Below are 144,179 nucleotides of genomic sequence, written 5' to 3' on the forward strand. Positions count from 1 at the left end.
TGTTTTAAAAATAAGTTCCTAATTTTAAACTGTAAATCTTAAAAAGCTAGAAAATAGCTCGTATTATCCAAGGGAGAGGAAAGATAGAGTGGTTTTCAGATGTCAATTCGTGTTTTCTTGACATCAAATTCAGACAATTTCTGGAAAATGTGTTTTAAAAGTAGCTTTCAATGTATTTCCATTAAGCAGTAGTGAAAACATGATGTATTCTGAGTGAAGTCAAAGAAAGAAGTGACATTTAATGATGGTTTTTAAAGGAGGGTAGACAAGTTTTCAGCCAGGGCTTCCAAACACATAAGTAGTTCTAGCAGTTGAAAGCAGAGCATTTAAATCCTTTTGACATCCTTAATTGGATGTTCCCTCACTCTCTCGCCTGTCTTGCTATTTGCCTTTACTTCTCTCTGAGTTTTTCAGAATATTAAGAATGTTCAGAACCTTCTAAAATAAATGCACTTAAATATTTGCAATGCCGTATTGTGTGCACAGCATCAAACCATTAGAGTCTGTGGAATTATACCTGGTGATATTTTACCACCCACCATTTACCAGTGAAGGCAGATAAACAGACGTGTACACTTTAAAATCTTATTTTTGCCAGAGGTTTAATATGTGAAGAATCAAACTGACAGTAATGGTGGGTTGGTACAGAATGGGAGCAGTGTGAGCTCTGCAATAGTGTCTCTGTGTGTGTATGTGTGAGTGCCTGTGTGTGGATATGGGTGCTCATATGTACAAAAATATTTTCTGGCCAAGATTTTTATCCTAGAATTTGGATTTTAAAAAAGCCATATTGCATTATATCTATATTCAGTATTTTCCAGTTGACATTTTCTTATCATGTTTAATGGTATGTCATGTGGGACATGCTCACAGTTCAGTAATAAAAGACCACCAAGCAGGTGGTAAAACACAAAAAAGGAAGAAGGAAAGGTAAGAAGTAGGAATAGTATGAGAGGAAAAGAAGCCAACACACACACACAGCCACACCACTCTGATTGTGTTAATGTGTAGGTCTGTGATTTATTCCTGTTTTTAAATTACTAAATTCTGTATGTAGATTTAGTCTTCTTAATTTTAAAACTATGTGGTAGAATAAGAAACAGTTTAGAGAAGAAAAAAATGACTGTTCAAAGCTATGGAATAGCTTTGGAATAGTTTCCATGCAAAGCTATGGTGACAGGGAGGTTTTCTGAAGAACTAGCAGAAGAGATGGAAGTGGTCTGTGAAAGAGAGATTGTAGGTATCAATAGTCATTGTCTCTTCCAGGACAAAGACCAGAGTACCAAATTAAGGCACAAGGTGACACATCCAACACCAGTACAAGGACTTTGGGCCTTCATACAGGATGTTGCAGATACCAGACCTTTATGTGAATTTACTTTGTTACTGAACAAGAAAATAAGGACAGAAACTCATGGTGTGAGCAATTGTAGCCAGGGATCAGTTTTCTGAAGAACTGAGAGGCAGATCTTCACAAGTTCTAATGCAAAATTTCACTGTATCGTGTGCTTTTATGCTTTGTTTTCCAAGGAAGCAAACTATGAATTTAAGCAGAACAAAAATGAACACTGTGGGAGCATTCTAAAGCCCTGAAGCTGAGAGGTAAGTAATGCAATGTCACTGGTTTAGTACAAAGTTCAATCTATCACAACACAGATAATTGTAGACACAAAGAAAAAGACAAACAGGTGAGATTTGTTGAATTTGGATAATTTTTAATCACCTCTAATTTCCATTTTCTTCTGAAGGAGTATTATTAAATAGATATTTTTCAGCTTTTCTTGGGCTAATACTTTTTCAGATTTTGAAGCCAATATCACTGACATTTAAAATAATGTATACATTTTTCCCTCCTTTTTTCTTTATTGCATGATGCTTGAAACATTTTTGTTATGTTGATATTTTAGCATGGAAGTGCCCAGTCTAAGTAAACGGTACATTTTCAAGTTTTTCTTTTTGTTTACTTAATTTTACCACCCCCATAGTTACATAACTGTGTTATGTGGGTTTTTTTTAGTTTTTTTCTAACCGCTCATTTCAAAACATTTTATATGTTTAGCACAGTACATCCCGAGCTATTGAACATATCAGCCAAGACAAAATGTGGCAGTTGTAGCCTCAGGTAACTCATAAATGGGCTGCATTCACATCTGAGAGAGAGGAGGAAAAAGTACAACTTGCTGTGCTTAGCAGTAACTGAGTTAATTATTTGCTGACATTGATATTCCATGATAATTGCCACATTCACAGGATTCCACAGAGACCCATATGTTACCAAGTTTCAAATGTGTTTAACCAAACTAAAAGAAATAAAATCAGGAAGTTAATGAACTCCAGATTGCTGGATACAGTATGGCAGGAGCTACAGCACAACAAGCTTGTCCTCCTCTCCATCAGGTGCCTGATGCTGACCTCAGACAGAGCTGATCCTTTGGCTTGGTGTAACTTTGTGCTGTACAGAGTGAAGCCCAGCCATAGCTGTGAACACACTTTCACTCCACAGTGTGCTGTGAAAGCAGTGCACAGCTGACAGTGGAAAACCCTGGAACCCCACACCTACCTAACACAGCTGACTCATAGAATATGACTTTGCCATGGTTTTTGCTCTGCCTAAGTTGCTGGCCACCTGGACCAATAAGTGGTGAAAGCCCCTTTTTATACCCTTTTTATTCCCTGGAAAGAAGAAGTGATGCTGAGAGGGAGCCAAACTCTGCCACCACAGACAGGGAATTTTAGGAATTGAACATCTTAGGCCATTCACAGGCAGAGAACAGCTACCAAGAGGTGTTGAGAAATAAGATTTTTAGGTTAAAATTCACAGGTGGTTTGTATAGGTAGAGTAGCGGCTAGAGAACAGGCAATATAATAAATTATTGATCCTGTTGGGGGTGAGACAGCTACAGCTAGAACACACAAAGCTGAGATACCTCTGACAAGCACAGAATAGAAACTAAATTACCTCAGAGAGTGCTGAAATAGATCTGGAGAGCAAGGAGGGACACTTTAGTGAAAGAGAAAGAAAGATGGTGAACTTCTGCCCAGCACAGAAAGAAAGGGTAAAAATACCACTGCAGAGAGAATTCAAGCTGAGACAGTGTTACTGAGACAGAATCCAACCAGTTGAAAGGATAGGGGGCTGGTAAGTTTAAAAAATACCTCACATTTCTATTAACACATATCCTTAATTGTCTCTGTTTCTCTGCGAGCCTCTCAGGAGCCCTGGGCCAGTCCCGAGTCGGCAGACACCGGGGGGCAGCCCCGACGCGGCCGACAGCGGGGAGACACTGTCTGTGTGTGCCCTGAGGGTACTGAGGGCACCTGGGCTGGCAGCAGGGAGACACTGTCTGTGTGTGCCCCGAGGGTACTGAGGGCACCTGGGCTGGCAGGGAGACACTGTCTGTGTGTGCCCCGAGGGTACTGAGGGCACCTGGGCTGACAGCAGGGAGACACTGTGTGTGTGTGCCCCGAGGGTGCTGAGGGCACCTGGGCTGGCAGGAGACACTGTCTGTGTGTGCCCCGAGGGTGCTGAGGGCACCTGGGCTGAGGGGAGACACTGTCTGTGTGTGCCCCGAGGGTACTGAGGGCACCTGGGCTGGCAGGGAGACACTGTCTGTGTGTGCCCCGAGGGTGCTGAGGGCACCTGGGCTGGCAGCAGGGAGACACTGTGTGTGTGTGCCCCGAGGGTGCTGAGGGCACCTGGGCTGGCAGCAGGGAGACACTGTCTGTGTGTGCCCCGAGGGTGCTGAGGGCACCTGGGCTGGCAGGGAGACACTCTCTGTGCCCCGAGGGTACTGAGGGCACCTGGGCTGGCAGGGAGACACTGTCTGTGTGTGCCCCGAGGGTGCTGAGGGCACCTGGGCTGACAGCAGGGAGACACTGTCTGTGTGTGCCCCGAGGGTGCTGAGGGCACCTGGGCTGACAGCAGGGAGACACTCTCTGTGCCCCGAGGGTGCTGAGGGCACCTGGGCTGGCGGGCAGACACTCTCTGTGTGTGCCCCGAGGGTACTGAGGGCACCTGGGCTGGCGCCTGTGCAGCACAAGAGACACCAGAGACATCGGTAGAAGAGAAAGGGCCGACTCTCAGCAGGGGTTAATCCAAGGTTTTATTAGGATCCCAAAGGAGCTCCTGCACCTCAGGGTCTCCTGCCGAGAGCCCCGGGAGATGTGCCAAGGTTACATTTAAAGGGAGGTGGAAACCAAAAGCAGATAACATTTTACCAACCAATAAGTGACCCTAAGGGACGGGTTCTGGGGGACAGACATATAGGACAGCGTATGGGGCAAGGATGGGGGGCTGACTCCCAGCCTCTGGCTAATCACTCGATGACTTGGACCGAAACTTCTGGATGGAGGGATGGGATGCAGAGTGATTGACAGAGAGCCAGGGTGGGGGTTTGGGGATGATCTCATCCCGGGAGAGGGATAACACAGGTAAAGGGAGGGGGGTACAGTCTGGGATAAACCATTTGGGAAAAATATGGGAATACAAAACAAAACTACTTTAAAGTATTACAAAATATAAAAACACACTACAACACTTAATTAATTTTGAGGCATCACATACAAAGTTCTCATATAGAAACATAGGATTTCTGAGTTTACTATCCACTGTTAAGTGTTTAAAACTTCCATGAGGCAGTGACATCCATAGCACTGAAGTTCATTGCTCCCCTGACTATTTTTGTCTCACTTTATCTTTGGTAGTAGATTAGTCACATATTGGGGTACTAGAGCAGGAACTTGAATTGTTTCTGTTGGTATGATAAATACACACTTCTCTCTTTCAACATCAGAGTTGTGAGACAAAGAAGCGTCACAATTATACACATAAATGCTTCTAAGATGTGAAACTTTTGTGACAGTGATTTTAGCCCTAAGAACATCAAGGTTATTTTGGGGATTCTCAAAATTTCTATAGCATAGATGCAGGAAGAGAAATGGGAGGGCTAGTGGCTGTTGAAGACCTTTATCTGTGCCACAGCAGTCTGATGTTCTCACGCAACTGCTGGCAATAAGTAGAAATAATTTTCTAAGGCATGGCTAATTATGAGTGAAGCTGATTAAAAAAGCAAAGTTATGTGCAAAGTGTCTTGGGTATCTTTTTTCTTTTACCTTTGGATAAAAATACTTTTTTTGCTGGTTTTTGTTTTGTTCTCTTTTGGAGCACAAGCAAATAAGTGGGTTAAACATGATTTTGGCACTTAACTAAACAAATAAATCCACACAATCCCTGATCCCTCTGTAAAGACTTCAGAAAAGGTCCAACATAATGACCTTTAATTCAGCATCTATTCAGGACAAAATTAATTTGTTTTTCCAGAACTCCAGAATGTAGATAATGAACAAATTAATAAGGAGCAAGTAATTATTTAGAGTGCAGGATTTGGGGAAAAATAATGGGTAAGGAGATGAGGGCAGACAGATGGGACTTCTACACTGTCAGTCATAGTCTTCCTTTTGGAAGTGAATAAATAGGTAGGTATTATAAGAGGTAAAAGTCCTTTTCTGAGTTGCAGAGTAAAGTTGCTCAGTCTTCATTCATGCCCATTGCAGGGAAAAAGTAGGTTTATAATTCTGACTGTGCTGTTTCAAGAACACCTTGACAGCTCAATCCTTATGAGTGCTTGTGAGTTATTTGATTGTTACTGCTTGCTGTGCAATACCTCAGAGCCTAGGGGAAGGAAGGGGCTCACCAGCTTGATCAGTTTCTCACAGCTTTCTCTGGGTTACATCCTGTGCCCCTCGATTACCTCTCACTTTTTGTACTCTCACAGTGCATTTTAAAACTGAGTTGTTAAGAATGAAGTTGGGAATCTTGTTTGGCTTTCCCCAAACAGCATTTCCATGCTTTTCTGGATTGCTTTAAAAGGAGTGTGGTTACGATGATGACAAGTGCAACCACACTATGGTCTGCATGTTTTTAACAGTGCTCTCAGGTAATTCCTACTGGTTTATTACTTATGCTTTATTTTTCTCCCTACTATTAGTGCCCTTTCTTGCTACATTGTTTGACAATGTTTTTCATTAACATGCAGATGTTTATATATATTTTTTTTTACCGTAACACATGTTGTGTTTCCTCAGATTAGACAGTGCCCATACAGTAGTTCAGGCAGCCAGTATCTCCCAAAGGTACTGTCTAACTGCCTGCTAACCCATCTAGTGTAAAAAGGTACTTGAAATCCAACACCTTTTCCCAAGAAAATTCCTCTCTTAGCTAAAGGCAAATGCTCCCATTTTGCCTGTTTTCAGCTATTTTGGCCTTATCCAGAAAGAAGCAAATCTAGCAGGCTGAAGAAAAAAGAAGTTGAGGTATGGGCATCAGTTTGAGCGTTACCCTAACGCTGAGCTCATCCTGGAGACTGTGTCCTAGGTTTGGGGATGATCTCATCCAGGGAGAGGGATTACACAGGTAAAGGGAGGGGGGTACAGTCTGGGATAAACCATTTGGGAAAAATAGGGGGATACAAAACAAAACTACTACAAAGTATTACAAAGTATAAAAACACACAACATCTAAGCTCTCTTTTGCTAACTCCTCATTAACAAACCAGATCTTTGCTGCACATTCCTTTCTTAAAAACTGAGAGTAGTGAACAGAAATACAATTATACAATTAAATGCCCAGGTATGAGATTAAACACAAATCTGTAGGGTTAGATTTTTGTCTACTTGTCCCCCATGCAGTCTGTACAGACACTGAGTGTCCCATCATGCTGGTCTGATTGTGCTGTACTCACAATTCTTTCCTCATTGCTCAGTTTCCTTGAGTGTCAGAAAGATTGTGTGGATTACATTTGTTTTTGCAAAAAAAATTGGCCAAGGCGAGTTGAAACTTCCCCATTTCAGTGCTTAAATCTTCTAGGATCCAGGATTTGTTCAAGCCTTTTAGAATTCAGAACATTTTGGAATTAACTCAATGCCAAGAATAACTTATTGTTTTTCTTTAAAAGTGTATTCTTTTAAGCTGATTTTTGGATCTTGGTTTGGATCATATCACGGGATTTCAGTAGATTTAAGCAGAAATTCTATGTTGAAACACTCATGCTGCAAGGTACTTGGTGTGCCTGCAGACACCCCGAACAGACCCTCATGCTCCCTGAATCAGGTCCCTGATTATATTCTGGTAGCATTCATAAGTCTTGTATAACTGGAAATTTTGTAAATCTCAACCTTTTTTTGTCCTTATTATTTCTGAGTAGGAAACATCATCTGACTCGTGCAAGGCATACATCCTTGCAAAGGGCACAAAGTAGCTGCAGGTTCTCTGTGTGCACAGCTGCTCAGGATTCGTTTCCTACAACACTCAAATGTGGTGGTTAACCGGTATCCAAACTCACAGGTGTTTAATTGTTGCAAGCTGTAGCAAGACATCTGTATGAAGTGTGGAACCACCTCCAAAAATCCATCGAGTGAAAGACTCTGAATGTGGTGCTGGAGCAGGTCCAAATTTATTACTGGAGAGTTCTTGCTGCTGGGCTCTTCTGTAAATGCATGCATTCATTTGTTCACTTTTTACCCATTATCATGTTAAGAATTTCACAGTCACATTTAAATCTTTTTTTTTCCCTGAATGTTGTTGTGACAGTCCTCCTCATTGTATTTAAAACCTTATCTTGCTAAAAACCAAGCCCAAACACAAATACAAACTGACCAAACAAAAACCCACAGTCTGAAACTGAACATTTAGTGTTGAAAAGCAACTACCTTGATGCAGCTTTATCTTTCATTACGTATTAGAAAATAAATAATCTTATAATCAAAATAATATTACACCATTTATATAAAAGATTGCAGAAAGGCTTTATCTTTCCCTCAGGGCCCATAATCAAGTCTTTTTCCATGTAGCTCAGAGTGGTTAAACAGCTGAAAGCCATAAAAGAAGAGAGAAGGTTTTAAGATGTGGAGAAATTTAATTTGTGCTGCTTTTTAAAAGTAAGACCATATAATTTTCTTAAAATTTTATGTTAAGCCCAGAAGTAGAGAAAGGCAGCCACAGAATGACAGGGAAAATATTAGTAAAATGTGATTCTGGGTGTAAGAAAATCCAGAAACTCTGTGTAGTGTGTGAGAAGGCTGTTACACACTTTTCAGCTTTGAAAATAGCAACTTAAATTTCAGAAGAGACAATTATGTTCTTCCTTTACATTTACTGGTCAGAGCAAAGCTTGCCCAATATGACTGTCTGAAGAAATTACCTCATAAAGGAAGCTGGCATGGAGGTAAATGTAGACTGTGATGGGGTTTGCATTATTTTCAGTGTCTGTAATACCCACAAGCAGTAATCACCAGCAAACACTGCCTTTAATATTTTGCAGATTTTTATATTTGGGTTTTTTCCCTAATTTGGAGTCAACATTGAATACCTTTTTGAACTGAATCATGACTTTTAAAACAGGGGCAAGTTGAATGTAGTGAACATTTTCTTTCACTTGTGTTTCTCCTATTTGCTATTTATTCCTGGAACATTATTTATAAACAGGTTTTTCTCCCATTAGAATTATGATTTTGAAAATTCTGAAATTTGAGTCACAGTGGTTACCTAAAATTCAGTCTGGGGGTAGGTGTCATGATGCTTTAGTTCTACTTACACCAGGAGAACCATACTGTTTTAAACACCACTGGGTATAATTTTGATGGCAAGCAGTTACCAAGAAGGCAACTGGGAGACCTATATCATGTGATGTGTAAACTTTGTGCGTTGGAAACACCCTGGTCATCCAATAGCTGGTTCCACAGTTAGTTTACAGTTTGATTCTTTGACTGTGTAATGCTGCAGTGTGCTGTTAAAACAAGCAGATGTTCACTCTAGAGCTGGTTGTGCTTCATTTGTGAACAAAGTGATTCCCATGTGGATCACGACAAGCGATGTTCTCTGTCATAACTTGAAACTCAAGCAAGTCCAACAGATAAAAAATTGAATTGAATAACTGAAACAGAATTTGACCTACATGTTCCCAATATTAAGTTTTAGAAAGCATTTATGATCCATGCAAATGAAGACAACTCATGAACTCATGTATATTAATGCAATGCTTTTATTATAATCATCTTTGCATATGGCATAGTAAATATTGATACTATTAATAAAGTTAAAGCAAGATGGAATTGAATATTCATAATTTAGCTCACAGTACATTGCAGATGTTTTACACTGAAAATTAATTGTGTGAAGTTATATATAACTTTGATAAGCTTTAATTTGGCTGCTTTTTTATCTACAGTATGCTTATACTGTCCTTGATTATCACCTTCTGGCAAAAAAAAAAAATGTCATCTACAAGGTTTTCCATAAAAAAACCCAGAAGGCAGCAAGAATGATAAAAGAAAAGAGCTTAAATTGTTCTGATAAAGAAGATTATCAGATTAATTTAAACAACTTTTTAGTTGCTTCAGCACTGGAATGAAAAAACAATATTTGAATGCTTCTCTCTCTATCATAGTTGATTTTTCCGGCCTACTGGTTTAGTATGATTTCTGTATTGCAACTTGCTTTTCATTCTTGGTATCTTTCTCCTCTTTTTTTGAACCTTCCAGATTTCTAGAATTGCAGCTGAAACATCCTGTGCAGAGTCCCAATCCTTTGCCTGAACTTCCATCCTTATGCGTCTGAGGTATCACCTCTTGAATATTGCTGGCATCAGATATTTAGTCTTTCTATGGATGTACAGCAACCTCCTTTCGAATTTCTCTCTATTGCCTCATTTCTCTTAAATTATTGTCATTCCCAGGGCTGCATTTAGACTTCTGGTCTATTTTTGTCTCATCTTCACTCTGATGAATAGCTCTTGTCTTCTGCAGTTCAACTTCAACAAATTGTCATTGCTCTCTCTGCTCTTTTCAATGCTTCTCTTTTCAGTGTTTCACTTCTTCTTTCAATTCTCATCTCAATCTTTCTTGTTTTCTGGACTAATGAAACAGAATTATAAGTTTAAAAACACTTTTAGAAGGAGGATTCACTTATCTTGAAACTAATTTATTCCACTCCCTTTCCACCACTGCTTATTTTTCTTTCCTGGAACACAGGCAGGAAAGTCTGAGAAGGCTTCATGGGCTCCCATTCTTCTTGCTTTGGTGGGTGGCCCCATGCAGTTTCTGCAAGACTTGTGTTTATTTTGTTTTCCCTTGAAGAAGCAGTTTTATATAGAAAAGCATGATCTGTTCTCTAGAGATAAGTGTCCTGAGGTTTTTTCTTTTTGGCATTTGTTTGTTTTCTCCCTGCTCTAGACCAGATATGCTTGGAAACATTTATTAATATAGCTGCAATGGAAGTTCAGGTGTTTTAAGCTCCTTTAGAACTCATTTTGCTTTTGAGATCAGCTACTAACTGATTCATATATGTAACTATATAAATTCATTACATGCACTCAAAATTGAATATATATAAATTAATATAAACTAAAGGAAGGAAGGATCTGCTGTTTGATTGCTAGTCCTTTTCATTCCTCAGGCAGAGGTACTTTGCCAACAAACAATAAATGGAAAGGAATTAAAATAGAAATCAAAAGTTAAAAACAGTCTTCAGGGAAACCCTCAAGTATACCTTAAATTACATTGATAAAGGCATATTTCAGTTTAAGATAAATAAATAAAGAGTAACTCTAATTCAGCAGGGTATAAAGCTCACAGATATATGCTCAGAGTGCATTCAACAAAAGTTTATCACTAAGTGTTCCTGTTTTGCACATCAAGCCCCCAGGTTCAATTTCTGGATGCCTGATTGCATTATCTCTGCCTAGCAAAAAAGTACTGACCTGAAATTCTTGTTTAAGTGACCATCTAAGAATCCTTTGTTAAAATGAGTCACAAGCATTGACCAGATCCTTTTCTCTAGGGTAACATAAATTATGCTGTCAGAATTACAAATTCCTAAATTTTAAATAGTTTTCTGCTAAATTTAAAACACATATTTAAAAAATAATGTAAGAGTCCTATGAACTAATTCACACATAACCTAGAATTGTCAGCTGCTGCAGAAATATTTTCAACTGCATGAGGCAATGATGAGGAGGATACAGGTGAAAGAGAAGGGAAATATAGCTTTTTTTCCCCTTAAGCACATTTTAAATTTTATCTTTCTTGTTCATCTAGTAGAACCGTAAATACCTCTATTTAGTGAATTATGGCCTTCCACATGTTTAAGAAAAATTTCTCTGATATTCTCACAACCCACATACCACTAACTAGAGCACTAGAAAAATCCCCACAACATCAAAACACAAACATCAAACAACAAACTTTCAGAATTATCAGCATTAACACCTGGGTAGCACTCAGTTTAGAAAAAATGTAAAATCAAATTATCAAACACATAACATATAAAGTAACATTGATATCTTTGCAGTCTCAGAAATGCTATTAAAATTATAAGCAGTGATGGTGTTGTGAAGTAGTAAATTATTTTTCTAGTGTTTATTCTTGACCTTCACAAAGCTGCAGCTGAACTGACATAATGATGTTGTTTAAATGCCTAGGATGCTGATTATAGGTTATCCAAGTTTACATGATAACATGATATACAGTTTCCCTTAACATCTTCAAATCACTTTTTGCTCAGCTATACTCAATTTTTCTAGAAAGCAGAATGCTTGCAGGTCTCAAGCTGCATTCGAATTGTTCTAGTTATTTTTTTTTTCTCTAATTTGAATCTGATTTTTTATTCCAGTCACAGTCTTATCTGTGAGGGACTGTGATAGCTCCCTGAATTTGTAATATAATTCAATTTCAAATTAATTTTTTTGGATACTTCTTCATTTTGTATTCTGAGTTCAGTCCATGTTTCTTATGTTTTTAATTTCTAAGGAAAAAGATCCTCCTCCAGCTAAAACACAGAATTTTTCAGCAAGAAAAATGCTTTATTTTGCAACAAGTGCTCATAATTATGACAGGGTTCTAGGTTGTGAATCCCCAGTGGAGAAATAAAACACTTAAACTCTGTCTTCCTTTGGCTGGATTAACCAGGCCTTGATCTCTCCTCTGAGAGCTTCTGGCTGTGGTCAAATAATGTAGTCTATACTCGCTTTTCTTTTCTTTCCTTTCCAACACTGCGGAGGAGCACATTAGGTTACTCACACTGCTCACTCCTTGCCAGCTGCTAATAAAAATGGTATTGCTCTCTAAGGAGACTCGTTCTGCATGTGTTTTCCCAAAGATCAGTATAAATTCTTCCCCTCTCCTTTTTCAGCCTTACAGCAGTTCTGTACAGCCACAGTTTAGTTTTACCTTGGTTGTTCTGCCCTTCATGCACACACATCTTTCAAAGTGGGCAGCGCAGACAGCACCAGCTCTCAACCCTTGGAGTTCATTCCCTGCAATTTCTCACAGGACTGTGGAGCAGCTCTCCCTTGATGCCCTGGATTTCCACACAAAAGCCGATGACCAGCCCTGCAGCACGGCGTGCTGAGCTGCCCTGCCATACTCCCTGCTCCACTGGCAGCGCTGATCCGGCGTCCCCTGCTGAAACGTGACATGCACTCGTGAGATTGTGAAACGTCACAAAATTACATTCAGCAATTCAAACAGCTGCAGGATCCTTTCCATTCTAGCACATTTCACTTCCCACCCTTTAGGTTAAGATGTGTATTTTTATCTGGCCTTCTTTCATATGTGCATATAATATGTGCTTCCTGTGCACACATGGTAAAGCAAGGGAACTTAGCAAAAAGGCAGATCCAAGTCTAAGTAGGGACTAAAGTAAAAATAAATTAAATCAAATATTTGATTCTATAGACGATATCTGATCACTATACACAGTTTAAAGGGAACCATTTGCCCAATTTCATCGCATTTAACTTGAAGAAACTGGTATTTTTTCCCAAAGTAATTTTGCAGATCAGCTAAGTGTGCACACTGAAGCCCTTTAGGTCTGAAGCAGTCAGAAGAGAATTGTAGTAAAAACTTGTATTTCTATTTAGCCACCAACATACTAATTGCTAAATGCAACAATAATGGAGAGGTCAACAAATAATAGGTACACAAAGTTCTTTATCATGGTTTGTCTACAGAAAAAATAATCTCATCTGGTCCTTCACATTCTCCCAAGGAAATAGTATTGAGTTTACTAAAGTTGCAACATCAATGAAAACAAAAGCATTATCCACAGAGACTAAGAAACTGTATTCACAGGCAACTAAAACTGCATTAAAAACAAATCCAAAAGTAGTTTTAAATTTCTTATTGCATCAATATGTAGTTGTACTCAAGAAGAACTGAACAACCCTAGCTCTTGAGCAGTCCTGTGGTTGCTTTTACTGTGTTTTACACGCCTCCAGTTGCATTCCATGGCTAAGGGAGTAAAGGTACCTGTAGATCCAGCACTGCTGGAGGGGAGAAATATTATGAGACTTGCAACTACTGTTTAATCTACTTTGAAAATTAAATTTGATGGAATTTCATGCATCCATTTTAAACTGAAAACTTCATCTGGAGCAAAAAAATCTCATATTTTTCACAGATCACATTTCTTGTTAAGTGTCATGCTGCAAATTTGGATTTATTATGTTTTGGATCAACAACTGTATAATTATTTTTTGCAAAGAAACTTGATTAAAATGGAGAAACACAGGATACTGAGCAAAGAAAGTCCTTTTTCAAACTAGGAAGTCAGACCCAAGATTTTGTTTTCTGCTTTTCGCCCAGACTTTGGGCTACAAATTATTCTGCAGTTGTTTATTTAAAGGCCTTTCTGCTCTCCCATTCATGCATAAAAGACTGTGTAAAACCAAGCAAACAAACTAAAAACAAAACTAGCAAAAAAACCTTACAAAAGCAACATAAACATTACAGAAAAAGCTGATCTAAGGAAAATTCACCATCTAAAAAATATATATACATATACAGCTGTGAACTCTGTTGGGATTTAATCATTAATGCCTTTATAGCCAAGAAATGTCAGAAGAGAAATAACGTAGCCAGCACTTCTAAAACTTCATGTGCTTCCAAACAGGGACACCTGAGAAAAAAGATGAAAATTGAAACTGTTGCATTTGTTTAAAATTAATTTGATTACCTCATAGAAAAATTATAATCATATTACCAAACATTTAAATCTCAGTGGATCAGATTTCCCTCTTTGGGCTGATGGGGCAGAAAGTTCACCTCAAGAACCAGAAAATTTTACAGCTCTTTTTTGATGATAAGGCAGCAAAGAGAACTGATGTGACAGCTCAGTCTAACAGAAGCAAAGTATTTTATTCCCCTCTGTAACACCTAGCGGGAAGCCATGCAGTGTCCACTGATGAGGTGAATCACTTTACCAAGGCTTTTACACATATCACATTTAAAAGACATGCATTAGATATAAAATCTTCTCTGTATTGCAGTACACACACACACAAACAAAAAAAATAATTTCAACTTATTGTTCCACATTTGTCTTATATCAGCCACCAAAATAATCCAGAAATTCTTCCCCAGATTTCTTAATCCATCAAATATCATGACAATACATTCAGCCCTTTATCACGATATGCAAAACAAACATATTTCTTTCTTAACAGAAGATGAAATATCCTGATCTCATTCCCATTTTAACTGAATGGGAATAAAATTATTTTAAAATAAATTATTAGAATAATGTTCTTGAAAATATTTACCAGCCACAAGAATACAATTTCTGCCAACAATGATTCTTTAGCTTGATGCAGTATCAGTGAATCTGGCTAAGTTGTGAAAAGAGAAGAGGCTTTGACTTTTCTTTTTCATTTACTCCTGCCCACTCCCCCCCTCCCCCCTCCCCTTTTCTTTTTTTTTAATTTTTCTTTTCAGATAAAATACTGCATGACAAAGCACTTCAAGGGTCTGGGGGGAGCAATTATCACCATATTTCTTACACTTGCTCTTTTTTCCTCCCCTGTTTGTTTCACACTGTTCTGCCTCTTTATTTTTTTACTTAAGAAGCTTTCTGGACAAGAAGTACATTGTTTTCCAGGAGCGGAAAATGCTTTACACTGTAGATACATACAATTGCAACACACAATTACCATTATAAATAATGGAATCTAATTTAATAACAGTAATCTGCAGAGGCTGTTGAACTTGTGGAGCTACTTAAAGCCCTTTACATAATACACAAAATCAAATAAAAGTGAAATTTCTTTCAGCAAAAGTGACTCATTTTATATAAATTGTAAAGTGAATTTTCTCTGGTTTTAATCTCACAAGATCTTAATGCCTGCCTGTTCTGGCCCCTAGAATTCTGATGTTGATTCTACAGAACTTTTCCAAATATAAAACAAAGAATTCAGAGTTTGTTTGATGGCATTCTTCTGGTAGGAAAACCTTTTCCTTTCTTACAGATGTTGCATAAAACATGAATGCATTCTTTCCACTCTATCCCATTGAGACCAGACAGAGAGATTTGCCCTGGAGCAGCCCTAGTTCTTCACATTATTTTGCTTGTTATGCAGGGGGTACATTTCTGTGTTGTTTTTTCATGATGCTACTTCACTTTGGCAGGTAGGTGGTATTTCTTTGGATCCAAAAATGCATCACACAATGCAGCAATGTTTCACACAAAGCAGTATTCAGGAGCCCCATTTAATGCTCGCCACTTTCAAGTGAGTGATTTTTTTTAATAGCTCTGCTCCATGTTTCTTGTGGTTTATACTGTACTTTCATGAGTCTCAAATGGGTATTTTGGATATATATTTTACAGTCAGAAAATTCTGATATCTGGTAGCCTATTCAGTTCACAAATCATGAGAATTAGGCAGTTCTTTCAACCTACATGTTTGCAACTAAATCACTCAGTTTTCTTTATGAACAGGGTTTTTCTCTGTGGCTATGACAATCTTTAATCTCTTTCTGTTCAGAAATCACATCTCCTTCAGTTTATTTTTAATGTCAGCAATAACAGCTATTGATTTTCTCATCATCCAATTTACCACAGTTGACACACCAACAATTCACAGCATAGGTCTCAATTTTCTCCTCAAAGCATCACACTTTACTCAATATATATTCATTCACCTGGCCCTCTCGGTGGGAAGAGTAAGGAGAATCATCCAATATCTCAGAGTGCTCACCTGGAAGACACATTTTTTTAATGAAAGGTATGCATAAGATCTAAAAAATCAGGGAAAGACTGATCTATAGGATAACCAAGAATAAATAACCAAGAATTCCTTAGTCAAATGATTTTATGATCTTGCCAATGAATTTGTTCCATGTTACACTAAATAAAACAAACTGTTACTCCCACATGGATTCCAATGGCTGCTTGTATGTTTGGTGTAAGTTTGAGAAGACATCAGAAAGAGTCTGGGCCTTCCTGTCGCTGGCCCATTTTACCTAAACAGCACTGTGAGATTGTTTCTGAAATTTAGGAGTGATTGCAACCAAAGATCTAGAGAATAAATTCAAGCATGTCCATGTTAACCAATTGAAATGAACTTTCAAGTCACTCTATGTGCAAACATATTTTCTTTTCTTTTTCTTTCTTTTTTTTTAAATATAGTTTGGCTTTTATTCTGAAGTGTCTAATCCTTTTTAGAGTTACACATTAAAAAATCCTAGGCTTTTCACTGAATCCTGGGTTTTACCCTGGAGTCAAATACCTTCTGAAGATAAATTTGGCAATCCTTCACTTGTGTCCCCAAAGTCCCAAATGGGATCTAATCCAAAGTACTTGATAAGATAAAAGCATGAAATCTGTCTTCTAAAAACCACATATTACCATTCTCTCTTCTTATATATAACTATAGCTCTCACAGCTAGGGTATTCTAGCCAAAAAGTAAAGAATTGGTTAGGTTGCCTTCCTTGTGAAGATCTTTTCAACCCCACTTGAAATTATAGTAATCTGAACAGTAAAGATAGTTGATATGAAATACATCAGTGTTACCTTGTCAATGACAAACCTTAAAAAAAAATTTTGATGGCTGTATTTATGAAGAAAATGTGTATTTTTCTAAAAATTTTTACCAGTCTTCATAAATTGATTATACATTCTGTCCATGAAAAAAAAATCCAATTTTTTAATCTATAGAGTTAGATCCAGATAATGAATTAAAAAAAAGAATCAAAGAAAAAACCCCACAATAAAAGAAATTATGTAATAATAAAAAAAAAAGAAAAAAGAAGAGAACTAATATTATGCTCAAACATTAGAAATTAATGAAATATTTTACCTGGGTTCACAGCATTAGAATTTTTGAGCATAATTTTAATCCTTTTATACTTTTGTTGTGCCCTGAAAGGCTGGTTATTTCCTTCAGTGGCCAAACACAGAAGAGAGGGTGTTCTAAACATAGTTATCTGAATTTGATGATTTTTCGCATCACAAAATTAAAGCCAGATGTATTTGTGTTATCGTTAACCAGACAAAGACATCACTGCTATAAAACTGAAAATACAGTAAGAGTCCCAGAAGTTTCTAGGTAGATGTGTATAGCTGAGAGATAAAAAAAATACCAGTTTTAAATGAAAGTTTCTGCTTCTGTAGTGTATCTATGGTGATTTATTAAAGAATCAAAGTTTTCACTTAAAACATTTTGAAAGTCTCTTTGGAACATAGTTGAGGACAGAAAAAGGGCAGATGTGAAAAAAAGCAGGAGGAACATTACTGGGAAAGATTTTAAAAGCCATAGCTTGAAATGATCGCTTATTTTGTGTGCTGATAAAATGTAGTCAAACAGAACTTTACTAATCTAAAAAGCAGTTCATAAATGACACAGGAAAAAACCAACACCTTTAATTTTGTATGTAAACCTTCCTCTCAACAGGTTATTGCATTTGAAAAGGATTACAAAATCAGAGAAGTTTAGGAAAACAACTAAGGAAAGAATACAAGGGGCAAGTGTAACCAAGCTCAACAAAATTCACAGTAGAGTGCAGGAGAAATTAGATAGGGCAAGCTCTACCTCACCAGGAACTATTTTTCAAAATTTTACCAGTTTCAGAAACTGTGAAAAAAGAGTTATAAGCAACCAATATATTCAAACTGAGAGGAGTGGGGAAGAAATTGCTCACAGAGCAGTTGTCAAGATGTCAAGCTGTCAAGTTGTCACAGAGTAGACAAAAAATATTTGAAAGTTATATTCTGTTCTAATTAGGATAGTTATCATTTGTCAGTGAGCTACTAATAACTTTCAAATATTTTTACTAAACTGAGAAAGAAGGGGTGTCCGCCCTTTGAAAACCAGATTAAAATTTTATAGTTTCTTTTTTTTAATATTAGTGATGACTCTTCTGATCCTCTGTCACACCAAAATTGAAAGTCAAAGAAAAAAAAAAGCACTAAAAAAATAGCCCCAGATAAAAGTCAACCAAACATAAATATCAACAAACAAAAATACAACCTGAGGAAAAGAAAGCAAAACACTAAGTAATTTGGTTAAAATACAGTAACACAGGGGTGGAGGAAGGGGAAACAAATTCGAGAGTAACATCTCTACCACATTTCACCAAAATTACTTGCCCAAAATGGAAAGAAACAAGAAGTACCAGCAGAACCACCAGCCTACTTGGCACTAGTTATGTGGCAGCCAGTTCAGATATATTACTATTTCTGCCACCATGTTTCTTAAAAATGTAGAAAAACTGAGAAGAGTCCAGAGAAGAGCTGTATGGGATAAAAGACATCTATAAAATATAGGACATCAAAAGATTTGGATATTCCCTGCTGAGGAAAATGGGAACATAAAGTTAGCTAAATTCCTAATTAAAAACATTCCTATGGTTTAATAAAGCAAAAAACACCTAACAACAGATAGAAATAAATACTGAGATCAACTCAGAGGTTGTAGCGACACTTTTGCTGTAAGTGCTTAAAGAGAAAGAATAAACTTTTATTCTTGAATCTATTTCAAAAGGTCTACAAAAACATCATTCTGCCCCCCAGCTGCGGAAATCTTGATTGTCCCTGACAATCCTAAACATAAAACTCTATTTTTCATTTAGCGAATTGGGAGATAGATTAGTTTAACACTCCATGTTTTTGGAAGCCTATTAAATGAGAAGAGATAATGAGGCAGTTTTTATGCAAAAAACCTAGAAAGAAATGAGTTTACATCTATCTAGTATCAAGAAAGCTTACAGACCCTAAGCAACTATTGTGGAAAGCTGAATTTTCTTTTCACAACCAAGCATATTTTTCTGAAGGTTTCAGCATGAGCATATGTGGTGTGTTACATGACAAGTTGAAAATGTTTAACTCATCCAGCAATTATCAAGTAAAGCTATTTCACACTGTTAGCATAAAAACCCATCTATGATCTAAGCAAACAATATTGTTAACAGGTTTTAGCTTTTAATTATAATCCAAGTTTTACAAAGGGGGAAGACTCTTTCCCGAAGATCAAACATTTCTTGATATAACAAGAGGTATTTGTGTTCATTGTCCCAGTAAATGGAGAAATAAATCTGAAAGAAGTGAATCAGCTGCTTTAGATTCATGAGACCTGATCATGACTTTTTTGAAGGTCAGTCACTTTTGAACCTATGGGTGACAGCAGTAACATATACAAAAACTAAGTCAAATTCAGAAACTGGTTTCTACCAAATGTGGAATGGCTTTACACATCTTCAGTTGCTTAACAGGGTGAACATTTACTTTTTTTCCAGAAGAAAGTGCCTTTGAATGATGAAAGCTGCTGATAGAAGGGATGAGAGATAACATACTTGCAATCCTCCAGCTTTCTTATCCTGTTGAGAGCTAGTCCACGAGACAGGTCTATAGGAATTTGCATTGGACACTTTCAAAATACTTACATAAAAGCTTTGGGCATGAGCTGGGAAAAAACTAGCAAGTCAGTAAATGAAAAAGCAGCTTTTATGTGGTATCTGCCTGCATTAAATCAGAAAACTGTAACATCTGTGACCTAAAGACCAAGTACAGACAAATATCAAGCTTTGCATTGCTCACCACACCCTCTGCAACTGTTGTAAAAGAGAGCTTATCAACATGAGATACAAATTAATGAAGAGTTTTGTTTTGGTTACCTACCATGTAATACCTGGCAGACAGAAAGCCCTGATGTTAAATGGACTTGATCGATCTGTCAAGATCATGTGAGATGAAATTTAATATATTTTCATTTCACACAACACTTCAATGCTTCACTAAATGACAGTGATAAAGTATTTGAATATTTTCTGGTTAAATTTTATTTTTACATTGGAATTATTTCTCTTGGAATTTTTATGTGGACACATTTGACTTCATGCTTTATGAACATCCCATCTGTAATCTCTCAAGTGTTTTACTAGACAGCATTTATGAGTCTACAGCCCTGCTATCTAACACTTTAAATCCTATTGGCATCGATTAGTGTGCAGCTTTTCAAAGGGGTAGTTAAAACAGTGCAGCAGTGCGGCTGCGGGACACACGTCCGGCTAGCTGGCCACACCGCTAGCAGCACAGGGGGCACTTGTCCCGATAGCTCGGCTCCAGGACAGCGCCCAAGGCCATCGCCCAGCGTTACAGCTGTAGGCGTTGCCTTGTGCAGGACAAGGCCGTATCGAAGCTGCAACCAGCGGAATGAGAGGGCGGACTCCAACTGTGGTTAACCCAGGCTTTAACGAACCCCAGGGGAATCAGCAAAAGAAAGGGAGGACGGGCCTACAGCAGTTTTTAAAAGGTGAAGGATGTAAGGGAGGTGCCAGACCTTGGTCCAATAAAGACACGGTGGGCAGTGGGATCCAAAGCAGTGACATGGGGAAAACACCAGTGGGGACAATTCTGAGGAGGGGCCCCAGCCCCTGGACCAATCATCCAACTCTCCAGCTGGAAACTTCTAGCAACAAAGGTGGGAATGGGGAGTGACTGGCAGGGCACCGGGGAGGGGTTGAGGAAAGGATACATTGGTTTCTAGGGAAACCGGGGAGGAGTTTTAAGGGATACAATGACAACTGAGGTGGGGTTAGGGTGACAGACACTAACAGGGAGGGGAGGGAGGATCGGGGCAGAACCATTACCAAACAAGGGGGGAACAGAACAGTCCAACTTTAGCAGAACACAGTACAACAGAATGGAATACAATTAAAAATAATATTTCATTTGGAAGGGACCTCCAAAAATCATGCAGTCTGACTGCCTAAGCACTTCAGGGCTAACCAAAAATTGATAAAAATTATTAAGGTCTTTGTCCAAACACCTCCAAAATACTGACAAACTCATGAACCACCTCTTAAGGAAACATATTCTAGAATTTGACCACCCTCTCAGTAAAGAAATGCTTTTTAATGGCCAGTCTAAACCTCCCCCAACCCAGATTTGGACCATTCCCACACATCCTACCAGTGGATACCTGGAAGTGCTCAGCACTTCCCTTGCCACTTTTCCTCCTCATGAAGCTGCAGAGAGCGGTGAGGTGACCCCTCAGACTCCTTCTCTCCAAGCTAGATGGACACAGAGTCCTTAATTCCTCCCCCCAGGACATGCCAGCCATCCCTGTCACCAATTTTGTCACCTTCTCTGGACATGTCCAAGGATGTTCAAATCCTTCTTGACGTGTGGGGCCCAGACCTGCACAGAGCACCCAGGGTGAGCCCCCCAAGGCTGAATGCAGGGGGACAGTCACCTCTGTTGGTTGTCTGCTCATGCTGAGCTCAGGGCACCTCAGAGTGGGGTTGTGCCCTCAGGGTTCCCTCCACACTGAGAGCAGCACCCTGTAATCTCTCTCTGCAGGGCTGCCTGTCAGCCACTCCTCTGCCCATTTTACTCATTCCCAGGGTTTCTCTGTCCCAGGCGCACAATCCATCATTTGGACTTCTTATATTTCATGCTACTGATGGTGCCCACTGCTGCAATCTAAAGCTGTTAACTGAGTACTAAATTCAGTATTTCTCAAAATAAAATGTGACACATTAAGGTGGCTGTTAGTTTGTACAGTTTTACAGAACGCATTATAGCTAAATTGGTACTTAATTCTAAATATTAACTAGGTATTCCAACCTAAATTTAAAGCAGATTGAAGTTGGTAGGGTGAAGAAAGAGAAAAAGGAAGGGGGGGTAGTAAAGACAAGAAGATCAAAAAAAAAGAGTAAGGGCTAAAACTGCTTTCAGTTTTTTCATTTTTTTTTTTTTTCACTTCTAGCTTTTTTCATGTTACAACTCAGCAACAAAGGTTTTAAGTATGTGGAGAAAGAGTTGTTACCTTTGCATGTTCTTTGGATGTCATTCTGCTTTTTTAAGACTAGCATATGTACATATAAACATTCCTCCACTTCTTTCTTTCATCTCAAAGATATGCCTTTCTTTTCAAAGGTTCATAAAATGCTTTGATATGCTTCATAGGCTAAACTACTCAGCTTTATACATGCATATTTCCTTGGAGAACCTTCAGCATATTTGCTGATATTAAACATTTCCTTTTTAAAACAGAAATATCTAGGCAAATGGCAATCTTCTGTAATGTTTTCATGTAGTGGAAACTTTAATGAAATTTGAAGAGTTTTAAGGAAAACAGCAAGTCTGTCACTTTGCTCATGTGACTAATAGCTTTTAAAATAGAGATTGATTAATTTTGTGGCTATGGAATAATTTGAAAGGATAGCTAAATTTTTTAATAGAAAGCACTTTCTCATTTTTCAAGCAGAATAAGTAAATAGGTTAGCTGATATTATTATTAGGATAAAAATGTGTTAGTCACTTTGGGGATATTTGAACTCTGCAGCAAACACCAAAGGAAAACTTAATTTTCATTAAACTGGAAGAAATTCAAAGTGTATTTCAAAAGTAATTAAACACAACAACCAAACTTACTAGGTCAGGTGTGGAATCACAAACTTCTAAAACCTATGCATTCCAAATTTCTTCTGAATCAAAGCAGAATAATGAGGATTTTTTCCCCATGCAGTACAATGAGAGTGGTTGCATGAACTGAATGTGCAGTGGCACTAATTAAAGGGTTGCCCTACTCTACTTCCTTGGAGCAGTAGACCAGATGTCTTGGAGGAAGAAACATTTATATATTTATGCACCATACCCTATTTCATTTGACCTTTCCATGCCTGAAAACCCCCTGATGAATTCTGCCTATTAAAAATATGATTTTAGGATTCATATAAGAAATTACCTAATTTAATAATCCCTATTTTCTGTTCACTGAATAGTGAAACTGAAACTAGTGTCTGATTCAGTGGGTATCTCAGTGTGGCTTGCTATTGCTCTTGCTTATACATAATCCATAATATTTCATGAGACTACAAGAAAACTATTTTTAGTGCACTATAAGTCTAGTTATAACAATAGAAACATTGCATATTTCTTGCAAGAGGTTAGTTCAATGTTTGGGAGTGACATCTTTGTTCTGGGATTGAGGCAGAGAATACAGAGCTATAAAGCCTGGTAAGCTATTGGGTAAAAATGGATTTGGGATGAACTTCACCTTGTACCAACCATTCAGCTGAATCTGACAGCGTGCTTGTTATTTCTCCAGAAAACCCACAGGCTTTGCATGTGAAAATAAAGAATATCTCCAATTATTAGGTATTAGGCTAAATAAAATTCAACAACCTATCCTTAGGTAAGAAAATGAAAGACAGAGAAAAAAAACACAGGCAAAGCCTTACAGAACAACTGTACTGCTGTGGACCTGTTATACACTAAAAACTATCTCAGCTCTCAAAGCACTTTACCAAAAAATTCTTCAAGACATTGCATCTCACCTAATTAGGAGAAAAAGATTATTCCTATAAATGCTTCTTGTGTATTGATGTTCATAGTATTGCAAACACACATTTCAGGAAATGTTACTTTGCAACTTCAACATTAACTATTCAGTGAGCTTTCAACAGTAAAGGTACAATTGCCACAGTAACTAGAAACATTTCAAGAGAAACTCAGTTCTCAAACTAAAAGGTGTTGGTTCTTTTTAAGGGCAGTGTCTTAAAAGCTAATCTTTAAACAAGTATAATCTGAAATTTGAATGAAATTTGAGTCCCAGAAATAAAATTATTGCAACTTTGATTTCAGGGCAATATGCAAATTATAATGATTTATCTACTGTATGTATATTCCTTCTGCCTTCAACTCATCAGAATAGAGCCATAAAGGACTCCTATGCCATATGGGTGTCCTATCTGAGTAAAGGAATATTGTAGGAATCTGTGTGGAGTAATATGGCCTCTATCCATTTAAATTTGTAATTCAATTAACAGATGATTATTTAGCAGGGCAAATTTTTGTGTAGAGTGCAAACAAAGCATCAAGATACTTTCTGTGCCTCAGGTATTGTATGCCTAACATAGTCTAGTTAGGACAAAATAACATTTTTGAGCAATAATAGGCACCAAATCACAATGTTTAGTATTACAGTGGTTTTCAATAATTTTGTAATAATGTGTCAAAGTCAAAAAATGTTTTGTATGCATTGTTTAACAACATTTCTAGGAAGTGAGACAATTTCTTTTTGGGATAGATTTGCAATGCATAACATGGGTCAATTTCTGCAACCTGTTGCTTATTATACAGATTCTGTTCAATAGGATTATCTAGTTCTATACTAACTCTCATGGTTTATGATCTACCCTACTCATACTGACATTATACTAAGTTGGTGTACTGGAAACACCAGGAGGGAAGTTTTTCTCTGCAAACCAACAGATGTTGATGTTATGTTATGTTACAAACCACCATGATACCCTTGTGTTACCAAAATGTAACTGTTCTGTCACAAAGAACTGTTTCATAAATCAGCACTATTTTTTTTTCTTCCCCTTTATACTATTGTATTTCCTCAGCAGTTTGAGTCAAAAAATCTGTTATGGTACAGTCACCAGAAAGAAATAAATACAGCTTGCAATTAGAGTCTAGGTCTGTTTTGTGTGTCTTCAAGGCAAAACTATTCCCTCTTTACAATGCTGAAGGTACAATAAACAGTAATGAAACGTTTCAGAATTCAAAGCACAAATCAGATGCACACTTCCTTGTCTATATTTAAAAGATGAGAGTCCTTGATGTAAATAATTCTATGATTATGTCTGAGCATGTTTAAAGCCTGTAATAGAGCTAGTGGAAATGCAGAATATGGAGTGTGATCTCTGAGAAAGTGAAATCCTAAGCAAGATAAAAAATTATCTGTACAAGAATAATACATTAGAATATTTTATTATGGTTTGATTTTAAAGCTCAGATACACCATCTGAGAGAATTTAATTTCCAGTCTTTAGTTGGCCAGTATCTCTTCCCTTTTTAATAAAATTTTCTTTTCTAAAGTTATTAATTGTAATTAGTTAGTAGAAAAAGATCAATACATCTGAAAACACAAAATCATTAATATACTAGATCCCAAGAGTAATACAGTATTTTAGTAAAATATGAGCTCTGTTTAATGATCTTTTGAAACACAGTAGATAATTTTGTTGAAGGAACTGAAATTTGAAAACTGAGCCTTTGAAACTCGTTAAGTGACAAACTGTTGGGAGCCAAAGCTGCAAATAATATCTTTGAGAAACAAATAAATGAGTCACTTGTGAAACAGGGAGTAGATTATTTTCTTAATCAAAGCAGTGATTTACAAAAGAAAGTGGAAAAATATTCTGGAAATCAAACATCTGTACAATATACATATATGTATATGTAAAGTGGGTTTATGTATCAATTAAGTAACTGAAATCTTCACATCCTGTCCTTGAAATTCTACAGGAGAATCCACTTCAATTATAAAATTAGTTCTGCCTGCAACAATGGCACTCTTTAAAACATTTTAATTCAAGTGTAGTCTACTGGAAACAGGGTAATATAGTCAAGCATTATTGCAAAGGGAATCAAGAGAGTTGTCTCACAAGTGGGCACAAAAAAACCCTTCCATTCTAGTCCTACTTAGGTTGCCCTCTGGAAAACTATCAAGCTTCTCTACACCACTTGTAATACCAAATGTTTTTACTTGAGTTGTCATATTTTTTCTTTACACAAATATAAAAAAACCAACTTCCCCAAACAAGCAAACAAGCTACAGCTGTCTCAAATCTGTCATAACAACCATGCTCCTCAGTACAGGAGCCCAGTCCTTTTCACCAGAAAGAATCAGAACCTTAGAAATTGGGCTGTTTTTTTTTTTTTTAATTAAATTCTGACTTCTGTGTGACAGTAACAAAAATTTGTTCAAATTGAATGGTAAAAGAAGTAAGTACTTAAAGTATTTAATGGTCTGCAATATCCCTAATTTTGTCTAAAATAATGAATATATATACCAATGAAATATAATTCGGAATGTAAAGAAAACATCTTTAAGCAATATTTTTTTTTGTGAAGTTTAATTTTGAAACAGATATATTATTTTTGTACTGTGAAACTGTTTGAATCCAGTTTGTTCTAGTTATCAAAAACCTTGAAAAGCATCAAAGACACAATAATAACACCTTGTCTTTTTTTCCTAAACAATTTTTATGAACATGAAGGTCAACATAGATAAATGAAACTATTTAGGAGAAGATAGTTAGAAATTTGAAAAAAGTCAAATTTTCAGATTCTTTATGACAAATATAAGAATTTCTGTATCGCAGCATAATTAAGTCTGCAGGAGACATCTGCACATAATCTAGTTTACCTGCCTACCAAGAGATGGCTTCAGGAAATCAAACACCATCCCAAATATAAATAACTGAAAACCCCCAAGCATTAGTCTTAATTAGGTAAAAACCCCTTCGGCTTTACTTATATGGGTGATGATACAAATTCCACATAATCTCTGTTTATGTAAGGAAAAAGCTCTAAATCCACACAAACAGGTATGCTATTCAATCAAGCTGACAAGAATCTCCCTAGGACCACTGGCTATTTCTTTGTAGCTCATCTGTAGCTCTCTACACCTTCCTCTATCTGAAGCAGGGCCTCTGAGGATTCGAATGTTCCCAAAACTCTCCTGTGAGTATTCTTTCCTGTTCAAATTCTCTGTTGTGTACAGAGAATTTCTCTTTACTGAGGGGCCAAAATCTGCGTATGATTTTTACCATTGTAACACCTATTGTAGCATGTGCTCTGTAACAACTCTATTCATGTGACAATTCACCTTACTTCCTTTTCGTATTGCTAAGATTAGAGAAAGTCGTTGTAATGAGGACATAAGTCAGCTCCACTTTCCAAGAGCTCAGGGTCTATAAGCAGGCCAGAAGAAAATAAATTAAGTCACTAGGTCTTCAACAATCCACAGACTCCAACAATGTGATATTAAAATATAACTTAACACAGAACAAGGAAAGGGTGGCAAGGAAACTTTCTGAGTAGACTTCAAAAAACGCAAAAAACTTTCAAAACCATAGCCACTTGAAAGAATTAACAAACTGAAAGATGGACAAATATAAGAGGCATTAAGATTTTTACAATTTCTCCTCAGAAACAGTTAATCATCTTAGTATACTCAGGCTACATTTGCACATGATAGCTCTGCATACAGCTACTACTAACATTATGAATTCTCCAGTTTGAAAGAGTTTGATGCAGAAGAACTCACCTTTATATGAACCCACTCTATACAACAAAACTTATATCCATCAAAGACTTATTACTCAAAACAGAAAACAGTACCCTTGGAGTTGGTTATCTAAACTTTTCCACTCACATTTGTTTAAATCTAGTTCTTGAAAAAATTTACACTGATTTTTCCAGAGTAGAATCTTGTGAGAGCAAAAATAAACCAATTTTATTTGTTTGCACGCTATCAAAATGGTAATTCTACTTTTACAAATTTTTCACTTGTATTTTCCTTGTTATTAAAACATTAGCAAAATCTGACATCTGTGAATGTTTCACTATGTCTTTTAGAAGTCATACTTTATTGTAACTGAATTTCCTATATGCTTTTGTATCTATCAATTCAATTAATCACCCATCTGTGCAAAAAGAGAGCCAATTCAGTGCCAAACACAAAAAAACCCTTTTTCTTTCATTCAGGAAGCATGAATTTATTCTCTTTCATCTCCCATGTTACAAATAAGACTTCCCTTCTTGCTTTTATTGTCAGTTTAAGGGTTAGATATTTAAATTAGTTGTTGGAGAATAAGAACATTTCAGTATTTTATAAGTTAATTCATTTAGTGACAATAATTTAATTTATTATTTTATGACAGTCTTACTTTTAAAATAGATGAGATACTTATTGATGTTCATAAACACTCTTTGGAATTGATGCCATGCATCATGTCTTTGAAAGCCACAGACTAATTTAAAAAATTTACAGTCACTGTGCAATGTTGGTCTTGCTAATTTGATGAACTATGTCAATAATAGTAGAGCAACCACTGACCCATTAATTACCTCAAAAGCCCACATTTGCTGTTTCATTAACATTTGGCTCTACAAAAATGCATACAGATAGGATTAAAAGTGAGATTTCCCATCCATTTTGGCAATAATTATGTCTTGCTACAAACATTTGTGCTTCTTATTCATTTAGAGTCAGTCCATGTCAAGTCAACTCAATTTTGATTTCATTAGGGATGAACAGAAGTCAAACATTGTTGACTGAATTGAGACTCAGATTTTCAAAGATCCACAAAATCTAAACCACAGTGACCTGAAGTAACACTGATGCTTGTCACCTCAAATGAAGATCAGCTAAGGCATCGGTATGGCAGAGTTTATAAGGAAAGCAAAAATTGTGTTATGACTAGGCAAACCCAGAGGCATCCTGTTCTGGATTGAGTAAAGCCTGCCTTTAGATTGATTATGTTTAGTGAGTTGACTTGCAATTTCTTCTTGGATCATGAATGGCTGAGCCTTCACTGTTGCAGATTTTGACTTATTGCTGTTTCATGTTACACATTCAATACCACTCTCAGCAGTTCCAGAGCCTGTGTGACTCTGTGTGAAAATACATAGGGACGCAGGGTATATAGAGTGTGCATTGCAAAGACAAAAGCCAAGATCTTTCATTGTGGATTGTTAAATAAAGACAATTCTACTTGATTATAAGTGCTGATATTTTTCTGGTTGGTCTGCATACTTCTGCTCAGATCTAATTACATGGACTTCTCTAATACTCTCCAGACTCCTCCAGTTTTCCTGACCTGAAGCAGTTCTCCCCAACCATGCTCATCGTTTATTTCTCTTCTAGACATCTTTTAACTCCACAGTTCTTCTCTCTTCATCATTCAATGTTCATATTATTTAGTTCGTGAGGAAAATAGTTAATAACATTTTAAAATTGTTTTTTAAAAAAATTAAATCTGCACAAAACAATGCTAAAAAGGTCACAGCAGCTGCACTTTAAAGTTACTTTTTAACCCTATGTCACCTTGACAGCAAGTGAGGTTAATTCAGGTCACTTCAGCATGACTTCAGTGAAATCTCTTTCCAGATAAATCCTGGTGTGTTGTGGGAGGGGTGTAGGTACCAGCTCAGCCAGTACCCTGTGGTGAAAGCTATTCAGAACTGAAATAAAGCTACAGTTCAAGCCACAGGTGTTAGAACTGAATTGCAGTATGCAAAACTCAAAGAAAGGTGTGCTTGTACTTCGCTCCTGAGGAGGACAGAAAAGCCAGCCACACACACATACATAACTCCTTAGTCAGTTAATAAATAGCATTCATTCACAAACCCTTTATCAAAATGCAGCAAATTTCAATATAAGCTGAATTACATTTTAGGAAACATAGAGTGTTTAGAAGAGAAAATTATCTTCATTACAGCTGCGCTGCAAGTGACCTGCAATTCAGGTAACAGAATTGAAAAAAGACATCATGGATTGTTCTGAAATATTAAATTTTCTTTATTTAAGAGTGCAGAAAAACATGTAAAATTTCATGAAATGAGTAAAAAGTTGTACATCTTAGAGACATATAGTACAAGCCAGAAAAGGTAGCCACACCTTTGATAATTGTTTCAGCTTTGTAACAGTGTGGAAATGCACTTTAATTGTAAGGATCTAATGCTGACTAAGAGGTTATCGTATAATTAGCATCTTGGATGAAACTTAAAATGGCCTTAAGGTCCAGGTTCTTCATGAGTATCAAACTCATAAAGTCTTTTTCAGTTCCATTGAAAAACAAAAGTCACATTCAAAATGATTGAAATATGATACAAAAACAAACAAAAAAAACCCTAACATAAAAATCCATTCCCTACTACCTCCCTTAAATATTTAACATTGTAAACAACACTCAGAAAGTTCACATTCACACAAAATACACTTTTTAAAATTCATGTTTTAATTGCATATTTTGCTGGGTTTCCATTAGAGGAACCTTCTCTCTGATGTCCTAGTACTTTTCCAAATTGCAACAACAAATACAACAGCATTATTTCCACAAAGGCATGGGTCACCCAGCAATCTACAGACTAGTGAAACAAGGCATATTTTCCTTCTTCTTCTCTGTGCTACTTGGTGGAACAATTCTGCTTCCAAGAAAAGTATATAAAAATCTATACATATGTTTTGTATTACATTTAGATCTCAAGGATTTTAAATGTCAAATGCAGTAAGAGTTACTATATAAAACTCCTCCAAACTGCTTTTGATTTAATCATTGCGTGCTCTCTTCCTGTCATTGTAAGTCAGTTTCTGACCTAATAAAACCTTCTTAGGTAAGCACAAGACTGTGTGTGAGATTTGAATCTGTCAGTGTCATTCAGTTTGTTTATAAATTTCTGTTGGTTGCATCAAACCCAAAGTGTTTTAGATGATTTGCCAAGCACGATACCTGACTAAAAGGACCAACATGTTTCAGAAGTGGCTCTGGCACCTCTGCCTCAGTAGTTTCACCCAATACCAATCTGCATTTTTGACTGAGGGCAGAGCAATTCAGTGACTACAATACTGCATGCTTCTGCAACTCACCATCCTATTCTCCTTCAGGACAGAAAACAGTTTTGTTCTGCTAGCTAGAAAGATTTCTTGTAAAAATTCACTTACAATTAGCAAATAGTAAATCTTTATTGTTCTTGACTATTAAGACCCCTCTTCTTCCATTTTCCATTTATTACTCACCAAAATTATAGTCCAGTATGGAGGTAGAGATATAATTCTGTTATTGCCCATATTCAAAACTGGCATTTTTCCCAAAATATATGTTCAATAACTGGTATTAAAATGACACTGGTATGTAATACAAATTTATTCAGATAGTGAAAAATATCAATGTCTTCCTAGTTTTAAGTTTCTTTTAGAAAAGAATTTGGCATATAGATGGAGCAATAGAAATTTTTTTATTCCTCTCTTTTTTCTGAGTCTGCACATATTTTTCTATAATACAATTATTAATCTACTCAACAACATTCCAAATAAAAATTATGCACACTTGAATACTTAATTGTGAGACAACTCATGAAATGCCTCCTTGCAATATTAGAAGGGATTATCATAAATCAAGGTGGATACTATGGAGGACTCTGTTGCAAGCACATGGGGTTTACAGAGCAGCAGTCTAAAAAGAGTCATTAAATGTATCAGGATGAAAGCAAAATGGGAATGCTTTCCCTAGATCCTATTCTTGACCTGAAACTAAAATACTACTTCCTAAAAGATCCAGTGGAATGTGAACCTACATTGTGGAACTATTTGAACCGCTTGAATAGCAAAAAAGACAAATATTCCCATATGACCATTCCCTTGATACCTGCTCTGGCTTTGAGTCTATTCAGCCTATCTGTGTAAAATCAGCCCAATGAGACAGAAAAAACAGCTAAATTTCCTGGTTCAGATGTACAGAAGCAGCCCCATACATGGGATACAATGTTACTCTGTCCTCTAGCATCACTTCAGGTTTCCTTTATACAGAATAGTATCTATTTTTTTCTCTGAAAAATTTAGGAGTGTAAAAGAAGTATGACTATACATTGCACATACTGTAATTTTTACCAGACCATTTAGCTGTAAGATATCATGTGTTTTTATCCCAAATTAAATTATATTTATCAACATTGAAATTAATTAATGTCTAACCCCTATGTCTTCTCAAATGATCATTTCAATTAGCCATAAAAATCAGGCACAGTATAACTTGTACACAGGCACAAAATCTGTTATCCCAGCAAAGTTTTCTCATTGGTTTATTTCTGTACTTCAATGCAAAAGTGGGGAGATTCTCTGACTCCTTCTCCCTGTAATCTTTCTGCTTTAAGAAGAAAAATGGAAAACATGTATGTTCCCACATGGGAAATAATTGTTTCCTACCTGAAAATACTAGATGAATGTCACTGTAAGGCAAGCACTTTAAATTTATTGATCAAGTTTTTCCATATAAAAGGGCAATAAATATAAAATTAAGATGTGCCTTACAATTTCCCACTAGTAGCTGTGGGGTTTTTTTTGACTCTCAGGAGACCAATTTTCACACAGCTGTTATTTCCCCATTTATTCTCCACATTTTACAACCCTTTCACTGCAGATTAGTTTCAGTGAAGGTCACACAGCATCTGACACCCATAGGAAAAAATGTTATTCACAGGAAATTTCTCTTCTATCAGATGGGGAAATCATACAAATAAAAATTTTGGTATAGATAAAGTTGAAACAGCCTATCTTGTTGGGGAAAAACCTCAAACAACATAGCAGCTCTGCAGTAGAGACAGCTCTCTCAGAGAGCCATACTGCGTCTTCCAGAGAATTGCTTCATTTTAAAGTCAATTCATTTAAATAGACTTCACTTATTAGTCTTTTGTTAAGACTAATAAAATACTTCCCAGTCAAAATATTCCCTATAAGTCTGCAGAATTAAACAAATTTATCATTGGAAATACAAGAAAATGAGAGAAAACAAATTTCACTCTGATACAACAAGATAAAAACAGCTATCAATTTTTCAGCAAGATGAGGAAGTAGATGGAGAAAAGCTTTCTCCTATACAAAAAGTTAGAAAAAAATCCTTTTTCGTACAGAAGAAATTCCAAATTTTTGTAGACACAAATGAAAGATAAGCTATTAAAGAAAAAGAAATTTGATCTAGGTCACATGATGGGTTGACGTGATTTATTCCTGTTCATCAAAAATTTATTTAATGCAAAACCAGGAGAGATCACCAAAGGCAAGTAGCAAGGTTTGAGGTACAGAAGAAAGAATGATATCCATGTACACAATATAGCCTCTCTTCATTTTTATGCTTAGTGATTATTGGGACTCTTTGAAACAGCATTGAACAAGAAAAACATCATTTGAAATAAATGTTATATTAATAACTGGGTTTCATGGCAGCAGACCCAAAGGCAAAGCCCTCTAAAACTTTATAATGCTGCATACCTTGGACATCCTGTGATTTAAATGTATATTATGTTAAAAATAAACTAAAAAATCATACTTGTCCAAAATATATGTTAAATAGCCAATGTTATGGTCAACATCCCCAAATCAGAGTGAATACTATACAAAGCATTTTTGAAAGTATCTTACATTAAAATATTCCAATTTTCTTCAGAGAAGCATTTTAATAAATATGATCCAGAAGACAGAATGCTTTAGAGGGAATTAGGGGGGCATGATTAATGATAGACAGGATAGCTATTTAGCTACTCTGCACAGGAGGCTGAAAAAACATGGAACCAATTTCTGATTTAATTGGACAAAGCCAGAATCCAAGTGCTTAACTCATGCCTTTCCACTAGCTAATTTTACGTCTTATGCAGATTCTTCTAAAGGTGTAAGAAGACATGGTGCTTATCATTGCTTTTGTCATCTACATTATGTATTCAAAAAAGATCAATGAATAAATAATAGGTTGAAATGTCCATGAACCCACTTGGAAGTTAACACTCTGTTGATTTTTAAAGGTTTTCAAAATGTTGGTTCTCTAGCACAATTTTAAAGGCAGAATTAAGAATTGGTTTTTCTGGTTTTAGCCCATTTCAATGGGTACAGTCACTTTTTGTTAGCTTCATTGTACCAAGGAAACTTCACACCATAACACATTCTGGTGCTCAAGGTCAGTGTTCATTTGCTCTTCCCACTAATAAGACCTTCCATCTTCAAGTTATGAAGAAACTTCACTGGGCCCGAGGAAAAAACTCAAGGAGATGAAAAATTACTTCCTACAGAATGGCTGTCTTCCTGGATTATCTAAACCAGACAGTTTTGTTTAATTTCCAGCATCATTAATCCTTTAGAACATGTAAGGCAGAGTCCCAAGGGAAAATTACTCATAACACTATAAATTGCAAAGGAATTTTCATAGGCTTTTTAGTTTTTAGAAGTAGAAAAATAGTATATTTATTTATTAACTTAGCTTACCAGAGCTGTAGAAATAGACAAAATGTGCAAACCACAGAGGAACAATTAAAAAGGTGAAAATGTATCATGGGTAAACTCAAGGAATTATCACTTAACAATTCAAGAATGATGCAGCATAGATGGAAAAAGAACTGCTCCCATTTTCATTTTGTAAGTTTAAATAAGGGCCTGGTTTAATAAATAAAACATGCTTAAAAACAGTAAGATGGCAACACAAATGAAGTCATGACTGGGATATTCACAACATTTCAATCAGATTCCTGCCAAGGTTGAAAGTTAAGCAATAAGTAATGTCACTTTCTGTTGTAAAAGGTTTTTTCCACTTTATTATAAACCTCATTATTAGGAAAGAACTGGATTTATTAATGTAACTTTAGGACAAGACCACAGAAAGCAAGGAAAATAGCAACCCACTATATATTTTCTTCTTTTACAGCTATGGGTGTTTCAGAAATGATTTTTCAAAAGTATTTGAGTCCTTGTAGCCTAGTAAATACTGATTGTCTCTGGCTGTAGGCTTGTTGAACTAACAGCACTGGCCTCAGGCCATGTCTGACTTGAGGCATGTGTTGGCCTGTCTGGAGTGGGATTTGGCCCAGAGGAGCAAACATGCTGGTGGCTTTTGCTTGAGAGAGGTGTGTGGCACAACACCTGCTGTTTTATCTGGGGTTTGAGGAGATGGCTAGCAATAGCAATTAGTTGTTACGTGTAGAATAACTGTCCCTGACTGCAGCAGGAGCTCAGTGTGTGCCAGGACAGACACATGATTGTAGCAGGAGCCTTGAGCCATCATAGGAGACTACCAGAGGCACCAGAGCTATAAACTCACCAGTGCTAATTCCCTGGTTAGCAAAGAAATGCAGCTCTGGGAAATGGGCAAAAGCAGTGTTTGGGACAGCAAAGAGAAGAAAGTATGGAACACATACTTTGATGGATGGCAAATGTGGATACACCGTGGAGCCATGAAACAGGGAAGAAAGACAAAGGTGTGGAGCGTGCTAACAACACGCTAGAAACAACTTCCGCTGCGCTCTCACACGGGGATGAGGAAATCATCAACATCATACTCTTGGAAAAGAACTTTGTATGCTGCTGATTTTCCCACTGGCAGACCAAAGCCATCAAGCTCAGGGCTTGGGAGATGAGTGGAAGGAAAGTAACTACAAAAGAGGTGCATACTCTGCAGAAGTTTGTGTATATTAATTTTAACTCTACTTCCTTAAAACCCTAAGTCCTAGAAACACCACAACTGGACTAATAGTACTGTTTTGATTAGAACTGCTAAGATTTCAGCTAGATTAATAATAAATCCTTGACGTACATATACAATGTGTAACCCAACTTGCACAAAAGAGAAATTTGAGTGCAGCAAATGGGTGGGAGGCTATCCTTCGGAAGAGGGGAATCAGGGAATCCTGTCAATGTTAACAAACATCTAGGGGAGGGTAGTAAGGAACAAGGAGACAGACTCTTCTCCATGGTGCCCAAAGACAAGAGAAGATGCAATAGACATGAATAGCAGTTACAGGAAATGCCCTTCAAATACCATAAAAAAACCCAGGATCTGTGTCAAGTGGATTGTATATTCATAGGTAGTTGTAATTTTTTTTATTTCTTACACATTTCTTTCTGTTATGAAAAGAAGTCAATACACTCAAACATAGCAGAAAAACACATTAGAAGAACAATACTTTGTACCAAAAGAATCAGTCTAGAGAGATATTAAAGTGGGAGAAATGGAAAATATATAATACAAAAGTTATTGAGTATTTGCATTTTACCAATCTTATTTCTCATTGCCTTTACTTGTGGTCTCTTCTTACTAGTCACAAGAGTTGTAAGTAGAAGAAAGGCAACCCTAGAAACAGTGAGAGTTCACTCAATGGAGCTGCATCCATATGAGATGCTGTTCTCTGATAGCATTACTATATTGCAGAATGCATTTTTGAGGAAGGTTTTCATTTAATATGCTTGTATAGACATTGCTGTCCCAGCATAAAGAGGAATCATTGGGAGTTTTGCCAACTCATGTCTGAACGCAGCATAAAGACTCTCTTTCTCTGGATGTAACTAGTGGCAGCAGTTAAAGGAAATATGATAGCTCCTCTGCAGATGACTTAACACAATTTTTTTAACTCAAGGACAAAACAAGAGTGTATTGCTTTTTTTTTCTTTGTTTTTAACTAAGTGACATGGGCAAGTTCTAATCTCTTCAACAAGGACATAAGCCCTGTACATATTTCAGTACGTTCAGTGAGTAGAAATGCTGTCAGGCTGTGAGATTATTTTGTGTACAGCAAAACTCTCTTTGTGTTCTGACAAAGACAGCTACAAGATGTACTGTGTATAAGTGAATTAATGTACATATAAAACTTTAAAAATTAGTTTGTGGACACTAGACACCAGACTATGCGTGCTGAGATCTAGTTGATGTCCTTTTTTAAACATGTTTATAGACCAGGCATTTTTTTTTCTCATTCTAAAGGTTAGATTAAACCTTTATAAAGACTTTGACACACTTCATTAAAAAACAAAAGGGCATCAGTTGAGTGACTCTAAGTAAACAAAGTAATCCAAGATGAAGAAAAAAAACTGAATGAATTTTTTGACAAAGTCTCTAGGTTGCCAGCTGCAACAACCAAGCCTGGATCTATCACAGAAGGTTAACTCTAATTTTTAAATAAGGAAACTTAGCTTTTTATTTACACATTGGAATCTAGTAAATAGGAATAGATTTTTCACTTTTGTTTCAAGGTTTTCTTCTCATTAATATCCTCTCCTGTCTCTTTTTGTTTTCAAAGTTCTTGCATGCACAGAGTACATGCAGAGAGTAATCCAGAAACAACCCAAAAGTCAGGGAGCATATTTATTGTAAGATAGAATTCTCACTGGAATAGTCGACCTAAATGCAGAGTTGCCTTTATTTTGGATGTAACTGTAAGAAATATCTAGGATACCCTGACTCTCAGATTTCACTTCAAAAAGTTCTTTCTGCTTTCACATGCATTTCAGAACCAAAGAATTTTTGGAAGTCAGTTTCACTGGGCTGAGGGTTATAACCAATCCAGAGAAATTAAATTATATGTAGTCTTTATAGCAGTTATTACATCATTATTTGAATTTCCATATCCATTCAGTTAATCCACCCCAAACAGAGACAGATATTTTGTACTCAGATACATCTGTGAGAACAAAATACAACACCATCATCGTCATCCATTCAATGTCATACATTCTTGCAGTTTAAAAGAGGCAAAACACAGAAAAGCCAAAAGTGAAAAATGGAAAATTCAATAAAACTCAATGCTAAAGGCTAGCAGATAATTCCTTTCATTATTAGAAAGTTTTCTATCACCAGTAAGTTATCTTTCTTAAAATTATAAACACTTTTCAGTGGCTTTACTCTTTATAGGTCTTTAAAGTAAAATAAACACTCGGTTACCTACACTGCAAAATACTGTGAACTTAGTGCACCACACTATTCTTACATTCCATCTACAGTTTGAGACCTCATATCCACCTTTTCATGTATTTAATATTTTAAAATAAATTAAATTTCTATTTAATTAATTCTGTTAATTAAATTACATTCAATATTCATTTATCCAGTTATCCAGTTTCAACAGGCCCTCTTCCATAATAAGCTCTTCATTCTCTTTTAGAATTATTAGGCTAAGCCAATAGTAATTCCATATATGTAAAGACCTGATGAATTGCCAATGCCTGGAAATCCCACAGACATGGCTGAAATCCTGCACATGCCTGACAGATCCAATGCCACATAGACCAGATCCAGCAATGAAAGCAATTTAAACAAGAGGAATGTCTGTCTGTATCCCTTCTGCTTCAGCATCGCTCCATTGGATTTGGGCAGATGGAGCAGCTGGCTGCAATTCTGTCCTCCTCAGGCTACAGAAAATCTCTTCTAGGAATGGGCAAGAGATGTGGCTATGACCCAGCTTCCTGTGCAAATATGGAACTTCTATTTTTCTTTGGAAAAATTTTTATTAAATAATTTGTGTTGTGCTGTTATAGAAAAGTTGGTTCTTAATTGTGCTGAAAGAGGTGGGTAAGGTAAACCCTGTTTATTTCCTTACAAAAAAAAAAAAAAAAAAACAAACCAAAAGGAAATTTACTGCCAAAAGAAATGTTTCATGTGGAAGGTTGGCAGATGCAGCATCTTCCTTGAGACATAAAGAAAACAGCTTGGAACAAAAAGACTAAGATCTGTTCTATTTGCTTGTCCGGGACTCCTATATAGCTGGTGGTTTTATTATAGGAGCTTCCTATGAAAAATTGAGAATAGTCTTTTTTTTCCCTAATTTCCCAGTTCTTTGTAAACAATCTTTATTTCTGCACTGAGCCACAGAAGTCCTAATTATTTTGTCTAGCTTTCAGAATAAGCTAGCTATGAGCATCTGAGTGCAAAAAAGGAACTTGAGGGCATGCAGGATGATTGTGAAAAAAAACTTAGAGATAAGAAGGAATACATTTTAATGACTAGCAGTTTATATTTTTCCATCTGAGAGCAGCCAAGAAATATATGCTCCCACTGGTAATAAAAAAAAGCCTTCTATATAAAGCGGCTTTGAACATAATTGGAGATTAATAAAAAAGTATATGGGTTTTTCACAGGTTGCTTTTCAAATAAATCCATAGATACACTACCATTCCTCTTAGAGGTAAGCCCAATGAATATTAATATAATTACAACACCATTGCTGAAATATTTGTAATATTACATACTCATATGCAGTCACATGTTAAACTATTTGGGGAAAAATCCTGCTAAGTAATCCTAACAACATTGTTCCCCTTTCTGAGACTGAAAGAGAGGTACTGGAACTAAGAGGGAAAATTATGTGCAGAACATAAAAAATTCCAGCTGACCTGTTATATATTTTGATCCTTTCATTTCTCTTTGCTGGACTAAGAAAGCAAGTGCCAATCCAGCAGCTCATTTTCACCAGATGAGGATAATCACAAAGGACACCTCACCATTGCTTGGTCATTTGCAGAACCTCTGACACTAGTTGGTATCAAACAGTAGAAAACTGTCCTTGCAAACAAACAGAACAGGGTGGGGGAGAACAAGGGATGGCAGCTTTGTTTTCCATTAGCAAGTTGGACCTGCTGGAGGAGAGTTCTGGCAAACACCAAGGCCAGCTGAAGGTAGCTGGTGAGAGCATGAAACCTGCATGCTGAGGGTTAACCCCAGCACGCAGCCAAGCCCCACACAGCTGGTCACTCGCTTTCCTCCACAGGATGGACAAGAACTTAAAGAATAAAAGTGTGAAAAGTCACAATGTTGGTTGAAAACAGTTTAAGAGGTAAAGAAAAGCTGTGCACAAACAAAGCAGAACAAGGCCATCCATTCACTGCTTCCCATGATCTGGACAGTGTTCACCCATTCCTAAGAAAGCTGGGCTCCATTACACTTAATGGTGACTTGGAAAGGCAGATTCCACAACTTCAAATATTCCCATTCTTTCCTGCAAAATCATATACTGTCAGATATCCCTTTGGTCAGGGAGGGTTAGCTGGCCCAGCTGTGACCCCTCCAAAATTCTTGTGCACCCCCAGCCTACACGCTGATTAAGCACTTCTCAGCAAGAGTTCAAACATTGGTATGTTATCAATTTGGTCACAAATCCAAAACATCATCTCATACCACCTCCTGTGAAAAAAATTAACTCTATCCCAACTCAGCCAAGAACACCAGACTAGCTACCTTTTTATTAGGAGGAGGGTTTGTGGTTTGTTTGGTTTTGTTGTTTAAATCATGGCGATAATCTTTATGTAATTTCAGATTCAAAAGATTTCAACAGCTGTTTCATTAAAGATTAGATTGTGATATACCAGTGTCAGAGAGGTCACAGACAGACAGACACATGAAAATACCTACCATCTCCCTCTCCTCTAAAAAATGACACATGAAATTGCTTAAGACTTTTAGATTCTCAGACTTTCTTTTATAAAACTGCAACATCTGAGACAAGATACACCAAATAAAAATAATCACAACACCAAGACGTAGATCATCAGAAGAGAGGATTAAACTGCAAAAAGCAGGTAAGATGGCAAATATTATAGAGATTCATGAAGAATAGTGAAAAAGGTCAGAGTGAAATAGTGTGTCATTTCAAAAGACATTTTTCTGAGATATTTTAATTAGTGCTACCATTAGCATGTGGCACCTTAGTAAGACAGCTCTGTGAAGATCCACACCAATTTGTAAAGCCAAGCATTTGGCATTAGATGAACACTAAAACCATTTTCATTCCCTTTTTCAATATTGCTTGTGAGGAGTCAGAATACACACTGGCTTTCTACCAGACAAAGTCCTAATGTATTAAATGTATATATTTCTTTTAATGTATTAAAAGAAATATAATATGTCATAGATGACATAGGCTACATTTCGACAATGAAGGACTTAATGACTTACATGAAAAAGAGAAATAGAAACGCAAAGATTTTTAAAAAGCATTTCCAATAATTATTAATAATTTCTATGTTTAGCAGTCTCAAAGCAACATGGGCAGTTCATAGGAATGTGATATTATTGAAAAGTATGAGATCAGGAAGGAAAAATCTTATCAATACTTACATAACAAAATGAGAACACTTGTATTTTTAATGAGCATTCCTACTGGTAGATCTAATTCCCTCTACCTCAAAATAACCACTAATCAGTCTGTTTCATTGAGTGTAATGAGAAATGCTTACTGAAGAGCAATACTGCTTTAGAGGCACCATTGACTATAAATACCCAACTCAGTAATTTAATAAGAAATCCATGATTCTGTGGCTAGGTAGAAAAATTACCTATTTATTCCAAGCTATTTATTTGCAAAGAGGAGCAATAATTAATGTCTGTGTATGTATAATATGTGTATGTATGCAAATGAATTATTATCTCATTGGTTTTGTTTAATTTTACTAGAAAGATTTACTGAGATATGTAATCAATAAACAAAGCATAAGGAGTATATATATATATATATATATATATATATATATATATATATAGTAATGTTTCAGGTAGGCCCTGCTTCTGGTAACAATATCCAGAGTTATTTAAGATGGGAATATTGTTTGAAGTGTGCTCTGAACATAGGAAAATGGATTTTCAAGTGTCAGAAAAGAATCCTTTTTCCTGCTTGGTAAAGGATGCATCTGATGCTAAGCTTTATTTAAAAGTCTAAAACTGGAAGTAAGGAAATATATGATATGAGATAGCATAAATCAAAGTGTCTGTATGTGATACCGGCTATTAAGAGATAAGGAAAAAATATGTCAGTCAAAAGACTGGGCACAAGATGGTTCCATGGCTTTTTAAAAGCACCTACATAGCAGTCACACTGTGAAAATTCACTCAGATATTCTAACCAGATGCAAATGTTATTTGTTCCAACTAAGCACACTTTTCAAAGAAATCTCACTGAGCAATCATTGTAAACAAGATGCCTTTGGAGATGTTGAGGAGTGCTAAAGTGAGTTTCCTATTAGATCAGATACTGTGGAAAAATACACTGTTAATGGAATGAGACTGGTATCAAAGCATGAATTTATTGCCCTAATATAGAAATACAATGACAGTGAGAAAATGCAGTAGCCTTTGGTTCACTTTGTAACACAAAATAAGACATAATTTATTGCACAGTATCAAGAGTAATAAAGTAGGTAATATATCTGTCTTTCAAGCTCCTCTCTTTTTTCTTGCTTTCTGATTTTCTTTTTATCTCTGTCTTTCCAGATACATCCCAACATTGTATAGGCAAACTGTCATTCTGTTCATCAATTTTCCCTATTTGATGACTAGTTTATCCAGTCTTAGAGCTTACCACTTTCTAGTTTTAGAAATATTAATGTCAAAGCCATAAATGTATATACATATAATCCAATTGCTGATAGTGTGAAAAGAAAAACTCTAGATATTCAGTTTTTATCTTCCAGTCCTCTGAGAAAGTTTGTTTTTTTCCTCCTACTTTATGGAGTATTTTACAGATAGATACACACGTCAGACTTATATGTATATCTTTCTGTAAGCTATTTCTGAAGAAACACTGAAATAATGGTGTTTAGCAAAAATCTGTGCACAGGGATTTTGTCTGGCTTATTTGGGTTTTGCTGTAATTGAATGGGATCCAAACTAACTATTTGACTGGAATCCAGAAGACTCTATTAGCATCTTTCTGCATTATTTTTAGCTTGGACTTTTTGAAATGTGGAGAACAATTAGTTTCATGAAGACCTTCCAAGCTTAATGATAGTGGTTATTCCTTTAGAACAAGTACCAAAATGTTACAGTATACCCTAATAATTACTCATTCATCAGTGGTCAGTCTGCACCACCCATTCCTTTAGTTCTGTGTTTTCAAAGAAGGCACTGGAGAAAATTTAAACACCTATCTAGGACCTTGTGCACCACACGTGTTTGTTTCTGCAAAATCTTTTTTTTTTTTCTCTCATAAATTGCTCATTGATGCTTTCCAAAACTCAATTGTCTTGATTTCTGATTTGGGGAGTTAGTTGTTCCCCATTATATACTGTAGAACTTAAACTTCACCAGTGAAAAATGTGTAATCATTTTTTGGCACTTTTCAGCAAAGTAAGAGCTATAACATATTTCCTTTTACATTTGTGCTACTGTGGGCTGTACAGACACAATTACAGTTGGATAGTGATCTTCTATTACCTATACTTATCAATAATATCTTTCCACTAAAACAAACTAATTGTAGTGGTAAGAAACAAAGCAATAAAGAATAAAAATAAAAGATTTTCAGGATACATTTGGTTTATTATGAAAACAAGCAGAACAGCAAAACAAGACAATATTTACTGAAAGTTACAAACAACAATTACACCATGTTCCAATTCATCAAAATCTCAAACTTAAAAAAAAAAAACCTTCTTCTTGAAATACTTTCCCTTTTCTTGTTTTGAGGACTGTAAAGAATCCATTACTTTGATGCTGTGGATGAAAGATGAAATATTTTTGCACCCAGCAGATGGTGTTTATTACTTTCATAAGCAGGTCACTAAGTAAATTCTGTCTGCATTTTCAAATGGACAACTGTTACCAGATGTTAAATTGATCTCTATAACTTTTAAAAAATTTCCTTGTAAAAACAGAAAATGGAGAGATCTGACAACATCAACTCTGATATCTCAACAGCAACACTGCTTTAAATAGGTTAATAAATACAGCTACCACAAAACAAGACAGTATTTAAAATCACCTAGATAAAGGACTTAAAATATTTTTTTTCTAAAGAGTAGTAGTATATTCCCTCTAAGGAACTTAAGTTCTGAATTTTATTTCTGCCTAACAAAACTTGGACCACATACAGTCAGGCCACTCCAAATACACGGGAGAAAAAGATTAACAGACTTAATATTTCCTACTCCTTCTTCTCTAAAAGCTTGAGTTGAGATATCAGTGGTTTCTTATATTTTAATTTTTTCCCATCTTTTTCACATTTACAACCCGAATAAGTAAACTTCCCATGCAAAATACACTGAGTGACCATGTTGCAGAACGATGCCTGTTGATCTGTGATTCACCTGCAAACACATGTCCAGATTCAATCTGTCAGCTGACAAAAAATGGAGAATAAGAATATATTCAAGAGTATAACTCAATATACTTAATCTAAACTCTTTTTACTTAGAAAAAGCACCATGCTCTTTTTTATAGTCATTTAGATATAAAATAACTTGAAAAATTTTTGATATCCCCTGCTAAAAGAAAAAAGTGGAAGGAGGAAATCTGTGGGTTTGATGCAATCATGTACTTTCAAATTTTATGAAGTAACCAATTAAACAGCATTATCAGCTGGTCATGTGTCTGACTGGACAGACACAGTAAATGACCTCCAGAAATTTCAATTATGAGCTGGAAACAAACAGAGAATTTGTAAGAAAAAAAGATTTTATAAAGGTCAGAAAATGAAAGGTCTTGGCAGTTATGCTGACAAAATGAATTTAGCATAATGCTATATATTAAGAGAAATTAATGTATGTTTCTCCTTTGTTCCAACTGCTTTAGTTAATACTGTTAACCAATCTTTCATACTTGTCTCAAACTTTTAAAATATACTGGGTTTACCACAATTCAGTACAGTTCAAGTGGATGATTGGAGACCCCAGTAGGCAGCTGCATAGAAAGAACAGTGTGATAGCTGCTAACATGAATACCTAAATTACCAGCTGTGCATGGAAATAACAAAAATATTATATTTAGAAAAGTAGTGTAATTTGTGAAATCGTTGTTCCCTGTACATATTAGGTTCAAGCAAATTACTTTAATGTAGGAAGGCTATAAAATAAAACAAACAAAAATCCAAGCAAATCACAAACAAAAGAAACTAAATGCATGAGTGAACAAACAAGAGAACCAAGTACTGAGAAAACCAGTTTATGGATTTGCATATTCTCACATTTAAGTTTCATATTTCATTAAATTATACTGCCGTTCAATAGGAAACTGAACTTTTGCTTTTTTCAGTGTAATTTCCTTCTCCTAAATGAATGACTGCACCTTCAAAACTTTCTATTAGGCAATTAGCTAAATTACTCATTAAAAATTAATGATTCAGACTGCCCTGTTCTCTTCACATTAAACAGATACATTTAAAATTCTCTACAGGGTAGTGGACTTTGTGAAAAATAACAAGCTAGAAAATTTTCTAGTGATAATAAGGCAAAAAAACAGGTTTTATTCTTAGATGAGGGACCCTCAATGCTAAAAAGAAAAATTGCAAATATGACAATCAGAGCTTATTAAAATACCTTCTGGAACAGCCCACATTCCAACTAATATGTATTTTTTGCATAGTAATATTCAATGACATAATTTAAAGACTTCTGACACAGAGAACTGATTATATTTTTTTTAAAAGTACATATTTTTGCTGAAGTGGTTTAATGTACTCTTTCAATTCCTTTTATGACCACAGCAGCATGCCAGGGTCATCCAAAAATACTTTGCTCTTTTAAAAACTTTTTATCTTTGTCGATATTGTGAGTCATATATGGTTACCTAAACCAAGGCTTTTAAATGTTTTAGTATTTTTCAAAGTACCAAAAAATCAATAGCAGGTTGAAAGGTCTCTAAATGCCTTTCAATCATACATTAAGTAGTGCAGCAGATTTTCAATGTTGAGCCTGCCCTAATATCTGCTAAAGGACCTTCCAAAACACCTTTTTGTTTGTTTCTTATATTAATACTGACACTTAGAAAGTATGCTCAGCAAGCATGTTCTGTAGTGAATATTTAGTAATAGAAATTTAAAATAAAACTCAGAAGAACTTTCTGAATTTAATAAACAGTAGGCTGTATGCACCTTGGATATTTACTGCTGTATTTTACTGTATTACAGATGTCTTTGGTGAAATAAGTCTGGTGTCATTTTAGAGCCGCAAAACCTATTTCACAAGGGACAAAAATAAAGGTTGACATAGAAAGCAAGGAAATATTTGTGTGAAAATACATAGAAACTCAATGACTTGTAAAAATAGAGTTTATATGACCATTTTTCAGAATGGAATAACATAAAGATGTAAATTGCAATCTTGCTAATTTATAATTAGATCCTGTGTTAGCAGAGCAACTCTTAGAGTCCCATCCATCACCACAAATTAGACACCACATTTAGAACAGAAACTCAGGGATCTGTGTGTCTCTTCTGACCTGAAATCTTATTCTCTGCCTCTATGACCTCCTCAGAGTGGTTTAGTCATGAGCTAAATTCGAACATGACTAAGCAATGCTCTTGCAAACCCTTCAATAGCTGCTCACCTTTTCCCAGACTGTTTGCAAAGTCACTCTGCTGACCCCAGGCTATGCTTTCAGCCATCACCACTGACTGATCCTTTCTGTGAAGCAGCACCTCAGTGACTCTCCCTGTGTGGCTCTCCCTGTCCACTCACCCAGGCTGCACTCTCAGCCTGGCTTCATCCCAAAAACTGCAGCACCCGATTTTCTGGTACAGAGAAACCAAATGAATGCTCTCCTGTCTTTTTAAACTGCTCCAGTACCCATCATTTCCTAGTTGGCTTCAAATGTACCTTATCCTTCCTATCTGTTCACCAACCTGAATATTTTTTTACACTGAACATAGGGTATGATCTTTACTCTGAAAGGACAGACCCCTCAGGACCTTCACTCTGAAAGGACAGATCCTTCAGGATGTTTTGTAATGACAAGCAACACGTTTTAATTCAGTCTAAAATTCTTTCAAAATTTCCTTAACTTCTAGACCCTACCACTTACCAATTTACTTTGAAGAGGGGAATGAAGTAGACAACTCCATTATGCTCTTTCCAACTTAAGTGCTTTATGATTCTAAATTTTCTAACAAACATTTCTGTGCCTTCATCCTACTGCTGTAACCAACTAGTTATTTTTCCCTTAATTAGACTTAAACATTCAATTTTGTAACACCTGCAAAAATATAGTCTGCATTGCACTGACAATTACTCACGTAGCTAACCTCTACGAGGTTAGCTGACTGATCCCATGTCCTCTAGATTCTATATTTTCATACTCTAACACTCAAAAAAGGCTTCATTATGAACCCCGTGAAGATCTGCTTCCATACTGTTAGGCATGAAAGGCTACAGCCAATAGCAAGAACTCCTGAACACCATGAGAACATAAGCATTAAACAAAAATCAGATTTAGGATGCTCACAGTCTTGAAACAATCATTATTATATCTTGATTTTTTTTTCTGCTCTCCTAACACTATTATTCTATTATACACTACTTGTATAGTGCACCAAGGACTGCAGGACACACTGCTTGGTTGTCCTATACTATATTTTGGTGAATTGATGAATTTTTGTAACTAACCCTTTTCACATAGTATTTCTCTCTATCTCAGTAACAACATGAACTTTTATATTTTAATACTTGTGTTCAGACAGTAATTCCCAAGGTTTTCCTATTATAAACCCCAATGCAGAAAAGGGATTTGATGTGGAACTGTCACACTATATGAAAAATGAGGTTTCATGACTGAATGCAGTTTGCAAAATTATATTAGACCTTAAATTTAATTCCACAACCAAATAAACCTCTGATGCATACATGACCATTTAAAACATCCTAGACATTTTTAGTGACTCGGTTTGTGAGTCACGATTCTATAATACGTTTTAAGACTGAATGTCCCAATGAGATGATTTATTTTCCCTGGAATGATTTATCTATATACATGTAAAAAATATTTAATCAAAGTTTACTTCAGAGTTAAGGTAATTTTATGACATATGCTTCTAAACAACTAGCAATATTTGTCATTTTGTCCCAAAGGGACAGACTCTAGTTTCTAACAACCGTAAAGTTAGACTTGTAAGAGAAGACAAACACATGACTTTGGTTTTCTTTTAGGAACCAAAATTTAAAATCCATGATAAAATTAGAAAAAATTTAAATTTCTCATTTTACAGTTAACACCTGAGACTTTTCACAACTAATCTGAAATGTAGTATCTTTATATCATAGACAATAAATTTATTATTAAAACTTCTACATCAGTAAATTATTGACAATACCCAGAGTCCGGAATAAATTGTGAACAAATAGAATAATACCATCACAAAGGATTTCCAGGATGAGAGTACTGGAAGTTAGAAACAAAAAATCCCTGCTTTATATTATTGGAGGATACCAGCCAATCAATTCAGCCTGCTTTTCACAGAAAAGATGAGTTGTATTACGTTTGGTCAGTGAAATTCTTGATATGCTCTGTTGTATCTACAACACTACTTTCAAGACTCCTACTCAAGTCTGTTTTGTAACCAGTGGGGAGCATTTTTTAAAACATCCCTGTAATTTACTAACCAACCCAAGGCACTTTGCACTTCTAAATTACTTATGTACTTTCCTACTTAAAGCATTTAGCAAAATTATATAAATTGACTTTTCACTTTAAAAAATCTATTTTCTTTCTCTTAAGCAAAGTTTCTTTATTTATACAATGGTTTTCAATCCTTTAACTAATTTTCTCTAAAGTAAAACATTTTTCATTTAAAATTATTGGAGTGGAAAATTGCACAGTTTTAAAAATTTATGAAAAAATATGTAATGGCCTGTGGTCTCATAAAATATGTATCATACAGCACCATATTTATTCTACCTACTTGTTAAGTTTGCTTAAAGTGCCCACTGTGATTTGTTTGGCAGAACATACTTCTTTTTCCATAAAAGTATTTTCTGTGTCTTACAGTGTTATCTATTGTTTGAACTGTGCCAAGAAAAAAGAAAGCATATAATTTCTGATTTTTTTTTCCTGTCCTTATTAAGAGAGGTTAGCTGATAGTGGAAATATAAAACAACATTATTATGAAGTCTTTGAGGAAAATTGAAATCTGAAGAATACTTATTTAACAATAAATATCAATTAATATTAATTATATAAATTGTTTTTACATTTAAATGAAATTTTCCCGTCAAGATATGGGAATATGGAGTGACAGTACTAATTTTGTTTAACCATTATATTCTTTCGGATCATCTTCATTCAGTAACAAGCTTAAATAACAGAATATTTTAAAATAGCTGCTGACAAATTATTTGCTGATAACGTTTCTGCCTAGTAGATGGAAAAATTGAAATATCAGCAATGTAGCTTAAAGAGAAGATCCCTTTAGCCACTTTTCTTCAAGAATAAATAAATATTATTTATTTCGGTACTAGCTTGTAGCCTAAGCAGGAAGTAATACAATAAAGATTAAAAAAAAATAAAATAAATATATTATTTTAAGATAAACAAGTCAACAAAGTTCTTTAGAACAGTTCTGAAGTCTTAAAAAAGTTAAACCTACAAATAGTTCTAGTTCATAGCTGTTTCTGAATTTTTCCCCACATTTAAAACTAATGAATTTGCCAATAGATTTTGAAATGTCATTCACGATCTCATATGATGTTGGAACTCTCTTTTTCACCATTTGACAAAATGAATTTTTTTTTCCATCAAGTAAATCTTCAGCAGAACTTCTTATCATATCACTTTTCATTATTTTTATCTATTTATATCAAGAGAAACACATATGCAGAGGTATTCATCGGACCACAAACCCTTTGATTCAGGATTCAATACTGCTGTTAAGTGCATGCTTTACACTAAAGTAGTTATAGATTAGTTAGTTGTAATTTGTACAGCATAAAAACTAATTGATATGAATAGGAATATGTAACTTCAAAAAATTTGTTGTACACTTTGAATAAGGACCATAAGCAGCTCGTGAATTGTTCAGATTTTTCTACTTTCATTAAAAAAAGGTATTTCAAAGTTAGTAAAATCTGCTTGTGGTTATACCACCAGAGAGATTAAATTCATGTTAAGTAACTACTGAAATTCATATATTCCAGAACAAATTGGTCTACCTGAATATCTGACTCCAGCCATGCACCAGGATTTTCTCTTCAGACTATATCTCGGAGTTTTCAAGCTGTCCCACTCCTCCAGATCTTTCAGCTACCTTATAAAGCATTGTTGGTTTCTGCCCATTAACTTCATTGCTGGAGATTAAGGCTGTTTTATTTGCAGGGTCTTCTCCCTGGCAATGCCCCAAAGCTTTCTCAAAGTTTCCCTAAATCTTCAAGTGTTTTTAGACCTAAAGGATAGTCTATGGGTCCCTGGGGCTGCAGGGTCCTTATGAGGGCCTTTTAAAATAAGCTTTCAAATATTTTGATTTCTTCCCTCAGCACCAAGGACTGCAGAACACACTGCTTGGTTGTCCTATACTCCAAAACAAATATCTCTGTGTATCCAGTGGGATAAGATTAGCTCCAGCACTCAGCAGAAAATGCTGAGTTTGATGCTTTCACACAATCCAAGGTTCTAGCAAATCCAACTTTGATAAACAGAGTAATAGCTTTTTTTTTTGTAATACCAAGAATATGATTTCATTACTTTTAATGATTAAATTGCTCCATCTGATGAAACAGATTACTTTGATTATGTAGACTTCATCTGTAGAGATAGAAAAAGGTTAGAAAATAAAGGTACACTAGCCTTTCGGAATTTGCTCACCCTTCTTAGATGTTATTATGTTATCTAATGCATTAGATAGATGTGCAAATGATTAGGTATGTTTTTCCCCTTTCTTATAAAAATGGTATCTAGTTTCCATTTTCTTCATATATAAAATTTTGTCTTGCTCAGATTAGAAGTAATTTTCACACTCTTTGGAACATGTTTGATAAACAAAAATAAAGCATCATACTGGTATTAGATACTGTAGTGTGAAGTAAAAAATGCCTTGCATTGCTGTGAATCATGACACTTGTGCCAGGTATCATTAAGCCATCTATTCTCATTCACTGCTACTCCAAGGTATGTGTTACACCATTATATGCTCCCACTTAAACATATGAATGCATTTAGATTGCTTTGAGGGTCCATGGAAAAGATAAATTACTGTTCAAGACATCACATCCTTTTGAAATTATAATTTTTTATTGCTAAGATAATCACCTTAATTGCATCTAAACCAAGAGAAATGTGCAGCCTTCATTTCTTATTCCCATTAAACTAGATTCAGGAACTTACTGAAGCACACTACTATCCCATTCCCTTCCACTCATGCAGCCAAGCAGGAAGGACAACAGGATACAATGGCCTGGATGCAGATCACATCCCAACACTCAATCAGGACATGGTCACAATGAGTTCCAAGTTTCTCCACTTTAACCGTATTCACAAAAGGAAATTTTGGTGGGGATTTCCCCTTTTCACCAAAATTTTGTTTGAGGATTTATCTTATTCATCTAACCTTCACTTTTCATATGATAATCCTGCCTTCTTACCCTTGGGAGACTCATCTCAGTACACCCTTAGGACTTTCACTATAGTTCACAGCACAAAGATCCGCTGGAATTAATTATGAGGTGAACAATACTTAGATCTTAAAAGTAATGTCCCTATTTCAATTAAATCAGATGTCTCATTAGGATAAAAATTTAAATTAAAATGCAAAAAAGATATATCTCAAATAGGAAAGTTAAGAAAATGTTGATGATCAATATGAACACACAAAGAAATCCATACTGTTTTCGGTCAGGTCTTGAACTTAGACCTTTAGAGCACAGAAAGAGGGTTTAGAAAGGAATGGCTCTGAAGCAATAAATAAGAACTCGCCATTCATCAGAGCTAAGAAATAATTGAGCTTTCTGATACTGATGCACACCAAAGGAACATAAGTACCCTTAAATTGTCTATTAAAACTGAAATAAATCAAATTATAGCTACTTTAAAATGTCAGTTACTCTTTAAGTCTGGTTAAGCTTCAGTAGATTTGCAGGAAGAAATCATAACTAATTAATCCTAATGAAGAGCATTCCAATTAGGTGGAGTGGAATTTTATACTGAAAATCTTAAATGTCCAGTAATGTTAAAATATTCTCACCATCATCAATGATTTCTAACTAACAATTAAATTCAAAAGGGTAATGTTAGTGAAACTGGGTAAGAACAGTTCCAAAGAAAATACAATATTTTTTAACATATTCTGGAGACAATTAAAATAAATAGAGATTTCTCTCTGTTTTCTTCTATTTAGCAGTATAAAGGCAGCTGCTCTTCATTCTTGATTACCTTAGAAATTAATGAGAAAAAATAATGAGCAAATACACCCAAAACTGAGTCACTCTGAAAAAAGGTAGACCAGCTGATTACTGCTACCAAAAAGCCATATTCTTCTCTTGTTAAAGAAGCACTTCCTTGTTTTTATGTGTCAGAAATTAAAGAATGCAGTAAAAATGGTTCAAAACACTCTCCCCATAAGATGAGATACCACAACAAGCATAGATGAATAACAGGAAGGTGTTAATTTCTGTCCTGCAGGAGGTGAAAGGTGTGGAGTTAGCAGACCAGACAAGATTTCACTGTGCAGACTGTGGGAAAGCACAGATGCAACTACAGGAAAATGCCAGGCTGGGCAAGGCACATCTGGATAACCTTTTCAGACACCAACAATTCTCTCCATGGCAAGCTGCTGGGAAGGAAGCAGCTGCATAGACACATGCCATCTCAAGTTGTTGGAATGGCACATACACTGCTGAATACCAAGGACTTATTACAAAAGGGGTACCTTAAGAAGAACACTTGAGGACTACCAATACAAAGACCAGAAGAAGAAGGGCCAGTGGGAAGCCACAGGAACCCATGTGGTGATGACTATCTTCTTATTTAATCTCTGTCTCTTTCTTTCTTCTTTCTCTCTTCTCCCCCACCCCCCTCCGCCCTCTCTACCTCCCCTCTATGTGAGGACATTACTGTTGAATAAAATCTGTACAATTGACTCTGGCATATGGTCTTATTTGCACCTTAGCTCAGGCAGAGGCATCTTTTAATAACTGACCCTTACCATCATTCCTGAAGTAGGATCCTAACATTATTCTGGTGGATCATAACATTATCTCTTCTACCTATTTAAAAACAACAAAAAAAAAATCACAGAATCACAGAATTTCTAGGTTGGAAGAGACCTTTAAGATCATCTAGTCCAACCCATGTTCTAACAGCTCAACTAGATCATGGCACCAAGTGCCACATCCAGTCTTTTTTTAAACACATCGAGGGATGGTGACTCCACCACCTCCCTGGGTAGATGATTCCAGTATTTGACCACTCTTTCTGTGAAAAACTTCCTCCTTAATTCTAGCCTGTATCTCCCTTGGTGCAGCTTGAGACTGTGTCCTCTTGTTCTGTCTGTTGTTGCCTGGAGAAAGAGACCGACCCTCAGCTCACCACAGTCACCCTTCAGGAAGTTGAAGAGAGTGATAAGGTCACCCCTGAGTCTCCTTTTTTCCAGGCTGAACAACCCCAGCTCCCTCAGTCGTTCTTCATACAGCTTGTGTTCCAAGCCCCTCACCAGCCTCGTTGCTCTCCTTTGGACGCGCTCCAGCATCTCAATGTCCCTCCTAAACTGAGGGGCCAGAACTGGACACAATACTCAAGGTGTGGCCTCACCAGCGCTGAGTACAGGGGAAGAATGACCTCCCTGCTCCTGCTGGCCACACTATTCCTGATACTAGCCAGGATGCCATTGGCCTTCTTGGCCACCTGGGCACACTGCTGGCTCATGTTCAGCTGGCTGCCAACCAGCACGCCCAGGTCCCTTTCCTCCTGAGCGCTGTCCAGCCACACCGTCCCCAGCCTGTAACGTTGCAGGGGGTTATTGTGGCCAAAGTGCAGGACTCAGCACTTGGACTTATTGAACTTCATCCCATTGGATTCTGCCCATCCATCCAACCGTTCCAAGTCCCTCTGCAAAGCCCTCCGTCCCTCTGACAGATCGACACACGCTCCCAGCTTAGTGTCATCTGCAGATTTGCTAATGAAAGACTCTAAACCCTCATCCATGTCATCAATAAAAATATTAAACAGAACTGGCCCCAGCACAGACCCCTGAGGGACACCACTGGTGACTGGCCGCCAGCTGGATGCAGCACCATTCACCACCACTCTCTGAGCCCAGCCATCCAGCCAGTTCCTAACCCAGCACAGAGTGCTCCTGTCCAAGCCACGGGCTGCCAGCTTGTTATTCTATATGCACATATTTACTCGGCTCCCTCTCAGTGATTTCTGGATTAATGTTTCTATCATCCCACCACAGAAACCATCAGCCTACGGTTGAATGGCCTTTAAATCACTGACATCATATTGGACGCTCGAGGTACTATTGATTCAGTGTGGTTGATTGTTTCAACTAGAAACAATTTTGTTCTTGTGAATAGCCAAGAAGCTACATGTGACAGAAGCAGCTAACTGCTGTACCTAAAATGTAAGACTGTAAAAACACAGAGTATCAAACTTCCTAAAGTCTCACTTCAATAACTGAGGAATAATAAAGCCATATAAGTTTAAAACTGTATATCTTCAGAAAATGTTCGCATCCTTATATGTTATCTGCAAACACATTTTTCTTGTCACAATTCTCTGCTTACTCCTCTTTATTGGTGATAATCTGCCTTAAAAATGCAGTATATGGGAGTAGCAGGATGCTCTGCCCTGTAATGGGCTCAAACAATTTGAACAATGCTCTGATGCGTAGACATTTCACCCTGGTCCCTTTTACATATTAGAGTGCTTATGGTTTTACAGAAACAAACAAACAAACAAACAAACAAACAAACAAACCAACACCCACTTCCATATTATTATATCTTTCAGAGAGTGGCTGAAAATGACTTAGATGACTGTAAAGTCATCTAAGTTTTAATTAAGGTCAATCTGCCAATGTGACATTTGCAAAAAAAGTTAACCAGGGAAGCTCCACTGTGAAGCAATGAACAAACACCAGAAAAATATTTTGTAGTTTCTATCTTCTCTAATAAAAAATATAAGTTTTCCCACATTCAGATGCTTCAGCAATGGTTCACCAGCAGTGACCTTGGGGGTGATGTGGGTAGAGAGGCAGTGGGAAGGAAGAGGAGGGAAAGAGGGGTTGGGGTGACCCTGGGCCTGCCCCCAACAGCATTGGTGTACCCAGAACAGCCTGGTGGTGCTCATCTGTGCCCCCACTAAAAACACCTGTATTCCTCACACCTGTATTCCTCATCTGGCTGGGCAGCATCTGGAGGAGGTCATGGATGTGGGTCTAGTTGGGAGAAAACTGGAGGTTACCAGGAGGTTACCTTGCTTACCAAGGACAGTGGGGTGGGTGTCTGGGAACTGTAGGATATTTTGAGGAGAGACAGAACCACAGGAACTCTCAAGAGGGGTTGATGAGGGGTTGTGATATTTTTGGGGAAGGCATCCCAGGGTATGGATGTACAGAGACCAGGGCTGTACTGGTGTGGGGTAGTGGGCAGCACATTTGAGGCTGGGGGGATTTTGAGGAGAATGCTGAGTTAGGGTTCAGGTTGGGCTGTTCCCCTCAAAGATTTCATGGTGGAGCTAGGCCAGTTGTTGCTGCAGCTCTTGCACCCTCCTGATGGCACCTTTTCTCCCTTGAACTTTCTCAGTGTTGCTCCTTTGTCTGTCTCCAGGCCTGCTGTAATTCTCTTTCTTCCATATAACTAAAGTAAATGACACTTCCTAGAGGGCTTTTGCAGTTGCTCCATTTCCTTTTCCAGCCTGCTAGCTGTTGGTTTGGCTTTGTTCAGCTGGTTTCTCACCTGTCACAGATGTCCCCAGTGACCTTTTCTTGCACCCGAAGTCATTGCTCACATGCTTTCAGCACTTGCACATCGACACTCCCTGATGTCTGATGGCTCCCAGGGCACAGGTGGGAAAAGGATGAATCAGAGCTTGATGTTGGTACTCGGCCTCTTACATCTTCTGCCTATTCAAAGTTAAAGAATGCAAATTGACACAAGTTAGGAAATTAACTCAAAACAGGAGACAGAGCCAGTGGCAGCATTATGTATAACCAGAAGAGGACTGCCAGCAACTTGACATCAGATTTTAAAGGAGTTTTCAACAATTCTAAATTAGCATTATTCATGGAAAAGTCTTATTTTGCATTAATGTGTAATACAATCCTAAAAGGAGGACTCTAAAATCTTTGCTTTTACATACCCCCAAAGTTTTTGCTAGCCTTGGTGGCTGCTACATGCAGCTCATCCAGTTCCTTGTCCCGCAGCTCATCACTTCTCCTGCTCCTGAATGATACAGCTCCATCTGCATCCTGTTGCACCCCAGCACCATCAGATCTGCTTCTTGGCCCAGTGGGAATGGCCCCTACACCACCCTGCCTCACCTCACTGCTCCCCAGGGGGCTGTGACAGGCAGGACTTGCCCTGTGGTGCCAGATGACACCTGCAAAAAGAGGGGAGCCAAGTTCCTGAGTGCAGCAGGGCACTGGCAGCTGCCTGCAGGATTAACCATTAACAGGAATTCCACCAGCACCACTCTGGACCCCTGGGTGTGCTGTTGGGTCCCCACACCCCTCTTAATGAGCCTTTCAGGGGGCAGGGCACCACTCAATGTGATTTTCTGTGTGTCACAGACCTCAGGATGTACCTTTTGGCTTCTACCCCTACCCCACTGCTTTTTCCTACTGTGATGTTGGTCATAACTTGATAAAACATAAAGCTTTTTCCCATTTAATTAAAGTTCCAGCACTGGGTTTCTGAATGAAAAGACCAACTATGCGCTGAAGACCTTTCCTCTGCCTTCTCCCAGTGACATAAGATGAGCAATATCTATTGATATCTACTGCTTATTTCCAGTTCTCTCCACACTTTTAACAATTACAAGGATTATTACATGGATTAAAGTATGTGATAGACAACGTATTAAAAATAAGTAAACATTTTCTTCCCAGTAAATTGCAACTGAATACGAAGCAGAAAGGTTTATAAACATGTTAAATTGGTGTAGTTTAATTTTTCGTACCCATGAGCTTTATAGTCTATGTCTTGCTACAGCTTCACAGTACCTTGCATTAGCATCAATATGTCCAGAGAAGGTACCAAAAATTAAGGTCTGTGAAACATGATTTTAAGTGGAAGGTGCTGGCAGCAAAACCAGCCTCTAGCATATTAAAGAAAATATGGTTTTAGAGCAGCTGAGAAGGTCCTCACTTGTAAGATGCTTATAGAATAGATTAGTCTGTAGATGCTGCATCATATGCTTGGTCACACAAAGAAATTACCTTTAAAATTGACAGACAATCCACACAGCGTGGATTGAAGAGTTATGTGTGTGAAGACGTGACAGATCTATGATCAGTATGTCTAGGAAGTAGGATACTGCTTCTATTTCTCCTGTTTTGGAAAGAATTGCAGCAGGAGTTTTAAAAGTACAGATCATTCATCTCTGTACAAGGAATTCCCACATCATTCAACCAGTAAGGTATCTTTGATTTCTTATTAAGTTGCCTCTGACTGCCTCATGTTCATAATGACAAAATAGCTGGAAAATCAATTTAGCGAGATCCTTTTCTTTTCCTTAGCATAGGAAGACAGAAAAATGTATCTGGCATATAAGATATATGTAAGTAAAAATGGGGGGAAATGTTTCAGTAAGAAGGAGGAAATTTTCTTAGTTTTAGAGGGTTGTTTGGCAAAAGTCATTCACTGATAATAAATAGTGGATATTTGAAGAAGTGTTGAGACAAATGGAGTAAGAGCATATGTACTGCTCCACAAACACCAGAACTCAAGAAAACTAAACATTCTCTTTTTTTTTTTTTTTTTTGGCTCTGTTAGGAGCTGCAAATGTTATGAAATATCAAGATTCACACATTCCCAAAGATCCTTTGGAATATCACAGAGACGGGCTAACTCTGCCTTTTTAGGGGAAGTATGTACTGCTGCATTTAATATATTTTCTATTCTGCAACTGAGAGAAGACCAGTGGCCTTTCCAGTTGCAAGTAATAACAGCATTTCTAAATGGTGTGCTTGCAGGGAGACTGAGTCAAGCCTAATGACCACAGGAGAGTGGCACAGATAAACCTGAAAATAATTAGTTCATATGTGGATTGTGACAAGTTAAAAAGTACATTTCAAGTGCATAATAATGGAAATTAATTACATTTATTAATTCTAAAATGTGCGTAACATTATATTCAAAAAGAAAGATGCCTTTATTCAGAATCACTTCTGAAAGAATACATGTGGCCCTTCATTACTACTATTTTAATACTTCATAATGTGCTTCTCAAAACAAGGGTCATTATGCAGGGAATAGCTAAATTTCAAAAAAAAAAAAAGAAAAAGAAAAAGTAAGTAAAAATTTTCTCTGTTTGAACATAGTTTCTTCTACACTGGTTAAAATTTGAAAAAAAAAAAACAAACACATAGCTAGTTATTAAAGTTTATTTTTAAAATAATGATTTTACAGTGACAGATGCTCATCAACACTCATTTTGGAGATGTCACTTTGGATCAGATGGCTATTTATGACCAGACAGTTTGAAAGAAGTCCTCTTATACTTGTTGATACTTAGTTGACTTAGTCTGAGTTGACTAACATTTTAATTTTTTATCTTCATTCTGCAGATAGTAAATTTTTAGCCTTTGACTTTTAAATGTGATTTCTGTCAATTCTTAAAATGAAAAATATATTCTCAGGGTAAAATACCTGTATGATTTTGCATCTCTCTTCCATTTACCTGCAGAAGATTCTAGTTTCATAATCTTTTAGTGGAGTGGAAAAAGGAACAGAGTTTCAGTGGGTCTCAGTTATCAGAAGAACATAAAAAACCCATCAATTTTGACACATGTTCTAATGATCATTCTTGAATTCTATTAAACATAAATTTCTAAAAAAGCACTCCTAAACTATAGACGGAATTGATTCAACAACTGACATTCACCCATTGGCTCAGCTGCACACCCTCAAGCTCAACAACTCCTTTCCTCCCATCTGCTATAATATGACTAGATAGAAATGAGTGATTAAATGATCATGTGTAAAATGAACCAAAAAGGAAGAGCTTGCAACACACACACAAAAAAGGGATGCATGTGCATCCTTACGGCAAGAGCTTTTTCTGTCTAAATTTGTCTGAATCTGGACTACATGTTGAAAGATTAAATAAGGTTACTTAAAAGCCTCTCAAAATTAAATCTGATCAAGAATGAGGTTACAGAAACAACACAATAACTAAATCTCAGCTGGTAGTTCAGAACTTAACTATTTCAGTCATAAGAATGTCATTATCTCAGCCTGCATGCTAGAAACAAGATGCTGGTCTACATGCAAAAGATGCATTTGTCTTCAGTACATTCACTGGCTTCAATTATCTTCCTTCATTAAATTCAGATCAAACCTGCGAACCTGTCTCTATCTGTATCTTAAATTTACACTCTCACATCCTCCTATCTCCTGCACTTTCATTTTTCCTAGTCCTTATAAATGTTTTACACATTGTGTAAATGTGTGTAGATATTCAATATATTTGTATGTGTATTCATTCTTTTGTGTGTTCATACTTGTGCTCTCAAACACGTCATGCCCTATTTCAAAATTTGAGAGTAGTTCAGGATTGATAAGAATAACAAAAAAGGCATAAGTCCCCAGTGTAAACTTCCAAATATTTATTTGAAAGGATTAGGAGCTCTGTATTTTCTGATTAAATACAGAGATATGGGAAAATACTGAAATTCTGATATATCTTAACCAATGTAACTTGTAGTGATTTTATATTCAGCTACTCTCTCATTTTCAGTTGTGGACTCATTACAGTTTTCATGTTAGTGAAATCTAAATGAGGCCTATGTACATATCTACAGGCAGTCCTAATCAGGGCTTGGTCCTCACCTCTGCAGCAGAAGACAAAAAATCATAACTCTCAGACTTAAGTGGATCTCTTGTGGCCTACATATACTAAGGATTTATTCACGCTGTGAAATAAGAGCATTCAATTCTTCTCTCTTCAGCAGAGAGAGCTGAAAATCCTAAAAAATCACAGCTTGAATCAGAGGGAGCACTCAGATATCTTTGACTGCCTGTGAAAGGGGTCAGGAAAAAAATCTAAGATATTACAAAATATCTCACAGAATGAAAATGCCCAATTTCCACCATCTCAGTTTGAACTTTAAAGTTTTTCTTTAGAGATGGATGGGTAGGAAAAGTCCCTTAAGAAATTAAGTCCCAAAAGTTGCAATTTTAAATACTTTATTGCAAGACATGATCAAATTAAAATATCAATTTTTATTTAAGCAATAATTAACCTGTGTATTTCAAGAATAGCTAGGGTAACAGGCAGCTTTCGGATTTCAGCACTACATAAAATAGAATTAAAATTTCTTTTTTCTCTAAAAAAGAAGGAAAAAAGCCTTATTTAATAAGAAGTAACAAATTCCAAAATCTTACAAAAGTTTTTGATACTTTTATCTTAAAAATGTCCCCAAATACTGAAACAGAGTTTTTCCAATGAAAAATAATTTTGACTGAAAAGTAAATATAAATTCCAGTACTTCTGATAGTAAGAGAAATACTACTCAGTATAAAAAAGTACTTTTGCTGTAGCACAATAAAAGATGATTATGAAAGGGGAAATGTATGCAAGCCATAAGCAAAAACTTCCTGATACTTATATACATTATTCATAGCACTGATAGGAGTATTCAAACTAGCCTTGCTTTTTGGATGATTCAGGGATGCAACTTTCCACCAGTTATCTCATTATTGATCAAAAAACCCCCCTGTTGTTTGGCTGAAATGCATCTTTGAAAAATGTCATCTGCCCTTGTTAACAAAAGACAGAAAATTCATTTCCTTTTGCTCTTTCTCCAGTGACTAATCTCCTCACTGTTAAAATTTATGCTCAATTTATACTTCAGATTTAGGACTCTGTAGTTTACAGCATTTTTCCCTAATAAAAAGTATTCAATAGCAAGTCACATGTCAAGTTTATTCTAATAAAACAATCACATGTAAGTCTTTACCAGAAAAAAAATCATCACTTTTTAAGAAATACTAACAAAGTATTGGAAAGCCAAAAATCACCAACCATGAGAAGATATTTTCAAAGATCAAAACTAGTGATTCCTTTGAAATGCAAAAGACAGAAGTAAGAGAGATCAACATGTTTTACAGGAAAATTCAATTTTTACACAAAAGATCACTAATCCTCCACCAGTTTGCAATGACCTTTACCAAATTAGATCTCTACAGAGTGCTATAGGGTAAAGCAGCTTGCACAGGCCCTGGATGGGGACAATTCTTTTGCCCTTTCTGCAACAGTTTTGATACTGTCTGACAAAGCGTTCCATAACAATTTCTGTTTAAGAAAATTCAAGAGGAAGCCAAGAGAGAGAGCAGCTGTATGCATTGCACTGACTTCTTTTCCATGCATTATTTAATTGACTTTCATAAGAGATACAGATGTCACCTATCTGCACTTCTGTAAGGTCTATTACACAGTCCTCTAAATCCCGTCTAGATTGGAGAGTTGTAGATTTGATAGGTGGGCTGCTCAGTGGATAAGGAATTGGTAGGATGGTCACATCCATAGGGCAGCAGTCAAAAGCTCAGTATTCAGATGGAAACCAGTGATAAGTGGTGTCCTTCAGGGATCCATATTTCAACCAGGACATTTTAAAACACTCACCAATTATAGAGACTGGGATTTAGTGCACCCTCAGCAAATTTGCAGATGACACCAAGCCGAGCGGTGCTGTTGACAGACCTGAAGGATGGGATCCAGAGGGCAGGCTCAAGGATCTCATGTTGGTTGTTCAACAAAGCCAAGTACAAGGTGCTGCATCTGGGTCAGGGCAACCCCTGGTATTGTCACTAAGGGGATGGACAATCAAGAGCAGCCCTGCTGAGAAGAACTTGGGGCTGCTGGTGGGTGAAACACTGGACATGAGCTGGCAAACTGCGCTTGTAGCCCACTGGCCAGCCATATCCTAGGCTGTATCCAAAGCAGCACGGGCAACAAGTCAAGGGAGGTGATTCTGCCTCTCTGCTCCACTGTGGTGTGACCCCACCTGGAGTATGCATCCAGCTCTGGAACCCCTAATATAATGAAGAGATGGACCTCCTGGAGCAGGTCCAGAGAATGGCCATGAACAAGACTGGAGGGCTGGAACATCTCTCCAGTGAGGAAAGGCTGAGAGACCTGGGGTTGTTCATCCTGGAGAAAGGACTCTGAGGAGACCTTATTAGGGTACATAAGTATTATGTAGTAATATATAACTACTACATAGTAACAAAGTACCTTTATTTCAGTACCTAGAAGCAGCTTACAAGAAAGATGGGAACAAATATTTTAGCAGGGTCTGTTAAGTTAGGACATGGGGTAATGGTTTTAATCTGAAGTTTGATTTAGATTGGATGTTAGCAAAACATTTTTTTACAATGAGGGTGGTGGAACACTGGAACATGTTGTGCAGAGAAGTGTGGATGCCCAATCCCTGGAAACATTCAAGGTCAAGGTTAGACAGAGCTTCGAGCAATCTGATGGTCAAAGGTATCCCTGCTCACTGCAGGGGGAGTTGAACTAGATGATGTTGAAAGATTCCTTCCAACTCAAACTATTCCATGATTCTATTCTTCCAAATCTTGAAAATGTACCACTTTAAGTTAGGCCTGTAGTTTAATGTCCTCAGGTGTGACATGTTTCCTTTACAAACCCTTGATCATTCCTACTGGTCTTGACAACTTATTCATTTTTATCACCATCACAATTACAGTTGTGATGGTGATAAAACACTTTTTGTTTATGTCCCATTTTAATTTCCAAAACTTGTTTCTCAGAATGTATGCATTCTTGAAAAAGCACCTTAAACTGCAAATTAGGTTATTAGGTATATTCAGCTACCTGTGTATTATGAATAATTCCAAATAATTTTGCAGCAATTGCCTATGAAAATTGACTCAAGAATGCAATTTCATGTCACATTTTTAAACAGCAGATCTAATTTAAGATATTAACCTCCCATGTCAAAAATACTTGTTTCTGCTTCTCTCTTATGACAATGCTGTAAACAGATTACAAAGATAAAAAATGAGGCTTTTATCTAAAGTAATTGTTCCAAGTTTTTTTTTTTTTTTCTTAATATTAACCTTTTATCACCTGTTGCTGTAGTTATAAACTGCAAAGAAAATGCCAGGATAATAAATGGAATCCATATAGGCATATGCTTTTAAATAATCCCTTTTCTCTTTTATGGGTACCTCTATGTTTTGTAAACCACCTGTAACACTGATAATCAATGGAGATACTACTTCTGCAAAGGATTCATTTCTGGCTGACATTGATTCTTCAACTCCTTCATAATCAGAAAATGTCTTAATGTAGTAAAAATTAGTGTTTGAATAGGCACTATAGGGAATGCTCTTTCATACTTTGTTGCTTTATCTACTAGAACTTAAAAAAACAATTACAACATGAACCTAGGGAAAACATCTATTTTCTTATTCCAGATACTACCTAAGCATTCATCAACTTCTGTAATCTTGTATGAAAATAAACTGCATGACAAATCAGTACTGAATACACACCTGTTTAAGACTTCATATTATACTGAGGGTTATTTTGCCTAGTGCTACCACTTTGTAAATTACCTGAAAGTGATTGTGAATATAAATACAGGCTTAAGAGAAATAGGCAGGAAAGAGCAATGATTTTAGAGAATTCCTTCAAAATATTTCAGCTAATGAAAAAAATACCAAAAATCCAACCAAAACCCATACCAAAAAAATTGAGAAAGACAAGGATTTCCAAAACTTCCCAAAACCTAGAATTAAGGTTGCTTAAATGTATATTACTCAAGATAAACACACACACACACCAAATAATCAAGAAAACTGTAATTTACATCACTCCTGTTTTCATTCCTTCCCTGCCTCACTATGTAAAATGTTCTGCCATGGATGTTGCATAATTCCTTTTCAGCTCTGGAAGTAATCCTAGCATTCATTGTTTAAAGCCACAATCAAACATAGTATTTAATCTGTGATCCAGATTAAGATCAATTTTTTGCTGATTCACTAGTTCTGTATAATGTAGTATGAAGCCAAATTACTCACTTGGTGACCACATGGGGAGAACTTCACACATTACCAATAAATTCTTTACCAATGGAGAATTGATTAAGGAGCATGGAGATCAATGACTGAATTTATCATGGTATTTGGCATAAGGAAATAAATGTAAATAAGATTGGCATGATGTTAATATTTTTTCAATTGAATATTTTCTTAATTGTAATTTCCTGTATTGATAGATATTACATCAAAACAATTTTTGTAGAAAGTCAGATAAGTGGGAATAGTACTGAAGAAGATTTGGTTTGTTTTTTTTCTCCTCCAACCTGTTGTGCTCTCTTTGTGCTTTCTTTCCTTTTTTTTTCTGTGTTTTCTGATTATCCTTAAAATTAGTGCCCAGTTTTCCATCTTTGATTACCTATTCCACCATTGCAATTGGACTGCTTATTTAGAATCTAAATGTTAATTAAGTGATTTTGGTCCTGTGTTGGTCTACACTCCTTAGCCACAAACTAATAAAAAGTAGAGCCAGAGACTTTTTGGGTTTATTATTATATTAATATATTCACATTATATGAATATGTACTATATTATCATTACATTTTTCTTTAAATCCTTCATTTTGTCTATGGCTTCTTGTGCATTGGAATCAGTGAATTGAGTTGTGGAGTTTTTAGTCCCATTAGTTGCTAACACATATTAAAGACCATATAGAAAAAGGCTACCCCTGCCCCCAAGGGTATCAGGGCACATTTGATTAATTCCACTGTGCTTTAGAAAGCATGAACAGCCCATTTTTATGTGATGTGTCAATCACAGAGCATTTCTACAGTCATTGCTTAATTAAGGAGGCCATTTCTACATACAGTGTGAGAGTATGAAATATTTATTTAGGGGATCTAATCACACTTGGAGTTTAATGCTGACTCAACTGAAGGATTTACAGCCTACAACTTTTAATGAAAATTTAAGGTCTTTATGCTTCCTGCCATCATAAATTCTATGTCCTGTTGCAGCCTATATGCAGAGTTACCAAGTGAATTTACAAAAGTAAAGTGGCAGAACAGAGCCATTTTCTTTACAGTCTGTATTTCTCAGCTCCTTACTGCCGAGGTCTGTTTCAGGGGATGATATAAGGAGGTGCCCAAATGCAAGATTTCCAATGGGAACAGCACATACAGGGAGCTTGCTTACTGTTCCTTGCTACTGCGAGAGCCAAACAAATTCAAGTCATTAGTGGAAACTTAAGGGAAAAAAAGTCATAGAATTATAGAATGGTTTGGTTTGGCAGGGACCTTAAAGAACGCCTAATTACAAACTCTATGCCACAGGCAGGGACACCTCTCACTAGACCAGATTGCTCAAAACTCAATCAAACCTGGCCTTGAACACTGCCAGGGATGGGGCATCCACAACTTCTATGAGCAACGTGTTCCATTGTCTCAACATCCTTACAGTAAAAAATTTCTTCCTAACATCTAAACCTAGACCTACTCTCTTTCAGTCTCAAGACATACCCTTGTTCTGCCACTGCAGTTCCTAAAGATGAGTCCCTCCTTGGCTGCCTTATAGGCCTGATTCTGGAAGGTCTCCTCACATAATACTAGAAGGTGTGGTTTGTTTCTTTACACATATTTATGTTTCTCTATGAAAAAGTTTCAGGAAATCAGAAGCTAACCTTCCACATGCACAAACGTACATATATACTCACAAATACCAGTGAAATAAAAAAAAAACCCCATGTGAACAGAAATATCTACAAAGAAGAATATTGATTCAAGCATCAGAAAAATAGGATTGTCTTGAAAGGAATGATTCAGACAACAAATAAACTTAGTGTGTTTTGCACCAAGGAATAGCAGGGTAAAGCACAATAAAAACCAGGTAAGTATCCATACACTGAGATGATAGGTAAACTCACCAAATGTCCTTATGAGGTAGTACTTGTACTTTTAAAATATGTGTCTGAAAAGCACAGGTTAAACCAGAATTTAAGCCATTGCAAATGTTAAATTGGAATTCTGAGAATAAGCTTCAAATGTAGCCTGCACAGTTCAGTACAGCAGATAAAAATTCTGCTATCTTATGTGACAAGTATACATCGATTGGGTTCTCAATCTCTTGTATATAACACTGACTTGCAGATATTCTTTGAAAATATACGGTCTTTTAAATTTGGAGGAAGGGGCATATTAATTTTTTACAGTCTAAATCTAAATAGAGATGCATACCTAGCTGCATCAAATTTAATATCCATCAAAGAAAGGCTATTTCTGAAAAGACAAGAGCTACCATTCTAGTAGTATGTATTATATAGTGATAAAGCAAGAAGACATATTACTTGTAAGGAACACACATAAAACTGAGAAATATGCATAGAAATTTGTGCTTTTCATTTATGAACCAGCTGTGATTGGCATTTTTAACATACTAAAGTCCCTCTAGAATTCTGCCTCTTTTCATCTATTCTACTCATACTACAGTGCAGTTTTCAAGCACTGCTATACTGGAGATAGCTCAAGATAGACATTTATAACCATTAACTCTATTCTTTGCTTGACAGAGGATTGTGTGAATCTTGTGTTGAATAATTACAAAACTTTTAAGTTGACTCCAATGGAGTCTGGGAAATAACAGCTTTTAGCAAAGTATCGGTAGACTTCATTTGTTTCTGGCCCATAGAGACATCCACCTCAAGATACTGCCTCAGGCTTTTGGATTTCTTAAGTCTACCTACTTCCTTGAGATTGTTTGTGCTGCTTTTTTGCTTCTCACTAAATAAACCTACCTTAAGAACATTTCAGCACGCTACAGCGGCCCTGTGTTTTAAATTCAGCAAATATCTTTCTAGAAAGAAAATTTATAGAAAAAAATACTATAGTAACTACACATCTATTGTTATATAGAAAGAAATCATCATTTATGTGCTCCTTACAAATCCTGTAAATAGATTTTGGTTTACAAATTCTGTTTTAATTTATTCATTTAAAGGGGTAAAATGCTATGGAGGCAGAAAGGATTCCTTTGGCAAATACAACGGTTTCACACAAGGGCTCTGCCAGTACAGAGTAGCAGAGGTCTGAGGAGTCATACACAGCAATCCGCAGATGAAGAACACTTTATTTTAGTGCTACAGGCTTCTAGAAACTGTTACCACCTCTGAAAGTCGTGGCAATTCATTTTCCACATTAACTTCAGTGCAGCAGCAGCACCTAGTTACAGGTGTAATTGGCAAGCATAATATCAGGCACTGTTTCTTTTTTCAAGAATTTAGCGGCTGAAATTCATGCAATATTCATATATGGCTCCAAACTCTTCTGAAAAATGACACTTTTTTTCTGTATTTCAAATGCCTATGATATATTTGATACTTTCTATTTGAAGCTTTTGAAGTGAAATCAAAGGTGGGTATTTTTTGTTTTCTTAAACTTATAATAAATTAAATTCTCACAAGCTATGTTTGGTAGGACCAAGGACTAAAAGATAGATTAATTTGCTGTCAAAATTCAAGAAGTTCCCCATACATTGCTTGTCGAATAGTCCTTTTTGTCTTTTATTTTAAATTAATGCACTCCCTAAATGCTAGCTGTTTAGCCTGAGTTCTTAGATATCTCCCCTAATGCAGAATTTTTCCAATAGTTTGTAATCCTTATTTTTTCTCCTGATTTGTGGGGAATTTTACATCATAAACAGTGAAATCCATTGAAAAGATTTGTTTAAACACATGAGCAATATAATGCAAAGTTGTTTCACCTATAACAAGTTGAATGACTTGTTTCTTGTACCACTTCAACCCCCTAGCACATCCCTAGATGTGCTTCCAGTCCTTAAGATAAATTCTCAACAGTACTAAAAATTGGAGCACAAAATTTGGCTTTAAGCAAGTGCTACTAAATATAAAGCTTACTGCTCTAATTTCAGAATATGTTCTTGCCTGGAGAGCTTTAAAAATCCATGGATTTTTTTTTCCACTTTTCTAGTAGCTTAACACCTTAATGCTATTGTAATTAACCAGGATATTACATCCACAGAATGACAATACAATTGGCACTTGGGAAACTAATGAGGAGTATTAACTCAGCTGTTATGACAGCACAGAAGGCAAAAGCTCCAGTTCACTATATGCATTCACTCTGCTACTCACAAAGCACAGAAAAACTATTGCCTGTACTGCATTGTAAGAATACCTCTATAGGGGTGTAAATATTTATTGACTAAACTTCGGTTGATCCCAGAGCATATTCAGGGGCTTCCTAGGCCCAAATAAACAAACTCAGGAAAAAAAAACTTTAAATCTGAGTGTTTGAAAGCCTTTGACTCCTGCCTGGTGCTGCCTCCCTTCACTGACAGCATCCATGGCCAGTATAATAAAAGACAGCACTAAAATACCTTGAGACAAGCCAAAATCATCTTTAGACGTTCCAGGAAAAGTGCAGGGTCAGTTCTTCATTACATACTTTTCCATCCTTTCACAGGAGCTCTAGCTCATACTATCAATTATTGAAATTTTTAGGCTGTCTTCACTGCCAGATCCACAAACTGTGTTGCCCTTTCAATGGCAAAGAGAAGTAGACTATAAACTTGAAAACCTGGTGCAGCTATTTTCCTTTATCTCAGCTCACTTTCTTCTCTGCTGGACTTATCTTCAGAATTAACCTCAAGATGAGCATGTCTTTGTTCTTTTTAATTATCACTGCTGTATGCCAGGATTCAAGCAACCCAATCATTAGCACCAGTTTTCCTGGCACCCATTGGAATGGCATTGCAAATATTCCTGTCCAGGCTTTTCAAGAGTATTTGACAGACAAACTATTTACATCCTCGTCCTGACAGTACACAGTGAGGGGTATGGGGCACATAGGGACAACCTAGAAAACACAGTTCTTCCTGGTTGAGAACAAGTGGTTAGACAATCCTCTTATCTAGCACATTCACCACACTTTGTTGAACAAACCACTGCATATGTGGCAAGACACGTATTACTTTTTTTAGAGAACCAATGGATCAAAAATAATGTTCCAGTGGTTGCAGAGACTACACATAAAAAGAGGAATCTATATCCAATAACTAGATTTATTTTCCACACGAAAACCTAGGCTCAGTATTCCCATTCTTGCTTCTTCTTTACTAAAAGTCAGGGTGAGATCTCTCAGGATGGCAATAATAACTTATTTGCAAGTTCCCTCTTTATGTATATTTTATATTCTGTCTGACCTATGTCCACGCTTACTTCACATCCATTTTTCTATCAGGCTGGAGAGAAAGGATGACTCCTAATCATGCTGATGTAAATCTATAAAAAGTCTGTCATTTATGAGGATTAGCAAAGTACTTTTTTGAGGTGTCTTCAGCATTTGGAATAACCAAAGTACTCTACAGATATGCTCTGTAAAGGCATTCAGAAGAGCTGAGTATATGCAGACAAGTATTTAATTTAAAGATAAATATTCTGGCTAATGTAGGCAACATCTATGAGACTGACAGACTGAGTTCTGCTTCATTTTCCTGTTAGGGTAGATGATACTGAAAAGAAGGTTTCTTCCATCATACCATGGTGGGGATGAAAGGTAGAATAGAGAAGAGAAAGACACAAGGAGGAACTGGAACCAGTGGACCAATATGTGATAACAGAAAGGCTATATCCTAGGTCAAATCTCCACAGATACTCTGCACTATGGGCATACCTAAGAAACAACATTCCCATACTGTCTCCTTAAATTATGGGATATTTGTAGTGCAGTCCTCACGGGTATCATTGATATTTTACTTCCTTCTATTTAAAAAATGTAATTTTAATGAAAATTAATGTTCTTGGAATCAAAAGCAAATATTCTGCCTCATTGCTATAGGCATATTTCATGTATTCACTTAGACTTTTAACAAAAGCAAAACAAAAACAAAAAAATCCCTTTTACATTTCAAACTCTATAAACAGTATTAGATGACTGATTCACTGGGAGATATACTGTGTTTGAACTATATCTAGGTTCAACAGGCAAATACTAATTTAGAATGTATAAATTTTATATTAATTGATGATTAATTAATCTAAAAATTTTATTTACATAAAGAATTTATGTAATAATTAAGTTGATCTTGTTCTCATGGGAAGTCTGTTTTCCGTGGTAGATGCCTCCCACGTAATTCCCTCTCATTGCACCTTCCCTCAGTAAACATCTGTAAAGAGCTGCTAGATTGTTCTGAAAAATTAACTCTTCTTAATGCAGCCTTCAGGCTTATTATTCATAGAAACTTTTAAAATTTATTAGATATAATGCTTATTTAGAAGATCCAAGGGCTCTCTGTACATATATGCTAATTAATTTATAAAATATTTGGATTCATAACAATGATCACATAACTGTACTTTGGAAAAAACAGGTAAGTAACCAGTCCAGCCTGAATTTGCTCACTTGGACATTGTGTGAACAAGACTGATTTCTTTTTTTTTTTAAGCAAATGCTTTAGTTGTAACACATCCATGCATTAGTGTAAGTCCTTTCTGCCTCCTCTGATTCTTCTGTACAGAACAGAGAAATCGGGCAGGCAGGTGTAAGGAACTCTGGGAGGCAGAGCTCTGAGGAATGGACATATTAACTATTGAGAGCCTACACCTCACTGGAACCAAAAGTTCATGGCAATTGGAAAGATGCAATGAATACTCCTTCCTCCTCCTCTATTCTTCCACCCTCCCCCTTGCTCCCCTGAACATGACTACAGCAGATACGTTGCTCAATTTTAATGGAATCCCTCTCTTTCAGGATATCATGTCCTCAGGCCACAGAGCAGATTTTACAGTTGTTTCCTTTTGTGTCCTTGTTCTTGTCCTCTTGTTCTGCTCACAAGGTGAGTCTCAAAGGTTCAAGTGTGTGATGAATACCAAAAGCCTGACTCGGACTGTGGGAACTTCAAGTAACAGTGGCTAACAACTCACTATACCCAAATGATCAAATTCTGAAGTTATTAGTACTCTAGCTTTCAAAACCACAGTCAACAACAACTTTTTGTTTCAAAATTCACTCCTCTGTGTTTTGTTAATTTGCATATCCTAGTTATTTGCATACTAGTACTAAATAACCTCATTTGGGTAGTCTCAGAGGCTAATAGCATCTGACTCACATTAATAGGTTCCAAACTGTGGTTTAGTGCTGCTCAAAACCTTCTAAATCAAAATGTAATTTATGTAGAAATGTTTCATCATCAAATACTGATAAAAATCTGGCTCAATATGTGTTGCTATATTACCTCAACTTCCAGTAGAAATAAAGAGGAGAAAAAAAAAACAAAGGACCTCCTTCTCACCATTGTTTTCTTAAAAAAAATCTTTTAAGGAAGCAGAGGAAAGGAAACTATAGAACTAAATTAGAATGACATCATTTGACCTTTCAGAAAAAAGGCATTTGCTGTATTAAAAAGAAAAGAAAATGATGAGCTACTACTGACATTTTTAGAAGTAGAAACAATAGCTCTCTAAGCTTCTGATAAGCTCATTTTTTTACTCACATGTCAGGGTAAATGATTGTTTAAAGAACCAAATACAGCATCAAAGTAATAAGTTGTCCAACTTATGATGAATTAGAATCTTTCTTCTTCACCATCTCCTTTAAAATTTTCAAAATATCCTTAAGCTACAGGCAGACCCCGAGCCTTTTGGAACTATTCAAAGGTCATTTCAGCTACATACTCTTATCATGCAGATTACTGCACTAACCAGGGAATGGGACTCATTTTAATCCAAAAGTGAAGCACATGTAATGAGACGTGGCCATGGGGCCTGCACACTGAAAAAGAGTTTACATGCATTCAGTCAGAAACTGATGTATTTGCCTACTCAAGAAAAATGAGGGAAAAAAACCACCCCTGAATTCAAATTAAAACAGACAGGGATTAATAATTTCTATTGGTGTTTTACCATACATTCTGGAATATTCTAAATAATTACTTTTAACCAGAATTTTTGTTTCTTCTGAAGACTTAATCTTTATCAAGCATGCCAGTCAGAGGAGCAAGACTAACAAAAAGGCAAGTAGGAAAATCTGTGTTACATACACAGAAAAAAAAAAAAAGTGTAAAATATTTCACTCTACGGGAAGTGAACAATGCTGAAATTTAAGCCAATAAAGGGAGATTTCATTTATCAACTTTAAAGGAACTAGAGATTAGGAGCATGAAATAAAGCTTTCATATTTTTTTTGCTTTTGATAGATTAAGATAATAACAATTATTTTAGTTAAAATTTAGAAAGAAATTGTTTAGTCAAAGCCTTCCCTTCAACATATTTGACGTTTCAAACATTGACAACAATAACAGGTGCAGCAACACAACTGAAGGCTGGTATTCAGACCAACCTTGTCAAATAGAGAATCATGATAGGCTGTGTTTTGGGGGATAAAACAGTGCCTTGCAGTGATACCCAAGCAAGTCCTGCTCTCATAAGCAGCAAGCATCTCAGAACCACACTCCTCACTGGCTAATTAGAAGCCCTGTGTCGTGGCTCACCCCCAGCCAGCAGCCAAGCCCCACGCAGTCACTCCCTCACCAGAGGGATCAGGGAGAGAACTGGAGCAGTACAAGCCACAGAACTCATGGGCTGAGATAAACATGGTTCAATAGGGAAGCAAAAATCTGCACACACAGACAAAACAAAACAAAGAATTAATTCCCTGCTTCCATGGGCAGGCAGGTGTTAGCCATTCCCAGGAGACCAGGGCCCCATCACAAGTAACAGTTACTTGGGCAGACAAAAGCCATTGCTCTACATGTTGCCCCCTTCCTCCTTCTTCCTTCCTCTTTATATACTTTATACAAAAAGTGAGCATTATGTCACAAGGTCTGGAATATCCCTTTGGTCAGTTTGGGTCACCGGTCCTGGCTGTGTCCCCTCCCAGCCTCCCATGCACACCCAGTCTCCTCCCCAGCATGGCAGGATGAAAAGCAGAAAAGGCCTTGTGCTCTGTGCAACCCCTGCCCAGCAATAAGAGAAATATCTCCACATTATCAACCCTGTGTTCAGCGCCAATCCAAAACACAGCCCCTACCAGCCACTGAGAAAAAAGTTAGCTTTACCCCAGCTGAAACCAGCATAGTCTGTTGTAGCAGCTAGCTTGTTTTCAGGCACTAATGAGTATTTAAATGGTATTATATTGACATTAGCCTGTTCAGACATTGCAGTACTCAGAACTGCAAGTTCAAAAGCAACAAGTTTAAAATAAATTTAGTTTGATGTGAAAAAAGCATTCACTGGGACCAAGGGTGTTTGTGTCTCTTTTATTGCATGAAGGAGAATATGTTCAGCAACAACAACAGATATTTACATTCCCATGGATCAAACAAGATAGCACAACAGATTTGACATTAGGGAAAGGTAAACTGAATTTAAATAATCCCAAAACAGAGGGAGCTGTTTTGCACTACGAACTTTGCACTCTGCTATACTTTTTTCTAAATAATTAGATTGACATGGGCATCCCTTCTTCTTGGTCTCTTCAGCTCATCACTCTGTAATTGAGGTCTGAGAAACAAGATGAGATACTCAGATCTACAGAATGAGTGGCCCTTGAGGACCCTGTCTATTCAAAAGTTCCCACACAGTTCTTCAGGTGTTTTGTGTGCAATAAAACTGCATGACTAAGAATTGCATGACCAGAAGGTATGCAAATATTCAGCACAACTATTAGTCCAGTTCAATGTTCTTTCTTTTCAGGAGAATTCTCCTGCTGAAAAAAACACCCTGCTAAAAGGAGTGGGTTTTGTCACTGATTCAAACAACAATGTTCTCCCTGTGTTCCCTAAACCTCTCCTAATTCTCAGAACAAAATAATTTTTGCACAGTATTTGATTTGGCACATCTTAGATTAGTTAATTCAAGACTTTATTTTTGTTTCCTTTTCTCAACAGAAAGGGCTCCCTGCAGGTTAAACCAAGAAAGTATGGTTGTCATCAGGCATGCAAAGTTTTAATGCAAAGTGCCATCTCTCAGCTTGGAAAAAACATTTAGCTTTTCATAATTTTTTTAATTTTTCTGAAGGAAAAGTCTGGTATTTACAAATAAGGTGAGAAATCTCAAAAAAAGCAATGCACATCAGAATTTGTGTTTGCATTTTCAGTATAGATCTACATTAATTAAACACAAAAGGCATTTTTGTTATTATAATTGAGATGGGTGGCAAGTTCTGCAGCTGAAATGTTAAACAATATGAGCTATTCATATAACTCAAACAAACACCATGCAGATCTATTAAAAATACACTTCCTCTATACTTCACATATCCTTGATGTTATAAGCTGGAATATGTACTCAGAGTACACAAAAAATAAGGGTTTATTTACAAGCTTATATAGTATTGTCAGTACTTATTTACAACCGGCAATAACTTTTTCCCTGATATTTGCTGTAGTTCAAGTTTGCATGGAAAACAAACACTTAAGGCCATGCCTAACTAAATGCTACTGCTCATTCCTGTCAGGATAAGCACAATTACAAGTTGCATCTTGTAATTCCAAAAAAGTCTGATGCTCTTCTCTCTTCATTTGACATTCTGCATAAATAAAGATATGGTCATACTGCTTTCCAGTCAAGACACACAAAGACTATCATTAAAACTAACATTAATACAATTTCTTTCAAAAACAGCTGGAATCCCACTCTTAGTATCTTGAGTGGGAAGGTTTTTTATGTCTTATTAGTGTGCTGTACCTGTACAACCAAATGCACTGCATAGAGCCTTCAGGGATTTATTGATGTCAGAATCACCTATTGAACACACATATAAACCATTTAGCTACAAATTTACTGATACAAAAACACCTCATGAGTAAAACGTGCAGGATCAGACTAAGTTACAAAAAATCTACATTCACAAAATTCTACAGGGCAGAAAGCAGAGCTCTCTCCATACTCAGCTCATCATAAAAACAATGAAAAAAACCACACATTCCATTAAAATAAGTAGGTAGACCAACTAAACATCTTAATTCTGAAATTATTACTCACTTACTTTATTGAAATAGATTACTGATATTTGTGCCTGGGCATAAAACTATTTAAAACATTTTTATGTAAGCTATTTGTGCTACAACAGTTGAACAAATAGTGATAATTAAAATCTCAAACAAGGTTAGTCTAATACATAAAACTATTTCTCCAGCCATTATTGAATGATTTGGAACTCAAAATTTCAGACTAGCTACAGTTTCTAGAAGTTCACCCTTTAAATGGAAATCTGCAAAGAAACTTAAATCTTTGAGAATTTGTTCTTAGCATATAAAAAAGGAAAATTATTTGTGTTTTAAATTGATTTTACCGACATAAATAATATGCAAGATATATTCAACTTGATTTCCTTTACTATAATAGAGCAGGGAATTTGTGAAAATCCAGTCGAAATTCTAAAGAGTTATAGAGAGACCTTAAGAAAGACAAGCAAGATGAATGTCCCAAACTGCAATGGGATGTTTAGATTTAACTCAAGGACAAAAAATGTGATTTACAGTTTTCATCGAGCTTGCATTCACCCTGTGATAATTTGTATCAGCTACAGTAAGATTAATCACCTTGAAAGCTTGTTTACCTTCTCTATTTTATGTAAAAATATCAGCTTATTGGTGCTTCTAAGTGAAACAGTATATTTATCCATATATTATATTTTGTTTTATCAGTAGATAAATCAATATTTTTCAGTTTTAGAGGGATACTGCTTTTCAGATTGCAATCCTAGAAGGCAGTTTAAAAACAACACACTGTGATGTGAAAGTCTTGGGCATCCTGAATATCAATTGCTCAACATTCTAGTATTCTGTGAAATTTTCTTTGCTATAAACACTAATTTTGCACTAATGAGCACATGTCTGTTTCTCTCAGTGAAGTATAAATGACAGGGGGAAAACAGAATTAACAGAAAGGAGAAACACAGCAATTACATTTTAAAAAGAAGTATTTAAACACAGTTATATTATACAAAAATGAAATACTAATTACATCATCACTGATGAAAGAGAAAAGACAATTTAGCAATGCAAAAAGGAAGGTCATTTGTCATGAAATTTAAGGAAATGGACAAAACTTGTTTATGTGTCCCCAACAGCTCCATCTGCATAGCCAAAACTGGAAGGGGGTGAAGGTTAACTGTATGCTTCACTCATTTTCTCCAGTAATGTGGTAACTTCCCAGGGAGACTTCTTGTTAAGCTATAGTTCCATATTAATCTTGAATAAGTACCTCACTTAGGCCCAAGTGAAAATCCTCACAAGAATATTCAAAGTTTATTCATGTCTACTAAAGGCACAAGACTGAGGGTTAAGAGGTCAGTCACTGGTAGCAGCACTAGCTTTTAAAGAAAAGTAGCAAATCTGGACTCATCTAGCTTCCTTCTCTAACTCCTTACTTCAGGATGGATTAAAGAGAGAAAATAGGCCATGGAAGCAAGATCCTTTGAAGCATTCCATTTAGTCTAAAAAATGGCAGCATTAAAAATATGAATGAGCCTGGTTCTACAAATGTAGCAACAGTTCTGGAAGGTTTTAATCTCCTTCCTTACTGCCACCAGGCAGAAAGCATGCATCTTTACCCTCTCTGTACAGATTTCTATTTCAGACAAATAAGAAACATCAAGTGATTTGATGAATTAACCAGTGAAATCAGACTCACAAATGGTAATCCCAGTAAATTTACAAAATTAATCTGCAGTGCAAGAACTGTTTGCTGGAGAAATTAATGAATTTTTGTTATTTAGTTAATTTAATGTTGTTGTATTTCAGAAAATTTCCAGATGGTGAGAAGTGGGAGTATAGTTATTGAACAAATTATTCATCTCTGCCTAGCTACAGCATATGTCGACGGTCCTTGGATACAATAGTTAGAAGCCTAACATTAAGAAAGGCTGCTGAAATATTCTTATAGGAGGTCAGTGTAGTTCTTTGTTCCCTAAAAAAACCCCAAACCTCAACAATCTTGTTATTATTCAATCTGTAGTCATGTTTTTCTTTTTCTTTTTTTTTTGCTGGAGGAGTGTTAGGAACTTGGGAGACACTCTGTTTTTCTTATTGTCTGATTTTCAGGCAAAAGATATTTTTTGCTTTTCTTTAAAGCATTATTCTGAATCATATTAGATACAGCTGGAAAGAAACAAGTGCTTTTCTTTAACGCAAAATCCAGACTTTGAAAACCACTTAAACACACAAATATATATGATGAAAATAGGAAAACAAGTATGCATATATGCATCATTTATATAGTCATGCTGTTCAAAGGCTAAATTGCTTCTCACACTTCTACCCCAGAACTAAAACATTTAATTCTTGTTTCTTTCCATTTTTTCCCTATTACTCTCTTATATCTATTTCAGATCACGGAATATTCTGAGTTGCAAGGAACTCACAAGAATCAAGTCCAGCACTTTAGTCAGTGGTTTATATGGGGATCAAACCCACAATATTAGCATTTTAACATCATCCTTTGACCAAATGAGCTAATTTTTTATGTCTGTTGTGAAGTTGAGCAGTTACTATTAGTTAGGCTACTCCTACAGTGCAGTGTTAGAATCTCTGCTAAGGTTCTCCATCATACAGGAGTTAATTGAACACTGCATGACTGGTCTACAAGGACTGGAAGTTAATCATTACTCTGATAGCACAGAGGAAATCATGAGCTTTGAAGGTTTTTATCTGGTGTTTTTTTTCCTGAAAAAAATAATAAAAGCAATGATTTCCAATACGTGACTTTAGATGTAAATATGTATTTTTAGTTTTATTAGCAATCCTATGCCAACCAATAGGTAGCATTCATTGACAAGTTAATAAGCAGAAAAATGTATTTTTCTTTGCCATTGGAATGGAATTGGACATTAAAATAAGGAAGAGGAGTCCTCATCCTTCACCTATTACGTAGCAGCTAACCAGTCTCCAGACTGAATTTCCGGTTTGAATTTTAGTATGGTGGAATACCACACTGATACTGGAAATTATTTCAGGGACATCTCTAGATTAGAAGGGAAAGAACTGAACACATACCAGAGAAAAAAAGGGAAGAGAAAAAGTACAGGGCAGGAAAGTGTAGGTGTCATTTCCCTGGCACCAGTTGCTGTAGGGTGAATGCCTTTGAAAGCAAACAGTTCTGTTGTGGTGCATGGGTGAAGTATTAGGAGGAAATGAAAATATTTTCAAAGATGAGAGACTTGGAGCAAATTAATCTTTTTCCTGAGCGAGGACCTTATTTAAGGACAATTACGTATCACTGCAGAAGTCTACAAGTTAAACTGTTCTGAGCACCATTGATGCCCTAGAATGCTCATTGCCATTTCAGTGATAGATCTGGCTTCAGTTCCTGGAAATTCTGAAGACAGCTTTGCATACAGCTGGCATTACCTATCAGGTCTGGATATAAAACAGCTACAGGATTTGCAGTGCTAGGGAGCACATCTTAGGTAGGGAATGTAGATGAAAAAGCATTCAAATTCTCAGATTCTATATCCTTTCTTCAGGTCTGTTGAGATATTCTCCTTACAAACATGTTTTGATGAATGCTTAAGAATCAGATTCTTTTTAAAAATTCCTGTTTTCTACAGCACAAATGAAAACAGACAGGGAGGTCACTATGCTGAATTTGTACCAGTGACAGGTCCTCTCATCCCACAAAATTTTCCTGAAGCAGAGAAGGTTACTTGCTGTACAGAAATAGCATGAGACATAGGATAGAAAGAGAAATAGTTTTTAAAATTAAAATAATGTCAGGAAGTTCAAAGCCTGCTTTCTCTTGTTCGTGCCAATTGTTCTCATATTTGCTGAGTTCTGCTTCTGGTTCTCCAGTTGAGTTCTGACATGTCCTTTCCAATGTTAATTTTTTTGTTTCTGCTTAAACTATCTTTAGTGCACTTCTCCCAACAAGTGTTTTGTTTTCAAATGTGTTTATGTAACAAAAGCCAAATTTTCAGTGCCAAAGTTATGAAATTTCTTCATATAACAGCAGCCATCACTACACAAAAATCAGTTAGACTTGTGACTGCAGGACTTCACACGACTGGACCCAGATATCTTAAAGCCCTTAAAATTGCATGCTTTATAGGCTCACAAAGATATGGATATGATTAATCATTTCTCTGTTGCAAAAATTACTTTAAAATATACCATTTACAAAATATTCAGTTATAGAGCAAAAATCTCTAAATGGGTTGATAATAAAGGTGTGTGTGTAAGTTGTCCAAGATGCCCAAAAAGATTTGGTATTTTTGATGCAGAATTAACATTTCAACAAAACAATTAAAAGACACGTCCAGCTGTTTCTTTTTGTTGTCATTTTAAACCAACTTGGTTGTCATGCTACTATTATAGGATTTTAGCAGGTATTGAGGCACTGATCTAACTCTGCAACTTTCAGAAGAATTTCATCACTACACTTCTCTTTCTCCAAATATCATTCGAAATTCCAGATGCTGGAAAGGTAGTAAAGATGATGAAATAATATTAAAATTTTATTTTCTTCCTTTTACATCAGTCAGAATATCAATTAACATGTGGTGAACTATGAAACAAAAATTTACGTATTCTTTCAAAAGTACAATTCAGAGTACCACTTTGAATTCCACTGGCAAAACACAGGTTCTGGAAACAGTTGTCCAACAAAACTGTCCCTCACACTGTTTATAGTCTTACTTATTACGTAGTTTGCAGTATGACTTTATAACTGAATTACAGACTTTTTATTTCGCTTTTGCTACAGATCTCATGGAAATTTCCTCAAAAATTTGCAGCGTATTGCTTTCAATAGACTGCCTGTTTCAAAGCAGAGGATTGTAACTCTAATTTTGACAACCAACAGGAAAGAAAAGCAGAGGGCTATACTTTTTTTCTTTCTGAGTTTGACAGATTTAGCTTGGAACAGAAAATGAAGGATTAATTCATGCTGAAATTAAAATGATTGGAAAGAAAAAAAAGTAAAATACATGGAATCAGTAGAAGACTAAGATAAATATCTTAGTGTAGACTATAGAACTCAGAATTCTTTTTTAACTTCAACTGCAATTTTCTGAAGTTGAAAATTTTCTGGATTTTAGAGAATATAGCTATTGAATTTTGACCCTCTTAAAATAATTTTAAAATAATTCTAAACTGAAAAGTAATTTCAAAACAAGAAAGACATCAAAAGATTTATTTAGAAAATACCAACATGTTTTTACTCTTTTAATTTTTTTTCTTTTTAGTTTTGGAATCCTATCCCCAAAGTTAGTATCTGACACTAATTCACAGACGATTGAAAAGCCACTTAATTTTGTTACTGCTGAAAATCCTTCTTCTTTAGGAATAAATCTTGATTAAAAATAAATAAAAAAAAGCTTTCATAAGTCCTAGTTAGTCTGTGAGGCATCTAGAATCTTCAGAATATTTAAATATACCCCAGGGTAACAGTTTTTCCATACTGAATTGATTTCACAAACTAAATGTATCACACATCATTTGTTCCCTGGTTCTTGGGAAATAAGCAGAGACAACTTCAATCATTAAGAAATTTTTCTGGAAAAAAAATGAAACAGCAAATGGACTCACAATGCTGCACATTCTATCATAATTAATCTACAGAACACAAGTACACAAGGCATTCTACTAGCAAGCTGAAATATATTTATTAGTTAATGCATCTGAGAATATAAGAACACCAGTAAGATTTTAAAGTTTGCTTACTACCCATTTCTGCAACATCATTCTGTGCCAGATTCAGTGAAATCTTAAACACATCAACCTACATGAATCCAGAGCCTGTATTCTCCTGCTGCCTCTAGCTTGACCCAATTAGTTTGAAAACCTTGGCCAAAACTTGTCCCTTGGTGTTTTGTAATCAAAAGCTGCTGCCACTATCACTTTATATGTACTCAGGAAGGCTGCTTGTTTTAAAAGGCTCCAAGCTGCCATGATAAAGTATTATCCTGTCATTTTCTTCACCTTCACAGAAACCCAAGACAAAGGACAGTACAGTTGCTGTACTGTCTACTTGACAGAATACAAAAAACTTGCTAGTTTATTAGATTAGGGTTCCTTTAGACAAAGTAAAGCTCTATAAATCCTTAATTTTTACATCTATATCCTTTGAAAATTTTTTGCATATCTGAAGGAAAAATTAAGCTCACCATCCAGTCTCTAATAGCAGAAAAGTGGGATGATATATATAAGTCAAACAAAAGAAACAACAGTCCAGAATAAGAATTTGTGAAGAAGAGGCTTTCATGGAAAGTACTTACTCTCTGGAAGTATTAATGAAAAAGTGTAGTTAAAATCATATCTTAATTATGTGGAATATTTGCAAGGTTATATGCAAACATACCATTTAAACATTTTTTTCCTTTTACCGCCACTTCATAATAAAGTTCATATCCAACTACATCCCACATTTTCTGTGTTCCATCTTTCTCTGAAAACTTCCCACAATTTATGTTATAGAAACTGCATTTTGCCAGAAAGCTGCAACAGAGACTCTGATGCTAAAGGTGTTAGGATGTAGCTTTTCAGTCTTACTGAACACTGAGAGAAAATGTTAATAGTAGCCACATAAACAATTTTTCAACAGATGTTCTGACGTAGTTATTTTCATGTCTAGAATTTTCCATTTGGGAAAGAGTTTTAATGGAAATGAGAAAAATTCTGCTTAGGCTTCATATTCAAAGTTTGTTGGTACTCCTTAGTGGGCTCTCCTTCCTGCCTCTTCCTCCCCTTTTTGAAGCTACATTGGTGTCTTATCAACAAGAAACAGCAGTTAAATTAATTGCTCAATGCATACACCAGTAGCTATTAAATTTTTAATATTTTACAGAAGTTTCTCTTATCAACTGCTTCTAAATTTTCACTGAGTGATTTCAGAATTGTAGCAGGCTATGAAGATAAATTTAAAATTTTGTCTATCCATTGCATGAAATGAACCAAAATATTCTGCTACATCTCAATGCGCCATTTCAATTTGTCACAGACAGAAGAGAACCTCCTGAGCTGATCTAAACAAAGTCTGTTCAAAAAGAGCCGAGAGATAACCTACTTCCATTTATATATAAACAAGCACAAAGATCTTTAATGCTTTAGAAACCAAGAAAACCATTCCTCATAATTTGAAAGAGATCACATTCAATCCTCCCCAAAATAGAGCAGGAAAGAATTTGCTGAGACACTAGAAAAATAAATCACCTATCTCTTCTCAGTAAATACAAGGAAAAACCCATAGCAACACAATGCAGAGGAGCCTGTTTTATAAACTGCAGCATATAAACAGTACAACTGCAAATCACAGAATTAGAGTAGAATTCTGTCCTGGGGTCTCCACTTGGGAAGGTTTCCACTAACAAGCCTGATACATGATTAGTTAAGGAAAGATCTCATTGGCACACAGTTACTCTGGAAGTACATTATGAATCTCTTAGCATTGCTAAGAGAAAAGCCTTTCATTAATTAGCTCATCCCTGAGAATGTTTGATTTACAGCACTGCTTTTTTCAAAATCTCTGTGAGTTACAGAAGTAGAAGCTCCTCCTCTCATCAGATAAAGACTTATTCAGGATCATACCCAGAACCGGTTGAAAACAGGCAACAAAAACTCCTCAACTCTGTGTTAAGCTCCAGTATTTAGTGCTGCCCAAAACTATGGCAGGCTATGAATAAGATGGTAAATTGAAAATTTTGCCTATCCAGTGCACGAAGTGAACCAAAATATCCCTCAGTTCTCCTACGTCTCAATGCACTATTTCATTTTGTCACAGAGAGAACATCCCGAGCTGATTTGCAGCTACCACCACCAAGTCTTTAAATTCAAGGGATTGTCTGGATCAAAACACAAATAGAGTCCCTTTTCTGGATAGGTGGGAAGAAGAAAGTCAAAGGCCTCTGCTTCCATGAAGCTTCACGATCCACCCAAAGCCCATCTGTTCTGACAGGAGAGAATGTGGAGAGCAGCCATTCTGTATAAAGTACTTGTGGGCAGCAGGGGGGCATGGGGGGGTTGGTGTGCCAAATCTTTTACTCCTCTGCAGGTTCATACTACAGCTTTTCCTCAGTGGACAAGAACAGCTACTGGAGGCAAGTTCCATAACTAAGAGGTAATAGCAATTTTCTCTTTTCTTTCCAGTTCCGATGCCAAATGGGACACCAAATGCCAGCTTCCCATACTCTTACTGAGAATCCCCTTTACACTCTCTGGTTCAAGGTCCAGCCCGGGCTGGAGCACACCAGAAGAGACACAGGAGGTGGCAAGACAGAGAGGAGAAAGCCGGAAGCAAGGAAAGGAAACTCCTGACCCGAAGAAGGACTGAAGATGTGAGAGTTCAGTGGGCAGAAAGTACAAGAAGAAGTGAGTGAACCAGGGCTTCTTCCCTCCTCCCATCAGCCCATAGCTGCCCCATAGGGACCCATCTTTCCCTGCTTTCCCTCTGGCCTAAAGCATGACCTGGCGTAGCCCACACTCCCAGCCCTGACCTTGGCCCTGACAATCCCACCTCCCGGAAGGGCCAGACAGCCACCACAGCTGCCATCCATCCGGCCCCTCTGGGGAACCTGTGCTGAGGAGACAGAGCAGGATGAAAGGAATAAGAAAGACCCAGAGAGTCCCCAAATATGGATGAAAAGAAGCCACTAGGTATAGCTGGGGTATTCCTGGGGAAAGGAGCAGGCAGCAGGTGGAGGTAAAAGAGAAGAAGCCATGAGGAGCCAGGGAGGCTCACCCAGATATTCACCTTGCTTCACATAATGCAGCCACACCCAGACCCCACTGCTTGTGACTCATTTAATCGTATGTTCCCCTAAATCCCACTACATGGTAGCAACTCACTGCTCTCCTCATACTGGAAAGAAAAAGGGAGAAGAGGTAAGACTACTGAAATGCATTTCCTTCCTCTGCCATCTTTCCAGCAGTCTTTGAAACCAGACATAAAATGATTTAGTCATTTTGAAGGAAAACAAATAAAAATGGTTTCCTAGCAACAGGATTTGCAGTATCGGTCTCTGAGGAAACTCTCCTGGATGTTTTCAAGGCTTTGCCAGTTTACTGATATAGGAAAAAGGTACTCACATCATATTAATGTGATTTGTTTAAACAAGGACAAGCCTCTACTGCTTTTCAGCAGCAGAGGTGTTGCAAAGGATGGTGTTAAAAGAGCTCATGTACTTGTAAAAAAGCAAGAAATTTCAAAACTTTACAGCAAACACCTAGTACACCTTCAGCACATATAATTTCATATAATCATACAGTGTATTATACCCCCTCCTACAAAATTTTATTTCAAAACAAAACTTATGAGTACCTGTAACTGCAGAACAGTTAATAAAAATTCAAATAAGTTATAAATTAGACAAACCTTTTGCTATTACAACAGAAGAGGCTACAAAAGATATTTCACTTCTTCAGCATCAAAAGAACTAGGAAAACAAAATCTTAGCAATCATGGAGACAGAAACAGAGAACAGAAAATAAACAAAGCATGGGAAGGTATACATTCATGGTGGGTTTGTATGTTGATGTAAAGGTTTGGTTCCCCATTACAAGAGAACATGCTACTGTGCTCACACAGAATCACAGAAGGATTGGGGTTTGAAGGGGCCTCCAGAGATCATCTAGTCCAACCATAATAAGCCTAACACTGCTAAGTCCATCACTAAACCATGGACCTAAGGGCCACATCTACAGATCTCTTACCTCCAGGGCTGGTGACTTCACCACTTTCATGGGCACACTGTTCTAATGATTTACTACCCTCTCAGGGAAGGAATTTTTCCTAAGATCTATTCCAAAAATAGACAAAGTAATCAATACTATAAAATGGTTTTCATATTAAAAGCAAGAAGACTCATCTTCCAGCACACACCACTTTGTGAAGTCTGTAAGGAAATGAAAGGCTGGGCATTTTCCATAATATCGTGTAAAGGCCAGCTCATCCCTCATGTTAAAACCAGCAGTTACAGGAGCATCCTTCACAGCTCTTATCATTCATGCCAGCTTGAAGATTGGATGGCTCTCCTGAGTACTCAGGTGAAATCTATCTACCAGGAGAATTCTCTGCTCACCTTATAAGATATGAGCATCTGAGACCCTTCTTCCCTGCAGCAATCTCTGAGCCATCTGTTAATCTTGCTTGACTTCCTCTACAATTGGCCTGTACATCAGACAGCAGGTATTACAGGCTTTCACAATCTAAGTTAGAGAGTTTAGAGTGTGCTGGCTGATCCCAAGCTGTTTTCAATTAGCTGCTGTCAGTTATTAAGTCATTTAACCCAAATAAGCACTGCCAGAAGTAAATATTTACCACCTGGTTGTAGCTGAATGAAACACCAAATCTGAGGCTCAAAGAGGAAAAAATTGTAGCAAGTATGATTAGCCATTCCCACCATGAGAGGAATTGCTCTTTTGCTCATGTTTCTCTAAATTACTGCTACAGTTTTGTAAATAACTTAATGGAGTTTTAATTCATATGATTCAGCACTCAAAATACTTTGCAGTTAGTTTATGGATTACTTCTGGTGTCTTGCTCACCATCTAATTAGAAAACTGTAAATGGGAAGGAGGTCCCAGAGTTTTTGCTTTTATTTTATGAATAAGAAATGTGTTTGGCAAAATCCAGTGTTCCAGGAGACTGGGCTAGATCCAACAAATAAAAGCTTATTAAATGAAATAAAGTGGGTTTGCCACTGGCAGCTATATCAGTCTGGCTGCTTTTCTAAAAATCATGGTGCTGTAAACTGCCTTTAATTATGTATTCACACTTCTTACCATTTATTATATAGACAATAATAGTTTCTTGCTGACCACATTTAAATTGGCCATATATTTTTTATTTATGATTCATAAAAATAATGAATTTTTATCTGAAACTCTTCACAATAAAAATTCACGATGCAAATATGGCACATTTATGTAGTTAGCCAAGTTCCTGTTCAGAATCACTGCTTCATTTTCCATGGAACAGCCAATTCCTGTTCCCATCATTACAACTCACTGGCTCAGCTGCCAGCAATGAAACAGAACCAGCTTTGTTTAAACAGCATTAGTACCATACTGGCAGATTGACAACTGGCATAGAAAGGTGCTATGCAAAAACCTGACTGTTCATTTCACTGGTCATGTAGAAAACTGACTCAAAATGAAGATAATTGCTTCTATTAACTTCTCGAAACAAGCAAACAAAATAAATAAACAAATAAAAAACCCACAAAAATAATTTGGGATAAACAGAAGTTGTCGCTCCTTCAAACAATGTTTCATTTTCTTCAAGGAAGGAAGGAAGGAAGGAATCAAAAAATGTGCAACAAATGTTGAAATGTTCAAATTTGCAAATACTGCAAGACATGAAAACACAATTTTTTGCTAAGGCTTGGAACTAAAAGCTTTCCCATGACATTGGGTATCATCACAGTAGCAAATACTTATACTTTGTTGTTTATATAGCTGGCAATTTTTCCTGTATCTGCAGCACAGATTTGAGCATCATCATTCATAGTTACTCAATCAGCTTTAATAACCTAATGTTGTTTTCATTAAATAAGTAAATACAGCCATTCCTTAGGAAGCTGAGACATTTTCCTTCCTCATTACTGCACACATATGTACCTGTAAAAAAATGGAACCTGGTTAAGTCAGGTGCAATGCACATAAACCAGAAAAAATAATAGTAAATAGAAAAGACAGAGAAAGAATGCTTAAATAAGGAATGCCTAAATCCTCATTTTACAGACCATAGTTTGAGAGACTTGTGACTCAGTCTGTGTCTGAGCTATTACCTGAATAAAATGAATCCAAGAGAGGGACACAGAGGTAGGATTTATTAAGAAATTCTGGAAGCAAGACTAGTAATCTAGTCCCTGATGTTGTGCTGTTATACATATTTTATATTTGCAATTTGGTTGTTGAAAACACCATACTGCACTGTTTTTCAATATCTGTTTGAAGACCACCAACCCTTAATATTTTTACAGAGTACTATATCTCAACAATGTTGCTATCTCTGAAGACCTGTGCTTTAGTTATGCTTGCTAAATAGAATTTTAGACTCAAAAAAACATTATGTGAATGCTGTTTGCAGCACAGCTTATCAGAGCAAAATAGTTGCCTCCACTCATAAAGTCCTGCAAACCTTTGCTATATTGTAGTTGAAAAAAAAATTTGCTGGATTTCTGAAGACGTGCATCTGTACACGACTAATAATGGCTGTGAGAACAGCAATTTGACACTCCAGTTAGACCTGCAGAAGAAGACTGACTCTATTCAAGACCAGGGTTTAACTGTTACACCTTTAAGATTTATTGTTGTGCATTAATTATCCACTACAAATCCTGAAGTAAACATTTTGAATTACTTAGAAAGCAGGCAAATAGCCTTCATTCCAATATACAAGTTTCTGTAATATATGTCCACTAATATTCTGTTTATAGGACTAGATGTAATCTGAAAGAAGAAAATATTAAAAAATTATAGTTTAGGCAAAAGAAAGGCATATGTAACCTACTTCCCACTTATTCTTTAGTATGAAAAGAAAAAATGACTTTATGAAGGTCACAGGAAGGACATTGATCTGTTAGAGTGAGTCCAGAGGAAGCCACCAAGATGATTAGAGGGATGAAGCACCTCTCCCACAAGGAAAGGCTGAGAGAGTTGGGGTTGTTCAGTCTGGAGAAGAAAATGCTCCAGAGTGATTGAATTGAGGCCTTCCAGTACCTGAAGGGAGACTACAAGAAGGATGGAGAGACAATTTCTATAAGGACACATAGTGACAGGACAAGGGAGTGGTCTCAAAGCATTGTAGAGCAGGTTTAGATTAGATAGGAGGATGAAATTCAGTACTGTGATGGTGAAGATGCACTGTGAACAGGTTGCCCAAAGAAGTTGTGGCTCTCCCATCCCTGGAGTTGTTCAAGGCCAGGCTGGACAGAGCTCTGAGCAAGCTGGTTTAATGAAAGTTGTCCCTGCCCAGGAACGGTTGAGACTGGGGAGGTTGGAACTACATTATCTTTACCATCCTTTCTGACTTAAACTTTTCCAGGACTTTATGAATAGAGAACAAAACATTCTGAAAAACCTCTGGACAAGAATTTATATTACTGGAAAGGGTGGTAGTTGTAAAAGATGTGAGGGTTTCTTGTAAATCTTTATTAACAGCCTTTATAAAACCATTAAATGCAAACTGTAGTATTTCCATGCAAGATGTTCAGAACAAATTAATTGCATAACAACAGCCTACACATCATATGAGCAAATATGTTGACCAATAAAACAGACAAATTGGGCTTTATTGTCTATATACATTAAAGATGGCTGTAAAACAAGCTCTGGATCATTGATTTATCTTGCTTCTGTTCTTCATGACTATCTACTAGGATAGTAAGTGGATAGTTCCCTCTAAAAAGGTGGGGGGAAAGTAAGGGATCTTTCCATTGCACTGAACACTGAATATATCTTCAGAATAAATGTTAAAATATTTATCATATCAGTTGTTACAGAAAGAATGGTCTACAGGGGACTAGACTAGAGTCAGGAGGATAGTACAGAATGGGCAGTTCTGCAGACACAAGAAAGAAATGTTCATTTACTCCAGGGGCAGCCCAGCTCCCTGTGACAGGTATGAAATGTCAACATCAAAGCTGGTATACAAATGCAATTTGCTATATCATTGGTTTTGCTCCCTACTTAAAAGCTGAGACAGAAACAATAAAAGTTTTATACTTACCCCATGGGACATGATTTCGTGACAGTGCCTTGTTAGAAGTACACACTTTAACAGCTTATCAAACGAAGCCTGTTAGAGACATAACTGGAAGACCATAAATCTCAGGTCTGCCATGAAGCAGCACTGTGAATATGCTCCATAAGCTGCAGTTGGTGCTGTTGTCTGGCAAACACCATGTTGTCTGACATTGCAGCACTGATAACATTGATGGTTTTGCTCCTCTCATTTTAGAAGGAATTCATTTGAAGTTCATAAAATCTACCGTTGGTTTCAGTGCCTTTTGAGATCAGAACTGAACACTTCTGTGGGAAGCCCACTGCTCCTGCCTGGCAAGAGAATACTTTCAAAACAACACCTTTCCTTCTCTTTTGTTGAGCATGGCTTGGCAGTGAGTACAACAGTAAATCCCTGGTTGTCGGCCTGTATTACAGACTGCATCGCCACTCTCAGTGATTCAGCTTGAAACTGCACCTCTGGGGTTTCAACTCACATACCCACTTCAGAGATGACTAAGCTATATTTACATGTAAAGACCTGTGTGCACTAATTTACACACAGGAAAAAGGACATAACAGCAAGCCTACTAAAATATCTCTATATAAAGCGTGTTACCATGACAGCAAACAGTTTCAACATCTTCATAGGAGCCTATCTTTTAAGAAAAAACATCAAATTAAAAAGCTTGAGTTGAGGGTAAATAGTAATACATGTATCTGGTAAAAATAAGCAACTCTATCAGCTACTTTTTTTGTGAATCATTACTATCAAATAGCTTTAATCTTGTAAGTAATCCACTGGCTGATATACCAGGAGACGTAAAAAAAGAAGGAAGGTCATTCACTTCAGGGCTAATTATATTATCAGCTTATTTCAGAATTAGTATATAAATTTAATTATGCTTTTTAACAACAAAAAACTTGAGAAATTGTATCAATTTATGTAGAGACATAGTAAGTTAATATATAAAATTTGCATTACTATATATAGACAGCAATCTAACACCAACTCTAAGCTACCGATTAAATTTTCTCATGTTTCCTGTTGATAATTAATTACCCACTTACCTTTTGATAGAGAACACTAGCTCATTGCATTCTTTTAGGAAGTAATTTAAATCTTATTTATGAAAAACATGCTTAATAAATTTCATTTTGTCAGAAGTAATTATATAGAGTCCACATATTGCATAGTGCTGTGCTTTTTCCTCAGTCATGTTCCTTTTCAGTTTTACTTCTCACAGAGCTCAACTTCCTGTATATAAAATTCTAAATGCCAAACAGCTTATTCAGCTATTAAAAATAACAAATGTCTTCCAATGTTAGCTGAAATTTTCTTCTTCTGTTATTTTTTAATAAATGTAGGAAAAAAACATTCCATTTTAATTCTTTTTTTTTCATATATATATAAATGTAGTAAATATTATAGAAAACAGATTAAACTGAGTTAAACTAGTCATTTTCTGAAAGTCACTTATAAGGCCCTGAATGTTCTGGAACAACCTGGACTACTTCTAGGATATATGCCTGAGTACTTCATTTTGGTGTGTCCCGTCCTTTTTTCTGCAGAAACCATATTTCTCCATAGCATAGAAGTGTAGAGCTGAAGACAAATTACTATAATTTCTAAGTCCTGCTTTTCTTTTGATCATCATTTTCTGTGTTCTTTATACCTTGTTCTATTTAGAGAGTAGGAAAATATGCTGTATATATTACATGAAGAAAATTGTTAGTAGTTAATAAAGAGCAAAGGGGTAATTTTCAAAAAAAAATTATTTGAGCAGTTCTGCAATTGGAAAAACCTGAGGCTATTACAAAAAATAGATAAATCCTCTAACAGTTCTTTAATGTCATTGTCACAGAATCTGTCTGACAATCAATTATAAAAAACTCTTTATTTTTCTGATAGCTGTATGTAGATAATGTTTTTCTAATCTTGAAATGAATTTCTGTTTTGCATTAAAAATAATGTGGGTTTTTTTAATATTAATTTGTAAAATGGATTCTGGCCACTTATTATTATTTTTCTATACCTGAGTAAATGTAAATAAGGAAGGATGGTATGGTTGATTTTTGCACAGCTAGTTTTACTACATTTCATGTTGAAATTATAGTCCAGGAACTACTTCCTTCCAGAGTAAGAAACTTAGACACTGCTTGGACACAAGATTCGGCAATGAGGTTTTCATAACTCCAGATTTTATATCAATGTAGAGCTGCTAAAAAAAGTTGAAATTGTGCAAAAACTGGACTCCTTTGTAGGCGCTTTAGCAAAACCATTGCTGTGGGCAAAATATTCTGTGTGTTGGCAAACCAAGTAATCACCAAATATCTTCCAATCAATTGCAGCACAAAATTGACCTTCTAGATGTGTAGAGGCAGAGCATAGAGAGCATAGGTTACAAAGCAGGGTTTTCTTTGTACCCTTCAGCACTGTAAGGGCACTTTTATGTGAAATAATATGTTCTGTTTTGACATTCATTTAGTGCAGATTTCTAATGTCTTTTAAATGCTTACTTCTTACCACAGTAATTACAAAACCAAAACAAGCCATAATTGTTATAATAAAGTACCTGACATCCATTTCACTCAGAATCAGTAGTTTTGCCTGTCCCACACAAGCATATTCTTTCAGCCTTCTAGGCTATTCAGTATTTACATTAATACTTTCAGGAATTTTCCCAGAATGGTTGATGTTAAAGATTGCATTCCCTTCTCTACTGCTCTATGACACACATATGCAATGAAGTCACTGAAGAGCCTCTAACTCTTTACAGATGAATAAAAGTCTTCATATTAAACATAGCGACATATTGATTCTTCTTAATTTTACTTCCCTAACACTTTTTTATTTTACCATACGTATATTTCAGACAAAATTACAAGAGTCAAGTGTAATATGCAACAATAAACACATTCAAATAAACTCACCTCTGATTTGAAAGTTAAGGAAGAAGAAAAGACAAAGAAAAAAAAGTACAAAATAAATGTTAAATGTTCTTATATCATTGATGGGCAGCATATTATTAGCTTTTAGGGGCATACTACAACATCTTGTCATTAATCGTTTTACCTCAATATAGAAATGAAATATATATTTACTTAGTGAGTTAAAAACTTCTTTTGTTTTTACATGGAAAAGTCTTATTTTTAATGCAGCATATTCAGACAAAAAAAGAGTGAGGAAATAACTGGAAACTAAGAGAACGAGCTGTTTTTTTTTCCAGGGTTGATATTATTTTGTTTGATAATGAGATACCTATATTTTTATTTTTTTTAGTTCACTTGAGGCAGGTAAATTGCAATCCCCTTCAAAGTTTTCATTAGATAGCCTATTATTCCCTTGAAAGAAATCACACTTTATGCATTATTCATTAGGGGCAGCAAATCTTCAGAGCAGTCACACAGGCTGCAGTATCACAGAACTACTTAAAATTCTATGTCTTCTTTCTCCATTTCTGCTGAATGCAGTTCTGGTCTAATCTTTGTGTATAATGCAATATCTCTGGTTAATTCAGATATTGCAAAGCTGAAGAAAAACCATGTGTTTTATTAGTGCGGGATAAAATAATCGCACTTTTATTTATCAAATACATGTCGTTCAACCTGTGTATAATATTTTGATACCTTCATATTTTTTGTTTGTTTTTTTCTGTTTGTTTGTTTTATATTGGTGCATATTTCTACACATCCTTATGCAGTGGATGTCTAAAGAGTGTTTTACTGATGCTCTCCCCTGCTTACCTCCTACAGTTTATTTTTTCCTTGAGTCTACTTTATGTGTACCTTAATAGCTTTCTGGACTCACTAAGACTATTTCTGTGTGCTTCCCTCACAGTTTCGTGCCAGCTGCTATTTTACACTGTGGGAAAAAACAGTAAATTCTTGTTTCATATGTGTCAGATAATGCCAGCTTTACGAGGTGTATTCAAAAGGGTGTTGGAGGTGAGTTAATAAAATAATTCAACTAGATTTTTTGGGTGCATTGTTTTCTCTCTCTACCCTCTAGATATCTCTTCTAAACAATATAATACAAGAATAGGCAAACCATGTATTTCAGCAGAAAGGCCACGGCATGGAAAGGTACAGACCTTCATTCTGCTCATGACTGGGCCATTGACCTTCCACAAGCCCCTTCTATTTTCTGTTTTATTCCCCTCCACCCAGGACTTACACATGTCATTTCTGCTTAGCACACAGCTAAGAACACCAGAGCTGTCATTTGCTATGCACACATTCCAACACTAGAAAAACCCTCATCAAGGAAACGTCAGTCTATAAAAACCCCAAAGTTTAAAATCACAAGTTGCTGATTTATACCTCATGTTAGTCACCCCATATCAACTTCTTTGCTTTTTCTCTCTCTTTTTCTGTCACTGCCTTTTCTGACAACTCTCAGTTCAGCTTCTTCTAAGTGCAAAACCTTTGGGAAGAATTAGAAGGGACTCATGGCTCCTTCTAAAGCACAGTACAAAATCTGCTGATTTAACCCTTTACCACTTTTCAAATGACTGTGTATGTGTTACCTTAACTGCTTAACCTACTGGAGGGGTGTAGTGCATCCTTTCTGCCACTTCTGAAGATAGCTATGTTAGCTAACACACATGTAATCCCAAAGTACCTCTTAAGTCAAGACTAGTTTTTGCTTAAGTTATGAGATGCAGATTTTAACAACATTTGCTTAATACTATTTTTTAAAGTTTCTGATAGTATAACTTATTACTTCTTTTTTGATCTCTGAATATCCTTGAAAAACAAGAAGATATCTATGATGCCACATGAGCTGCTTAAAGACAGAGCAAGAGATATCCTGCAAAAGCTATTGAAACAAATTGTAGAGTTCTATAAGACTATAACTACAAAAAAAAATACAAAACAAAAATATCTGAGAGGGAAAAAAAGTGCAAGAAGACAGTTATAACTAGAAGAAAATATAATATTATCCCTCCCCTCAAAAGAAATGGTGATAGTTGTTTGTGGGAGTTTTTTCCCCAATTTTGAATGCAAGCATTAAGTGATGGCAAAATATGTAATGAAATTAAAATTGGCAAAGTACAAATTACTCTTTCTACCTTGAAAGCAAATATGAAAACGCAGAAGGACTTGTGGTCTAAAGTACCTCCATACATAATTTCCAAAACTAAGGCAAATAAATTCCAAATTTTATACTCTGAGCAGTTGTTCTGCAGATTCAAGCCTTTTGCCTCAAAAAATAATTTTGTACTTTATTATCTAAGTAGACCATAATGAAGATTTTTATAATACTTACATTAAAAAATCCCATCACTATCAATACATACCTAAACACATTTATTAAATCAAAAATTTTAATTCATATTAGAGAATTAAGAAGTTTAAAATTTAATTTTCTCCAATTGTGTACTAAAATACCAACATTATGTCTTTCATCAACCACAATAATTTTGGTGCAATACTGACCAAAGAAATTTTGTCATTTGACATAATAAAAAGTATATTGAATTATATAAAAGATGGATCATGTAGAAAAAAATTCAAAATATCAGTATAGTGGTTTTTGTTTTTTGGTTTTTTTTTAATTTAGAGAATTTAGATTCTAAGCAGTATGAGGATGTAAAACAAAAATATAAGACCTTAATTTTACCCGTATTTTCTGAGAGATGGAGGATTATCTACAGCTCTGAGTATGGGACTAGAAGGTAAGGTCTTGAACTGAGACAAATGATTAGTATTCATATTTTGCAGAAGATAAATTTTCACATTAAATATACAGACACTCATGTATACTGAATGTCACTGGGGATTAGCATAATATTTCTATTAGTAACACCAGCTTATCCAGCTGAGCAACACTCTGTAGTCAAGAGCAAAGTACTGGAAGGGTGAAAATGAGCTTAAGTGTTTCCAGCATGGGGTAAGGAAGGAGAGTGACCATTTCCACAGGCAATTATTTAGCTTTAACTGGACCTCCCACAAAAATTCTCTGTCCTCACATAACTGATTTACCTCCCTTCTTTATGTGTATTTCAGTCATTTCTCCTTTTCTCCATCATGCTGCTCACTCCAAACTCCACCAAAGGAAATATGAACAACTATAACTTTATCATAGAATCAAGCAAAACTGAAACTTTTGCCTTGACACTTGATTGTAAAAATAGCCCTTGTGTAAGTTAGATATACCTCTTTCAATGCGATGTAAATTATAAATAATGAATCCAGCAATTTATGTTATTACTATTTGCTATTACTACCACAACTGAGCAATTAGCAGAAAAAATCCTTGCTTAAATGTTATATTAATAATTTAATTTTTGTCTTTCCCATGGTTGTAATGAATATGGTGCTTCCACACAGAGATTTAACATGGTGTATGCTTGCTCTTTACCCAAACATACAAATGATATGTGAACAGTGTAGATTAATATACAGAATGGATCACAGAAGGATCACCCTGATGTTCCCTCCTTGAGGAGAACAGTGAAAAATTTTTCTTTTTAAGCAATGGGCTTTGTATTGGAAAGATCTTTTCCAACACAAGTAGAGTTTCTAAATAATGCTACAGGCTGAAAATTTTGGTTTGAGTCAATCATCATATTATAAAAGCACATTAACCTGAGTGAGAAAGGTCAAGAGTAATCAGTTCAATACAGGAGGGAAACCAAAAGCAAGACAAGGAACCAGGACAGAAATAGATCAATCTTTAAAAAGTGTCTCTGAAGTAAAAAATCCTGTTTCATCTCTGACTCAAATTTTTTGAGTCAAATTTTATCTGACTGGGTTTTGTTTTTTTCTAAATCATATAGAGAAAAACATAGTGCCTATATACTGCTTTGTACTCTCACAGATGAAGCAGAATGGAGAACAGTGGTAAAAATACTGACAACCATAATTTTATACTTGGATATACTTGGATTTTATACTTGGATATACTTGGATACATAACACATATGCATATAGATAGAACTATCTCACTAGAGATGCATATTTCAAATAAAGTTATTAGCTCATACTTGGAGAACAAGAAGTAAAAAAAGCACTTTCTCATGGGAAGAAAGAAGAGGAAATGTTCTGTGTTGAAATCTGTTTCAGATAAATGTAATATTAATTATCATAGTTTATTAAACAGAGAAGTTTAAAACACGATAAGTTAGATGTCAGGAGTACCCATAACAAAACAACACTTAGTGACAAAATAAAATTCATTGATTCAAAATATAGGTCCCATCCTGCTGCCTGACCTACACAAACTTCTGTGTCAAATCAAATCAAATCAAATCAAATCAGAAAGAGGGTGAACTGAAACAATTTCTTAAGTCATTCTCTCAAATTCCATGAACAGTTCGGGGATGCAGATTTAAATTGTTTTGCAAAGGTACAGCAGCATAATATAGCCAAACTGGTCTTCCTTGCTCAAATAGAAATTTGTGATTAGAGTTGACAAGATATCAGAATTTTCATTCTACAGGAACTGGATAGGAAGGGCAAGAATATTCAATTTTGTAGCAGAAAAAATCCATTGAAAATTTTCTAACAACCAAGAATTTAATTTTGTATAGCTTAGCTTCATTTACAACATTTTTAAATAAAATTGAGCTTAGGTATACCTGGGCTCCTTGTTCCTTATATTCTCTTAGCAGATTGATGAGGACCCAGAAGACCAGCAGACAGACTCTCAAGCACTCAGCTCTGCAACAGGTAGTATGAGGAACATGACTAATCCAGGTAGTGGATGCAAGTGTACATCATGGACACCCCTGTGAAGGAATAGAAGCCTTTTATTTTCATCAGACAATAAACATTTCCAGTGAATCAAAGTTTTATGCATTATCATAAGCATGATAATGTGCATGTGATAATGTAATGTGATGTCAGTCTAATGTTTCATATCCTCCAGCTTCCCTTTCTCTATTTTTATTTATTATTTCATGAAGACTTGTCCAAATAATGTATTTCATCTCTCAGCAAAATCCAGGTATCTCAACCAAAAGATTTCATTCTTTCCACAATCATACTAATCCATCATTTATTGCATGGCCTACCAAGACTTAACTTATTCAGCATTGAAAAGAATATTCTTAATTTGGTAGAAATAGCTCATTATCAAACCTTCTCAACAATTAAGATTCCTATGTGATGGATGACCAGTAATAACCATTGGACATATTTTTCCCCAAAAAAAGTTTCGTTCTATTTCTTCCTATATTAATCTTCATGTTACCTGATGAACAGATTTTCACTTGACATCACCTCATCAAAAAACACAGATAAACCCCATTTCCATGACTTACTTTCCTTGCTTTATCAGTGATTCAGATTCTCAGAAAGCCTTATTTTTTGATAATTCCCTTCTTTACTTCCTTCACAGAAATTATTAACAAACAATCACTGGCCTTATACATATTTTCTAGCCACTGAAAATAGTTCAAAGGCGCTACCCGTGTTTTTCATTCCTTGTGTGTTTTCCTAGCGGAGATGATTCTGTCGAGACAGTCTGTCAGACAACAATTCTCCCAATGCCACTGCTTTAAACATCTCAGCAGGTGAAACATGGGTGTCTGCCACCATCCCACGTCCACGTCTCATCATCCTACCAACAATAATTCCTAACACAACAATAGTCCCTTTGAGGTTCTTATTTTCTTATTCCTCCTCCTTTTCTCAGATATTTTTACTGAGTAACTTTCCATAAAATCACTACTGTCTGCTGATGCCTTCATTTTGATTCTGTTACATCTTGTATATGGATAGGTTTACAGATCCTTATTGTCTAGCCCAAAATATAAAAATAATTTAGTTCTAAGGCTCCTGTGTGCTCCTTCTGAGGTAAAAACTTTCAGTTGGTGAATTTAGATGTGGATGCAGCAAAAAAAAAAAAAGAGAAAATAATAACATAAATAAGAATGATTTTTTTTCTCTAGACTCTTAAAATATGTAAAGGGAAAATTTACTAAAACATCCAATGGCTAATTTCTCTTCTATCACAACAAAAATGTTCAGGTATTTTTCATTCTAACTGTAAGTTTTTATTAAGTGCCTTACAGCTACAGCTTTGATCAGCATTTTTTCTATTTCTTCTGTCTCATTACCAGATTTTAATGGTATTATACAAGAAAAATGAGATCTCAAGGATTGTTAGCTGTTACAAAATATTTGTCCAAAAAGCATAAAGCAACTCTATATAGTGAAAGCAGAGATACTCCTCGTTATAATGCTAAAACCATTTGTCACTGTCTGGATAGCATTTCTGTGTTCAAGAATGAATATCAGTAACTAATAAAATGGGTTTTTTTCAACTCCAACAGTGCTTATCTTAGTAGGCCCACAATGACATCTTGTGGCTGCTCTGAGTTGATGACTCAATGATTAATAAAATAAACATGTCTAGTGACTTACAAGAATCTTTTATACCTGAAGAGAAAAGTTATCCTTGGTGATGATCCTGCATAAGACATCAGCCTGTGACAGCAGTGCCTGGTTTTTCTAAGTCCTGAGCAATCATTCCAGTTGCTCCATTTTTCTGTCGGTGGAAAATTAACTAATTAACTTTTGGTTTAAAAAAATCTGTGGAAGTGGCTACACTACACTGTGTAAGTAACAACTGAAAGCCTTCAGGCTATCAAAATGTGGTAGATGAGTTTAAATCTGCAACATTAGGAAGAAGAAAACCAAACCTAAGAGAGTGATTTACTAAATCAGGTCCAAAATAAATCCTTTTGCCCAAACTTCAAAGAGTTCTGGTTTAGTTGTTTTTTTGTTGTTTTTTTCCTTAGCTGAATGGCCATTACCTTGGTTAGGCAGATGCAGCTTTTTTTCAGGATCAATCCTCAAATATTTGAACAGACATCCATTCTCATTTGCTTCCCTTTCTGCAAGTATGAATTGCAATAAATGTCTTGGGATATCCATGTTTACCTAAAGCTATGTAACAAATTTTATGCAACCGTGATTGTTATGTTATTTTTCTACAGATTTCCCTGACAAACAATTTTGCTTCCCTCAATTTTGCTTCAGTGGTTTCTTAATTTCAAGTGAACTCTCTCAGTGACAGTCTTGGGTTTCTTTCTTTAGATATTCATTTTCTAATAATTTGAGAAAAGGACAGTGGCCATGGCTTTTCCTGTCCTTTGCTAGCTCATAGCCTCTTCACTGAAGATTCCTGATAAAAGTTGAGGATTCATTGCAAATGTTCATTTTAATATTTCCTCAGATCATATTTAAACATTTGCAAGGCAGTTGTCTGCTTTTGAATAGAACAGCAATTTTCTAACTTCACATTTTGCAGATCAATATCCCTTCACAAGAATTACAATAATATAAATGTCTTCATGGTTCACTGTGGAATTTTAAGCAGCATAATTTGGAGTATTAGTAGATTTCAAATTTATTTTAACTTTTCTCTCTTACTTTTGAAAGACAATTTCATAAAGGTAATGCAGAGCCCTTTTCCTCTGAACCAGGTTGTGGTGTATTATAAATATACACATACACATATGCACACACACACACACACACATATATATATATATATGTGTGTGTGTGTGTGTGTGAGCATGTATGTTCAGGGAGGACTGTCAAGGAATTTTGGAAAATTATCACTGCCCATCCTTTATTAAACCTATAATTAGCACAGAAGTGCTTGATTTCCCTGAACAATGTGTGGCAAATCTGATTAAATGCTTGCTTATTGCTCTTCAATGCACACAGATAGTTTCATACAGGGTTTTGGCTGAAGTAAGGGCTGTGCAAAACACAAAATCTGGGCTCACAGGGAAGTCATCGTTTGGCTGAGGGGGAAAAGAAAAGTATTATATCCTTTCCAGCAGTACAACACAAAATTCAGGGAAGGAGAGGAGCTGGCAAGACGGATATGAGCTGGGGTGCTCAGATTTGGCAAAGGATGGACACTCATTTAAAGAAATCAATATCAGACTTGAAATAGAATCATCACTTGCATTAAGAATTAACAGAAGCATGAGGTGAAGGATGTGGCAGCAAAAGGATTTTGGCAAAAGGAGGCTGCTGGAAGGCTGCAGTGCAGCAGTGAACAGTAAAAAGAAGAGGAGGCATGAGAACTCTGCTTCCTCAACTATAGTCAGTGAGGGTGGCTAAATATGCCTACTACATAAAAGAGTGGAAAAGAATGGAAATAATGGTGAAGTCTCTAGGTAAACTTCTCTAAAAACCTGTTGTGAGACCCAGGTTCTAGCTCTAACATGGAATTGAACATCCATTTTTGATAGGGAATTGAAGTTTTTCAAGCATTGCTGGTATGCAGTTGATGTACTAGAAATTACCAGTGTTAAGAATTACTTGCTGTTTTCAACAGTATTGCATTGCCTGCTGGTGAGCTTTAAACTGAAAAGTATAGGCTTGAAAACCTTTGGCAAAAAAACCCTGCATGTATTCATTATGAATAATCCCATTTGTATTAGCTGCTAATTTTGATTTGATCAGTAGCATATGCAGCAATGTCATCAGATAGACACAAATCTATAGTAGAGGAAATGTATTGTACTTGAATATCTGTACTTGAATTTCTGTGTATAGGCTTTGCCCTGGGAGGTCCCGGTTGTCCTTGATGGGCTGCAGCTGTGACCAATGAAAATAACTGAGATAAAAGGGGGCGGGTTAGCCAGTCAGGGAGAGCCTTGGAGGAGTCCTGGTCTGAGAGAGAACAACATGCCGAAGGAGGAGTCTGTGCTGTGAAGATCTGCAGCCATGAGAATACACCAAGGAGGTATGGACTTTAGAAATCTAACAAGAATATGGGACTCTAGAAATAGAACAACAACATAAATCCTAGAAACAGAGTCCAATATGTTGGAAGAGGCCTCTGGAGGTCTTCCAATTTCAAGTTCCAGTTCAAATAAAGTCAAGTTGAAGGAGGTTGCCCCATTCTCAGTCTGAGGAAGGAGATTTTACAGCCTTTCTAGACAACCTTTGACATTATTTCCCCAGAGTAAAAAAAAATCTTGATGCTGCTGACTTTAGTTACCTTAGATTTCTCCATTCTTTATATTTCTGCAAAAAATTTATTAGCTCCAAAGTTAATAAATAAAAATTCATATCTGTTTTTTACCAAATTATAGCTGCAGTATTTTTTGCTCATTTACTTAAACTCACATCTGAATGAGAATGAAAATAGAGCAAAATTTGTCTAATTGTGCATTTGGAGATGTCTTAGACATCTGCTGGCAATCTTTACTAAGCCATGTGCCAGAAGGTGCCACTCTTCTGGCAGAGGTGTGAATCCAGTCGCCTCAGGCACTTTGAAATTCAGGAAAGGAGCAGGATTGCACCTTCATTCCCTAAGGACACTGATCCGATATGCACCAACATACAAAAAAGAGTTTATTTGGAATTGCCTGATTAGGCAGAAAAAGGACACTTTTGCTGAACAGCCTTATGAAGGGATTTCCAACTAGCCCACACAGCTGCCCTCTTTTCATCTATGAACCACAAAGGGGTCTTGTGTTACAGTAATTGTTCCTATATTGTTTTGTTTTGCTGGACAATAGACTGCCACTGTCAGTTGACTGTCAGTTAACATCAATCAACTCATTAGAAGCCCTTGACTTTCTCATCCAAGCTACTTACAAGGTTTGATAAAAGAGTGCAGGCAGTTCTGGGCTTGCATTCCCCCTCAGGAAACCAGAATAGCATCCAGGGAGTACTGTGCTGGTGAGGAGGTGAAGGCTAGAAGCAAGATTTAGATGAAGGCATGATTTGAGTTACCCCTGCAATCATGAAAAAACAGCATTGAGGAGGAAGGAAACAGTATGAAATTGGGTTATTGTTACTGTGAAAGAAGAGGAGAAACACCAAGGTAAACTGCACTTGGGTACAACTCATCCAAAAAGTGGGGAAAGGGGGAATAGAGAAAACATGGGGCTTTCCTCATCACCAGACCATTTGTACACCTTAGTACAGTGTCATGCATTTTCCTTGTGCTATGTTTTGAATGTAGTCAAGAGTGTAGCTAAGAATATGGGTATCAGATGCCTAGGTGTGATGCTGTCCCCTGCTACAGCACATACCTGAGGAGGTACAGCCCATTTCTGGCATGTGTCTGTTGAAGATGATTTTTTTTTTTTTAATTTCAGTTAAATAAAGAAAAGGTATATTCTTGAGATTATAGAACACAGCTTCAAGCCAATGCAGTTTCTTCCCCAATCCCTGAAAATGATTTTTACAAACCACACATTTCTAAGAGATTTCTAAAACTACTGCAGCCTCCACAGGATTCTTCCCTGTATTCTAGAATTCAAAGGCACTCTCCAACCTAAAAATTGACAAGTCCTTGAAAAGCAGTCATGTTTCTATTTATTCTAATTCAGGTTCTAATCAGGTCTCACCATGCTTTATTGCTCTAACCATTTTCTGGAATGTTATTCAGAACAAAAACTTTCAAAAGAACTGTTGTAAGGCATATATTGGTGCAAATTTTATGGCAAAGGTAGGGCTCCATAGCTTTCCCTTTCTTGTGGTAAGGGAATTTGTGCCAAGTCAAATGCCAATGGTTAATGCATACACAGGGAAACACAGAGAAAATCTGTCAGCTCATCTTGGATAAATCCAACGATTACTTTTTGGACTCCTCTTCCCCAGCCGTAGGATCTTGTCCTGTAAAAATAGGCAAGGTAAAATCTAGCTGAGGTTTATCTTGCTGACTCACAATCATGTCAAAGAATAGGTTCCATTTGAGACACAATATATTGTTCTCAAAGAAATACCCATGGGAATCCACTTATTTTCTATTGCTTCATTTTAATTTCTCAAGTGCAAACTATAAATTTCATATTAGGACAGAATGGTCCCTCTCTTATCTGCTTCACTCCCCAGATATTTGATATCAGAACCTAAACTCAACCTTTAATAGGAGTGAGTGAATAATAGAATTCATTAGGCTTTATTGCTATCGTAAACTGTCCTGTGGTGCACAAAGTATCCTTTTATTACTTTCTTGATTACAACAAAACTGCACTTGTCTGCTGCATCAAAGTTAATGACCCAAGAGTATGAATGGAGTTGCTAGCAGCTAATAAAAGCGTTATTAAGGAAGGTATGCAATTAAATAGCTTCAATTAATGTGTTTGTCTTAGTGATAAAAAAGTATTCTTCCTTTTACAAAGAACTTCCATTATGAGAAGAGTTACAGAAGTTGTATAGTGATGTATCTGTTTAGTAATAGAATTGGCTGGTACAAACCATGATTCAGAAGACAAAGAGCAACACTTTTAAAATCAAATGTATAAGACAGAGCAATGATACACTGTCCTGAAAAATATGAATGCTAGTTGCTAAAACTGCATTATGGATCCAAGCTTGAACAGGTAATTTATGAGCAACTTCAGTAATGAATATTGAAAAATATGCTTATGGGCTTAAAAATCATGAAAAGTATGCAATGTTGTAGGAAAAGGAATAGAAAAAGAAATGCAACATATCAATCTATACAGCCTGACCTAAACATATGGTACTGGAGTATGACCCTAGCAACCAGATAAAATAATAAAACCAATAGAAATGTCATTATAAAGAGACAGTGTGCAATTAATAGATGCAGGAAGAATAGAGCAAGAGTCACTGGTTTAGGATTCACAGCCTGTAAATTTTTGTCACAAATGGGTCACCAGCACATGCACTGGACCTTACACTTCCTGCCTGGTCTGTCATCCTCATGCAAAATAAGAGCTCTGTGGTTGTAAGGACATAAAGAGCACAGTTTTCTGTGTCAGACACTGTTAAGACCACATTGTGAAAGTGGACATACTGACATGAGTCATGGGGATGACATTTGCAGTGTGGTCCAACTGTATTTTGTAACTGTTGTGCTCAAGCACAACAGTTTTAATAATTTCAATAACTTACCCAGTCATGCTCCTAAATCTAAATCCTGTGTAGAGTCAAGTATCTTCCAAAATGCAAGTTTGGCATTAAAACATTAAACTCTTCCTGTATAGAATATCTAAGAGATCTGTTCAGAAAGTATTGGACTGTGAAATAACCTGTCACAGTTGTGTATAATTAATCTAAACAGGAAACTTGTGTGTTCGATTTGAAAACAGGTAGGTAAATGCATTCAAGTCTCTTCTTGATTTGATTTTGGCCCATTCCTCTTGATTTAAATCATCATACACAGTATTTCTTCTATTTCTAATTGTGTGTAACACAACACAGTTAAATTAGCATGGGTGACTAGTACTCTCATTCTAAACCCATGAAATTTCTGTTTCCTGTGGCTCTTAAGCCTTTGCTTAACTTCCTCCTTAACTACAAAAGCCTTTAAAATCTTTCAGACAAACAAGTGGGTGAGTTCTGAAATATTTTTTGTCTCTGCTGAACTGAGGATTAATCAAACTTTGTAAAACCTTCTAGTGAAAAACTTGTTAATACTCTGAATATGCAAAATCTCTTATTCTAATTATACTTAGTTCATAATTTCTTCATATCTGATTTACATGTATTATAATTTTTTGTTTTAATTTTTTCTTATACTGTGCTGCAACAACCATTCTTATTTGGATTTAGCATTACAAGATGAGGTTTTTATAAGCCTCCATAATCATAAAACTAGAAGGTTGACTCTTCAATGCAAGATAACAAAACATTAGGCAAATGAAGCATAAGTTTGATAATTTTAAATCAAACAAAGTGAAAAATATTGAATTGAACCCTCTCAGGGCCACTGCTAAATAACCCTTATGATTATACTGTTCAAGTTATTTAAACAAGCCTACGTGTTATCCTACAACACTCAGTGGAAAGTTACTGTGCTTTCATGAATATTTTGTTTGAATCCCTGATTTGTAAGATAAAATTTCTCTTCCGTAGACTTCATACAGATGTGCAAACTATAAACTGAGTCTTGTAAAAGCAAACTCCTTGGTATGAAACATCCCTTTATCCCCACCTTGTGGAAATTTTCTGCATATGTTATTTGTTAGTTGAAAAATAAATTTGTGGGTGTGATCTGAATGATTCTAGTAATGCAGCTGAAATATGCAGTGTATCCATAGAGATCCTCTTGCATTCACCTTGCCATGGAGTTTTATAGCTCCAAAATGAGATTTTCAATTAGGTAAACTTGAGCTGAATCTGTTTATCAGAAACACCAGGAGAGAGGATGTGAGGGAAAGAGAGGAGATCACAGCAGGTAAAAATTCACATTCAGTTTTTGCCCCAAAGACTGGTAATTCCAAACTTAAATCTGAAACATAGATAATAAGAGGTGAACTAAGATGGATTCATGTTGTAGGACACACCTATGTGTCTGATCATTAATCCCATCTATTCTATAAACATTTTACTGAAGCACTGAATAATTCATTTATGCAAAAAGAAACTGGGAACATGGACAAATAATATAAATTAAAAAATTAAAATCTTAATTCTTACCTTGATCTGGGGTTGGGACTTACAGTGTAAAACTTTAGATGGCAGCTCTACTGTAAAGTCCTATTCTCCCTGTTCTCTTCTGGAAAAGAAAATATATTATCTTCTTGCATTTAATAGGCTGGAGAAATGCAGAAATGAAGAAGTGATCCCTGGCATCACTGCATTTGGTTCTCTGCTAATATTAAAAAGAAAAGAATAGAATAATTTCAAGATCACTTTTAAGTTCTATTTAAAAAGATATTGTTTCTTCCCCCTTTCTATTTTCCCATTAGAAGGTTGTTACACAAAAGATTTACATTAAAGGCTAGGAACCTTTTTTTTTTTTTAATTTCCAACCTAAACTCCAGATGTTTAGTTTTTGCTTATTTGTTCTTTTACTAGTTTTAACTAATTGACTGAATAATTGTTTGCCCTTTGCCAGAGTTGTTCACTATCATTCATGTTTTCTGTTAAGGGCAAGAACCAAAATCCATCGACCTTGGTTTCCTTGTCTGAATATGCCAGTGCCTTCATGGCCACTTTGCCATTTACCTGGTCTTTGGAATATTTCCATGCATTTTTATGCTAGAATCAACTCCTCAAATTGCACAAAGTTCCCTCACACAGTGTCTCAGCAAAGATTTTACACAAGGCAGTCCTGTTATCATATTGAAGCACTTATTTTCAGTTAGTATAACAACAGAATCACAGTTTTGCAGGAGCTCTGTTCACTCTGCCTGTGTTCAATATGTTCAGAAAAAAAATAATTATTTTTCTTGAATTCTTTATCTTGAAGTTTTTTTTTCTCCTCATTCTCTTGGTAAAACTTATTTTTGATGTGGGACAGAAGAAAAACATTCAGCATAAAAATGAGAGAAAGAGGTTTCCCATTAATTTATAGCTAAAAAATGCTATATTTTAAGTCATACTTTTCCCAGTCTTCCTTTAGTGAACTTTTAAATCCAATATCTATAGTAAATAGCCTCTTGCTTATTTACAAGTCCACAAAAGCGGGGCAATTTTATTAGTCATGTAAAAAAACTCAACAAAACCAACACAGACTGAAATAGTAGTCTTAATTTTTTGTAACCAATATATTTCTTTCTGCTATTCTTTACAGGCAAATAAAAAAAAAAACTTTAAAAGTTGGGGTTTTTTCTAACTTTAGTGAGAAACAGTGTTTTACCTCTTGTATAAAGTCTTCCAGTAGGTTTTAAACATGGTGCTCCAAGCTGTATCTTAATGGAAGAATGTCAAACCTTTCAAAAACACAGAACACAAGTTACTGACACCATAAACGCTAACAAAAGGAAGATTATGTAAACACACAAACAAATGGAGCAATGCAAGGGACCATTATCTCAATGTGAGATCAAGTAGTACAGACTGGCCATATCTGTGCTGTCCAGCTCTGGGCTGTGCCTCTCCTCCAGCCTGGTTATGTATCTTTACAGATATAGCAAACTTGATATTTTTTTTAGTTATTTAAATTTCAGAGTGAAAGACAATTATTATAAAAGGAAGGCAATTATTAATATTGCAATCAATCAGAATATTTTTACATGGGAAATTGAGGATGAGTGCTATAGATTTTATATGAAACTATGAAGAAATAACAAGCAAAAGTCCTGAGGGACTGGTCAGGGACTTCATAAGTTTTTTATTTTTTTCTTTACAATTTTTTAATTTTTTTCTTTTTACAGACAAAATCTGGCACAGTCTCATCTGTTTTGCCTAGTGCACAACATCCCACAAAAACAAGCCTTGGCATTATCTGAAAATGTATTATTTGACAAACTGAATTAGCAGTTAAGCAAAATGAACAACCAGACATTTAGTGCTTAAGTTCACCTTTCACCTTACAGAATGCAATCTTAAGGGCAAAACACATGAAATGGCTTCCTATGGGACATTGTGGTTATATCTTCAGGTATAGAAAGTAAGTATTTCATTGGTGCACTGCTATGGGCTCAACAAAGCATCAGTGCTGGGTGTAGGGCTGGTGGCAGAGGACAGAAAAACCTTGGAGCTTAGGCTTGTAATGCTTTTCTGATGGATCACAATATCAATAATATTTAATTATTTTTTATCATTATATAACAGTGATCACCTAAGTTTTATTTTATCTTTTTCTTCAATAAATTTCTAAAAGCATATTTTATATGCCTAAATCTGCAGAAAATTTGAAAGAAACTGCATATAATCATTAGGACCAGTGATCTGGAGGTATTCCTATTCAACTCATTTCTGTTTTACATATTTAAAGACCTCTTGCTTTTTATTCCTCAGCTACAAATTTTTCATCCACCCTATAAGACATTTGCAGCCTTTTGATATCCTGGTAGAGAGAGAGAGAGAAATCCCTGCTTTCATCTCTTTGCTGAGGATGTATGCCATCCTCACTCTGACTAAAGCAAAATTTAAAGCAAGATTCTAACAGCTGCCTTTTACTTTTTTTTTTTTTTTTCCAGTAACACAGCTTTATAGAGGTTTTTATGTGAGTATGTAAGCAAGAGATTTTGGGAGTGGCAGCTATGTAGAGCAGAGACCTAAATAGACCTCCAGCTGACATTCTGGCCTAACATCTAATCCCACACTTGTTTCTTTACTCATTTGAGTATTTGCACAAGTAAAAGGACAACACAGATTGTGTATTATTGCTATTCTTATATGGCTGTTAAATTGGTCTGAAGGTTTGGTCACTTGGGTTTGGTATTCTTTTTCAATCTCTCAAAAAAACTACCCCATACTTGCTTAAACACTACATCAGATACTGAATATTTCCTTGTTGTTTACAAAGTACAATATTACAAAACCTACAAAATCCTATGGGTAACTATTCCAGCCACTCTGTGTGACACAGCAGGTGGCAGCAAGGGATATGGATATAGACTTTAGGGGAAAAAAACCAACTAGGGCTTGCAAAGCATGAACACAGTATGGGACAAGTTATTTTCTACAGAACCGACTGTTGTCATGAAAATAGTTTCCTGCAATCCAAACTGCTATTTGAGAAAGTGTTCCCAAAATATTTTTGATTGAACATGAAATAAAATAATTTGGTTTGGTTTAGTTTTACTCACCCCAAATCTATCTGGCCGGTTAAATTTCAAATTATTTTTAAAATTCTAAGACATTAAACTATTTCTCTAAGGATAGGCAAGATACAATGTCAACCTTCCTAATCTCCTTAATGAAGCCCCTGAATGCTCTGAGAGCTGCGTGAAAATCCATGTTATGGAACAACCAGCTCTGACAGCCAAATCTGCACTGCATTGTGCCAATCCTGCACAGAGATACTGGTGACCTCAAGTTCCATTCAAGTGAGGAAATGCAAAATAGTTTGATGACTGAATAAAATACTTCAATTTCAAAAATTCTGAAACAGAATGCAATAAAAATATTAAAGGATAAGTGATTTTTTCAGAGTTTTCTTTGTTTTTTTTTTAATTTTTGGAATTTAAAATATTCAATTTTCACACACAGACAAAGCAATATTTCTGAATTTTGCTAATTTCTGGTCATCACTTCTCTCTGCCTATTTTTGTATGCTCCAGGTTATCTGAATAGAATAGGCCAGAAATACTTGCAAGACACTTGGCAATCTTTCATAATTTTCATTTGCTGTGTATGCAGTATTTTTGTTGCTCGGCATTCATTTTTCTGGTTGTTATTAACAAACACAGAATGAAAAATACATTTCGGAAAGCTGGAAAACAACATAGAAATGAAGATGGAAGGGGGAGACGGAAACAAAGAGATAACTGTAGCCAACATGAACGGCGATATGCACATCCTCATCTATCAGGACACAGAGAAGAGCCACAAATGCCACCTCTTAATGAAATTCCCAAATTTAATAAAAGTTAGTTCTCCACAGACAGGTAACACAGCAGACAATTCCATTCCTGTCTGCCAAAACAAAAGGAAAAAACACGCTGATAAGAACACTTGGAATTATTACATTAAACATGAGATCGCATTAGAATATTATTTCTTGCTTTTCTTTCTAAATACACATGCCATGTGCCTCATATTGTCCAACCATTCCAAGTTGTGTCTTCCTCCTTGACTTTTTCCCTTGCTTTTGAAAGGTGTGAGAGCTTTGTTTTGGCATGTTTTGGTCCTTTGTAATGCGGATCATTGCCTCACAGGCCATTTCTTGCAGACACTAAAACACCCCATTTTCAGGTTTTTTTGGGTATTTTTCAGTTTTTTTTCATTTGTTCCTATCTCCTTTCCAGAGTGTTTGTAAGCCTTTCTTTTCGGGTTGGCAAGACCCCGTTGAAATTTCATTTCCTTTCGGGAAGGGAAACGGAATCTTGCGATTTTAATGGGGACTACTAGAGGAATCATTGGTGCATGTCCCTGCTCTGGATGACATACCATGCCTTTTGATGGTTATGACTTTGGGAATGTTTTTTTCTTGTTTTTTATTATTTTTTTAAGCATCCACGCCATGTCCCTTATACCTTCCCCACCAAGATTTTTCTTCCTCCTTGACATTTTCCTCTGCTTTTGCTATGTGTTTGAGCTTAGTTTTCACATGTTTTGGTTTTTTGCACTGTTCTGAGATAATCCCGGTGCATTTTCATATGGTCACTAAATTGCCCAAATTTCCCCAATTTTTTTTTTTTTCTCCTCCAATTGCAATTCCTTTGATGCTATCTCCATTCCAGCATGTTTCTAAGTCCTTCTTTTCTCTTTTGGCCTTCAGCGGGGATCATTTTTGGCAAGCTTTGCTGCCTGTGCCTGCACTTAATAGCGTATGGGAAAGATTTCTTTGTTTTTTTTTTTTTATTTTTTTCTGTATCCATGGCATGTCTCTTATATCTTCTCTTCAAAGTTATTTTGTCCTCCTTGACATTTTCCTCTGCTTTTGCTATGTGTTTGAGCTTAGTTTTGGCATGTTTTGGTTTTTTGCACTGTTCTGAAATAATCCCAGTGCATTTTCATATGGTCACTAAATTGCCCAAATTTCCCAAATTTTTTTTTTTTCTCCTCCAATTGCAATTCCTTTGATGTTATCTCCATTCCAGCGTGTTTCTAAGTCCTTCTTTTATCTTTTGGCCTTCAGCAGGGATCATTTTTGGCACGCTTTGCTGCATTTGCCTGCACTTAATAGTGTATGGGAAAGATTTCTTAATTTTTTTTTTTTCTATTTTTTTATATATCCGTGGCATGTCTCCTATATCTTCTCCTCCAAGTTGTGCTTCCTCCTTGACTTTTTCCCTTGCTTTTCAGCATCTGTGAGCTTTGTTTTGGCATGTTTTGGTCCTTTGCAATGCAGCTCGTTGCCTCACAGGCCATTTCTTGCAGACACTAAAACACCCCATTTTCAGGTTTTTTTGGGGTGTTTTTCAGTTTTTTTTCATTTGTTCCTATCTCCTTTCCAGAGTGTTTGTAAGCCTTTCTTTTCAGGTTCGCAAGATTCCGTTTCCCTTCCCGAAAGGAAATTTCATTTCCTTTCGGGAAGGGAAACGGAATCTTGCGATTTTAATGGGGACTACTAGAGGAATCATTGGTGCATGTCCCTGCTCTGGATGACATGCCATGCCTTTTGATGGTTATGACTTTGGGAAAGTTTTTTTTCTTTTTTTTCTTTATTTTTTTTAAGCATCCACGCCATGTCTCTTATATCTTCCCCAGCAAGATTTTTCTTCCTCCTTGACATTTTCCACTGCTTTTGCTACGTCTGTGAGCTTTGTTTTGGCATGTTTTGGTTTTTTGCACTGTTCTGATATAATCCCGGTGCATTTTCATATAGTCACTAAATTGCCCAAATTTCCCAAATTTTTTTTTTTTCTCCTCCAATTGCAATTCCTTTGATGCTATCTCCATTCCAGCGTGTTTCTAAGTCCTTCTTTTATCTTTTGGCCTTCAGCAGGGATCATTTTTGGCAAGCTTTGCTGCCTGTGCCTGCACTTAATAGTGTATGGGAAAGATTTCTTAATTTTTTTTTTTCTATTTTTTTATATATCCATGGCATGTCTCTTCTATCTTCTCCTCCAAGTTGTGCTTCCTCCTTGACTTTTTCCCTTGCTTTGCAACATCTGTGAGCTTTGTTTTGGCATGTTTTGGTCCTTTGCAATGCAGCTCGTTGCCTCACAGGCCATTTCTTGCAGACACTAAAACACCCTATTTTCAGGTTTTTTTCAGTTTTTTTTCATTTGTTCCTATCTCCTTTCCAGAGTGTTTGTAAGCCTTTCTTTTCAGGTTCGCAAGATTCCGTTTCCCTTCCCGAAAGGAAATTTCATTTCCTTTCGGGAAGGGAAACGGAATCTTGCGATTTTAATGGGGACTACTAGAGGAATCATTGGTGCATGTCCCTGCTCTGGATGACATGCCATGCCTTTTGATGGCTATGACTTTGGGAAAGTTTTTTTTCTTTTTTTTCTTTATTTTTTTTAAGCATCCACGCCATGTCTCTTATATCTTCCCCAGCAGGATTTTTCTTCCTCCTTGACATTTTCCACTGCTTTTGCTACGTCTGTGAGCTTTGTTTTGGCATGTTTTGGTTTTTTGCACTGTTCTGATATAATCCCGGTGCATTTTCATATAGTCACTAAATTGCCCAAATTTCCCCAATTTTTTTTTTTTCTCCTCCAATTGCAATTCCTTTGATGGTATCTCCATTCCAGCGTGTTTCTAAGTCCTTCTTTTATCTTTTGGCCTTCAGCAGGGATCATTTTTGGCAAGCTTTGCTGCCTGTGCCTGCACTTAATAGTGTATGGGAAAGATTTCTTAATTTTTTTTTTTCTATTTTTTTATATATCCATGGCATGTCTCTTCTATCTTCTCCTCCAAGTTGTGCTTCCTCCTTGACTTTTTCCCTTGCTTTGCAACATCTGTGAGCTTTGTTTTGGCATGTTTTGGTCCTTTGCAATGCAGCTCGTTGCCTCACAGGCCATTTCTTGCAGACACTAAAACACCCCATTTTCAGGTTTTTTTCAGTTTTTTTTCATTTGTTCCTATCTCCTTTCCAGAGTGTTTGTAAGCCTTTCTTTTCAGGTTCGCAAGATTCCGTTTCCCTTCCCGAAAGGAAATTTCATTTCCTTTCGGGAAGGGAAACGGAATCTTGCGATTTTAATGGGGACTACTAGAGGAATCATTGGTGCATGTCCCTGCTCTGGATGACATGCCATGCCTTTTGATGGTTATGACTTTGGGAAAGTTTTTTTTCTTTTTTTTCTTTATTTTTTTTAAGCATCCACGCCATGTCTCTTATATCTTCCCCAGCAGGATTTTTCTTCCTCCTTGACATTTTCCACTGCTTTTGCTACGTCTGTGAGCTTTGTTTTGGCATGTTTTGGTTTTTTGCCCTGTTCTGATATAATCCCGGTGCATTTTCATATGGTCACTAAATTGCCCAAATTTCCCCAATTTTTTTTTTTTCTCCTCCAATTGCAATTCCTTTGATGCTATCTCCATTCCAGCGTGTTTCTAAGTCCTTCTTTTATCTTTTGGCCTTCAGCAGGGATCATTTTTGGCAAGCTTTGCTGCCTGTGCCTGCACTTAATAGTGTATGGGAAAGATTTCTTAATTTTTTTTTTCTATTTTTTTATATATCCATGGCATGTCTCTTCTATCTTCTCCTCCAAGTTGTGCTTCCTCCTTGACTTTTTCCCTTGCTTTGCAACATCTGTGAGCTTTGTTTTGGCATGTTTTGGTCCTTTGCAATGCAGCTCGTTGCCTCACAGGCCATTTCTTGCAGACACTAAAACACCCCATTTTCAGGTTTTTTTGGGGTGTTTTTCAGTTTTTTTTCATTTGTTCCTATCTCCTTTCCAGAGTGTTTGTAAGCCTTTCTTTTCAGGTTCGCAAGATTCCGTTTCCCTTCCCGAAAGGAAATTTCATTTCCTTTCGGGAAGGGAAACGGAATCTTGCGATTTTAATGGGGACTACTAGAGGAATCATTGGTGCATGTCCCTGCTCTGGATGACATGCCATGCCTTTTGATGGCTATGACTTTGGGAAAGTTTTTTTTCTTTTTTTTTTTTATTTTTCTCAGGCATCCACGCCATGTCTCTTATATCTTCCCCAGCAAGATTTTTCTTCCTCCTTGACATTTTCCTCTGCTTTTGCTACGTCTGTGAGCTTTGTTTTGGCATGTTTTGGTTTTTTGCACTGTTCTGATATAATCCCGGTGCATTTTCATATGGTCACTAAATTGCCCAAATTTCCCCAATTTTTTTTTTTTCTCCTCCAATTGCAATTCCTTTGATGGTATCTCCATTCCAGCGTGTTTCTAAGTCCTTCTTTTATCTTTTGGCCTTCAGCAGGGATCATTTTTGGCAAGCTTTGCTGCCTGTGCCTGCACTTAATAGTGTATGGGAAAGATTTCTTAATTTTTTTTTTTCTATTTTTTTATATATCCATGGCATGTCTCTTGTATCTTCTCCTCCAAGTTGTGCTTCCTCCTTGACTTTTTCCCTTGCTTTGCAACATCTGTGAGCTTTGTTTTGGCATGTTTTGGTCCTTTGCAATGCAGCTCGTTGCCTCACAGGCCATTTCTTGCAGACACTAAAACACCCCATTTTCAGGTTTTTTTCAGTTTTTTTTCATTTGTTCCTATCTCCTTTCCAGAGTGTTTGTAAGTCTTTCTTTTCAGGTTCGCAAGATTCCGTTTCCCTTCCCGAAAGGAAATTTCATTTCCTTTCGGGAAGGGAAACGGAATCTTGCGATTTTAATGGGGACTACTAGAGGAATCATTGGTGCATGTCCCTGCTCTGGATGACATGCCATGCCTTTTGATGGTTATGACTTTGGGAAAGTTTGTTTTCTTTTTTTTCTTTATTTTTTTTAAGCATCCACGCCATGTCTCTTATATCTTCCCCAGCAGGATTTTTCTTCCTCCTTGACATTTTCCACTGCTTTTGCTACGTCTGTGAGCTTTGTTTTGGCATGTTTTGGTTTTTTGCACTGTTCTGATATAATCCCGGTGCATTTTCATATGGTCACTAAATTGCCCAAATTTCCCCAATTTTTTTTTTTTCTCCTCCAATTGCAATTCCTTTGATGGTATCTCCATTCCAGCGTGTTTCTAAGTCCTTCTTTTATCTTTTGGCCTTCAGCAGGGATCATTTTTGGCAAGCTTTGCTGCCTGTGCCTGCACTTAATAGTGTATGGGAAAGATTTCTTAATTTTTTTTTTTCTATTTTTTTATATATCCATGGCATGTCTCTTCTATCTTCTCCTCCAAGTTGTGCTTCCTCCTTGACTTTTTCCCTTGCTTTGCAACATCTGTGAGCTTTGTTTTGGCATGTTTTGGTCCTTTGCAATGCAGCTCGTTGCCTCACAGGCCATTTCTTGCAGACACTAAAACACCCCATTTTCAGGTTTTTTTCAGTTTTTTTTCATTTGTTCCTATCTCCTTTCCAGAGTGTTTGTAAGCCTTTCTTTTCAGGTTCGCAAGATTCCGTTTCCCTTCCCGAAAGGAAATTTCATTTCCTTTCGGGAAGGGAAACGGAATCTTGCGATTTTAATGGGGACTACTAGAGGAATCATTGGTGCATGTCCCTGCTCTGGATGACATGCCATGCCTTTTGATGGTTATGACTTTGGGAAAGTTTGTTTTCTTTTTTTTCTTTATTTTTTTTAAGCATCCACGCCATGTCTCTTATATCTTCCCCAGCAGGATTTTTCTTCCTCCTTGACATTTTCCACTGCTTTTGCTACGTCTGTGAGCTTTGTTTTGGCATGTTTTGGTTTTTTGCACTGTTCTGATATAATCCCGGTGCATTTTCATATGGTCACTAAATTGCCCAAATTTCCCCAATTTTTTTTTTTTTCTCCTCCAATTGCAATTCCTTTGATGCTATCTCCATTCCAGCGTGTTTCTAAGTCCTTCTTTTATCTTTTGGCCTTCAGCAGGGATCATTTTTGGCAAGCTTTGCTGCCTGTGCCTGCACTTAATAGTGTATGGGAAAGATTTCTTAATTTTTTTTTTTCTATTTTTTTATATATCCATGGCATGTCTCTTCTATCTTCTCCTCCAAGTTGTGCTTCCTCCTTGACTTTTTCCCTTGCTTTGCAACATCTGTGAGCTTTGTTTTGGCATGTTTTGGTCCTTTGCAATGCAGCTCGTTGCCTCACAGGCCATTTCTTGCAGACACTAAAACACCCCATTTTCAGGTTTTTTTCAGTTTTTTTTCATTTGTTCCTATCTCCTTTCCAGAGTGTTTGTAAGCCTTTCTTTTCAGGTTCGCAAGATTCCGTTTCCCTTCCCGAAAGGAAATTTCATTTCCTTTCGGGAAGGGAAACGGAATCTTGCGATTTTAATGGGGACTACTAGAGGAATCATTGGTGCATGTCCCTGCTCTGGATGACATGCCATGCCTTTTGATGGTTATGACTTTGGGAAAGTTTTTTTTCTTTTTTTTCTTTATTTTTTTTAAGCATCCACGCCATGTCTCTTATATCTTCCCCAGCAGGATTTTTCTTCCTCCTTGACATTTTCCACTGCTTTTGCTACGTCTGTGAGCTTTGTTTTGGCATGTTTTGGTTTTTTGCACTGTTCTGATATAATCCCGGTGCATTTTCATATAGTCACTAAATTGCCCAAATTTCCCCAATTTTTTTTTTTTTTCTCCTCCAATTGCAATTCCTTTGATGCTATCTCCATTCCAGCGTGTTTCTAAGTCCTTCTTTTATCTTTTGGCCTTCAGCAGGGATCATTTTTGGCAAGCTTTGCTGCCTGTGCCTGCACTTAATAGTGTATGGGAAAGATTTCTTAATTTTTTTTTTTCTATTTTTTTATATATCCATGGCATGTCTCTTCTATCTTCTCCTCCAAGTTGTGCTTCCTCCTTGACTTTTTCCCTTGCTTTGCAACATCTGTGAGCTTTGTTTTGGCATGTTTTGGTCCTTTGCAATGCAGCTCGTTGCCTCACAGGCCATTTCTTGCAGACACTAAAACACCCTATTTTCAGGTTTTTTTCAGTTTTTTTTCATTTGTTCCTATCTCCTTTCCAGAGTGTTTGTAAGCCTTTCTTTTCAGGTTCGCAAGATTCCGTTTCCCTTCCCGAAAGGAAATTTCATTTCCTTTCGGGAAGGGAAACGGAATCTTGCGATTTTAATGGGGACTACTAGAGGAATCATTGGTGCATGTCCCTGCTCTGGATGACATGCCATGCCTTTTGATGGCTATGACTTTGGGAAAGTTTTTTTTCTTTTTTTTCTTTATTTTTTTTAAGCATCCACGCCATGTCTCTTATATCTTCCCCAGCAGGATTTTTCTTCCTCCTTGACATTTTCCACTGCTTTTGCTACGTCTGTGAGCTTTGTTTTGGCATGTTTTGGTTTTTTGCACTGTTCTGATATAATCCCGGTGCATTTTCATATAGTCACTAAATTGCCCAAATTTCCCCAATTTTTTTTTTTCTCCTCCAATTGCAATTCCTTTGATGCTATCTCCATTCCAGCGTGTTTCTAAGTCCTTCTTTTATCTTTTGGCCTTCAGCAGGGATCATTTTTGGCAAGCTTTGCTGCCTGTGCCTGCACTTAATAGTGTATGGGAAAGATTTCTTAATTTTTTTTTTTCTATTTTTTTATATATCCATGGCATGTCTCTTCTATCTTCTCCTCCAAGTTGTGCTTCCTCCTTGACTTTTTCCCTTGCTTTGCAACATCTGTGAGCTTTGTTTTGGCATGTTTTGGTCCTTTGCAATGCAGCTCGTTGCCTCACAGGCCATTTCTTGCAGACACTAAAACACCCCATTTTCAGGTTTTTTTGGGGTGTTTTTCAGTTTTTTTTCATTTGTTCCTATCTCCTTTCCAGAGTGTTTGTAAGCCTTTCTTTTCAGGTTCGCAAGATTCCGTTTCCCTTCCCGAAAGGAAATTTCATTTCCTTTCGGGAAGGGAAACGGAATCTTGCGATTTTAATGGGGACTACTAGAGGAATCATTGGTGCATGTCCCTGCTCTGGATGACATGCCATGCCTTTTGATGGCTAGGACTTGGGGAAAGTTTTTTTTCTTTTTTTTTTTTATTTTTCTCAGGCATCCACGCCATGTCTCTTATATCTTCCCCAGCAAGATTTTTCTTCCTCCTTGACATTTTCCTCTGCTTTTGCTACGTCTGTGAGCTTTGTTTTGGCATGTTTTGGTTTTTTGCACTGTTCTGATATAATCCCGGTGCATTTTCATATAGTCACTAAATTGCCCAAATTTCCCCAATTTTTTTTTTTTCTCCTCCAATTGCAATTCCTTTGATGGTATCTCCATTCCAGCGTGTTTCTAAGTCCTTCTTTTATCTTTTGGCCTTCAGCAGGGATCATTTTTGGCAAGCTTTGCTGCCTGTGCCTGCACTTAATAGTGTATGGGAAAGATTTCTTAATTTTTTTTTTTCTATTTTTTTATATATCCATGGCATGTCTCTTCTATCTTCTCCTCCAAGTTGTGCTTCCTCCTTGACTTTTTCCCTTGCTTTGCAACATCTGTGAGCTTTGTTTTGGCATGTTTTGGTCCTTTGCAATGCAGCTCGTTGCCTCACAGGCCATTTCTTGCAGACACTAAAACACCCCATTTTCAGGTTTTTTTCAGTTTTTTTTCATTTGTTCCTATCTCCTTTCCAGAGTGTTTGTAAGCCTTTCTTTTCAGGTTCGCAAGATTCCGTTTCCCTTCCCGAAAGGAAATTTCATTTCCTTTCGGGAAGGGAAACGGAATCTTGCGATTTTAATGGGGACTACTAGAGGAATCATTGGTGCATGTCCCTGCTCTGGATGACATGCCATGCCTTTTGATGGTTATGACTTTGGGAAAGTTTTTTTTCTTTTTTTTCTTTATTTTTTTTAAGCATCCACGCCATGTCTCTTATATCTTCCCCAGCAGGATTTTTCTTCCTCCTTGACATTTTCCACTGCTTTTGCTACGTCTGTGAGCTTTGTTTTGGCATGTTTTGGTTTTTTGCCCTGTTCTGATATAATCCCGGTGCATTTTCATATGGTCACTAAATTGCCCAAATTTCCCCAATTTTTTTTTTTTCTCCTCCAATTGCAATTCCTTTGATGCTATCTCCATTCCAGCGTGTTTCTAAGTCCTTCTTTTATCTTTTGGCCTTCAGCAGGGATCATTTTTGGCAAGCTTTGCTGCCTGTGCCTGCACTTAATAGTGTATGGGAAAGATTTCTTAATTTTTTTTTTCTATTTTTTTATATATCCATGGCATGTCTCTTCTATCTTCTCCTCCAAGTTGTGCTTCCTCCTTGACTTTTTCCCTTGCTTTGCAACATCTGTGAGCTTTGTTTTGGCATGTTTTGGTCCTTTGCAATGCAGCTCGTTGCCTCACAGGCCATTTCTTGCAGACACTAAAACACCCCATTTTCAGGTTTTTTTGGGGTGTTTTTCAGTTTTTTTTCATTTGTTCCTATCTCCTTTCCAGAGTGTTTGTAAGCCTTTCTTTTCAGGTTCGCAAGATTCCGTTTCCCTTCCCGAAAGGAAATTTCATTTCCTTTCGGGAAGGGAAACGGAATCTTGCGATTTTAATGGGGACTACTAGAGGAATCATTGGTGCATGTCCCTGCTCTGGATGACATGCCATGCCTTTTGATGGCTATGACTTTGGGAAAGTTTTTTTTCTTTTTTTTTTTTATTTTTCTCAGGCATCCACGCCATGTCTCTTATATCTTCCCCAGCAAGATTTTTCTTCCTCCTTGACATTTTCCTCTGCTTTTGCTACGTCTGTGAGCTTTGTTTTGGCATGTTTTGGTTTTTTGCACTGTTCTGATATAATCCCGGTGCATTTTCATATGGTCACTAAATTGCCCAAATTTCCCCAATTTTTTTTTTTTCTCCTCCAATTGCAATTCCTTTGATGGTATCTCCATTCCAGCGTGTTTCTAAGTCCTTCTTTTATCTTTTGGCCTTCAGCAGGGATCATTTTTGGCAAGCTTTGCTGCCTGTGCCTGCACTTAATAGTGTATGGGAAAGATTTCTTAATTTTTTTTTTTCTATTTTTTTATATATCCATGGCATGTCTCTTGTATCTTCTCCTCCAAGTTGTGCTTCCTCCTTGACTTTTTCCCTTGCTTTGCAACATCTGTGAGCTTTGTTTTGGCATGTTTTGGTCCTTTGCAATGCAGCTCGTTGCCTCACAGGCCATTTCTTGCAGACACTAAAACACCCCATTTTCAGGTTTTTTTCAGTTTTTTTTCATTTGTTCCTATCTCCTTTCCAGAGTGTTTGTAAGTCTTTCTTTTCAGGTTCGCAAGATTCCGTTTCCCTTCCCGAAAGGAAATTTCATTTCCTTTCGGGAAGGGAAACGGAATCTTGCGATTTTAATGGGGACTACTAGAGGAATCATTGGTGCATGTCCCTGCTCTGGATGACATGCCATGCCTTTTGATGGTTATGACTTTGGGAAAGTTTGTTTTCTTTTTTTTCTTTATTTTTTTTAAGCATCCACGCCATGTCTCTTATATCTTCCCCAGCAGGATTTTTCTTCCTCCTTGACATTTTCCACTGCTTTTGCTACGTCTGTGAGCTTTGTTTTGGCATGTTTTGGTTTTTTGCACTGTTCTGATATAATCCCGGTGCATTTTCATATGGTCACTAAATTGCCCAAATTTCCCCAATTTTTTTTTTTTCTCCTCCAATTGCAATTCCTTTGATGGTATCTCCATTCCAGCGTGTTTCTAAGTCCTTCTTTTATCTTTTGGCCTTCAGCAGGGATCATTTTTGGCAAGCTTTGCTGCCTGTGCCTGCACTTAATAGTGTATGGGAAAGATTTCTTAATTTTTTTTTTTCTATTTTTTTATATATCCATGGCATGTCTCTTCTATCTTCTCCTCCAAGTTGTGCTTCCTCCTTGACTTTTTCCCTTGCTTTGCAACATCTGTGAGCTTTGTTTTGGCATGTTTTGGTCCTTTGCAATGCAGCTCGTTGCCTCACAGGCCATTTCTTGCAGACACTAAAACACCCCATTTTCAGGTTTTTTTCAGTTTTTTTTCATTTGTTCCTATCTCCTTTCCAGAGTGTTTGTAAGCCTTTCTTTTCAGGTTCGCAAGATTCCGTTTCCCTTCCCGAAAGGAAATTTCATTTCCTTTCGGGAAGGGAAACGGAATCTTGCGATTTTAATGGGGACTACTAGAGGAATCATTGGTGCATGTCCCTGCTCTGGATGACATGCCATGCCTTTTGATGGTTATGACTTTGGGAAAGTTTTTTTTCTTTTTTTTCTTTATTTTTTTTAAGCATCCACGCCATGTCTCTTATATCTTCCCCAGCAGGATTTTTCTTCCTCCTTGACATTTTCCACTGCTTTTGCTACGTCTGTGAGCTTTGTTTTGGCATGTTTTGGTTTTTTGCACTGTTCTGATATAATCCCGGTGCATTTTCATATGGTCACTAAATTGCCCAAATTTCCCCAATTTTTTTTTTTTTCTCCTCCAATTGCAATTCCTTTGATGCTATCTCCATTCCAGCGTGTTTCTAAGTCCTTCTTTTATCTTTTGGCCTTCAGCAGGGATCATTTTTGGCAAGCTTTGCTGCCTGTGCCTGCACTTAATAGTGTATGGGAAAGATTTCTTAATTTTTTTTTTTCTATTTTTTTATATATCCATGGCATGTCTCTTCTATCTTCTCCTCCAAGTTGTGCTTCCTCCTTGACTTTTTCCCTTGCTTTGCAACATCTGTGAGCTTTGTTTTGGCATGTTTTGGTCCTTTGCAATGCAGCTCGTTGCCTCACAGGCCATTTCTTGCAGACACTAAAACACCCCATTTTCAGGTTTTTTTCAGTTTTTTTTCATTTGTTCCTATCTCCTTTCCAGAGTGTTTGTAAGCCTTTCTTTTCAGGTTCGCAAGATTCCGTTTCCCTTCCCGAAAGGAAATTTCATTTCCTTTCGGGAAGGGAAACGGAATCTTGCGATTTTAATGGGGACTACTAGAGGAATCATTGGTGCATGTCCCTGCTCTGGATGACATGCCATGCCTTTTGATGGTTATGACTTTGGGAAAGTTTGTTTTCTTTTTTTTCTTTATTTTTTTTAAGCATCCACGCCATGTCTCTTATATCTTCCCCAGCAGGATTTTTCTTCCTCCTTGACATTTTCCACTGCTTTTGCTACGTCTGTGAGCTTTGTTTTGGCATGTTTTGGTTTTTTGCACTGTTCTGATATAATCCCGGTGCATTTTCATATAGTCACTAAATTGCCCAAATTTCCCCAATTTTTTTTTTTTCCTCCTCCAATTGCAATTCCTTTGATGCTATCTCCATTCCAGCGTGTTTCTAAGTCCTTCTTTTATCTTTTGGCCTTCAGCAGGGATCATTTTTGGCAAGCTTTGCTGCCTGTGCCTGCACTTAATAGTGTATGGGAAAGATTTCTTAATTTTTTTTTTTCTATTTTTTTATATATCCATGGCATGTCTCTTCTATCTTCTCCTCCAAGTTGTGCTTCCTCCTTGACTTTTTCCCTTGCTTTGCAACATCTGTGAGCTTTGTTTTGGCATGTTTTGGTCCTTTGCAATGCAGCTCGTTGCCTCACAGGCCATTTCTTGCAGACACTAAAACACCCTATTTTCAGGTTTTTTTCAGTTTTTTTTCATTTGTTCCTATCTCCTTTCCAGAGTGTTTGTAAGCCTTTCTTTTCAGGTTCGCAAGATTCCGTTTCCCTTCCCGAAAGGAAATTTCATTTCCTTTCGGGAAGGGAAACGGAATCTTGCGATTTTAATGGGGACTACTAGAGGAATCATTGGTGCATGTCCCTGCTCTGGATGACATGCCATGCCTTTTGATGGCTATGACTTTGGGAAAGTTTTTTTTCTTTTTTTTCTTTATTTTTTTTAAGCATCCACGCCATGTCTCTTATATCTTCCCCAGCAAGATTTTTCTTCCTCCTTGACATTTTCCACTGCTTTTGCTACGTCTGTGAGCTTTGTTTTGGCATGTTTTGGTTTTTTGCACTGTTCTGATATAATCCCGGTGCATTTTCATATAGTCACTAAATTGCCCAAATTTCCCCAATTTTTTTTTTTCTCCTCCAATTGCAATTCCTTTGATGCTATCTCCATTCCAGCGTGTTTCTAAGTCCTTCTTTTATCTTTTGGCCTTCAGCAGGGATCATTTTTGGCAAGCTTTGCTGCCTGTGCCTGCACTTAATAGTGTATGGGAAAGATTTCTTAATTTTTTTTTTTCTATTTTTTTATATATCCATGGCATGTCTCTTGTATCTTCTCCTCCAAGTTGTGCTTCCTCCTTGACTTTTTCCCTTGCTTTGCAACATCTGTGAGCTTTGTTTTGGCATGTTTTGGTCCTTTGCAATGCAGCTCGTTGCCTCACAGGCCATTTCTTGCAGACACTAAAACACCCCATTTTCAGGTTTTTTTCAGTTTTTTTTCATTTGTTCCTATCTCCTTTCCAGAGTGTTTGTAAGTCTTTCTTTTCAGGTTCGCAAGATTCCGTTTCCCTTCCCGAAAGGAAATTTCATTTCCTTTCGGGAAGGGAAACGGAATCTTGCGATTTTAATGGGGACTACTAGAGGAATCATTGGTGCATGTCCCTGCTCTGGATGACATGCCATGCCTTTTGATGGTTATGACTTTGGGAAAGTTTGTTTTCTTTTTTTTCTTTATTTTTTTTAAGCATCCACGCCATGTCTCTTATATCTTCCCCAGCAGGATTTTTCTTCCTCCTTGACATTTTCCACTGCTTTTGCTACGTCTGTGAGCTTTGTTTTGGCATGTTTTGGTTTTTTGCACTGTTCTGATATAATCCCGGTGCATTTTCATATGGTCACTAAATTGCCCAAATTTCCCCAATTTTTTTTTTTTCTCCTCCAATTGCAATTCCTTTGATGGTATCTCCATTCCAGCGTGTTTCTAAGTCCTTCTTTTATCTTTTGGCCTTCAGCAGGGATCATTTTTGGCAAGCTTTGCTGCCTGTGCCTGCACTTAATAGTGTATGGGAAAGATTTCTTAATTTTTTTTTTTCTATTTTTTTATATATCCATGGCATGTCTCTTCTATCTTCTCCTCCAAGTTGTGCTTCCTCCTTGACTTTTTCCCTTGCTTTGCAACATCTGTGAGCTTTGTTTTGGCATGTTTTGGTCCTTTGCAATGCAGCTCGTTGCCTCACAGGCCATTTCTTGCAGACACTAAAACACCCCATTTTCAGGTTTTTTTCAGTTTTTTTTCATTTGTTCCTATCTCCTTTCCAGAGTGTTTGTAAGCCTTTCTTTTCAGGTTCGCAAGATTCCGTTTCCCTTCCCGAAAGGAAATTTCATTTCCTTTCGGGAAGGGAAACGGAATCTTGCGATTTTAATGGGGACTACTAGAGGAATCATTGGTGCATGTCCCTGCTCTGGATGACATGCCATGCCTTTTGATGGTTATGACTTTGGGAAAGTTTTTTTTCTTTTTTTTCTTTATTTTTTTTAAGCATCCACGCCATGTCTCTTATATCTTCCCCAGCAGGATTTTTCTTCCTCCTTGACATTTTCCACTGCTTTTGCTACGTCTGTGAGCTTTGTTTTGGCATGTTTTGGTTTTTTGCACTGTTCTGATATAATCCCGGTGCATTTTCATATGGTCACTAAATTGCCCAAATTTCCCCAATTTTTTTTTTTTTCTCCTCCAATTGCAATTCCTTTGATGCTATCTCCATTCCAGCGTGTTTCTAAGTCCTTCTTTTATCTTTTGGCCTTCAGCAGGGATCATTTTTGGCAAGCTTTGCTGCCTGTGCCTGCACTTAATAGTGTATGGGAAAGATTTCTTAATTTTTTTTTTTCTATTTTTTTATATATCCATGGCATGTCTCTTCTATCTTCTCCTCCAAGTTGTGCTTCCTCCTTGACTTTTTCCCTTGCTTTGCAACATCTGTGAGCTTTGTTTTGGCATGTTTTGGTCCTTTGCAATGCAGCTCGTTGCCTCACAGGCCATTTCTTGCAGACACTAAAACACCCCATTTTCAGGTTTTTTTCAGTTTTTTTTCATTTGTTCCTATCTCCTTTCCAGAGTGTTTGTAAGCCTTTCTTTTCAGGTTCGCAAGATTCCGTTTCCCTTCCCGAAAGGAAATTTCATTTCCTTTCGGGAAGGGAAACGGAATCTTGCGATTTTAATGGGGACTACTAGAGGAATCATTGGTGCATGTCCCTGCTCTGGATGACATGCCATGCCTTTTGATGGTTATGACTTTGGGAAAGTTTGTTTTCTTTTTTTTCTTTATTTTTTTTAAGCATCCACGCCATGTCTCTTATATCTTCCCCAGCAGGATTTTTCTTCCTCCTTGACATTTTCCACTGCTTTTGCTACGTCTGTGAGCTTTGTTTTGGCATGTTTTGGTTTTTTGCACTGTTCTGATATAATCCCGGTGCATTTTCATATAGTCACTAAATTGCCCAAATTTCCCCAATTTTTTTTTTTTTCCTCCTCCAATTGCAATTCCTTTGATGCTATCTCCATTCCAGCGTGTTTCTAAGTCCTTCTTTTATCTTTTGGCCTTCAGCAGGGATCATTTTTGGCAAGCTTTGCTGCCTGTGCCTGCACTTAATAGTGTATGGGAAAGATTTCTTAATTTTTTTTTTTCTATTTTTTTATATATCCATGGCATGTCTCTTCTATCTTCTCCTCCAAGTTGTGCTTCCTCCTTGACTTTTTCCCTTGCTTTGCAACATCTGTGAGCTTTGTTTTGGCATGTTTTGGTCCTTTGCAATGCAGCTCGTTGCCTCACAGGCCATTTCTTGCAGACACTAAAACACCCTATTTTCAGGTTTTTTTCAGTTTTTTTTCATTTGTTCCTATCTCCTTTCCAGAGTGTTTGTAAGCCTTTCTTTTCAGGTTCGCAAGATTCCGTTTCCCTTCCCGAAAGGAAATTTCATTTCCTTTCGGGAAGGGAAACGGAATCTTGCGATTTTAATGGGGACTACTAGAGGAATCATTGGTGCATGTCCCTGCTCTGGATGACATGCCATGCCTTTTGATGGCTATGACTTTGGGAAAGTTTTTTTTCTTTTTTTTCTTTATTTTTTTTAAGCATCCACGCCATGTCTCTTATATCTTCCCCAGCAAGATTTTTCTTCCTCCTTGACATTTTCCACTGCTTTTGCTACGTCTGTGAGCTTTGTTTTGGCATGTTTTGGTTTTTTGCACTGTTCTGATATAATCCCGGTGCATTTTCATATAGTCACTAAATTGCCCAAATTTCCCCAATTTTTTTTTTTCTCCTCCAATTGCAATTCCTTTGATGCTATCTCCATTCCAGCGTGTTTCTAAGTCCTTCTTTTATCTTTTGGCCTTCAGCAGGGATCATTTTTGGCAAGCTTTGCTGCCTGTGCCTGCACTTAATAGTGTATGGGAAAGATTTCTTAATTTTTTTTTTTCTATTTTTTTATATATCCATGGCATGTCTCTTCTATCTTCTCCTCCAAGTTGTGCTTCCTCCTTGACTTTTTCCCTTGCTTTGCAACATCTGTGAGCTTTGTTTTGGCATGTTTTGGTCCTTTGCAATGCAGCTCGTTGCCTCACAGGCCATTTCTTGCAGACACTAAAACACCCCATTTTCAGGTTTTTTTGGGGTGTTTTTCAGTTTTTTTTCATTTGTTCCTATCTCCTTTCCAGAGTGTTTGTAAGCCTTTCTTTTCAGGTTCGCAAGATTCCGTTTCCCTTCCCGAAAGGAAATTTCATTTCCTTTCGGGAAGGGAAACGGAATCTTGCGATTTTAATGGGGACTACTAGAGGAATCATTGGTGCATGTCCCTGCTCTGGATGACATGCCATGCCTTTTGATGGCTAGGACTTGGGGAAAGTTTTTTTTCTTTTTTTTTTTTATTTTTCTCAGGCATCCACGCCATGTCTCTTATATCTTCCCCAGCAAGATTTTTCTTCCTCCTTGACATTTTCCTCTGCTTTTGCTACGTCTGTGAGCTTTGTTTTGGCATGTTTTGGTTTTTTGCACTGTTCTGATATAATCCCGGTGCATTTTCATATAGTCACTAAATTGCCCAAATTTCCCCAATTTTTTTTTTTCTCCTCCAATTGCAATTCCTTTGATGCTATCTCCATTCCAGCGTGTTTCTAAGTCCTTCTTTTATCTTTTGGCCTTCAGCAGGGATCATTTTTGGCAAGCTTTGCTGCCTGTGCCTGCACTTAATAGTGTATGGGAAAGATTTCTTAATTTTTTTTTTTCTATTTTTTTATATATCCATGGCATGTCTCTTGTATCTTCTCCTCCAAGTTGTGCTTCCTCCTTGACTTTTTCCCTTGCTTTGCAACATCTGTGAGCTTTGTTTTGGCATGTTTTGGTCCTTTGCAATGCAGCTCATTGCCTCACCGGCCATTTCTTGCAGACACTAAAACACCCTATTTTCAGGTTTTTTTCAGTTTTTTTTCATTTGTTCCTATCTCCTTTCCAGAGTGTTTGTAAGCCTTTCTTTTCAGGTTCGCAAGATTCCGTTTCCCTTCCCGAAAGGAAATTTCATTTCCTTTCGGGAAGGGAAACGGAATCTTGCGATTTTAATGGGGACTACTAGAGGAATCATTGGTGCATGTCCCTGCTCTGGATGACATGCCATGCCTTTTGATGGTTATGACTTTGGGAAAGTTTTTTTTCTTTTTTTTCTTTATTTTTTTTAAGCATCCACGCCATGTCTCTTATATCTTCCCCAGCAGGATTTTTCTTCCTCCTTGACGTTTTCCACTGCTTTTGCTACGTCTGTGAGCTTTGTTTTGGCATGTTTTGGTTTTTTGCACTGTTCTGATATAATCCCGGTGCATTTTCATATGGTCACTAAATTGCCCAAATTTCCCCAATTTTTTTTTTTTCTCCTCCAATTGCAATTCCTTTGATGCTATCTCCATTCCAGCGTGTTTCTAAGTCCTTCTTTTATCTTTTGGCCTTCAGCAGGGATCATTTTTGGCAAGCTTTGCTGCCTGTGCCTGCACTTAATAGTGTATGGGAAAGATTTCTTAATTTTTTTTTTTCTATTTTTTTATATATCCATGGCATGTCTCTTCTATCTTCTCCTCCAAGTTGTGCTTCCTCCTTGACTTTTTCCCTTGCTTTGCAACATCTGTGAGCTTTGTTTTGGCATGTTTTGGTCCTTTGCAATGCAGCTCATTGCCTCACAGGCCATTTCTTGCAGACACTAAAACACCCCATTTTCAGGTTTTTTCAGTTTTTTTTCATTTGTTCCTATCTCCTTTCCAGAGTGTTTGTAAGCCTTTCTTTTCAGGTTCGCAAGATTCCGTTTCCCTTCCCGAAAGGAAATGAAATTTCCTTTCGGGAAGGGAAACGGAATCTTGCGATTTTAATGGGGACTACTAGAGGAATCATTGGTGCATGTCCCTGCTCTGGATGACATGCCATGCCTTTTGATGGTTATGACTTTGGGAAAGTTTTTTTTCTTTTTTTTCTTTATTTTTTTTAAGCATCCACGCCATGTCTCTTATATCTTCCCCAGCAGGATTTTTCTTCCTCCTTGACATTTTCCACTGCTTTTGCTACGTCTGTGAGCTTTGTTTTGGCATGTTTTGGTTTTTTGCCCTGTTCTGATATAATCCCGGTGCATTTTCATATGGTCACTAAATTGCCCAAATTTCCCCAATTTTTTTTTTTTTCTCCTCCAATTGCAATTCCTTTGATGCTATCTCCATTCCAGCGTGTTTCTAAGTCCTTCTTTTATCTTTTGGCCTTCAGCAGGGATCATTTTTGGCAAGCTTTGCTGCCTGTGCCTGCACTTAATAGTGTATGGGAAAGATTTCTTAATTTTTTTTTTTCTATTTTTTTATATATCCATGGCATGTCTCTTCTATCTTCTCCTCCAAGTTGTGCTTCCTCCTTGACTTTTTCCCTTGCTTTGCAACATCTGTGAGCTTTGTTTTGGCATGTTTTGGTCCTTTGCAATGCAGCTCGTTGCCTCACAGGCCATTTCTTGCAGACACTAAAACACCCCATTTTCAGGTTTTTTTCAGTTTTTTTTCATTTGTTCCTATCTCCTTTCCAGAGTGTTTGTAAGTCTTTCTTTTCAGGTTCGCAAGATTCCGTTTCCCTTCCCGAAAGGAAATTTCATTTCCTTTCGGGAAGGGAAACGGAATCTTGCGATTTTAATGGGGACTACTAGAGGAATCATTGGTTCATGTCCCTGCTCTGGATGACATGCCATGCCTTTTGATGGTTATGACTTTGGGAAAGTTTTTTTTCTTTTTTTTCTTTATTTTTTTTAAGCATCCACGCCATGTCTCTTATATCTTCCCCAGCAGGATTTTTCTTCCTCCTTGACATTTTCCACTGCTTTTGCTACGTCTGTGAGCTTTGTTTTGGCATGTTTTGGTTTTTTGCCCTGTTCTGATATAATCCCGGTGCATTTTCATATGGTCACTAAATTGCCCAAATTTCCCCAATTTTTTTTTTTTCTCCTCCAATTGCAATTCCTTTGATGCTATCTCCATTCCAGCGTGTTTCTAAGTCCTTCTTTTATCTTTTGGCCTTCAGCAGGGATCATTTTTGGCAAGCTTTGCTGCCTGTGCCTGCACTTAATAGTGTATGGGAAAGATTTCTTAATTTTTTTTTTCTATTTTTTTATATATCCATGGCATGTCTCTTCTATCTTCTCCTCCAAGTTGTGCTTCCTCCTTGACTTTTTCCCTTGCTTTGCAACATCTGTGAGCTTTGTTTTGGCATGTTTTGGTCCTTTGCAATGCAGCTCGTTGCCTCACAGGCCATTTCTTGCAGACACTAAAACACCCCATTTTCAGGTTTTTTTGGGGTGTTTTTCAGTTTTTTTTCATTTGTTCCTATCTCCTTTCCAGAGTGTTTGTAAGCCTTTCTTTTCAGGTTCGCAAGATTCCGTTTCCCTTCCCGAAAGGAAATTTCATTTCCTTTCGGGAAGGGAAACGGAATCTTGCGATTTTAATGGGGACTACTAGAGGAATCATTGGTGCATGTCCCTGCTCTGGATGACATGCCATGCCTTTTGATGGTTATGACTTTGGGAAAGTTTGTTTTCTTTTTTTTCTTTATTTTTTTTAAGCATCCACGCCATGTCTCTTATATCTTCCCCAGCAGGATTTTTCTTCCTCCTTGACATTTTCCACTGCTTTTGCTACGTCTGTGAGCTTTGTTTTGGCATGTTTTGGTTTTTTGCCCTGTTCTGATATAATCCCGGTGCATTTTCATATGGTCACTAAATTGCCCAAATTTCCCCAATTTTTTTTTTTTTCTCCTCCAATTGCAATTCCTTTGATGGTATCTCCATTCCAGCGTGTTTCTAAGTCCTTCTTTTATCTTTTGGCCTTCAGCAGGGATCATTTTTGGCAAGCTTTGCTGCCTGTGCCTGCACTTAATAGTGTATGGGAAAGATTTCTTAATTTTTTTTTTTCTATTTTTTTATATATCCATGGCATGTCTCTTCTATCTTCTCCTCCAAGTTGTGCTTCCTCCTTGACTTTTTCCCTTGCTTTGCAACATCTGTGAGCTTTGTTTTGGCATGTTTTGGTCCTTTGCAATGCAGCTCGTTGCCTCACAGGCCATTTCTTGCAGACACTAAAACACCCCATTTTCAGGTTTTTTTCAGTTTTTTTTCATTTGTTCCTATCTCCTTTCCAGAGTGTTTGTAAGCCTTTCTTTTCAGGTTCGCAAGATTCCGTTTCCCTTCCCGAAAGGAAATTTCATTTCCTTTCGGGAAGGGAAACGGAATCTTGCGATTTTAATGGGGACTACTAGAGGAATCATTGGTGCATGTCCCTGCTCTGGATGACATGCCATGCCTTTTGATGGTTATGACTTTGGGAAAGTTTTTTTTCTTTTTTTTCTTTATTTTTTTTAAGCATCCACGCCATGTCTCTTATATCTTCCCCAGCAGGATTTTTCTTCCTCCTTGACGTTTTCCACTGCTTTTGCTACGTCTGTGAGCTTTGTTTTGGCATGTTTTGGTTTTTTGCACTGTTCTGATATAATCCCGGTGCATTTTCATATGGTCACTAAATTGCCCAAATTTCCCCAATTTTTTTTTTTTCTCCTCCAATTGCAATTCCTTTGATGCTATCTCCATTCCAGCGTGTTTCTAAGTCCTTCTTTTATCTTTTGGCCTTCAGCAGGGATCATTTTTGGCAAGCTTTGCTGCCTGTGCCTGCACTTAATAGTGTATGGGAAAGATTTCTTAATTTTTTTTTTTCTATTTTTTTATATATCCATGGCATGTCTCTTCTATCTTCTCCTCCAAGTTGTGCTTCCTCCTTGACTTTTTCCCTTGCTTTGCAACATCTGTGAGCTTTGTTTTGGCATGTTTTGGTCCTTTGCAATGCAGCTCATTGCCTCACAGGCCATTTCTTGCAGACACTAAAACACCCCATTTTCAGGTTTTTTTCAGTTTTTTTTCATTTGTTCCTATCTCCTTTCCAGAGTGTTTGTAAGCCTTTCTTTTCAGGTTCGCAAGATTCCGTTTCCCTTCCCGAAAGGAAATTTCATTTCCTTTCGGGAAGGGAAACGGAATCTTGCGATTTTAATGGGGACTACTAGAGGAATCATTGGTGCATGTCCCTGCTCTGGATGACATGCCATGCCTTTTGATGGTTATGACTTTGGGAAAGTTTTTTTTCTTTTTTTTCTTTATTTTTTTTAAGCATCCACGCCATGTCTCTTATATCTTCCCCAGCAGGATTTTTCTTCCTCCTTGACGTTTTCCACTGCTTTTGCTACGTCTGTGAGCTTTGTTTTGGCATGTTTTGGTTTTTTGCACTGTTCTGATATAATCCCGGTGCATTTTCATATGGTCACTAAATTGCCCAAATTTCCCCAATTTTTTTTTTTTCTCCTCCAATTGCAATTCCTTTGATGCTATCTCCATTCCAGCGTGTTTCTAAGTCCTTCTTTTATCTTTTGGCCTTCAGCAGGGATCATTTTTGGCAAGCTTTGCTGCCTGTGCCTGCACTTAATAGTGTATGGGAAAGATTTCTTAATTTTTTTTTTTCTATTTTTTTATATATCCATGGCATGTCTCTTCTATCTTCTCCTCCAAGTTGTGCTTCCTCCTTGACTTTTTCCCTTGCTTTGCAACATCTGTGAGCTTTGTTTTGGCATGTTTTGGTCCTTTGCAATGCAGCTCATTGCCTCACCGGCCATTTCTTGCAGACACTAAAACACCCTATTTTCAGGTTTTTTTCAGTTTTTTTTCATTTGTTCCTATCTCCTTTCCAGAGTGTTTGTAAGCCTTTCTTTTCAGGTTCGCAAGATTCCGTTTCCCTTCCCGAAAGGAAATGAAATTTCCTTTCGGGAAGGGAAACGGAATCTTGCGATTTTAATGGGGACTACTAGAGGAATCATTGGTGCATGTCCCTGCTCTGGATGACATGCCATGCCTTTTGATGGTTATGACTTTGGGAAAGTTTTTTTTCTTTTTTTTCTTTATTTTTTTTAAGCATCCACGCCATGTCTCTTATATCTTCCCCAGCAGGATTTTTCTTCCTCCTTGACATTTTCCACTGCTTTTGCTACGTCTGTGAGCTTTGTTTTGGCATGTTTTGGTTTTTTGCACTGTTCTGATATAATCCCGGTGCATTTTCATATGGTCACTAAATTGCCCAAATTTCCCCAATTTTTTTTTTTTCTCCTCCAATTGCAATTCCTTTGATGCTATCTCCATTCCAGCGTGTTTCTAAGTCCTTCTTTTATCTTTTGGCCTTCAGCAGGGATCATTTTTGGCAAGCTTTGCTGCCTGTGCCTGCACTTAATAGTGTATGGGAAAGATTTCTTAATTTTTTTTTTTCTATTTTTTTATATATCCATGGCATGTCTCTTGTATCTTCTCCTCCAAGTTGTGCTTCCTCCTTGACTTTTTCCCTTGCTTTGCAACATCTGTGAGCTTTGTTTTGGCATGTTTTGGTCCTTTGCAATGCAGCTCGTTGCCTCACCGGCCATTTCTTGCAGACACTAAAACACCCTATTTTCAGGTTTTTTTCAGTTTTTTTTCATTTGTTCCTATCTCCTTTCCAGAGTGTTTGTAAGCCTTTCTTTTCAGGTTCGCAAGATTCCGTTTCCCTTCCCGAAAGGAAATTTCATTTCCTTTCGGGAAGGGAAACGGAATCTTGCGATTTTAATGGGGACTACTAGAGGAATCATTGGTGCATGTCCCTGCTCTGGATGACATGCCATGCCTTTTGATGGTTATGACTTTGGGAAAGTTTTTTTTCTTTTTTTTCTTTATTTTTTTTAAGCATCCACGCCATGTCTCTTATATCTTCCCCAGCAGGATTTTTCTTCCTCCTTGACGTTTTCCACTGCTTTTGCTACGTCTGTGAGCTTTGTTTTGGCATGTTTTGGTTTTTTGCACTGTTCTGATATAATCCCGGTGCATTTTCATATGGTCACTAAATTGCCCAAATTTCCCCAATTTTTTTTTTTTCTCCTCCAATTGCAATTCCTTTGATGCTATCTCCATTCCAGCGTGTTTCTAAGTCCTTCTTTTATCTTTTGGCCTTCAGCAGGGATCATTTTTGGCAAGCTTTGCTGCCTGTGCCTGCACTTAATAGTGTATGGGAAAGATTTCTTAATTTTTTTTTTTCTATTTTTTTATATATCCATGGCATGTCTCTTCTATCTTCTCCTCCAAGTTGTGCTTCCTCCTTGACTTTTTCCCTTGCTTTGCAACATCTGTGAGCTTTGTTTTGGCATGTTTTGGTCCTTTGCAATGCAGCTCATTGCCTCACAGGCCATTTCTTGCAGACACTAAAACACCCCATTTTCAGGTTTTTTTCAGTTTTTTTTCATTTGTTCCTATCTCCTTTCCAGAGTGTTTGTAAGCCTTTCTTTTCAGGTTCGCAAGATTCCGTTTCCCTTCCCGAAAGGAAATTTCATTTCCTTTCGGGAAGGGAAACGGAATCTTGCGATTTTAATGGGGACTACTAGAGGAATCATTGGTGCATGTCCCTGCTCTGGATGACATGCCATGCCTTTTGATGGTTATGACTTTGGGAAAGTTTTTTTTCTTTTTTTTCTTTATTTTTTTTAAGCATCCACGCCATGTCTCTTATATCTTCCCCAGCAGGATTTTTCTTCCTCCTTGACGTTTTCCACTGCTTTTGCTACGTCTGTGAGCTTTGTTTTGGCATGTTTTGGTTTTTTGCACTGTTCTGATATAATCCCGGTGCATTTTCATATGGTCACTAAATTGCCCAAATTTCCCCAATTTTTTTTTTTTCTCCTCCAATTGCAATTCCTTTGATGCTATCTCCATTCCAGCGTGTTTCTAAGTCCTTCTTTTATCTTTTGGCCTTCAGCAGGGATCATTTTTGGCAAGCTTTGCTGCCTGTGCCTGCACTTAATAGTGTATGGGAAAGATTTCTTAATTTTTTTTTTTCTATTTTTTTATATATCCATGGCATGTCTCTTCTATCTTCTCCTCCAAGTTGTGCTTCCTCCTTGACTTTTTCCCTTGCTTTGCAACATCTGTGAGCTTTGTTTTGGCATGTTTTGGTCCTTTGCAATGCAGCTCATTGCCTCACCGGCCATTTCTTGCAGACACTAAAACACCCTATTTTCAGGTTTTTTTCAGTTTTTTTTCATTTGTTCCTATCTCCTTTCCAGAGTGTTTGTAAGCCTTTCTTTTCAGGTTCGCAAGATTCCGTTTCCCTTCCCGAAAGGAAATGAAATTTCCTTTCGGGAAGGGAAACGGAATCTTGCGATTTTAATGGGGACTACTAGAGGAATCATTGGTGCATGTCCCTGCTCTGGATGACATGCCATGCCTTTTGATGGTTATGACTTTGGGAAAGTTTTTTTTCTTTTTTTTCTTTATTTTTTTTAAGCATCCACGCCATGTCTCTTATATCTTCCCCAGCAGGATTTTTCTTCCTCCTTGACATTTTCCACTGCTTTTGCTACGTCTGTGAGCTTTGTTTTGGCATGTTTTGGTTTTTTGCACTGTTCTGATATAATCCCGGTGCATTTTCATATGGTCACTAAATTGCCCAAATTTCCCCAATTTTTTTTTTTTCTCCTCCAATTGCAATTCCTTTGATGCTATCTCCATTCCAGCGTGTTTCTAAGTCCTTCTTTTATCTTTTGGCCTTCAGCAGGGATCATTTTTGGCAAGCTTTGCTGCCTGTGCCTGCACTTAATAGTGTATGGGAAAGATTTCTTAATTTTTTTTTTTCTATTTTTTTATATATCCATGGCATGTCTCTTCTATCTTCTCCTCCAAGTTGTGCTTCCTCCTTGACTTTTTCCCTTGCTTTGCAACATCTGTGAGCTTTGTTTTGGCATGTTTTGGTCCTTTGCAATGCAGCTCATTGCCTCACCGGCCATTTCTTGCAGACACTAAAACACCCTATTTTCAGGTTTTTTTCAGTTTTTTTTCATTTGTTCCTATCTCCTTTCCAGAGTGTTTGTAAGCCTTTCTTTTCAGGTTCGCAAGATTCCGTTTCCCTTCCCGAAAGGAAATGAAATTTCCTTTCGGGAAGGGAAACGGAATCTTGCGATTTTAATGGGGACTACTAGAGGAATCATTGGTGCATGTCCCTGCTCTGGATGACATGCCATGCCTTTTGATGGTTATGACTTTGGGAAAGTTTTTTTTCTTTTTTTTCTTTATTTTTTTTAAGCATCCACGCCATGTCTCTTATATCTTCCCCAGCAGGATTTTTCTTCCTCCTTGACATTTTCCACTGCTTTTGCTACGTCTGTGAGCTTTGTTTTGGCATGTTTTGGTTTTTTGCACTGTTCTGATATAATCCCGGTGCATTTTCATATGGTCACTAAATTGCCCAAATTTCCCCAATTTTTTTTTTTTCTCCTCCAATTGCAATTCCTTTGATGCTATCTCCATTCCAGCGTGTTTCTAAGTCCTTCTTTTATCTTTTGGCCTTCAGCAGGGATCATTTTTGGCAAGCTTTGCTGCCTGTGCCTGCACTTAATAGTGTATGGGAAAGATTTCTTAATTTTTTTTTTTCTATTTTTTTATATATCCATGGCATGTCTCTTGTATCTTCTCCTCCAAGTTGTGCTTCCTCCTTGACTTTTTCCCTTGCTTTGCAACATCTGTGAGCTTTGTTTTGGCATGTTTTGGTCCTTTGCAATGCAGCTCGTTGCCTCACCGGCCATTTCTTGCAGACACTAAAACACCCTATTTTCAGGTTTTTTTCAGTTTTTTTTCATTTGTTCCTATCTCCTTTCCAGAGTGTTTGTAAGCCTTTCTTTTCAGGTTCGCAAGATTCCGTTTCCCTTCCCGAAAGGAAATTTCATTTCCTTTCGGGAAGGGAAACGGAATCTTGCGATTTTAATGGGGACTACTAGAGGAATCATTGGTGCATGTCCCTGCTCTGGATGACATGCCATGCCTTTTGATGGTTATGACTTTGGGAAAGTTTTTTTTCTTTTTTTTCTTTATTTTTTTTAAGCATCCACGCCATGTCTCTTATATCTTCCCCAGCAGGATTTTTCTTCCTCCTTGACATTTTCCTCTGCTTTTGCTACGTCTGTGAGCTTTGTTTTGGCATGTTTTGGTTTTTTGCACTGTTCTGATATAATCCCGGTGCATTTTCATATGGTCACTAAATTGCCCAAATTTCCCCAATTTTTTTTTTTTTCTCCTCCAATTGCAATTCCTTTGATGGTATCTCCATTCCAGCGTGTTTCTAAGTCCTTCTTTCCTCTTTTGGCTTTCAGCGGGGATCATTTTTGGCAAGCTTTGCTGCCTGTGCCTGCACTTAATAGCATATTGGAAAGATTTCTGTATTTTGGGTTTTTTTATTTTTTTATTTATCAATACCATGTCTCTTATATCTTCTCTTGAATGTTATTTTGTCCTCCTTGACATTTTCCTCTGCTTTTGCTACGCGTCTGAGCTTAGTTTTGGCATGTTTTGGTTTTTTGCACTGTTCTGATATAATCCCGGTCCATTTTCATATGGTCAATAAATTGCCCAAATTTCCCACATTTTTTTTTGTTTTCTCCTCCAATTGCAATTCCTTTGATGGTATCTCCATTCCAGCGTGTTTCTAAGTCCTTCTTTCCTCTTTTGGCTTTCAGCGTGGAACAATTTTGGTAATCTTTGCTGCATGTGACGGCCCTTAATGGCGCATGGGAAAGGTGTCTTTCTTGCTTTTTTTTTTTTTTTTTTAAGCATCCATGCCTTGTCTGTTATATCTTCCTCTCAATATGCATCTTTCTCCTTGACTTTTTTCTCTGCTTTTGCATAATCTCTGACCTTTCTTGCAATGACTTTATTTTCCTTCTTTCTTTTTTTCTTGTCTGATTGAAATTCCTTCAATTGTATTCTCTTTCCATCGTATTTGTCAGTCCTTCTTTTCTGTTTTGGCCTTCAGAGGGGATCCATTTTGGCAAGCTTTGCTTCTTGTGCCTGCACTTGATGGCATATGGCCTGCCCATTTTTGCGTATTCCTATTGTCTTGTCTTTCACACCATATCAGGAAAGTCTAAAGTTGGATTGAGGAGGTTTCGTATTGCATTAGTTCTGGCTGATAACTGGAGATATGTCTGCTTCCTGGGAGACCATTTTTTTCCTTCTGGTTTTACATCAGTGCAGAAACCTTTTTTTTCCTTTAAGGATATATCACTCTAGAAATATTACAGAATAATATACTCTGTACATAAAAGCAAACATTCCCACTCTTCTTCATTTCATTTTCTTTTTTAAGTTTATCTTTTCAATTGCTATTTTTATCCTGCTAATAAGGAAACCCATAAATAGTCCTAAGTAGGTGGTGGCAGCCAAATCATGATTTCGAGATCTCTTAGTGGTGTTTAGAGATACATTAAGAATTTTTAGGAAACATGAAGACTCAGTCATAATATAGTAAGTTTTTTTCCATATCCAAATCTGTGGAGTTGGGAAGCAAACTACCAAAGACAGGGCAAACAGCAGTATAAAATATGTCAGGAAATTAACATTTTTATGAACAGAAATTATCTTTGAGATTTGTTATTTTATTTTCTGCTATGTATGCTATATACATTTTCAATACTTTACACAACTTTACAAAAACATGCCAGAGAAGTCCCATCAGATATTTGAAATCTTTTTGCTACTTGCTATAATTTTGACGTCCCAAATAAATTCAGAACATCTACCTTTTTTTCATTCTCTTCTCTGGTCTCATGGGATCTTCTTGCTCAGTCTTAGTGACTGAGTCACTGCAAAGTTATGTACTTACCGAGGAAGATCTTTCATCTTTCTTTTCACTCTGTATTTCAGCCTTATTGTAGATGTTTTTAGATGTCTGACTGTCAAGAGGTATTCTATATATATGTCTCTTACCAGCTGCATTTTTTTTATTTCTTATTCTTTTTTATTATTATTTCAAAGTCCTGCTGAGTTTGTAAGCTGTGCAGAACTACTTTCTCTCTGGACACATGTCCATGACCTCCAAAGACTGCTAAATTGACTTATTTCTCTCCTGCCATTATGCATATGTGAGTGTTGTTTTTTTCAAATTCTTTCTTGCTCATTCAGATCTCTGCTGTAGTCTCATATCAGATTGAAAATTATCTCCATGCCTCAGTGGTTTTTCCATCCTGTCCAGTGCTTAAGGTGTGACCCATCCCAGCTGTTTCTACTTTCGGGACTCCCTGCTACATGGCATCATGTTCTGAGTCACTCCCTTTTCTGCTGTTACTCTGTCACCAATATGTCATTTCTTTTATCACATCCTCTCTGCCCTATTAGCAATACCCATTTGTCCATTTCTCCACCAATTGCTTTGCATGTCCATCCATTCCATTGCCTGCACCAGCTCACTGGAACAGTTTGCTCTCCTCTCTCAGCACTGGCTCTGGGAGGCACACACCGACTACCAGGATGATACCACACTTGGTTGTGTGGCAGTTAAGGAAAAACACTGTCACCACAAGCACAAGTACTGATATGTGAATATCAGTGATATGAAAATGTAGAGCACCAAATAAAATAAGTGCACCGAAATCAAATAAGTGTATTGTAAGACAACATGCTGGCAGTTCTTTTTCCTGTGTTTAGTGTCAGAAGCCAAGTTCCAGGACTCTTTCCAGACTGCAGATACTGCAGAAATAATGAGATACATGCAGGAGGATATTTCACACATTTGTCAGATGAGAGAGGGAACAGCAAAGTCAGTTTTTGACAGGTTGCATGCTTTTAAACACTGCCAATGTTTCTGCTTGAGTCAGAAATTTTATTACAGATATTCTGTCTTTGAATTTGCCTAGTCACTTATTCTGGTGCCTTTTTCTGGATTTAGAGATTGTGCAGTCAGTTAATCCTAATGAATTCCTTTTAAGAGAAAAAGAAGTGATAAATACATATTTATATACAAGCAGGTTCTTCTTTTGGGGGAGAAAAGTTTTTTTGAGGAAGCTCTCCAATGAATCTTAATAACTAGTTCAATCAAACAAGAAAACAATGTGTATTTATGCCAGCTATTGTCATCCAGATGAGGTCTATATGCAAGTAAACTTAAGCATCTCCTAAAATTAAGCAGTGGGCGAGGCACATTTCCCATTCTCAAATATATCAAGAACAAATTTAACAAGAACACTATTTAGCTTGGAATTTTCTTCCAGGGAAGGGACTATATGTTGCTAAACTGAATTAAGAAAGAACTGTGAAAGTTCCATATTTAGTTAAAATATTTTATTTTTAGGGTTTTGGTCCTCTTCTAGAATCTTGTTTTGATAATTACTTCATTCCTGAAAGGGTTTCCTACACTTGGAAAAACAAAAAACAAAAAAAGCAGCACAAAACAAAACTACACCATATCTGAATTGAATTAGTATTTTTCAATAAATATTTTCCATTTTGTCACCTTTAGGAAGGCACCAGAAAGTGAAGTTGCAAGGTTCACCCTCTGCCCTAGTCCTACCCATTTTCCTTATTAAATCATATATATATTTTAATTATATATTTAGAGGAAATGCTGTATCAAGAGAAGAGCTACACATGTGATGTATATACCTCTTCCTCCAGCTGGGATAGGAAAGATCCACAGGTGGATTTGACTGTATTGTCTTCTTGCCAAGGAGCAAGACTGGGGGGTTGAGCCAGAGACAGCAGCACGAGGCTGGCTCTGATGTCTATCCCATGCTGAGAAGCCCAGCCAAAACACTGGAGATTTAGTCGCATAAGACTCACCTAATTGTAGTAACTTGGTGGCATTTTGCATTTTTCAGGGTGTTGATACCCTTGACAGGGCCAGCAGGTGTGAGATGTCATGTTTGACACTCCTTCTGGCGTGGTAGGTGAAGACCAGGAGCAATATCCCAAGGCCCCTAATTACCATAAATATGATCTGGTCTATCCCCCTCTACATTTTAAGCTTTAGTGATAACGGTAAATCTGTTTTTGAACAGCTGCTTGGCTAACTAGATATAAGGCAGCATGAGATGCAACTTCCACGTCTGCAGAGGTAATGCCACTGACCACAAACATCACCAGGCTGAGTGGGCCCATGATCCCATGGTTGAACCAAGCACGGCTCTGCTCCACAGGAATTTAGAACTGTGCTTGTCACTTGGATGCCAAACAAGGCTTAGATATAACTGGAAGCAGTCACTACTTAATTTTACCACTCAGTAGTTTAATTAAAAATTAAAGATTAATTAATCTTTAATTAAAAGCAATAGCTATATTAATAATATTGATTCTAGAAAGTGACAAGTATTTCTAAAAGGCTAGCATCCCTGTTTTCCCACCAGGTAAGGTAAGTCAGCATCATAAATAGCATATTTATAAATTTTACCTGAAATATGCAACACAAATTGATGTACTACAAGTGTCATTTGAAGTGTGGGGTGACGGTGTGGTGATTCACAGTCCTATCTTGCAATGATAATTATGTACAAATGCCATTTCTAAAGTAGGTGGAAAACCTTGCTAAAGAATTAAACAATTCCTTCAGAATAATGAGCAATGCCAAAAAGTCAGGTTCCCCACTGAAATTCTTTAGTTATTCACTTCCTGTTAATTCACTCCCAATTGTGACTGATATTTAAGGGCTGAATCTATTTCTACATATATTTCTATATATATGTATATATATATACAAAGACAGAGTGTTTGAATGCTTTTAAGCTATGCTACAGAATAATTTCTAAAATACAGAAGTAGAAAAGAACCAGATTGGTCTTATGAAAGCTGTTATTTAAAATCAGACCGTCTCAAATGGACTTATTAACCACATTCTTCTGTTTTACATAGCTTTACCGCCAGATGTCAGTACTCTAAGCCTATCAGTGTCAGATCGACCATGTCGTCATCCCCTTTAACCATTTTCCTCACCGTCATTAAAAGCTACAAAATAATACCTTACGTGAATAATCTCTTTGTGTTGTGTTTTGGGGGATGGTGGTAATGGTGGTGTTCTTATATAAAGATACCGCATATTTAATGTAAAGATGTAAAGATTCATCATATTTAATGAGGAATAAGCAAGAAAATTAGCTTGCTTTCAATTTACCCACAATTGTGTCTATGATAGAACACTCAGCTCTGTCATACAGGCACCAAAAAAAAAAAGCTTCCTCCTTCAGGATTTTCACTGATGTTTACTTAAATTGTATTAAAGGGTTGTGATCATGCCCTCAGAGGGCCTGGTCATCAAAAAATAAACTTGAATGCCGGAATTTCATAGGAAGATTGCTTGCAGTTATTTGTAGCACATCTTGACGTGCAATTTAGGATAGAAAAATATGTATAATATCCAATTTCAGAGTCACCACAGCACTTGTACTTCATTCCTTTTATTTTTTTTTTTAATTTAATTATTTTGGTAGAAGAAGGATTCGCTTTGAGCTTAAGGAGTTTTGAAACTTATAATATTCAAAAAGCAAGGATAAGTACTTTAAGTTACTTTACTTAGATTTCTCAGTCTGAACAAATTCCTGAAAAGAAATAGAGCTGAAATGACTGTGTTTTCAAAAATTCATATGGAAAAAAGTATTAAAAAATAATCAAAAATAATTTTTAAATGATGAAATGTTTCAAGCCCAAACAAATTGAATGCTAATGAAAAATTCTCTCTGTATACTACATAGAAGAAGTTAAGTTAGGCCACCTGTAAGTATATGAAGGACTGCAAGTGCCAAAATGAAAACATAGAAAAAGTAAAAATAATCTCTGAAACTTTAATCAAATTGAAATGTAGCACTAGATTATGTTGCCCCTGCCTAATATCAACCCAAAACCTCACAAGCAGTGGCCAAAACAATGCTGGCTCAAACACAGATTTGTTTCCATTCTGCTTTCTATAATTTTTTCTTCTATTTCTTTCCTTTTGGATTAAAGAAAACAAACCATGGAACTGTTAGAAGGACTATGACCCTAGAAAGAGCTGCAGTCTTCTCAGCCTCCTGGGAATACCTGTGACACAGAGTTCGACTCTAATCTTCTGGAACACAGTCAAATTGTCTGCATGTCTGTTCATAAATACCTATTTGACAGATCTGGCCCATGTACTAGTCCAGGAACTGAGTGGATTTTGTTCTCAAGAATTTAATCCAGTTAAAGAGATTAATGCAGATAAGAAACTCTTACTGCTCCCCATGGCACACAGGAAAGCCTTTGGTAAGAGGAGACGACTTTCACAGTTCAATGGCTCCTTCAATGCGTGTGGCCTTCTATAATAATTTAAGAAAATTAAGTACCAATGGATATATGGATATATATATGGATCCATGTATTAGTTGGCAAAATGCAAAAATTTTGCGTCATACACAAATTACCAAAACATTTCTGAGTACTGTTAGTTGGTCTTGTACTTTAAAAAGGACATCCTTTTAATCTCTTCTTTTAATCAACATTGTTCCTTAGGATTATCACCTCCTACAGTTCACTTAATTATACCTCATAAATTATGGTATGAACTCACATTATTACTTTTAAAATTTTTTTGTGAGCTTAATGGGTTTGGTATTCTTCTTCATCATCTGCTTCTTTGTCACAGATGAACACCCCTCCCAATTTAGGAAATTATTTTGTCTAATATATATGTCATATAATATATATTATTTTGTCTAATATTGCTATTTACAATTGTGTTTGATCTTAAAGAAGAACAACAATAAATCTTGAATATCAATTGAAAAGTATTGCATAACAAAATTTGCCTAGGATTTACAGGAACATGATGCATATAAATATTTCCCCACTTCCTGGTTTTCCCTTTACATTAGGAATACTGAAGAATGATAGTAATTTCTTTCAGGAGCTATGGTTTGTCTCCCTAATGAACATCTTCTCCATAGTTCCTCACAGGGTACCTCCCATTTGGATAACGAGGCTGAGAACATGCCAGGAGGAGCAGGATGAAGGGGCATCAGGGCTTGGCTGGGCTCAGCATCCCGTTTGATCCGAGCCAGGTGAGATTAACCCTAATGCCAGTCTCAGCCACTTGCAGCTGGAGCAAAGCAGGCTGGCAGAGATGGAAGAGGAAGCCAGGCCCAGCAGTGAATTGCTCAGGGGCAGTGATTTTGAAGGGAGCAGCAGGAAAAGGGTTAGGGAAAAGCAAAGCATGAAGGCACAGCACCTGTGGATACACTCTGGAGGCTGTGCAGTGAGAGAAAGAACAGTATTGAGCTTGCTGAAGAAAGGCAGGGAAAAATATCTGCTCATGCATATATTTCCATGTGTTAAATGCTGAGAATTAGGCTTTTCTGTCAGAATGTCTGGAAGATCTGTAGGGAAAAACAAAACACTCTGAAGGTCAGAAGCCTGCTACTATCAGGAAGCAAAACAAGCTGACTGAGCTCATGAACAAAAGTCAAAGCTGCTATTATCTCCATATATGCTCTTACCATTTGCAAAGTATCTGATAACTGTGGTAGAGTAAAATTAATGCCATTTCTTGCATGAAAATTTTCCCATAATCACTGACTTTACTATTTTTTGTTAAGGCTGTCACTATTATTTCTGTAGCACAGAAGTTCATTAAAAAATCAATTTATTGGACTATGTATTGTATGTATGTGTGTATATTTAAAATATATGAAAAATTCAAGCACTTAACATTAATTATTACATTGCAAAAACACTTCACATCTCTCACATGCAAAAATCAGATTTTCCAGACTGATCACTCTTAAATCCTTACTTTTCTTCCTTGTGTTATTGAAAACAACCTTGCTGCAATGGGAGCAGGACTATGACTGCAGCAGAGATCCTCTTCTGCATCATCCCTGAACTGCTTTAAGTGATACAAGCTCTACTCCATAGCTCCATGCAGTTGCACATGTAACACATCAGCTCTGCCACCACGATGCTGGGAAGAGATCCTGAGATCCTGCTGTGACAGTTAAAGGTTTACAAGTTTCTCTTGGCCATTTGCTCCTTTCAAGAGAAGCATGGCTTTAGACTGTCCAAAATCTCCATGTTTCAAGCAGCATTTGCCCTTTGTTAGAAATTCTCACTCCTCCTAAAGCCCTAGTCCTGCAAGGCATACCTGTATATAATGAGGCACAGGTCTCAAAACCAGGTATTACCTTGCAGCTGGGGCTTACAAGTAAAGGAAAATCTTATATTTCTTTTTTTTCTGCCTTCCTTTTTCTATGAGGCATCCAAAACTGCCTTCTTGGGAAAAGTTTCCATCTGCTTAGTCAGTTCAAACCAGGCAGCTGATGAACCTGACACTTTTGCTCTGTGTTGAACCCTGTGATTTAGTTTATTATTCCGTAATGTGACTGTATATGCAACTAAACTAGCTGAATTGTAAAATTCCAGGAATTGATTTGCATGCTTTAACAGGGATGTTAATTTGTTGAGGATAAATTTGTTTCCCCATGAGATTTGTTCTAAAATTAATATTTATCCTTACAAAGAGATACATGTGACCAAAGCTATTTAATAAAATACAAGACTTACAGTCTCAGAGACCAAAATATTCTCTATTAACCACAGGAAAGTGATTCATGCTAAGTATCATTTTTCTGGGCAACTGAGAAGAAGAAATATTCAGACGCTTGGAAAAACCTAGCTCTGATAATATCTTTTTCTGGCCTACACAGTATTTCTGTCTTGAGTAACTCAACATGTAAAACCATAGGATATTCATGCAAATCTCTTGGGATTTTAGTTTTGTTTTGTTTTTTAATAACTCCTAAAGTAGATGCACCTGCCCCCAACCATCCCTTTCAAACGTGGGAAGCTCAGGAGTGCCAAATCAAAGACCAACTGAAATGATCTTACCTGGGGCTCACATTTATCTGACCAAACTCCACTTTACACAGGGAAGGAAAGAGTCCACAGCAGCTTGTGGGCAGAACATTTTTTTTAGATTAATTTCTCCCTGCAGAATAGCTGCAAATTTGGCTGATGCTTAGACTACTGCAAGCCAAAGATGATCCACTTCTCTACCAGTCACCATCCCTGTTGGTGTGCCAGCAGAAATACTTACCTGCCTCCATCACTGCTAATAACTGTTAAACACAGAAGCAACTCTGTGGTGTGTTGGGATCCTCTGGAGACACCTGAAAGAACAAGAAACTATAGTTGAAAATCGCAAAAGTCAGAAACTGTTGCAGTTCCTCCCTTGTAGAAAATACAAGTTAGAAGAATTTGTGTGGGCCAGAAAGAGCTGGTAAAGACTCTGTATGCTTTGAACTTGTTCTTTCCAATTGATATCTACCCAAAATGGAGGCAGTGCTGAAATGTGAGACATAAATTGATGTGCTGCTTAACAGTATATGTGGGGTTTCTGTGCAAACCAATGAAAATAAAATGTTGGGATTTTT

At 36.7% G+C, this 144,179-nt stretch overlaps 1 long non-coding RNA gene across 1 annotated transcript; it reads right to left on the minus strand.

Annotated features, from left to right (window-relative positions):
- Nucleotides 1-9,026: 9,026 nt before the first annotated feature.
- Nucleotides 9,027-107,952, minus strand: LOC139592365 (uncharacterized). The gene is made up of 7 exons (XR_011679997.1): nucleotides 105,728-107,952; nucleotides 104,563-104,737; nucleotides 100,762-100,901; nucleotides 95,769-95,918; nucleotides 55,240-55,406; nucleotides 12,223-13,951; nucleotides 9,027-9,909 (listed from the first exon to the last, which is right to left on the minus strand). It is a non-coding gene; the product is annotated as an uncharacterized lncRNA (long non-coding RNA).
- Between the last annotated feature and the right edge of the window lie 36,227 nt (nucleotides 107,953-144,179).

Source organism: Agelaius tricolor, unplaced genomic scaffold (assembly GCF_023055355.1).
Source record: "Agelaius tricolor isolate 1412-34295 unplaced genomic scaffold, bAgeTri1.0.p SCAF_8, whole genome shotgun sequence".
NCBI classification, from domain to species: Eukaryota; Metazoa; Chordata; class Aves; order Passeriformes; family Icteridae; genus Agelaius; species Agelaius tricolor.